This window comes from Physella acuta, unplaced genomic scaffold, assembly GCF_028476545.2.
Source record: "Physella acuta isolate Inbredline_101_S28 unplaced genomic scaffold, ASM2847654v3 ptg001340l, whole genome shotgun sequence".
NCBI lineage: Eukaryota > Metazoa > Mollusca > Gastropoda > Physidae > Physella > Physella acuta.
In genome coordinates this window covers 1-106927 of record NW_026732855.1, presented here as the reverse complement: position 1 = coordinate 106927, position 106927 = coordinate 1, and the positions used below count along the sequence as shown (strand labels likewise).

The 106927-nt window shown below is 33.6% G+C and overlaps 7 protein-coding genes across 19 annotated transcripts; 6 read left to right on the top strand and 1 right to left on the bottom strand.

Annotated features, from left to right (window-relative positions):
• Nucleotides 1-2039: 2039 nt before the first annotated feature.
• LOC131958595 (uncharacterized) lies at nt 2040-4587 on the top strand (the record flags this gene model as incomplete). Its single annotated transcript, XM_059323711.1, is given in 2 exon segments — nt 2040-2072; nt 3968-4587. Coding segments are annotated over 2 exon segments (107 nt in total), but the record flags the coding sequence as incomplete, so codon positions are not given.
• Nucleotides 4588-14770: 10183 nt separating this feature from the next.
• Nucleotides 14771-17276, top strand: LOC131958593 (tRNA (adenine(58)-N(1))-methyltransferase catalytic subunit TRMT61A). Its single transcript, XM_059323700.1, has 3 exons — nt 14771-15235; nt 15724-15990; nt 16495-17276. Exons 1-3 carry the CDS (start codon nt 14911-14913, stop codon nt 16854-16856), a joined length of 954 nt encoding a protein of 317 aa, XP_059179683.1. The 5' UTR covers nt 14771-14910; the 3' UTR covers nt 16857-17276.
• On the bottom strand, nt 17270-28706 carry LOC131958592 (transmembrane protein 87A). Its single transcript, XM_059323699.1, has 19 exons — nt 28571-28706; nt 26122-26182; nt 25915-26006; nt 25637-25756; nt 25481-25522; nt 24928-25119; nt 24526-24634; nt 24284-24345; nt 24036-24156; nt 23783-23945; nt 23196-23289; nt 22469-22546; nt 22118-22226; nt 21890-21948; nt 21267-21370; nt 20955-21028; nt 20721-20788; nt 20508-20560; nt 17270-20228 (listed from the first exon to the last, which is right to left on the bottom strand). Exons 1-19 carry the CDS (start codon nt 28673-28675, stop codon nt 20159-20161), a joined length of 1776 nt encoding a protein of 591 aa, XP_059179682.1. The 5' UTR covers nt 28676-28706; the 3' UTR covers nt 17270-20158.
• Nucleotides 28707-43640: 14934 nt separating this feature from the next.
• On the top strand, nt 43641-58939 carry LOC131958594 (equilibrative nucleoside transporter 3). 9 transcript variants are annotated; one of them, XM_059323704.1, is made up of 15 exons: nt 43641-43696; nt 45824-45979; nt 49871-50044; nt 50767-50848; nt 51341-51504; nt 51838-51932; nt 52074-52124; nt 52282-52367; nt 53095-53241; nt 54269-54299; nt 54402-54487; nt 55092-55203; nt 55708-55793; nt 56221-56423; nt 56809-58939. In XM_059323704.1, the coding sequence occupies exons 3-15, from the start codon at nt 49938-49940 to the stop codon at nt 56918-56920; spliced, it is 1362 nt and encodes a 453-aa protein (XP_059179687.1). In that variant the 5' UTR covers nt 43641-43696; nt 45824-45979; nt 49871-49937; the 3' UTR covers nt 56921-58939. The 9 variants fall into 9 exon arrangements, with proteins under 9 accessions (XP_059179687.1, XP_059179689.1, XP_059179686.1 ...); XM_059323706.1 differs by having other exon boundaries at nt 43656-43696; nt 45896-45979; XM_059323703.1 differs by lacking the exon at nt 43641-43696 and having other exon boundaries at nt 45404-45979.
• Nucleotides 58940-64563: 5624 nt separating this feature from the next.
• LOC131958591 (transmembrane protein 87A-like) lies at nt 64564-72540 on the top strand. Its single transcript, XM_059323698.1, has 16 exons — nt 64564-64666; nt 65589-65655; nt 66069-66160; nt 66361-66426; nt 67926-67958; nt 68462-68563; nt 68736-68841; nt 69106-69176; nt 69525-69645; nt 69721-69883; nt 70239-70332; nt 70461-70540; nt 70870-70976; nt 71163-71221; nt 71414-71517; nt 71888-72540. The coding sequence occupies exons 4-16, from the start codon at nt 66361-66363 to the stop codon at nt 72123-72125; spliced, it is 1344 nt and encodes a 447-aa protein (XP_059179681.1). The 5' UTR covers nt 64564-64666; nt 65589-65655; nt 66069-66160; the 3' UTR covers nt 72126-72540.
• A 1291-nt stretch (nt 72541-73831) lies between these two features.
• Nucleotides 73832-81277, top strand: LOC131958590 (transmembrane protein 87B). 4 transcript variants are annotated; one of them, XM_059323693.1, is made up of 14 exons: nt 73836-73968; nt 74575-74638; nt 75119-75210; nt 75332-75451; nt 75653-75749; nt 76517-76578; nt 76701-76821; nt 76913-77075; nt 77979-78072; nt 78451-78531; nt 79210-79318; nt 79847-79905; nt 80212-80315; nt 80655-81277. In XM_059323693.1, the coding sequence occupies exons 1-14, from the start codon at nt 73843-73845 to the stop codon at nt 80818-80820; spliced, it is 1458 nt and encodes a 485-aa protein (XP_059179676.1). In that variant the 5' UTR covers nt 73836-73842; the 3' UTR covers nt 80821-81277. The 4 variants fall into 4 exon arrangements, with proteins under 4 accessions (XP_059179678.1, XP_059179676.1, XP_059179677.1 ...); XM_059323695.1 differs by lacking the exon at nt 74575-74638 and having other exon boundaries at nt 73832-73968; XM_059323697.1 differs by lacking the exon at nt 75119-75210 and having other exon boundaries at nt 73837-73968.
• Nucleotides 81278-82736: 1459 nt separating this feature from the next.
• Nucleotides 82737-105331, top strand: LOC131958588 (transmembrane protein 87A). 2 transcript variants are annotated; one of them, XM_059323692.1, is made up of 16 exons: nt 82738-82971; nt 84656-84716; nt 85356-85447; nt 85819-85938; nt 86052-86093; nt 94828-95010; nt 95400-95511; nt 95722-95783; nt 97882-98002; nt 98096-98258; nt 98794-98887; nt 99882-99961; nt 101624-101730; nt 101951-102009; nt 102558-102661; nt 103617-105331. In XM_059323692.1, the coding sequence occupies exons 1-16, from the start codon at nt 82870-82872 to the stop codon at nt 103651-103653; spliced, it is 1539 nt and encodes a 512-aa protein (XP_059179675.1). In that variant the 5' UTR covers nt 82738-82869; the 3' UTR covers nt 103654-105331. The 2 variants fall into 2 exon arrangements, with proteins under 2 accessions (XP_059179674.1, XP_059179675.1); XM_059323691.1 differs by having other exon boundaries at nt 82737-82971; nt 102558-105331.
• Nucleotides 105332-106927: the final 1596 nt, after the last annotated feature.

Genomic DNA, 106927 nt, shown 5'->3' with positions numbered 1-106927 from the left:
TGGGATGGGTTCATTACAAGCTTTCATTTGAACTCCCTCTCTCTTTTGTCCCATACAGTGGCGTCCCTGGGTTTTGGTGTCACCCGGTGCGGCACATCCTTGTGTCACCCCCCAAGAAACAAAGTATATATATATATATATATATATATATATATATATATATATATATATATATATATATATATATATATATATATATATGTATGTGGGGGGGGGGGGGGGGGGGTGCGTGCGTGCGTGCGTGTGTGTGTCTCTTTTATGCATTACTACACCTCTCATCACATCGCCGTGAAACTTTGGGGGTTGTTGTGAATATTCCCTGGGGAGGTTTCTGCGGAAAAAAAAATTTCAAATTCGCAAGGGGCGGCGCCACGGGAGGGTGCGTTTTTTCTCTATATATGGTTATAAAAATAATAAACGTGAATTGCGGTGACACCATTCACACGATCGCCATGAAACTTTGGGAAAGGGTGAGAATACTCCTGGGGGGGTGGGTTTCTGTGGAAAAAAATATTTCAAATTCGCAAGGGCGGCGCCCCCCGTAGGGCACGATTTGTTTTTTCTCTATATACGGTATATAAAAATTTAAGTCGATTGCGGTTTTCTCATCATTCATCATATCGCCATCAAACTTTGGGGTGTTGATTACAACACTCCAGGAAAGGGTTCTACAAAATAATTTTTTTTTAATTTCGAAAGGTCGGCGCCACGGGAGGGGTGCGTTTTTTTCTCTATATATGGTTTATAAAAATAATAAACGTGAATTGCGGGTGACACTATTCACACGATCGCCATGAAATTTTGGGAAAATGTTGAGAATACTCCTGGGGAGATTTTTGGCGCAAAAAACATTTTCAAATTCGTAGGGGTGGCGCCCCCGCAGCGCGCGATTTGTTTTTTCTCTATATACGGTATATACAAATTTAAATCGATTGAGGTTTCTCACCATTCATCCGATCGCCATCAAACTTCAGGGGACTTGATTAGAACACTCCAGGAAAGGGTTCTGTTAAAAAAATTACTTTTTATTTTCGCAAGGGCGGCGCCACAGGAGGGTGCGATTTTCTCTATATACGGTATATAAAAATAAACGTCGATTGCGGGTTTCGCGGCGTTATTCCGATCGTCATCAAACTTTGGGGAGTTGATTAGAACACTCCATGGAAGGATCTGTAAAAAAAATCTTTTTTTTTTAGTTTCGCAAGGGCGGCGCCACGGAATTAGGGGATTTTTCTCTATATAGGCCCAACGGTATATAAAAATAAAAGACGATTGCGGTTCGACACAGTTTATCCCGGTGCTTTAAAACCTTAGGGAGTTGATGATTACTCCCGAGAAGGTTTCTGGGGTCGGAGGGGGGGAATAGAGGTGGGTGGGGGGGGGGGCGGGGAGATTTAATTTTGCATGTGCGCCCCCCCCCCCCCGGCAGGATGCGATTTGGCGCCCTGGTCTTTCCCGTTAGCGCTATGGTGACTACGTTCGGTCTAAACAGCGTGATAGGCAATGGATAGGATGGGGCGTTACAAGCGCTCCCTAAATTGAATGCTCTGGCGCCCTGGTAGGGTGTGATTAGGCTGCAATTAAAAATGTCTGTTTCGGTCCCCAAAGGCTCACATGGGCACCTGAGGGCCATGTAATACGTTTTATTTTAATAATAAGAAATTAACGAAGATTAGATTATTAAATATTAACTGTGATGTTTCTTTTTGTCCGTAAAAAAAATCCAGTTTCTTCACTTTGCGAATGATGCAATTAGCATCTATTTTTAGATAATCCAAACAGAAATTGAGATGGAACATCTAATTATAGACCATTAGTAACGCTAACATATTGCATCAGTCACACTGATGTTTAAAAGACGTCAAACAATTTGTTTAAACAAACTTGTTGAAATATATATATATATATATATATATATATATATATATATATATATATATATATATATATATATATATATATGTGTGTGTAACTCAAGGAAAAAGTTCCTTGTTTAAACTTATTTGGTATCACAAGACCAATCGTTACTTTTATTTCAGTTTCAACGAACTTTGCTGCTGTCGGCTATGCCGGTAATTTGAATTTGTTGCTAACTCTCTGTGTTGGTGCTAATTTATTTAGGTGGATAGGCTACGTCTGCCATATTCATAAAATTACACTTGTGCACGTGTATATATACAAACACAAATCATAGTTTATGATTTTATTACATTACTAGACTACCCGTCATCCGTTGGATAACTGTGGGTTTCGGGGGTCATCCATAAAAAGCATCACGTCTGTCACTTATTGTCACAAAAAACCAGACCCCACATTCAAAAAGAAGTTTTTTTATCTTTTAAAAACACCGAAAACACTGATTTCGGACTATCCCTTCATATACTAACGTCACAGGTGACCTACTCAACTCTACTTCACCTGCCCAGTGTCCCGCCAAGTCTCAGACAACATGTTTTTATCGTTTAAAAAAACGATTCCAGCGGAGCATGTCTCTGACCACACTATCCCTTCATATGCTAAGGACAAAGAAACAGATTAACTCTACTTTACCTGACCTGTACCCTGTCAAGTTCAGATAGGCAACTTTATCATTCACATCTATAAAAAAATGATAACAAAAATTATCATTGACTTATTGGTCTAGAACCTGTGCCACCCGCATGCAAGCCGCTTACACTAAGAACTTAGCTATTTTACTCGTGACATCACAGATGTTTTTTTTATACTATAGTTTAATACTTTGAGTCTCCTCATGCAACTTGATTTACGCGCATAGATCTAGATCTAAGTCTAGTAGTAGTAACTTTCAAATTAAATTTTATCTTAAATTAGCCAATCAAAGATTTATATAAAATAATGAAGATTTGAAATTATCTGGATCTAGATAGAATTATCTAGATCTAGATTCTACGACTCGTTTAGCATGTTTATATAACGTGAAAACCCGCCATTTTGCTCGTGGTAAACATAGCCTAAAAATAGTCGGAAGTCATGCGTCCGGTCCGGACGCCATTGTTGTTAGCAACCGACCACGCCTCCAATAAAGCGAGTAATCCTACTATATCTAGCTCTAGAACCTAGATAGATAAAACCGATGTATTCTCGGATTAGATGGTCATTAAAGCTAAACAAAGATTTATATAAAATAAGTCCTGAAATAGATTCTAGATGTAGAATTTGCATTAAGTCTAGATCTAGAATTTACGTAAAGTCTAGTGACCTAGATCTAGATTTTCTAGATCTAAAATCTAGATTTCATAACAACATGTTCTTCCTTCGACAGCTGATCTGTAGATCTAGAGAAATTTATCGTAAAACTAAATGAGAAAGACAGTTGAAAATTGATTTTAAGTGTTAGAACGTAATAAATACAGCAAACGGACGAATTGTTAAAGTTATAGCCGACAGAAAATTAGCTTTAGAACGCGTTAAACTTTGGAATGGGAACACTATCTTCTTCTTTAGACGCCGCCATTTTATTGTACTAAAAGGTAAACCAAAAAAATGTGACGTCACTGTTTCGTCGAGTCTAGTGGCTTTTCTAATCTTTTTTTTTTAAAAATGTGGTTAATCTACCTATGAATAAATCAATAAATTAATTAACGTCTTTAAAAAAATGTGTAATTAACAGTCTGTCTGCAATCAAAAATTATTCTCTACCTACATACTATTTTACAGCCCCCCATATACAGCAGTTTCCTTACAGTACGAAATCAGACAAACAAATAAATATTCAAACATGTAAACAAAGTTGAGTTTTAGTAGTATATAGATGGTGTACAGTTTTAGTCAGTATTTTTGACAAATTTTATTTTTTTTGCAGTGTTTTTCGTTTTGAAATATTTTACATATTATGCTTTTTTTTCATTTTCCCATTGTTATGTATGCTAACGTAGGTTCTTACAAAGAATGACATTGCCCGTATAAAGCTGTTCCGAAAATTTTCTTTTCTTTTTATCTTTGACAGACCTTGCTCTAGTGTTGGCTACAGCAGTTATGGCCCTTGTTCTATCTGAATGGTATGGTGTTATAGGAGAGTAAATCATCTGCCGTATGCCGTGGCTGTCCTCGCGAACAAATTCATACATGGACTGCCCTTTTTGTAAATGGTGTAACTGCAAAAACTATTTTGTTTATATTTAGATTTATACGTCTGTAGCTATATATTTCGGACGTCTGCAATTTATTATTTAAGGTTAATTAACTTAATTAACTATCAAATTAAATAACGCAAATGTGATTATTTATTTTTTTAGATTTATGATTTAATATTACTTAAACTAAACATGTTATTTAGAAGTGGGAATGGTTAGACGTATGTTTATTTGGCAAGTCTGTTCTCCCCTTATTAAAACCAGGAGTAAGGCACGGTTAAGAAAAAAAATGTTTTCATTGGGTTTTGGGTTTGACAAGGAAGTCAATGTTTTATGGCGCAGGGATCAGCCACGGCATAAATAAACGTACGTCACACGGCTTTGTTTGTGCTGTTTCCCCACATGTGTTGCGGGCAAGCTTTGCCTCAACACATACCTGTGACAGTCAGCGTAGGCTTATGTCTAACGGTTGATTGCGAGAGAGAGAGAGAGAGAGAGAGAGTGTGTGTGTGTGTGTGCGTACGTGATGAGTGGGGGAGGTGCGTGTGTGTGAGTGTGTGTGTGTAAGTCAGGAGGGGAGGAGGTACTTGCCGTGTGTGTTGTTTTTTTATGTTAGTGCGTATGTGTGTAGGCCAATATATTTTAATCGTATGTAAAAATAAAAAGTGTAGGGGGGTGGGGGGGCGAGTTGGCCTAGAAAATGAAATACTCTGGACGTCTAAGTCAAAATTATGCCCCGGATGTTAAAAAATCGAAATGCGTGGCTGCGTCACATGATGTTGTCAACGTTGTGTATCGATCGTTTTAATTAATGAATTAATTATCGAAAACGTGCTGGGCTTTTGTCCAGATTAGGTGCGTTAATTTAAATATGAAAATTTAAAGTTTAGTACAGTAACTATAACGCTGTTAAAAATGTAGATACTTTTTTTTAAGATGTAGATTGGGTCAGAAATGAAGAAAAAAAACAGATATCTACTCTAAGAGTCGTATATAAACGACGTCACATGCCAAGAGTTAGGGGGTTCGGAATTATTTCTACAGCGTGTGACGAGAGAGGTAGGGGGTCGGAATTATTTCTACGGCGTGTGACGAGAGAGGTAGGAGGTTCGGAATTATTTCTACGGCGTGTGACGAGAGAGGTAGGGGGTTCGGAATTATTTCTACGGCGTGTGACGAGAGAGGTAGGGGGTTAGGAATTATTTCTACGGCGTGTGACGAGAGAGGTAGGAGGTTCGGAATTATTTCTACGGCGTGTGACGAGAGAGGTAGGAGGTTCGGAATTATTTCTACGGCGTGTGACGAGAGAGATAGGGGGTTCGGAATTATTTCTACGGCGTGTGACGAGAGAGGTAGGGGGTTCGGAATTATTTCTACGGCGTGTGACGAGAGAGGTAGGGGGTTCGGAATTATTTCTACGGCGTGTGACGAGAGAGGGTAGAGGGATGGTGTCAGAAAGTGTGAAGATACACAAATTTTAAAAGGGAATGTTAGAAACTAAAAAAGGGGGGGGGGGGGTGTGGGGGGAATGTTGGAAACTGAATTTTAAAAGACAGTCGTAAATGGCAATAGAAATTAATTCAATAGTTTAAAAAAACTAAAAATGCATTTTTAGAGGGGGTTATAGGCTGAGGCCAGACGTCTTTTGTATGGGGGGGGGGAGATCTGAGCTTGGGGAGGGGAGAGGTAAAAATATTTTTAAAATCATGACGTCATTTTATGAATGACCCCTAAAAATTTACCAAACTCAAACCGTGGCTATGATTGGCTAATACTTTTTTTTTTTAAATTCAATTCATACGCAGTCACATTTAGGCGTCGATCAATGAAGTTCACCCGGCAATCAGTATTGATACTATTAATAGTAACACCAACGACACATTTAACATCGATTTTGCGCAAACTTTTAATTAAGCTTATGATTTTTACATTTTTTTTTCTAAAAATCTACAACTATTTATAATTACATTTCTACGCTTGAGTTTACTTAAAACATGATATTTAGTAAACAAAGTCCCCCGCCCTTGCATGCAAATTCAATTTGACAAATGTATCTCTCTTCTCGTGATATGAGCTCTACTTTAAAAATGTAATGCATGTATCGGTTTAAGGAACTCGTAGCTACCCTTTGTTTCTCGAAAGATTTATGGTGTGGACGAGGGAAGGGCGGAAAAATCAAATGGTGCTGCGATGCACCACGGAAATAATTACGTCCCGTTTGCTTTGTTGCGAGAAACGCTTAACTCTATATCCTGTTGTTACAAATAAGATTAAAGAACATCGCTAAAGTGTTATGCTTGCAGTAGAAAAAGCAGAAGCTAACCAATGTTCTGGTCAATCGACGAGTTGTTACAAGTTGTTACCTGAAATGTTGAAATTTTACTTTTTTTTTTCTACTTAACCTCCATGAACCCGTTTATCGATTGCTAATCCTGCATTATATGTTTTATTTTTCACTTCACTAGGCGTTCGTGCTTAAAAGTGTTATAAAACCTCTAACTTTTTTTCTCAACACTTTTGTTGTTTTTAACTCTGAAGGTTAATGTGTTCTTCATTTCGGCAGTGGAAAGCAATAAATCGCATTGATCATTGTTCTCTAGTTTGTTGTTTCACTTTGAGCAAGTGTGTGTGTGTGGGTGGGGGCAAGGGGGGGGGGGAGAGGAGGGGTAAAGGGGACTCTTTGTTTGTCAGTTAAAAAAAAATTATTTTTAAAACTAAGTTACGTGTCTGTGTATTTTTTCGGATCTATGTTACTGAGTCAGACACAATGAAATGAAAAAGTGCACACGCAAAAATCAAATAGAATGTTTACATTTTGGTTCACCTTACAACAGAGCATACGAGTTGGGGGGGGGGCAATATCTTACAGGTATGAGGTGCCATAGTAAGGATATTAATCATAATATGAAGCTTAATAGAACTGAGGATGAATAGCCCCTCTGTTTTCTAGGGCTGAAAAGAACAGTTGTCAGGATGAATAGCCCCTCTGTTTTCTAGGGCTGAAAAGAACAGTTGTCAGGATGAATAGCCCCTCTGTTTTCTAGGGCTGAAAAGAACAGTTGTCAGGATGAATAGCCCCTCTGTTTTCTAGGGCTGAAAAGAACAGTTGTCAGGATGAATAGCCCTTCTGTTTTCTAGGGCTGAAAAGAACAGTTGTCAGGATGAATAGCCCTTCTGTTTTCTAGGACTGAAAAGAACAGTTGTCAGTGAAGCATAAGCAGATGGGATGAGCTATACAGAGCATTTGTGGTCAGTGTTTTGACCCGTTACTTCTTTACGAAACTTTAAGAAAACTACTTTCTAATTTAAGAGTAGCCATTATTCTCTTAGAAGATTAGCCTTTATTCTCTTAAAAGATTAGCCTTTACTGCAGAGGCGTAGCGACCCTTCCCGGCACCCGGGGACAAACTTTCGATTAGCACCCCTCTCAAACTTTCAATTTGTTTTTCCAACCCATTTTGGCGCCCCATAAAATCGGCGCCCGGGGAGATATGTGCCCGCCCCCCCACCCCCCTCGCTACGCCTCTGCTTTACTGTCGTAGAAGATTAGCCTTTATTCTCTTAGAAGAACATACTGAATTCTCTCAGTAGCCTGTATTATCCTCCTATGGAAGATACCTTTATTACTTTAAAGGGTGACATTTATTCTCTAATAAAAGTAGCCTTTATTCTCATATGAAAGTAGACTTTAGGTCACATCAGCTGGTAGCAAAACAAATCTATAGCGAGTTCCAAGAGATGGGGGGGGGGGGGGGGGGTAATAAGTTTGTAATGGATAACAGAAAACAAAAGAACTCAGAGATTAGGTTCCAAGAGGGGATGGAAATTATACCTAGCTTGTTATGTTTGCAACATCAAGATTACAGGTAGGTAAAATTTAATTTTATATATATATATATATATATATATATATATATATATATATATATATATATATATATATATATATATATATATATATATATATATATATATACATATATATATATATATATATATATATATATATATATATATATATATATATATATATATATCTATAATATAAGCGGGCTGTGTCTGTCCTTCCGTCCGTCATCGCTATAGATTTTGGGACTATAAAAGTAAACTACACACCATGCTGTGCTTTTCAGTGCACCGCAGTGTCTTATTATAGGTAATAGAGTAGGGTTTGTTTATATAACGGCATAGAGCTATTTTATAATTTCCACTGTTTGTACAATTTTGCATAACGTAAAGAGAATATTAAATACACACACATTGCTAAAACATATTAAAAGGATCAATGTCAAATATCGTTTTCGTTAATATTCCCAGAAAAAGTGGATACATATTAATAACATAATAACAGTACGGTAGAAAAATCTAATTAAACTGCTTAGTAATTTTGCCAATGGAGGTAATTCAAAGATAAATTGAACTCACGCTAAAAATGTGAATGCAAAATCTGCAAGACGGAATAATTGTTGGAATAATATAATTAGCAAAATGTGAATGCAAATTATGCAGACGTGTAAGAGTACATTATTGTTGGAATATTATAATTAGCATTGATTGATAAAAGGCTATCTTTTATTTATTTTATTCACAGAATGTGCTATTTACTAATTATAATTTTTAATCAACTATTCTCCATTATTATATTAAGTCATCACGTTCATTAGGTGCGCAATGGTTTTAGTCATGAAACTTTATTGTAAATTTTTAAAAGTACTGAAAAAAATGCATGAATTTATAAAGTGCAATATGGTCGGTAAAACACGGATATTCTAAATACTGCCTTTAATTTATTTGCGGAAAAGCTAAGGGTTTTATAACAGAGGCGTAGCAAGAGGGGGGGGGGGGGAGGGTGGAAATCGAAAGTTTGAGGGAGGTGGGAGGGTTGTAAATCGAAATTTTCCGCCGGCGCTCGGAAAGGGCGCGATTTGGCGCTACGGGATAGACTGTGAGCAATATGCCTTTATGATTACATTTAAATTGAGTTTATGTTGAGTGTTGTGTTTGTTTTTTCGTTTTTGTTTTTTCTTTGCGTTCGTTTGTGTTGTATTTAGTTTTGTTCTGTTCCCAACTTGGTACATTTAAAAAAGATTTACCGTGTGTTGTGGTTGTGGTTGTGTTGTGGTTGTGGTTGTGTTGTGGTTGTGGTTGTGTTGTGGTTGTTTTGTGGTTGTTTTGTGGTTGTGTTGTGGTTGTGGTTGTGTTGTGGTTGTGTTGTAATTGTGTTGTGGTTGTAATGTGGTTGTGTTGTGGTTGTGGTTGTGTTTTGTTTGTGTTTGTGTTTGTGTTGTGTTTTTGTTTGTTTTGTTCTGTTCCAAAGTTGGTATATTTTAAAAAGATTTACCGTGGCGGAGCACGGGATGCAGCTAGTATATATATATACGTATATATGTATATATATATATATATATATATATATATATATATATATATATATATATATATATGAGGGACCTATATATAAAGAGAGAGGAAAAGAGAGTGAAAGACTGGTAGATAAGGCATCGTGAAATAGAGAAAATAAATAAAGGGATGTAAGTGGTGGTTAACCACATGAAACGAAACGAAGTTAGCGTCCAGGTGTTAGTGTCTAGATGTTGTGTCTTGATGTTGTGTCTAGATGTTAGTGTCTAGATGTTGGTATCGTGTCTAGATGCTCGTGTCTAGATGTGTGTCCAGGTGTTAGTGTCTAGATGTTGTGTCTAGATGTTTGTGTCTAGATGTTCGTGTCTAGATGTTGGTATCGTGTCTAGATGTTCGTGTCTAGATGTTCGTGTCTAGATGTGTGTCCAGGTGTTAATGTCTAGGTGTTAATGTCTAGATGTTAGTGTCTAGATGTTAGTGTCTAGGTGTTAGTGTCTAGATGTTAGTGTCTAGATGTTCGTGTCTTGATGTGTGTCCAGGTGTTAATGTCTAGATGTTAATGTCTAGATGTTAGTGTCTAGATGTTAGTGTCTAGATGTTAGTGTCTAGATGTTAGTGTCTAGATGTTTGTGTCTAGATGTTAGTGTCTAGATGTTAGTGTCTAGATGTTAGTGTCTAGATGTTAGTGTCAAGATGTTAGTGTCTAGATGTTAGATTATAGATGTTAGTGTGTAGATGTCAGTGTCTAGATGCTCGTGTCTAGATGTTAGTGTCTAGATGTTGTGTCTAGATCTTAGTGTCTAGATGTTAGTGTCTAGATGTTAGTGTCTAGATGTTAGTGTCTAGATGTTAGTGTCTAGATGTTAGTGTCAAGATGTTAGTGTCTAGATGTTAGATTATAGATGTTAGTGTGTAGATGTCAGTGTCTAGATGCTCGTGTCTAGATGTTAGTGTCTAGATGTTGTGTCTAGATCTTAGTGTCTAGATGTTAGTGTCTAGATGTTAGTGTCTAGATGTTAGTGTCTAGATCTTAGTGTCTAGATGTTAGTGTCTAGATGTTAGTGTCTAGATGTTAGTGTCTAGATGTTAGTGTCTAGATGTTAGTGTCTAGATGTTAGTGTCTAGATGTTAGTGTCTAGATGTGTGTCCACGTGTTAGTGTCTAGATGTTAGTGTCTAGATGTTAGTGTCTAGATGTTCGTGCTTAGGTGTTAGTGTCTAAATGTGTGCCTATGTGTTAGTGTCCAGATGTAAGTGTCCAGGTTTTAGTGTCCGTGTACAGAGGCGTAGCGATGGGGGCAGGGGGGGGCATATGTCCCCGGGCGCCGACCTTACGGGGCGCCAAAATGGGGTGGAAAAAGTAATCGAAAGTTTGAGGGGGGATGCAAATCGAAAGTTTGTCCCCGGGCGCCGGGGAAGGGTCGCTACGCCTCTGTCCGTGTATTTGTGTCTAGATCTGTGTCCAGTTTAAAGAAGAGTATCTTCCAGGCGGAAGATCGGTACAGTGTTGACACACTTCAAATGAATTATTTAAAACGAATGCATCTAAATTTAACATGTCTACTCGTGCCTTTCTTCATCGTGTGATTGTAACAAACACATCTCCCCCGTGTTGATTTAACGTCGTAGCTGGCTTTGCGTGATATATTCACTGATACTTTCAAAACTTGTTAGATAAACGATAAATCAAAAACAAGTTCTCGAGCTCTTTATTGATTAATGAATTAATCGATTTTTCAAGATTGGTGTGTTAGTTAATTTTTCCCCCCGATCACTTGTTTCCGTTATTTAAAATAAGAAACAAAATATCTCGCCTTATAGTCTAAGTCTAACCAGATATAACAATTTTCTTTCAAGTATTTTTTTTCACATTATAGATAATTTTAAATAGGCCTATTTTTAAAACAAGTTAATAAAAAGTCTAGTGACAATTTAAGCGCAATTTTCTTATGTTATCCATAACAATTTTTATTTTTTTGTAAATATCATCCTATAAATATAAACTCCTACACGATGCTCAATTTAAATCATCCTAGGCCTACTCGATGCTCAGTTTAAATGTTCTTAATTAATTTTTTGTGACCGAACGAAAGGATATTTTTGAAAACTTTCTTCGGCAATATTGTTCTAAATTATGGCAGGAATCGATTGGTAAATGTTTCAAGTCGCTAAGTGGTCTAGTTGCCGAGATATGGAGCAAAAACTGCATTTGTTCGAGGAATTTTTTTGCTTTTTTGGGAAATCCACGAAAGAATTGCGGGAATTTTTTGGCCTATGTTCATCCTCGGAACTTGCTTAACATATTTGCTTTTGAAACTAGTCCTCGATATTGCTTCGTTGAGGAGGAGATACGACTTAAAGCTGCGCACATCCATCCATCCATCCAGAAATAACGAGTTAATAATCGCAATTGTCCAGTATGGAAATTGCGCTAAAAACTGGTTTCATCTGTTAGATATGCAACGTAATTTTTTTTTAAAAAACCTCCCATGCTATGTCATGATAAACTTTTTATTTTAAAGGTTTTATTTTTTTAAATTCCAAACATGACAAAGGTTAGCACTGGGGTTATTTTCATTATATGGTTAAATCTCAAGTATCGTTTCCCGAAAACTTAATGTACGAAGCTCTGCGGAATGCCTAGTAAAATACGTGAATTAAAATTAAAATATTTAAATATATTACCTGATTGACAAAGCACGATTGAGCCCATGAGCACGGGTATTCTCCACATTTTGTTGTCCGTGTTTGCTTCAGTAGTAACTAATATCCTCAGAAACGCTTTCTGAAATGTTATTGCCTAATTGGCGTCCAATACAAAATTCGGAGTGGCTTACGTTTGATTCTCTCTTGCCCCAATCTCTTAACGGGGTGGCGTAGCCAGCGCGGTCCCAATGGCGGAGTTCACACGCTGTGAATGGGGGTGTCCGTGAATGACGTCACACTTCTTCAATGAGTCCAGCCTATTTGGACGCTGTGAATGGGGGTGTCCATGAATGACGTCACACTTCTTTAATGAGTCCAGCCTATTTGGACGCTGTGAATGGGGGTGTCCATGAATGACGTCACACTTCTTTAATGAGTCCAGCCTATTGGACGCTGTGAATGGGGGAGTCCATGAATGACGTCACACTTCTTTAATGAGTCCAGCCTATTTGGACGCTGTGAATGGGGAAGTCCATGAATGACGTCACACTTCTTCAATGAGTCCAGCCTATTTGGACGCTGTGAATGGGGGTCCATGAATGACGTCACACTTCTTTAATAAGTCCAGCCTATTTGGACGCTGTGAATGGGGGAGTCCATGAATGACGTCACACTTCTTTAATGAGTCCAGCCTATTTGGACGCTGTGAATGGGGGAGTCCATGAATGACGTCACACTTCTTTAATGAGCCCAGCCTATTTGGATGCTGTGAATGGGGGAGTCCATGAATGACGTCACACTTCTTCAATGAGTCCAGCCTATTTGGACGCTGTGAATGGGGTGTCCGTGAATGACGTCACACTTCTTTAATGAGTCCAGCCTATTTGGACGCTGTGAATGGGGGTCCATGAATGACGTCACACTTCTTTAATGAGTCCAGCCTATTTGGACGCTATGAATGGGGGAGTCCATGAATGACGTCACACTTCTTTAATGAGTCCAGCCTATTTGGACGCTGTGAATGGGGGAGTCCATGAATGACGTCACACTTCTTCAATGAGCCCAGCCTATTTGGACGCTATGAATGGGGGAGTCCATGAATGACGTCACACTTCTTTAATGAGTCCAGCCTATTTGGACGCTGTGAATGGGGGAGTCCATGAATGACGTCACACTTCTTCAATGAGCCCAGCCTATTTGGACGCTGTGAATGGGGGAGTCCATGAATGACGTCACACTCTTTTAATGAGCCCAGCCTATTTGGACGCTGTGAATGGGGGAGTCCATGAATGACGTCACACTTCTTCAATGAGCCCAGCCTATTTGGACGCTGTGAATGGGGGAGTCCATGAATGACGTCACACTTCTTCAATGAGCCCAGCCTATTTGGACGCTGTGAATGGGGGAGTCCATGAATGACGTCACACTTCTTCAATGAGCCCAGCCTATTTGGACGCTGTGAATGGGGGAGTCCATGAATGACGTCACACTTCTTCAATGAGCCCAGCCTATTTGGACGCTGTGAATGGGGGAGTCCATGAATGACGTCACACTTCTTTAATGAGCCCAGCCTATTTGGACGCTGTGAATGGGGGAGTCCATGAATGACGTCACACTTCTTTAATGAGCCCAGCCTATTTGGACGCTGTGAATGGGGGAGTCCATGAATGACGTCACACTTCTTCAATGAGTCCAGCCTATTTGGACGCGGTGTTGGACAAACAGAGGGGTGACAGGCATCCATAACAAGGCGAGGCTCTTTAAAATCCGAGCCGCTGTAACACAGTGCGAAAATGTTTTAGGGCAGATATCTAGCACCAAGACGCGCAGTGAATACACAAACAGCTGATGAAAATTACATGTTGAAGTGATTGACAGAAAAAAAAAAGGCACCTCTCTATTGCAGAGTGCCGAGTAAACGAAAACGAAAGCATGTGGTGTTGGGTGTCATACATAAAACTGACTGCGCAACAGAGTTTCTTCCAGGCATCTCTTCGGGGGGGGGGGGGGACGAAGCCCCCCCGCCCCCCAAAATTTTTACCGCCCACCCCCCCCCCCCCGAACGAAATGAAATTTATATAATTTATATGGAAAATATATACTTTTAACAGTGTCCGCCCCCCCCCCCCCCCCGAAGAAAGTTTACCGCCCCCCCCCCCCGAAAATTTCAAGTCCCCCCCCCCCCCCCCGGAGAAAAAAGTCTGGAAGAAACACTGCTGCGCAAATATATAGTTGTTTACAACTTGAAGCATGTAGTTACTGAAAGGCGTTTGTTTATTTTCCTTACTAGAGAAAGAAGCTTGTATTAAATATTAGTCCGAAAGAAATGTACACTTGTCCTGAAAAAAGTCTCTTAACTTTTTGAGAAAGTATAATTGTGGTTTTATTTTTTCACTATTTTGAAATCTATACTAGCGCGCCAAATTGTAAAAAAAAAGTTTTCATTTTAGTGGTCCATGTAGGGTTTATAAACCACTAATCCTACCCTTTCCCCTACGCCTGTCATTTAAAATTAGTTTTGTGCTAGAACTAGCCTACTAGAATTTTGAGGTTTATGAAATAAAATGTGCAATTTTTAATCTTCGTGTGCTTTTGAAATGTTTTGGAATTTAGGCTAATATTCCCCAATCCTAAAAGAGGAGGTAACTCTAAAAGCACATTTCATTGAAAATACGCTGGCCCATGTTTCCTGTACCAGTTTTTTCAACACAGTTCAATAATCATAACTATTAACTAGTCTAGATCTAGATCTAATAATCCAAGACCGTGTCTTATAGATCTATGATAGATCTAATTAAACTAGACTAGAGATGAGTTTTGACGCCACAAAAGAATTCGCAGATTATGGGGATACAGTTATATTGTATACAGGATACGACAGAATGCTTTCCTTTATTTTGGAAGACGGAAAGACTCACCAGACGAAGTATGGGGCAGTAAAACATGCTTCGTTGGTAGGAAAACGATATGGAACTCGAGTTCAGTGTGCTAATGGTTGGATTTACATGCTCCATCCTACTCCAGAGCTATGGACTCTTTGTCTCCCTCATAGAACCCAAATTCTATATACTACAGACATCAGCATGGTGATATTCAATTTGGATTTACGTCCTGGGTGCAAGGTAGCAGAAGCAGGTTGGCTGGAATTAAAAATTAATAAAATTAGGGGCCTATAACTAATTAATTAATAATAAATAAGATTTTAGATATTTTAGGCTACTTAATCTTAATATATAAATAGGCCTATAATAAATATTTTCTTTTTTTAAAAAATGGGGGGAATGTAGGGCCTAACATAATGTAATATTAAATTATGTTACATGAATACATAGATCTAGACTAGTACATCATGACTACATTCATCATATGATTAATTATTAATATTAAATATAGATTTTGGGCAAAGTTACATAGTTAGGCCCTATTTATTATTATTTAACCACTAATAAATATGAAAATAGAGGCCTATATTTTGAAGACTGCCATGCTAGGACTCCAATTAGTTTAAATACCAATAAATTTTTTGAGACATTTGACATCAATGATGCAGTGGTTGAGATTCTTAATTAAGTTTGAAGGTTAATTTTTTTAAAATATTTATTATACTAATTGCTTAACTTCAGGCACTGGCAGTGGATCCTTATCTCATGCTCTTATTCGATCAATTTTACCAACTGGCCACCTCTACACATTTGAATATCATCAAGAAAGAAGTGAAAAAGCTCGAGAGGAATTCTCCCAACATCACCTGTCAGATTATGTGACAGTTACTCATAGAGATGTTTGTGGTGAAGGTTTCCAGTTAGACCACTGTGTTGATGCAGTCTTCTTGGATTTGCCAAAGCCATGGGAGTGCATAAAAAGTGCTAAAGATGCTATCAAGAAAGAAGGTGAGAAAGAATGTCATATCTGAACTGTATTTCAGAAGTTTCAGTACAATAAAGAGATGGGCCAGGGCATGTTTGCTAGCCTCAGTCTTGCGTAAGGTCAAATCTGTAGTGCGTCCTTGAGACCTCTTAGCTCCAACGGGTTCAGATTCAGGGATTGCGGGGTATGGCTATGATCACAGCAAATTGTTATCTCTACTTCTGCCCTGTTGGCGGTTATATTCAAAAGTTTGTTAATGAATTTAAGAGCTACTAGCTTTGCTAGTAAATACAGATTTTTATCAAAACCAAAGTATACAGATCCTGGTTTATGTTAAGTATATGACATGTACATTTTCTGAGCATTTATATTTGATAAGTATACTTTACCTATTCAAGCATTATAACCTTTTGATTTTAAATAACTATGAATACATTATCTCTAAATTAAGCTAGTTGTAACTAATATATTAATATAATTCCTTGTAATTATAATTTGAACTGATTTTTATTTTCACCCCATCATAGGAGGAAGAATCTGTACATTCTCTCCATGTATAGAGCAAGTCCAGCGTAGTTGTGAAGAATTAATCAGAAATGGTTTTACAGACCTTACAACTGTTGAATGTCTCACCAGAAAGTTTAATGTCCAGAATGCAAAACTCCCGAACATTTTATTGGAGGATCCTCTGCCTGCAGCTGAGCAACACTCCTGTGATGTCTCTGACGTTAAAAAAATGAAAGCAGAAATCACTGCATCACCCAGTGACTCTAAGTCTGAGAAAACAAATGGGAGCTTAAAAACTCATTGTTTTTCTGCTGCTGCTCCCGTTATTACAATGCCAGGTCATACAGGGTTTCTGACATTTGCCTCAGTTTTCCCTGTGTAATCACATGTTGAATGTTGACAATGTAACTTCATTGACAGTGCTTTTACTTTAATAAATTTAACTTTTAATGTTTTATTTGTATTCCTTCTATCTGTGCATTAATTTTACAATTGTTTATTTTTAAAATAATCATTGGAGTTAAAATAAAGTTAATGATTGTTTATGTTATAAGTTGTTAATCAGGCAGCATACAAAGATAACTTTGAAAGCGTGAATATATCTATCAGTATTTAGCATCTGCTGCTTTGAAAATTATGAAGCCTAATGTGACTTTTCTTTCAATGGAGTTGATCAACATTAATGTCTTTTTTTAACAGTACACTAACTTGTATCAACTTGGGAGTTTAAAAACCCAATTAACTACAATTAACATTTATCATAAAGCTTTAGATTACAAATACTCAAAAAGGAAAAAAAAACTCAATTTTTTTTATTTTCAAAAAACATCACATATTTAAACCAGCCCACTGTTAAGAATGCATGGATTAACTGAACAGCATTTGACACAACTTAGCAACAATACATGATGGTCTTTTAACTTCTGGAAAGTCCATATTATATATATATGAATGTTCTTTACAATTCTTTTATAGGAACCCACATATGGTAATACAAAATGCAACAAATATTATTTTAACCACAATATTCAAGGATAAATTCAGCAATAATTATAGATACAAATATTTTAACAAGTAAAGCAATAAGTCAGTTTGTGATTGTGAGTCTCTAAAAATGTTATGGTAAATTTTAAAATGTTCATAATGTATGAAGCTTCATGTTCAAGTAACAAATGTGTGAAACAGCAGAAATAAAACCTAACTATTTTTAAGAGCCAACATTTACTAAACATTTCTTTTTAAATAAATTAACCAATAACTCTTTTAAAATCTTCCTTGCATAATAACTTACTAAGCCTTGAAAACTGAGAGAAAATGTATATACTTTATTTAAAACAAAAACTTATGAAGTAAAGTATTAAAAGTTGATTCTATCATTGTGTCAAAAATACACCAAAAAAGGTAACATTTTTTAAAGGTTCTCAAAGACAGAAGAGCGATTATGTTTATTCAAACACTTGTGCTCTTGTATATTTCAAGAAAAAACATTTATGTAATTTTAAAAAAATAATTTGTTACATAGATAGCAAATGGTGAACAGAAAGCAGAAACTGCACATAAATGTGCGCAAGGGAATCTATTTGATCTAAATAGATCATCATAGACGTCAGCAAAGAATGACTCCATGCTCATTGTAAAATAAAATATTTTTCTGCAAAATATGACAAAATTGAAGTGTATTAGTATACTTTGTGTTTATCCAGCTTTCTGTTATGTTAGCATCCAGCATGTCCATGTGTTTACAGTACATCTCAAGCATGAGCTTTGTATGGTGATCCATCTAATCCAAGACCATATGTGGAAAACTAAATGTTTTCCAGCATCTGCTAACTTGAGAAAATAGTTTTTCAACATAAGTACAATTGAGCTGCTGACTTACATTATCATTTATTGGTTCCATAAGTATTTAAAATATATAAATCATTCTTAAAGTTGCATCCCTATCCCAGATATTTTATGCACAGAACCTGCAATTTAGAAAAAAATTGCCAGTTAATTAAAGTGCTATAAGAAAGTGTGCCTCCAGTATTATAATTTCCCTAGGTAGTCTCCCCAGTAGAATATCAAGGGGAAAATTATACAATTTTTATAGATTTATGTTTTCATGTCATAGTTTTAAACTGAGTGAAACAAAAACCAAACTTAGCCTAAAATACTTTATAATAAGAGCCAGCTTTAAGAGGAAGTAGCCTTCTTTTAAAAGTATCACACACAAAAATTATGAAAAAATAAGCTAATTATTTTACATGAATGAAAATATATATCATCTTATAGGAAATATAATCAGCTAATATGATTTTTATAAATCAAATAAGTGAACTTACTGATTTGCATTATTTATGTCCAAAAAAAATATGACTAAACTAAATTATAGTTAATTATATAAAAAGTTAATTTTTTTCTGTAATGCTAATCTAAATACACACAAACATCTATTCAATAATTTGTACCAATTTATTGAATATTAGCCATCAGAATTTTGATAGTTGGACATGTGAAAATTTAATATAAGACTTACTGCACTAAAAAATAATAATCGATAAACAAAAAAATGAGGCAAACTTTCAATGGAAACCGCCATTGAAGTGCTAGAATGAACTAAAATAGTAATAAGCAATTGGCTAATATCATACTAGAAAGCCAATGCTGTGGCTTCTACTGTCACGGCTGACACCCATCTGATAGATCTGCCGCTCTGTCTATTTGGCTATAAAATATTTCACAAAATTGTTATGTTAAAACACAATTATGTTGATGAAGAGATTAGACACCAATGTTTCTTTTTTTAATAAGAATACATGACAGTAATACAGATTGATTCCCGTTTTTATTACAAAACACTTCTGAGCATGATTGAACTTGAGTTTATGTACATATTTGTAATGAAATAAAAGAAAAATAAATTAAACAAATTATAACAATTAAATCGTTCAATGTAAAGGGATAATTGAAAATGTTTAAATTTTAAACTGAAACCTTACTCATATTTACAAATTTATTTGTGCAGTAAAGAGAACTACATTATAATTTAGTTTATTTAAATCTTAGAAAGTAGACACTAAAAATATTAAGAAGTGATTGATAAAACAGAATTTATAATGTAATGTTATTTAAATAACAAACTAATTTAAAGTGCTCACAAAAAGTACTCAACACAAACTATTGGTATAAAGATGGAATTAAATATTTCATTAATAGTAGGAATATTTTTATAAATATGGACAAAAGCACTTTCCTTATGGGGGAGAAAAAATAAAACCATTTAAATAATTTGTAAGTGAAGCATTTAAATCATGTTATACCACAACTAACATTACCAATATTTTGTGAAAATTAAACGTAATGTATAACTGCTTACACCTTTCATAATTTAATTAACCAAAGACTCACAAATAATTGAAAAGTACTGAATAACCAATTTATGCATTATAAAAATAATGGTTAAATCTTTCAAAAGCTCCCACATTCATCATTTTAGCCCATTCAACACACATCATGGTAATATACAAAATATGACAAATGCTGACACTTTCAACTGTATAATACAGATGATCACAATGTGAGATTATCTTAAAGCGATAATTAGCATCAAACACAAATCATTACAGATAAAATCCAAAGTCAGAATAATGTTATTCTCTTAATTAGAATGTTGAATCAGCTATTAATGCTCAGCATACTGTTTTACTCCATCTTTGAAACTTCAAACTTTGTGTTCATGATCTCTTCATCTGAGTCTAAAGCTGGAAGAACCCTGTTAGACCAGAAATTTACTTAGTTACATAACAGGTTATCATAAGTTTAATTAAGTAAAATTTATGGGACAAAATGTCACAACAAAATGAATTAAGTCATATTATAAAGAATAATACCAGTTATTACAAGAAGTATCTAGCAGTTACACCTTTACACATTTTGATCTCTTACTCTTAAACAACAGTGCACCATACATTGCACCAATAAAATTTCAAAAATTGTAACAAAAAAAAAGACTAAAAAACAAATGGAACAACCAATCTTATAAAAATCTTACTTGTCTGCCAAGGAAGCTGGAATGTTATCTTCAACCCATTTCAAATCATCTTCCTGTTAAATGAGGCGAAAACAAAATTAGCCAGAAATAAACCAGAATCACACAGGAGCCAAAAATATGAGAGGGGTACAAAAATTGAGAATGCTATTTATTGTATGTTTTTTCATTAACATTATTTTTAAGTAAGCATAAAAAAAGTATTTAAAAACGCACATTCTTCTGATCATCATTCAGCTTAGTGGAGCCATTCTTCTGATTCTTTGATCGCATCTTCATCCCCTCTGTAATAATAATTCATTATGCCAGATGTGTTATTTGAATGCCTTTCAACTTAGAAAAGTCTTTAAAAATAAATGAAACCACAACAACATGAAAAATTATTCAAGTTATAAATAAAATTTCAAATTTCTCCCAACTGTTAGAACTTTCTAGTTATCTCCCTCTTACCGTAAGCATCATTCAGTGACTGATCATCTTCTTCATCATCATCTGCAGCATCCAACAAAGGTGAGAAGGCATACCTAACAAGAAAATATGACAAAATGAGAACCTAAAAGGTGGGAAACATTTTCATGATAAAAGAAATCAACAAAGAAGTGATGACTACATATGTTGTTTAGAAACTTTTTCATTAGCTATTTTCATCTAGAAAGTAGCATTGTAAAAATTATTAATGTGTGCAGATCAGAATTAATGGATAAATAAGATACTCCTATTCAAGTTAAACAGGAATAAAATGTTACCTGAAATGAAACATACCTCTGATTATTAATAGTTGGACGCCACAGGACCATGATGACAAACAGTATCACAGAGAACAATAGATGCCAGAAAGCATCATCCATCCACAGCTCCTTCCAATCCTGAAAGATTTGCTTTCTTTAATATGAGTTAAGTGAAGAAGCAAAGTAAAAAAAAACTATTATTGTTCTCCATAGAACTTTTTATACATTAAATCTGCAAAATACTTTTTAAAGAGCCATAATTTCAGTTAAAGGTTTCCTGGATCTTTTGAATGTTAGAAAAAACATTTTTTTTTCATTTTGTAGGACAGTTTCACTTATTTTATTTTTGGCAACATTTCTTTAAAATAAAAAGAACCCTTGTCAGCTAGCCAACAAGCTGTGGCTTAGTGCTACAGGTTGCCACCACTACATTAACCTATTTCAGACAAAGTAGTGTTTCATAATTAAATTTACACCAGTAAACATTTTTTAAAATTCTTTGAGTTCAGTATAACTGACCAAAGAAGGATGATTAATAAATGAATATATTGTTTGTGGGCAGTATAAGAAGTTTTTCCAGTATTTATTAACAGTTATTTCTACACTATTTCTAAGCCTTAGTAATTCTATAATAATAAATCATTATGAAATACTTACAGAAAGGCATTCCTTAAAGCGATGTTGCACCAAAAACCACACCATGTACGCTACAGAGGCTAAAATGGAACATTTTTGAAGCTGCATAATTTACTAACTTCAAAATTGAAATGGCTAAAAAGTTATAAATAATGAACAAAATCTGAAAATCCAAAATGATTAAATAACAGGAAAAAGAAAATTACTAGTGTATCCCGTTATAATGTACAAAATTTCTTCAACTCTTACCTATTACAGCAAATATAAGTGTATTTGTGAAGTGTCTATACAGTGAAAGTTTAACAATATTTCTTCTCAAACGCAATGTTCTTGTTGTTTGCAGCAAGGAAGAAAATATGTGAGAAATGTTAAGGATAAAAAATTCATTTAGATACATCAATGTTTAAAGAACATACTCAAATGAAGAATAAAATGAAAGGGCTTCATTTTTTTTAATCACAGAAATAGCAAAGTGTTTGACCTATCTGAAAACTAGTGACATTTAAATGGTATTCAACTATAAAAATAACCACATAAGTAGAATGGTTACATGACTATTTTTAATGAGGTGTAAACAGCTTTAAAATAACTCAAGGATATCCACCAACAAATGATGGCATCAGTCACTGCCAATGGAACACCTGGCAAAAGCTGCTGGGTAGTTTGGGCTGCTTTCTCCTAATATGGTAAGAAAACAAAATTACCTAAATAGAAAAACTGGAAGATTCACATTACACATTCATAATTATTTCTTTGTCCAGCTTAATTAATCATGATAAATATTATTCAATAAAAATGTTGAAATTTAATTTTTTTTTGTCATACACTGTTACAATAAAACTTTACCATAGGCAGTAAAATCTAGGTACTGATATGTAATAATGTACTAAAAATATCCTTGTTTTAGTGCTATCAAAGTAATGGCCAGCACAATACTTATATTTTTAAAATGTAAGTAGTTAACTTGGAAAATTAAAATACTTCCATTACTTGGAAAATTAAAATACTTCCATTTTAAAAAACTTAAGGTACTTATATTTTAATAATGTATTGTACCTTAAAACTATGAGTTGTTCAGTTAGATTAAACAGTAACTTTTCAATGGTCAAGAGTGTTTCATTTAAAAAAAAAACATTCTTCTAAGCTTAAATTAAAAAATAATGAACTGCTAGATTAAAAAAATCAAAATCAATCTTGTTAGATTTTTAAAAATTTAAATATTGTCTTTAATGCAGCTGAAGTTAATTTTAGAAGTACAATATATTTGAAAACTAGATTTACATTTTTTAAAAAAAAAAAAAAAGTGTATTAAGTAAGTTGAACATACTGTGAGTGCCCTCATACATCCTTCAATAGAAGCGAGGATGAAGAACACAACTCCTACAATCAAAACTTTATGAAAAGTCTGCCCAAGTCTTGGCCTTTAAAATATATACAAATATACTGTCCATTAGGCAATATATAGTGAACAAAGCACATTTTAGAGATTTTACTTATGATCATTACTGAATGAACAAGCTTTTTTTTTACTTACAGATCAAGACCCTGCTCTAATTGTAATAGAGAATTAAAATAGTAGTAATTTTTGCAAGAAATAAAACCCTCTCTTTCTTACTAGAAGAGATGAAAGTGCCAAAACAGACAATGATTTAATAAAACAATTTTTAAAATACTACTTATTTTACTTAATAATCCATAACGGAAAAAATGGATAGTAAATGTGGTTTTTAATAAATGAACTAGAAAATTACAGTCTAAGTACAAACAAAAATTTTATGTCTGTAATAAGTACTTCAAAATAATGTTTTTATCTGAACTACTTTCAAATGACAAATGACTAGAAAAATTAATAAAAGGGTAAAACTAAATGCACAAGTTTTTATACTATTACTAAGTTTATTTTAGAAAACCTACTTGACAATGCCATAGCCAAGACTGACAATTATGACCAGCATTCTGGCAAGTGACCGCTTTAAGCAAGAAACCAACTCAGCAAAGATAATGGCTCCCCTCACAGACTGGCCTGTATTGTTGATGTTCTCATATTCGCCAAAGAAAACAGCCTTCTCAAGCATACCTACAGAAGAAACAATTTTTTAAATCAATTATAAAAATTTCAACATTCTATCTACAAATTAATAATTATTCTAAAAAAAAATGAATTTACCAAGCAGAATAACTCCCCCAATCCAAAACTGTATCCTAAGCAAATCTCGCCAGTTACAAGCTAGTAAAATAAGCCACATTATGCCAAAGCCAATGTAGATCAGCCCCATCACTCCATAGAACTGGATGAAATTAGACAAATCAAATACTATAGTAAAAAAAAAAACTCTAAAAATCTCTTACAACAATTTGAATCAATAGTTTAAAGCTTTTATGTCAATTTAACAACAATTGCAGAAACCAGCTTACAATTAGAAGAGGGAAATCAACTGCTGCAATGTAACTGTTACCATTGCTGATTCTAACATCAACTGCAATTGAAAAATGTGCAAAAAATGTGATAGCATACAATAACATTATTTAGATTTTAAAAATGATACACGCCTAATAGACAGAGAACTCCGGAAAGCTTCTGCTACTTATGTTTTCAAGATAAATTTTTGTTTAGCAAATACAACGAGGAAAGAGTTAGGGTAACATAGTCAACTAACCTTTCAGAAGAAAATCTTCAGGAAAATCTTCACCATGATGAAGATTCAACACGAACAAATAATACCCATCCGCCCATGTCTTAAGCAAATATTGTGCGTCATTATCGATCTGTTAAAAATATAGCTCTTCATATTTATTAGCAGTAAAACTATATAACAAAACATAGCAAGCTTAATAATTTTTTAGAAAAATAATCTTAAGAAAAATGTTTTTACTTTAAGGAGATTAGTAATTGTATAGAAAGGCTATTATAAATTGCTAAGTATGCATTATAAGTAATAATTGTAAGTATATAATAGAAGCATTTTCTAAATGATAAGAAGGTATATACAAGTCACATTTATACAATATTTGATAACAAGGGCCCTGATTATCTGTATATACTTTGATAAGCAACCTACCTCCTTTGAGAAAGCTACTTTTGGGGCAGGTTTCTTCTCCTCCTCTACTTTTTTTTTATCAGCTCCCTCTTCTGTAGCCCTTCGTTTTCTAGCTGCAGGTTTGGTATCACTCCCTTCCTTCACTGTATCAGCCTTTACAGGTGCAGGTACTTCAGTTCCAGCACTCTCTGTTGGCTTTGTTGGCTTCTCTGTCTAAAACCAAAATACTTATTTCAACATGCCTTCATTATTTTTTAACATTTTGTCAATCATGTAATACAACTGAATATTGTTTTGCCTTACAGTGAGCAATGCCTAAAAATAGCAATGTTTATTTTTACCACACCATTCAAATTTCACAAAGTGATACACATAACATTTTAAATGGGTTTTCATCAGTTTATTTATTGTACAATAATTAATAGTTAATAAAGTTAATGCAAACACATCTTTATTAAATATTAGTGATTATTTTTACAGGGTTTTTTTGTTCATGAGAGTTGATTAAAATGTTATTTAAAAATCCCAGCAAATCAATCAATTCTAAAACTACTTTAACATACTTCTTACTTACTGGGGGATCTGTTGCTTCAACAGGATGGGTGGCATTGGCAGCCTGAAACAAAAGCACATAACATTACATTTGTCAGAAGCCTGGTCCAAATATTTTGTTAAAATGATTTTATGGCCAACTGGCCATTAACAAGTAAAAAGAAATTCAACTGCTTACATGTAGAGTAATTCTGTTGTGTTTGTCACAATAGTAAGTGCCTGAACCAGACACATATTCTGTCCTCTGGGTGGGCAATGACTTTTGCCATGGCATTTTTAAATAATAGTCAGCGACAGACTGAAATGGTTTTAAAAAAGTGTTTTCCATATGTAATTCATTATACTGATTTGGAATAATTTCAAATGTTTAAAAATCCACAAATTTAGGTAATCTAAATAAAATAAAAAACATGATAAAAAATAAAATGGGATGTGAAAATTTTAAAACAGTTATACCGAATTAACTTCAACATATTCATTTGCACAGGAAGATCGACGAAATATCCATGAAAGTTTGAAGGTTGTATTAGAATTACTTTCACAAAAAACTGAAAGAGAAAGTTGCAACATTACCAACATAAACATGAATTGAATACAAATCAATGTGCTCCTACTTTATACAGCTATAAACTGTAACAATCATCAAAACCAAATGGTACATACTTGTCACTGACAACTGGCCACCTTTATAAATACTTTTTGATGCAAAAAACAATGGGCTTTCCTGGTAAGAAAAAAAAACAGCAACCTCATTATTTTTCTGCTACTGTTATCCAGCTGCTTGGTTATATATTAATGTGTTTTCATATTTCTGCATCATATATTTTAAAAATTAAATTGAATATCAAGGTACTTCCAGGCATGGCTGGTGTGTTTATTTGATAATATAACTTTAAAGAATAGCCACTGCCTATACATAGTATAGAATTGAAAAATACTTAAGCTTATCCAGATGTTACCCTATAGGATTCAGTAGTAAAAAAGTTACATGTTATATACTTAAAGTTTTTGAAGTGTTTTTTATCATGCTTTCAAATTTAACAACTGATTTGTGTTCATTCTTATTGATTTTATTGTTTTCAATTGTTAATTATAACATTATTTTCAATGGTCTTCACTGATAACTAATTGTTATTATTTAATAGGCTTGATAAGTTAAATTTGTTATTAGCCTTAGACTTACAATACTAATTAGCACTTAGCAAACAAAGTAGATAGACTAGGACATGTTAATGATGTGCACACACTGTGCCGGGGGTTGCTTCTCTCATTGACATCAAGGGCAAGCTGCCTGTCATGTATGCCCATGCTGATGTTTGGAATGTATATTTCTCACTCTGATCAATTTTTATTGCCCTGACATCATTTAAAAGAAAAATCAAATAGGCCTAGGTAGATACAACTCTGAACAAAATATTATAAACTCCATGTAGGGTTTTCAGAATATAAATCACAGTGTTTCTGCACTGCTGAGAAAATAAATGTTTGGCTTACAATAGTGAAACTTCAGGTTATAACTTAGGCTTGATGAAAATAAATAGATCTAGAAATGTAGCCTTTTAAAAAACGCTAAAGTTGCTAAACTGAAAACATTCTCTGAATTAGCAGCATTTAAAACATCATTTCTAATAATATTAAATTTCTGCATTATTTTCAGAATTAGGAGTTTTTTTTTTAAATATTTTTTTTAACACTTGCTAAACTTGCTTTGATTGCAAAATCTAAAAAAAAAACTTGATTTTTATTCATATCAACAATATTACAATAATGGATGTAAGGATTCTTGTCAACTCTTTAACGTATAATATTACAAAGTGACTACGTGGAATGTAGAGCGTTCAGGGTATTTTCGAATTCCCATAAGGTGTCATCCATTTATGACATCCACAAATGTTTTGGATTTTGGAACACCCCCCCCCCCCCCCCCCCCACAAAAATCCACTTTTTTTCCTTATACAAGTCCATATGGGTCCACAAAAGTCATTTTTTTTTCGCCCCCCCCCCCCCCTGTGTGGACGTCATAAATGGATGGCCCATAACGCATCACTTTGTCAGTGATGTCACTTCTCTTTCCCCCCCCCCCCCCCCCCCCCCAATCCAAGCAAATTAAAAAAACAGGCCTATTTTCTGTCATTTTTGTAAGACGAGATCTAGATCTAATACAAAAACAAAGCATCCCAGACTGTGGTAAAAACACTTTATTTTACTAAAGAACAGTTTGATATAGATCTAGCTAGAGCTATAATCTGACCTAACAATAGTTATACTCAACTGTACTGTACTGTTATTTTACAATGACTAGTTTTAAAATCCTCACTATATATTCTATTCCGTTCTTTTTTTATTTAACCTGCGCCTACTATTGGTGTTGAATGAAATAAAAACCTTTAATACTTTAAAATAGTTTTAATTTTATGTCAACATTCAACATTGATTTTTAATTGCTAATGTAGCGGACCAACGCCTTCCACTCAAAAGCTTGAGTCTAGCTGGAAAAAGATATGCATGCGCAATGAAGAGAAACTATCGCCTTCATTTGCAGCGATTTTTTCGATGGTACTGTGCATGCATGTGTTTACAAACATACCCGAACACTAACCCTAACGCAGCTATTAAAGGTCACTGCGCATGCCCAGAACTATTACTGAGTTTTGTATTTTCTGCCGAAAAATCTTTTCAGAGCAGTCACTTCGTAATAATTATTATTGGCCTACTCAGTACCTACTATATGCAGTTAACTATAGTCACTACTGATAAGAAGAGCAAAGACTCAGAGTTCAGACGGTCTCACTCTCAGAGTTCAAGTTCAGATACTTACTTCAGACCAGAGTAGTCACAGTTATCACAGTAGTCAGAGTAATTCAGTAAAAGTAAAATAATATTTTTTTTAAATAAAATAAGTTAAACTTACTGTTAGGCCTAAACAAATTAATAATAAACTAAATATTAAAATTTAAAATAAACATTAAACTTAAAATAAACATGATGATTGTTACTTTAATACTTTGTTACTGTTAGAATCTAGTAGATCTAGATCTAGATCTAGATCTAGTAATAATAGTATAGGCATAGTTTATTTTTTGCAAGCGTTATATGGAAAACTACATTTTACCTTATTTATATTGGAATCCCAAACTCCTTGTTGAGGTTTAGCGTAATTGTAACCAAACAGTATCGCAAATAAGAACAGAGTTGATGACAACATCGTCGCCGCCATTTTTCTTTGACAACAGAGAACAGATTCGGTGTAAATCGTTTACTTGTCTCTCTATTGGTGAAAAATAGATTTTAAATCTCTAAGTAAATAGCCGAGGCCTAGGCCCTAGATTCTAGGGGGGGGGGGGGTCTAGATCTAGGCAAGGCTAGGCCTAACACACAAAAAAGCTAGAATCTAGATCTAGGCCTAAATAGCTTGTTAGGGAGACTGTGCTATATTTAAAAATAAAATAATGATTACTTGCCACTTTCCAAGTTAAGCCCCTATTAAGAAAAAATTAAAAGGACTGATGTAACACGATAGGCTTATTGTTGGTCAATTGGTAATAATATTAGGTATAGTTCTTGCAATATAATGTAAAATATATTTCTAGATCTACTTCCTTAGCAGTGAGATAGACGAAAACGGACATAAACTAACTAAGCTCCTCTAAGGACTGTAAACTTTTTTTTCAAATATACAAAAGTAAAAAAAAAACGTATTTATAACACCTTAGCATCAGGGGCGGAACTACAGTGCCGCCAGACCCCGCAATGCGGGGGGGCCCACGCCATTTAGGGGCCCACGGCCGACCATAAAAAAAAAATTATAGTTAAAAAAAAAATTTCTTGCATTTTTGACTAATGTTTGTTTTGTAGCTGCGGTTGGATTATCTTTATTCTATAGACACCACCCCACGCTCATTTTTCCTTCGTTTTTAAACCACTGTGAAAGCCGAGTCCTCTTTCTCCTACAATCAAACTTATCAAAGATAAGCAAACGTTCAAACCACTTCCATGACTTATTTCCCTTTTTTAAATAGTCAAATAGTGATGCTCATAAGCCTCTTTTTAATAGATTTATACTAAACAAATAAAAAAGCAATTACTTCTCTTTATTATTTTTTGTTAATAAATTACTTACTAAAGAATGACACTGTATAAAAAGAAAATGTATTTAAAATTAATAAAATAAATACAAAAAAACATAAAAATAAACATGACACGAGACACCATTATTTACAGAAAGCTTTCATGTTTTATATTCTTTTGACCGATATAATGATGGAGGCAACGGCAGACATAATATAAAACTGATATTCACAAAACAGACTATTGCACTTACACACATGACATGATGTCGCAATTTGCTAACTTAAAAAAAAATCCACGTATTTCTCAAAACACGAACAGGCCAGCAATAAGTTTCCTATGTTCGTATTTTGTGTTTGAGTATATATATATATATATATATATATATATATATATATATATATATATATATATATATATATATATACACATATATATAGGCCTATATATTTATATAGGGGGGCCTAAAAAAATTTTTTGCGGGGTGGCCCTTTTTTTCTAGTTCCGCCACTGCTTAGCATGTGCCTTAATTCCAACATTATCTATTCATCAGATAATAAAACAAAAAATATGTTGCATAATTTCACTTGTAATGTCAATATATAAATGAATAAAAAATATTACATTTGAAAATTATTTAGAAATTATTTAGGGCCTACTATAGTACTATAGGCTCTATTAATATTAATTTTGATATATTATATCTTTCGACTAATGTTTCTAATAACTAATAGATCTATTTTAATATAATATTCAATAATAATATTCTTTTATGAATATGAGAATGTCAAATTTAAAAGCCATTTAATTAAATTCTGAGTTAACAAGTTTTTTAAATGACAATGTGGCAAGACGAAAAAGGCCAGTAGTGCTAGAAATATCTGTCCGTTCTTTCTTTCCAAATTCGACCAGCGTCAAGATGGGTTTCACTACAACGTGGTATTCACATCCTCGTAGATTTGGAGCTGGGTCTCGCTCTTGGTAACTAAAAATGTGTTACAAAGGCATTTTGCATGTTAATTTTGTATTTACGATTTAAATATTAAATAAAATTGATTACTTTTTCAGCAATAATCGTGTCACACCTTGTCTTGTTTCGTTTACCTATTTTCGATAATGCATATTTACTTTTTCCTTACTGTGGCTTGTTCACTTAAGAATAGTCATTATTTTATGTGTCAATTGTAAACGCCAAACACCACATTAAATGGAAAAATACTGATCTTTTTATCTTTCACCGTTTTTGCACCCTCCTAAAATTCCAGGAGATAGATGTACTACCCCTTCATGACATTCCTAGACAAATCTGAAATAGATTTTCTTGCTAAATCTAAAATTTACTCAAATTTTCAATGTTAGCATGACCACTGAATGATAGACATCCATATTTAATCCATTTGGCACTATTTTAGTTTGTGGGAGAATATTTATACCTGTGTCTGATGATGGAAGCTTCTTTTTAAAAAGGGGTGTTAGGTTACTGGTAGTTAACTAAATACACACATGGCTGGCTAATGGCAATGCTAACCCTTTCCATAACACCAACACTGGTCCTACCGTACGCCTAACCTTAATTTCTAACCGTAAAATTAGTCGTGATTACTCGGGCAGATGAGGCTCGTTAGCTGGGGACAGTCACTCTTCTAGGAGAGACAGCTCCAAAATTTAACAACTGCTGCCTTGTAGTTTGTTCTTGGTTGGACAAATGCTATTGAGGCAAAATAAAAACACGCGCAGTACCATTGATGGCATGTTGTATTTTCTCTTAATTGCGCATGCATATGTTTTTCCTGCTAGCATCAGCCTATTTAAAAGTGGTTTGCAATATTTGTTCATTTTTTTTCAGATTGATAAACCTAATTGCTCTACGGACTCCCAATTCATTTTTTTACTCACCGGGTTGATATTTTAAAAGTTCTATTTTTAATGATGCCAACTTTTAAATTTAGCCTTCTTTCTCCAAAGCAAATTTTAACATGCTTTTCTGGCATATTTAGCCCAACCACCTGTAGCATGTTTTTATAACGTGTAAACCCGCCATTTCGCTCACTGTAAACATTTTTAAAAGTAATTCTAAGGTCTCTGGTGCTAATACAAAAAATCGCCGGAAGTCATTCATCCGGTCTGTACGCTATATTGTTGTTAGCAACCATCTACACCTCTGGGGTAGTGAGCATTACTTTGAATTAGCCACCATTTGTATTACTTGCTAATAAGGGATATCGTTGCTAAATGAAACCATTGCTGAATTTAGTTAGTAATTAAATGTGATATTATAACAATCAGCTTGGCTATGTTTTGAGGCTAAGGGAGTTTGGGACTGGTTAAGTTACTCTACTGCTCAGTTGGTTGACCTAACCTAAGACCACAAATAGAGTATATATAGTTGAAACTTCTGGCCCTCATGGTGGAAAATTTTGAAATATATATTTAAGGATGTGAAGCTTGTTGGCCTATATGTTTGCTATCATGGGTACTTTTCTTAGATCTATGTCAGTCAGTGTTTGCATGGTCAATTATGGACCATCTGGGGAAGGGATCAAGTATAACATTTTCATTATTGGCTAGGACTTAATTTTGTAGAAATCTTAGCAAGAATATTGTTTGAGGTTGGCTGGATAGTTGTAGATATTGCATTTTTTTACATGATGACTGAATTTTAATTATTTTATCTTTCCATTAGCCGAGTCTGCAGTAATGCTCATGGTCTGATTCGCAAGTATGGCCTAAATATCTGCAGACGATGCTTTAGACAGTATTCCGATGATATCGGTTTTAAGAAGGTAATGTATTGGAGTAGATTGTAACTTGCTTAGTTGTTAGTTGGTAGTCTGTCCATTTACAATGTACCCTTTTTATGTTGTTTTTCATTCATATATAAAGACTGTTGTTTCGCTTATTTTGCAGCTTGACTAGATGAATGTCTTCAAGTGTCCTGTGAATCAATTGTGGTCTTTGTACAATGTCTTCGATCTGAGAATTAAATCGATGCTGTCATTTTATCACATTTGGTTGTTTTTCTCTGAGTTTGTATTGTTAGTGTGTGTGCTCCTTCATTTCATGTTGATGGGGATCAGGGGTAACTTAATTTCTATTACTTGCTCTAAATGACCACATCGAAGAGAGTTAATTCTCAGCCAATGTGTCAACTTCAGCAACATAGTCAAATTACTTAATAACTAATTTTGGGGTGTTGGCTGCTTTTATTAAAAGTTCCTGATTTTTTTTTTTTTTTTTTCATTAATATCTGTTACATTTACATAGTTGCATTTTTTTTTAAACTTGGGTTCTGGAATTACCATGATACACCAACATGATGTAGGCTATATCATTTCATTACCCAGAGCTCTGGATTCTAAGAAAAAGATGTCCCATTATCATTATGTCCAACTATAAATTTAAAATGTTCAAGTACTAGAGGTGTCCATCTGTGCTTAACTGCTCAAAAGGGCAGCATCATTTGTGAATTCGACAGTACCAATGCTGACACTGAAAATATTTGCTTTAAAACGCTATCCGTAGGTCATTAAGAACAATACTACCCTACGCCCGCTGTAAAAGCAACCTCCTCTTGGTTACCTCCCCTAAGTTTAAAATCGTTTCAAACTAAATTATCTGTCACTAAAGTAAACATTTAGCGTGAACTACAGCTCACCAGACCATGTTGGGGTGATAGGGAGCGCGCTTACAGCTCGTTTTCTAGCGTCTCCCGGAAGAGAATTATATATATAGAAGATAGATGTTAGGCATAGGGTCTAAAGCATGGGTTCCCAACCTGGGGGTCGCCAACTGGTAGACTAAACTCTACCAATAAATAAAAATAAATATTTAGAAAAATATTTGAAATTCGGCATTATTGACATAACTGGAAGTGGAATAGAGAATAAACAATTTGTACTGTGCAAAGTTGTTCTTAGTCCGGAGTCTATGAAAACTTCCAAACGGTATTTGAGACGAGTCATTCGGAACACGCCAAAAAAGATATGTAATTCTTTCGTCGGCATGAAGCTAGTTGCAAACGTCAGAGACTTGATCGAACAGAACGTTTTCACCAAAAAAACACAGCATTAGTGCAAGCATCATATGAAGTAGTATTAGAAATTGCTAAGCAAAAAACCTCTCACACAAAGGAGAAAATCTCATCAAACCATGTATGCTGAAGATGGTAAAATTAATTCTTGGGGATTCCAGTGCAGTAAAGATGCAACAAATATCTCTGTCTAATAATACTATGCAGCGGCTTATGTTAGAAGACAAATTTAGAATGAAATCAAGCTTTCACCATTGTTTGAATTTCAAGTTGACGAATCGACAGATGTGAGTTCGTGTTCGCAGTTGCTTGTCTTTGTGAAATATATTCATTCAGATGTTATCATGGAGAAAATAAATACGTTTTTTGAAACTGGAGGATTAAAATGGGAAAACGGATGTTGGGTCAAAATGGGTGTTTCAGAAAAAAGTAAAAGGTAAAAGATTTAGCTCCCTAATGAAAGGGAATCCACTGCATGATTCACATATGCCCTCGCCAGCAAGACTTATCCGACTCCATTGCTAATAAAAGTCGTAAATCATATTAAATCTGGAGCCCTAAACACCTGTCTGTTTCAAGAACTGTGCAAAGACATGGATAAAGATCACAAGGTTCTACACTTCAGTACGCTGGATGTCAATTGGAAATTTCAATCGTGTTTTTGAATTGAAAGATGAAATCAATATATTCTTGGAAGTGCAAGGAAACAAGACCTTTTGATATACTTTAACGACATGGTGTGGGTGTGGTTGGAGAGAGTATCATACCTAGCAAATATATTCAAACATCAACATAAGCTTAACCTGATAAAAGAACGAATATTATCTCGTTTCATGATAATCGCTCGGCATTTTTATCAAGGCTGCAAAAATTGGCGAGGAAAAATAAATATTTGAAATACTGCCATGTTTGAGAAACTCTGCAGTGTGGTGTGATAGATAAAAATTTTAAAGGATTCTGCGCATCTTGATTCTCTTGACAACGAACTGCGGCGTTATTTTCCCCGAGCTGAAAGAAGAAGAATCTGCATTGTCACCAATTCTCTGCTTTCCTTGATGTTACCAGCATTGCCAATGAATAACAAGATGAATTCTTAAATTTGCAAAATTTAATTGTTAATGCTAGTTAATGCTTGTTAATAGCATGTAATTTTGCTCATCGTATTAAAACATTTATCAAGATTAATTCATATTGAAAGTCTACTAGAAAATATTAATTTAGTGCTTATTATTTTCTTAACTAATTCCGACTTGTTAATTATATGGGGGTCGCGGGTCACTTACGTTTTATGAAAGGGGGTCGCCACTCGAAAAAGGTTGGGAACCACTGGTCTAAAGTGTGGATTCGCTTTCACTTGCAAGCATCTAGACAAGCAACATTAATAATAGAACCTGGCAATCAATGTAAAATTGCCTGAATGTTTTTGCTTATCAGCTACACCAGGAGTCGGCAACCGTTTGAGCAATATTTCCCAGTTTTTAAAGAGCCACTTATTATGTTTTCAATATTTTGGTATTTGATAAAGATTAAGCAAATACATTTGATTTCTGTATCGGTCGCTTCGGTTCTCATTGGTCTTAACTTCCACCCTACAAGAACCCATGAGTCCAGCAATACTACGTTCGGGTCAAAATAATACATACTGACTGGTAGGGGGGGGGTCATCCATAAATGACGTCACACTCGGAGGGGGGGGGGGGTCAGATGTTGCGACGTCACATTTTTGCATTATAAAAAAGCACTGTTAGAACACTAATTTTAGACGTTATTTCGCATTTTAGATAACTGATTTTTATAAATTGTAATAGTTTAGACAAGATTTTAGAAAAATATCGATGTTTTAAAAAAAATTCAACTGCAATTTTGAAGGGGGTTGTAGGTTGAGATGTGACGTCATTTTAGGGAGGGGGTTCTGGCTTTTTGTGACGGGGGGGGGGGGGGGGGGGGGGAGGAGGTAAAAATCGTCAAAAAAAGCGTGACGTCATTTATGGATGACCCCTAGAGGAATGTATTCCGAATAGAATAACATTCCCCCTTTAATTTAAATGTCCGGCAGTGGCAAGCATAGAATAGTCGCCACGGAGCTGGCTACAGCACTACTGTGGGGCTAGTGCCCAAGCGGCTGTTATCAGTCTGTATAATTTTTCCCTCACCTACTCTCACTCTCAGTGTTCGCTGATGAATGTTTTAGTCCTGTTGAAGTTACAGTTGTTTTTCTTTACATTTACAGTATAATATTTTAAAATGAGTTTTGAACATGAAATAATATAATTATTAGTATTTGCGCATTGAACTAGAGAGCCGCACCTTGACATCATAAGAGCCGCATGCGGTTCGCGAGCCGCAGGTTGCCGACCCCTGAGCTATGAAGGATGCATAATAACATTTTTGTTATATTAGAAATGAGGTTTTGGATAGGCATTTCTTCGGGCCTGGTGATCATAGGGATTATTAGGTTTAGTTCACATATTTATAATTAGTTATCGGCTAATGAGGGAACATTCTGATCAGTCCTAGGACAATAGGCCACAAACAGGTCTATTTAATTAGGGGATATCATTATCACAAGCATAATCTGTATTGTTTACGACAAAACTGCAAAAACAATGTAAAATCTAATACGGCAAAGCCCGTGTTACTTTAGCTCCATGGGAAATTGTGTCACGGCAGACCTATTTAGGCCATATAAAACGGTCATCGACAATAAGGCATAAACAGAAATATATGAAATGAACTCGGTCGAACGTTTACATCGGGTGTAGAGGTCAGTGGTGCAGAGTTTCTTTCAGCCCCCCTCCCCAAGTCTACCGCCGAAGGAAATGAAATTTATATAGAAAATATATACCCCCCCCCTCGAAAATTTCAAGTGCCCCCCCCCCCCGGAGAAAAAAGTCTGGAAGAAACACTGCGTGGGTGGCGTTCTTCAAAGAGGGGACGCCTGTCGAAACTCAACTTCTTGTGGACCTAAATATTTGGATGACACCTACAACGATAGAGGAGTGGTTTTTTGACGCGTGTGGAGTTTCTTTCAGCAGGTATCTCCCCCCCCCCCCCCCCCGGAAAAATTGGGTCCGTCACCTAAATTTTAACTGTTGGGCCTAGTTTAACCTCTGTATGTTAGTGATATTTCCTACTTAGAGAGTTCTGTTTTCTTTTTGCGTCTGTACATCAATTAAGTGCTCTATAATAACTAGTATAACGACGACATTATAATATTCTCATGGATATTTATTTGTGTTCAATGCTGGTGTGGATTTCCTCGAATAACTGTATGCTCAAATTCCAATCGATCCAGTAGCGTAGCGAGGGGGGGGGGGGGACATATGTCCGCGGGCGCAGATCTTAGGGGGCGCCAAAATGGGTCGGAAAAATAAATTGAAAGGTTGAGGGGGTTGCAAATCGAAAGTATGAGGGGGTGCAAATCGAAATCTTTAGGGGGGTGGGAGTGCAAATCGAAAGTTTGAGGGGGTGGGTGCAAATCGAAAGTTTGATGGGGGGTTCAAATCGAAATCTCGAGGGGGGGGGGGGGGGGGGGGGTTCCAAATCGAAAAGTTTGTCCCCGGGCGCCGGGAAGGGTCCCTACGCCTCTGAACAGATCCAAGGATTCCTACTGTTGACGTAGGCGGATCTCGCTTCTCGTTATTTTGTGAGTGCGTGGCGGATGGGGGCTACATATATGATATAATCTTGCTAAGAAAATGAGTAGGCCTACATATTGGATAGCCTGTTTGTATCCAATATACCGCTCATTGAACACAATTGATAGCTTTTTAAATTAACAGCTTTGTAAATAACGGTGTCGAATGTTCCTATAAGTTAAAATAATACATTAGTATCTTGAATAGTAAAGTGATTAGGATATATATAGGCATATATATATATATATATATATATATATATATATATATATATATATATATATATATATATATATATATATATATATATATATATATATATATATATATATATATATATATATATATATATGGTGGGCCCTCAAAAATTTTCAGCTCGAGACTCGCCCAAGCTTAATCCGTCCCTGTACGGTATAAGAGGGGGGGGGGGGGGTCGCCCCTCTACTCAACTATTTTATCTTTAATTGAATACACCATTTTTTGACAGTACTTACTGTAATAGATTGAAATAATTGTGAGGTCAAGGGAACTCACTCTTCTGTATTAGTTATATTTATAATATTGTTATCTTGAGTGATGTCCCTTGTGTACTTCCTCCCGTCCTCTCTGTGTGTTACCATCGTGGTAGTTAGACCCAATTAAATGTGTTATATACAACCACAGGCTTCTGTCGTCAATCTATTATAACTGGCGACGAAGGATAAACATCTACTAGAAAGAGCACCTACTTACGCAAAAAAGAGGTTTGCTAGAGCTTATTAGCTAATTATTTCTAGAATTATGGCGCTGTATGGCCAAATAAAAGAATTTGATGCGAATGATGAAATCATTCAAGATTACCTAGAGAGGTTAAGCTTTTACCTAGAAGCTAACGACGTGACGATAGAAGCCAAAAAGAGAGCTGTTTTGTTAACAGTCATAGGGCCTCAACAATTTAGGCTACTAAAGGACTTATGCGCACCAGCTAGTCCAGATACCAAGAGCTTTAACGAGCTGAGCAAATTGCTAACAGACCACCATGCGCCTACCCCATTAAAGTTTTTATGTAGAGCTAGATTTGACAGTAGGACTCGTCAACCAAACGAGTCAATAACAGAATATGTTGCTGCTTTACGTCATTTAAGTGAATTTTGTGAATTCGGCGATACGCTGTCTGACAGACTATGTGAAAAGTTTGTGACAGGTGTAAACAGCCCTGATATTCAAAGAAGGTTGCTGCTCGAGTCAGATCTAAAATTAGAAAAAGCAATACAACTCGCAACTTCAATCCAGCAGTCATCAGATGCGGTGAGATCTTTAGCACCTTCAGAGATCCATGCAGTAAACAGCAGGTTAGTCAATAAACATCATCCCCATCAGAGCATTCCAACTTATGCTAAACAGCCTGCTCGTTCAAATCCTAGATCTAAATCTAGTAATAATTATCAAAAATGTCATCGATGCAAAGGTCCCCATGCATCTCATCGGTGCAAGTTCAAGTTAGCAACTTGTTATAAGTGCGGTAAGCAAGGTCACATTGCTAAGGCCTGCTTCGCAAAGTCTTCGTCTGTTGCTAAATCTAGCCAGTCAAGACAGTACCGCAATCAAAAGCAGCACTATGTTAACTCTCACCAAGACTACCTAACCCAACCAATGAACCACTCTACCTGTGAAAATGCTCAAATTGATTCGCAGCCGGATTTCAACCTGTTCTCTGTGAAATCAATAAGTCATGCTCCCATCAATGTACCAGTTTATATCAACGGTAAGAGCATCAGCTTCCAACTTGACACTGGAGCATCTCTAACAGTCATAACAAAGAAAGATTTTGACGCTGTCAAAGGAGGATCAGTGCCTCTACAGCCGTGTCACAAGTGTCTAACAACATACACTGGTGACAATGTTCCGGTAATAGGAGAGTGTATGGTTCATGTAAGTTATAATGGTCAAAGTGTTAAACTTCCTCTTCTTGTGGTTGAAGGAAATGGACCGCCATTACTAGGTAGGAACTGGTTAAGTGATCTTAAGTTAAATTGGGAGAGTATTTGTTCATTGAAGAATGTAAAAGAATCTAGTCTTACTTCACTAGATAAAGTTATATCTGAAAATAAATGTGTTTTTGGTAATTCAGGATTACTAAATGATAGAACAGTGAAGTTAAGCATTAAAGACATAAATCCAAGATACTGCAAAGCTAGAGTTCCACCTTATGCAATGAGGAATAAAATTGAAAATGAGCTAAGTAGATTGGAAGCTAATGGCATTATAAAGAAGGTAGACTATTCCGATTGGGCGTCACCCATTGTGCCAGTGTTAAAGAAGGATGGTTCTATAAGAATTTGTGGAGATTATAAAACTACACTGAATAAGCAAATAGAGCTAAATAGGTACCCTATTCCTAACATTGAGGAAATTTCTTTGAATTTGGCAGGAGGAGACAAATTCACTGAATTAGACTTTAGTCATGCTTACACTCAACTAGAACTGCATCCAGATTCAAAAGTCTATACGACAATAAACACACATAAAGGACTCTACCAATATGAAAGACTATGTTTTGGCATATCATCTAGCCCTGGAATTTTCCAAGCTGTCATGGACAGTATTTTTAAGGATATTCCAAATGTTTGTGTGTACTTTGACAATGTGTACATAACTGGTAAGAATGACACTGAACATCTTAAAACACTTGATAAAGTATTAAAAATTGTTGGTGAAAAAGGTTTAAAGATAAACAAAGATAAACGTCAATTCATGTTGACAGAAATTAGTTTTCTTGGTTATATATTGAGCAAACAAGGCATCAGACCTCAACCTGAGAAAACAAAAGCCATTAAAGAAGCACCCAAACCTGAAAATACCCAACAACTAAGAGCTTTTTTGGGCTTGATAAATTACTATGCAAAGTTCATAGGAAATCTGTCTGGTAAACTATCACCACTGTACAAGCTGCTACAGAAAAATGCAACTTGGCACTGGGGTAAACAACAAGAAGCTGCTTTTAATACAGCAAAAGAGGCTTTGTCTGCTGACACCTTACTAACTCACTATGACCCAGGGAAAAGACTTATATTAACATGTGATGCTTCACCAGATGGTGTAGGAGCAGTCTTGTCCCACATGGATGAGAAGGGTGACAGACCCATTGCTTTTGCCAGTAGATCTTTGAACCAGGCTGAGAAAAATTATTCTCAGTTAGATAGGAAAGGCTTAGGCATCATTTTTGGTGTTAAGAAATTTCATAAGTTTCTGTTTGGTAGGAAGTTCACCATCTTTACAGATCATAAACCATTGCTAGGTTTATTTGGAGAAAACAAAACCCTACCTGAGCATGCCTCACCAAGAATTCAAAGATGGGCTATCACACTAACTGCATACAATTATGAATTGAAATACAAACCTGGATCTGAGAATAGTGCAGATAGTCTTAGTAGATTACCTTTAGAAAACCAAAGCCTGAGCTATGTACCAGAAGATGTATTTGTTCTCTTCACTATCATGGATAACTCCAATATAAATGTGAATGATATTAAAAGAGAAACACAAAAAGATGAGTGCTTAATAAAAGTATATGAGTACTGTAAGAATGGTTGGCCTGAAGAGTCAGTGAATGAGGACTTAAAGCCATATAAAATAAGAAAAACAGAGTTAAGTCTAGAAGATGGATGTATACTATGGGGGTCAAGAGTAATTATCCCCAAAATGTTACAAAAAGAAGTTTTAAGAACTTTACATGATACTCATCTTGGTTCTTCCAAAATGAAGAGTCTAGCAAGATCATGGTTCTGGTGGCCACATATGGATGCTGATATTGAAAAATATGTAAAACTTTGTTCAAGCTGTGCACAACATTCAAATCAACCAGCTACAGCACCTTTGCAAAACTGGGACTGGCCAGTTGAACCATGGAAACGTATACATATAGATTTCGCAGGACCTTTCATGAACAAAATGTTCTTAATTGTTATTGATTCACATTCTAAATGGTTAGAAGTTAAAATCATGAACACAATCACTGCAAATGATACCATTATAGAACTTAAGGAAATATTTTCAACTCATGGATTACCAGATCAAATTGTTTCAGATAATGGGCCTAGTTTCACAGCTCATGAGTTTAAACTGTTTTGTGTGGCAAATGGTATTGAGCATATAACCACATCCCCCTATCATCCTGCTGGGAATGGTTTGGCTGAAAGAGCGGTAGGCATATTCAAAACCGCTATGGTAAAAATGAATACCGGTAACAAGTTTTCTCTTAGAGAAAGAGTAAACAGGTTCTTAACCAAATACCGCACAACTCCTCATATAACAACAGGTGTTGCACCATGTGAATTGCTATGTGGTAGGAAAATTAAAACTCATCTTGACCTACTACATCCAACTGTTCAAAGGTCTGTTTCCCAACATCAACATACACAAAAAGTAAATCATGACAAATCATCCATTGAAAGAGAATTTGCAGTTAATGATAATGTGTATCTGAGAAATTATGGGAGAAAGGAAAAATGGATACCAGGTCAAATTGTTCAATGTACAGGACCTGTGTCTTATAAAGTAAAAACAAATGATGGACTTATTGTCCGTAGACATGCAGACCAGTTGAAAATAACTTGTGCAGATAATAAGTGTGAATCTGTCAATCCCACCAAATCTGATCAGTTCACACCAACTCAGTTTGTTCTACAACCAAGTTCTGTTGATATGAGTGAACCAAGTTGTCTGGAGTCAGAAAATGTAAATTCTGGAGTTAATGATTTAAATCCTAGACCTCCTGAGATAGAGAATCCAGATGGTCAGAATCTTGAGTCACCAAATCAGAAGCCACTGAGAAGGTCAAACAGGACAATCAAAGTCCCAAATAAGTTAGACCTATGATTTTAAAGGTCAAAAGGACTTTGACATTATTGTTTTGTATTTTGATTATGTTGTAGCATATTGTGCATTGTTTGTAAGGATGTAATCTACCATAGTGTTCATGTTACAATATAATTGGTGATTTTAGGATACTATCAATTGTTCTATTGAGAGATGTGTTATTGTGTTCTAAGGGTAAAGGGATGTAATAGATTGAAATAATTGTGAGGTCAAGGGAACTCACTCTTCTGTATTAGTTATATTTATAATATTGTTATCTTGAGTGATGTCCCTTGTGTACTTCCTCCCGTCCTCTCTGTGTGTTACCATCGTGGTAGTTAGACCCAATTAAATGTGTTATATACAACCACAGGCTTCTGTCGTCAATCTATTATACTTACTAGTTTACAGTTGTTGTCAGTTAAAACGTACTTATGCTGTTTATTTACGTTACATTTATCCCTATATAATTTATAGAGCTACAGAGGCCTATAACTCAAACAAAATTGTAGAGTACGAATAGTCTGTTATTGTGTAAACTTATTCATCTATCCATTGTGAATAGCAGATAATTGCAAGAATACGAGTTTTAAATGATCTATCTAGTCTTTAGGCATAGACTAGGCCTATATCTATCAAAAGTAAGGGGGTCGTCCATAAATGACGTCATAGTAGTAGTGGAGGGGGCCCCGTAATTTTGTTACGGCGTGTGATGAGGGAGGGGGGTCAGATGGTGTGACGTCACACTTGCATTATAACAAAACAATGTTAGAAAAGAAATTTTAGCCGTTATTTCGCGTTTTAGAAAATTGTTTTCATAAATTGTAATATAAATTGATTAGAAACACTCTATGTTGACAGAGTTGCGCAAGATTTGGTAAAAATATCGATGTTTTAAGAAAAATTCAACTGCAATGTGGAGGGGGCTTTGGCTTTTTGTGACGATGTGGAGAAGGTAAAAAGCGTGCCGTCATTTATGGATGACCCCCAAGTGAACATTACCACCCCTGCTACTACTATGCGAACCATTGATTTCTTCTAGTTATTGTCTACTTCACTTGATTTAATATATAAACATATTTATTATAAAGCTACAAATAATACATCGAACTTTGAAGGAGGTGTTATGGTGATTGGGAGGTTGGGTTGGAATGGAATAGAAGTAGAAGTCAGGGGTCGTGCGTCTGTGAGCAGAGTTTCTTCCAGGCATCTCTTCCCCCCTGAAATTTTTTTACCGCCCCCCCCCCCCCCCCCCCGAACGAAATGAAATTTATATAATTTATATAGAAAATATATAATTTTAACAGTGTCCGCCCCCCCCCCCGAAGAAAGTCTACCGCCCCCCCCCCCCCCCCCCCCGAAAATTTCAAGTGTCCCCCCGAAGAAAAAAGTCTGGAAGAAACACTGTCTGTAAGTGGAGCTTAACTTAACCTCTTCTGTTTATGTATTGTTACCACATGATCGAATGCTGGTAAAAAAAAAAACAACCCCAGATTCAATTATTCATTTAACGTCAGTTAACGATGTGCACTAGTCTAGGCTTTCTGAATACTGCGGTAGTTTACGTTACATAACATGTACATTACAATCACTTAAAATAAAAATGCAAACGAGAGGAGTAGATCTAGACTAGTTCCGTCAACAGAAGAACTTAAATCTAGGACAGGTCTACACTACACTATAATCTAGATTAGAACTCGATCTCTATCTTAGTATCTAGATTAAGATAGTCTAGAATCTAGATCTAGTATTTATATAGTACATACTACTACATAGATCATAGATCTAGATCTATGCTTGTTTTGTTAGGATTTATAAAAAAATGAAAAATATTCATATTGAGCAGCAAAGCATTTCTCAAGTGGCAAGTCTCATGATTTGGCAGATCAACTCCAAAACAAACATTAGACTACACTCACAGTAGATTATCTAGATTCTAGATTAGGAATACCCTAGATTAGAAACATAGATCTAGATTAGATAATAGATTCTAGCTTTAGTAGATTGAGGCCTAACTAGTAACTAAATAAAAGTTTATAATAAAATTGGATGATTGAGGTTAAGCCAGGATACAGTGATGAGTTAGCATGATTGACACAATTGACATTATTATAATTATATTATAATTAGTTATTAACTTATTATATTTTTATTAATTACAAAAATTAGTCACTATTAACTTACTAGCATGGCATATGATCATTTGTGTGTAGGACTATCTACTAGTAGTATTTAGTATTTAGTGAATTTAGCAACATTAACATAAGAATAAGATTCTAGATCTATAAAAAAATATATAGTATATTATGATTATTATCAGACACTGAACTGCAGCAATTTGCACCCCCCCCCTCAAGATTTCAATTTGCACCCCCCCCCCCCCTCAAACTTTCAATTTGCACCCCCCTCAACCTTTCAATTTATTTTTCCAACCCATTTTGGCACCCCCTAAGGTCGGCGCCCGGGGACATATGTCCGTCTGTCCCCCCCCCCCCCCCCCTGCTATGCTACTGCTGAACTGGTTTTAAAAAATTCACCTTAAAAATTAGTTTTAACTATAGATCTAAAACTAGTTACTAGACGAGATTAAAAACTACCAACAACCTATCACACCTATTAAAAGAGTCTATTATTGGACATTGGTATCCTCAATCATCCAAAATCTATATATATAATTCTCTTCTTGGAGACGCTAGAAAACAAGCTGTAAGCGCGCTCCCTACCACCCCCACCCCTACATGGTCTGGTGAGCTTTAGTTCACGCTAAATGCTTACAATGTTTAAGGGGTCGGCGTGGTCGAGTCGGTAAAGCTCATGGTCGCTAAACCGAAAAGTCTCGAGTTCGAACCCTCGGGCAGATGAGGCTCGTTAGCTGGGGACAGCCACTCTTCTAGGAGAGACAACTCCAAAATTAAACAACTGCTGCCTTGTAGTTTGTTCTTGGTTGGACAAAGGCTATGGAAGCAAATCCAAAAAGAAAAGCAGGCTGAAATCGGAGTCAATGGCCTCAATGGCGCAAAACCAGTTGACACGTAACTCTTAATTGTGTTGGAGGCGTGGTCGAGTAGGCAAAAAGCTCATGGTTGATACATTCGAACAGTCTCGAGTTCAAACCCACTGGCAGATAAATCTCGATCCCCTTCAACACAAATAATTAAGAACGAAGAAGAAGAAGAAGAAGTTTACAATCATAGAGCCGGGTTCAGTGACGGCTATTAAGGGCAGATAATTTAGTTTGAAACGATTTTAAACTTAGGGGAGGTAACCAAGAGGAGGCTGCTTTCACAGGGGTGTAGGGTAGGGGTTGGGGGAAAGGAGGGTGGGGGTAGTATCGTTCTTAACGACCTACTGATAGTGTTTTAAAGCAAATATTTTCAGTGGCAGCATTGGTACTGTCGAATTCACAAATTATGAATTACTGAAAACTAGAAAATAAAACAACTAAATAGCGGTGTATGATATGCCGCGGGGAGGCTCATATAATATTAAATTTGGTTTAGTTAAGTTAGTCTAGTGCAGTGGTTCTTAACCTGGGTTTGATCAAACCCCAGTGGCTCAGCAAATCAGTCTCAGGGGTTCAGTGGAGGTTAAGACACACACCAGACTCATACCGTATGATTCATGATCAGATTATGTCAGTCCAAACGATAGAACTATTAAGAAGGATTCAGTGAGAGTGAATGTACATATGAAACTGGCAGGGGTTCGGTACCAGAATCACTGGTTTAGTGTGAATTTGGGGAGAGATGTTAGCTAACATATTAATTTTCATATTGTGTTGGTTGAAATGTAGCGTTTCATTAAGACGATCAAGAATCAGACTTTACCTAAACCTCTTCAATAAAACATGGACTTTTTATGCTAGATTCAGCTGTTCATTAGTAGTTAGTAGATCTTGAGAAAAACAATCTACAAAAGTGGAAGATAATCTTCACAATGATGATTATTGGTAAGCCATTTCTTTATAATAGATGTTCTTTTAGGTTTTATTTTGATTTAGTACAAGGTGTAAAAGTATTTTTCTAAATGTTATATATTATGTCATTAAAAATGTGTTCACTGTATTTAATACCTACACCTTAAAATCAATGATCTATGTCATGTAATTTCTTTTTTCAACTGTTTGAAATGATTTACAATAAGGATAAGGGTGTCCATGATAAAATGTTGTCCATGTAATATTATAATATGCCATCTACAGAGAATATTTACAATGTAATCTTGTAAACAACTTAATTTAAAAAGATCATTTTGTTATATTGTGATTTTGTTATTTTATTAAAATATAATTGATTTTTTAAAAATAATGGCAAAAGTTAAAACAAGTTAATAAAAAGTCTAGTGACAATTTAAGCGCAATTTCCTTATGTTATCCATAACAATTTTTAATTTTTTATTTTTTGTAAATATCATCCTATAAATATAAACTCCTACACAATGCTCAGTTTAAATCATCCTAGGCCTACAAGATGCTCAGTTTAAATGTTCTTAATTAATTTTTTGTGACAGAACGAAAGGATATTTTTGAAAACTTTCTTCGGCAATATTGGTCTAAATTATGGCAGGAATCGATTGGTAAATGTTTCAAGTCGCTAAGTGGTCTGGTTGCCGAGATATGAAGCAAAAACTGCATTTGTTCGAGGTTTTTTAGCTTTTCCGGGAAATGCAGGCAGGAATTCCGGGAATTTTTTTGGCCTATGTTCATCCTCGAAACTTGCTTAAGATATTTGCTTTTGGAACTAGTCCTCGATATTGCTTCGTTGAGGAGGAGATACGACTTAAAGCTGCGGACACACATCCATCCATCCATCCAGAAATGATGCATTATTAAACGCAATTGCCAGTATGGAAACTGCGCTAAAAAATAGGCATCTGTGTCTAGCAATGTTACCATTATAAAATAGTTTTATTATTATATATGGTAGGGGGTAGGTGGTTTAGATCATTGTTATGTAAAGGCTTTACTTCAAATCCTGAGGATCATTGGACGGCAATTACATTTCTCCTACTCACTAAATTTTGGATGACTCTCTTCAGTTGGGCCAACGTAAGCCAAGAACCCTTTGCTTTCAACAGCCTTTCTCCAGGATTTTCTAGGTCTGCCTACTGTCTTTTTCCCTTTGGGTTCCTTTCTATATTTTGTTTTCTTCTGATATCCTTAGGGCATGTCCCATCATTTCAACTTTTAGGTTTTGATATCTTTGTCTATGGACAGCCGACTTGTGCCTGGCCACAGGGCGTTGGAGGTTTTATATAATATTTCCTTTTATTTTCTTTACCTTTTTTTGTGTTAAAAATTTCTGTTATTTGAATGGTTGGATGAATAGGTTTACATGATGGTCTTTTTAAAAAAAAAAAAAAAAACTACTTTTAACATAATGAAAGACTACAATTAGATCTATATCTAATTTAAGTCACAAGTATTTTAAACAACAAACATTTTTATAGTGTCTATTTTGTGGGTTGAAAAGGAAAGCCTTGGTCCTAGTTATTTTATATAATATATGTTGTGAATACTTTATAAACATTAAGATTTTAAAAATTCTAGAATTAATATTTGCCCTGCAAATTACATAATCTTTTAATTTTTTTGCTCACCAATTTCTTAGCCGTTCTGTTACTTGCAAGGTATATATTTTAAACAATCAAACTAAGGTTATCAATAAGGGGCAATTTAATATCTGCAATCTTGTTACAAGATAAAATGTATGGCTCAACAGGAAGCCTGTAGTATCTAATTCATAGTGGTTAGAGACCAATTGTTGTTTTTTTAAACATGTCTGACTCATTATTATTCATTATGGAAAGAAAAATGACGGTAGTTTGGTTCCTAGGATTGAGTCTATAGGATGTCTCTTAGTCCACCCAGCTCTAATGGGTACCTGAATCATGTTAGGGAAAGTAAAAGGCAGTTGGTCATAGTGCTGATTACATTATCCCTTCATATGCCGAGGTCGTGGAAACTGGTGAATACTACTTCTCCTGTTCTATGGGTAACTTTATAGTTTAAAAAAAAATGAAAATTAATGATTAATAACTTAACTTCACAATAAACTTCAGTTTTTAAGCAAAGACTCAATATGTTTTTGAAATTTTGAGTAGTCATACTTTCTAAAGTATAATTTCTTGTGTTGGCTACTTTGACCTTGTGTGATAATAAACAGATTGAAATGATTAACCCTTTCACTACCCAGTGATATGTTTCACTAACATATTTTGATGTATGTGCATAAGCAAAGGAAATTTTAAGTTTCTTTTTTTCCAGATAATGCATTTAAATTTAAAACATAGTTTGTAACTTATGCTTTTGCTTAAAACAAATATTGCACCCTTATGGATTTAATACATGTCTTATTTGGTATTCAAGAGAATATCTTAGTGAGAATTAGTTCAGTAAAGTCAGATTTTAAGCAAAAATGTTATCAGTTAGATTTTAAAAAGAAATGAATTAAAACACAATTCTGTTGGTAGCATTTAACACTTTAAGGACTGGGTTAAATTTAAATATGTAATAAATAAATTTGTATAGATTTAAAAATGTATACTGCTTAGTTGATAAGTAATGAAAATCTGGTTAACTTTTATCAGTTTTAAAAGTTGTAACTATGCTCTCTTTCATGAGAGATGAATGCAGCAGATGTTATCTTTATCATTTAAGAATGTAGATTAGAAAAGAAGATCAAACAGAAAATATCAGCTGGATTATAAATTTGGTTTGCATCTGTTGCACATTAATTATAACCATGCTACAGTACCCTGAAAGGTGAATTATTTACTGTCAGGTTTGAGTAATATTTTAATAGACATAAATGACATTTTTACTACAGCAGTGTGTAATATATATATATATATATATATATATATATATATATATATATATATATATATATATATATATATATATATATATATATATATATATATATATATATATATATATATATATATATATATAATGTGTGTGTTTTTGTGTGTGTTTATACATGTTCAAAAACAGTATCTACATTTTACTACATAAATACACATACTCATACTACACATTATATGTTCATATATATTTAGACATGTTCATGTATTATATCTATACTATACATATATAGTTGGTGATGTGTTTATCTCATTATCTTGTTCAAATGATAACACGCAGTAATAGTTTTTTTATTGTCTGGCTAGGTATGCACCGTGTATCTAAATATCTTTTTTAGTGTGTCAGGCCAACTGATTATCTGAAGTATGTGACCTAAAATTATGTTAATTACCTACTACTGTTAATTGCTCTCTTTTTTTTAAATGATTGTCAAGTACCTAGATGTGAGAAAGGGAAGGACTTGATCCAATTCACATTTTTTTATTTAGTGTGTAATGTTATTCTTGTTTATTGGGAATGTGTTAGTTGGTTGTGGTTATTTTGTGACAAATTGCTGGTTTACTTACATGAATGAGATCAGCTTTTTAAGTGTTAGTGTTATCAATGTTGTAGTTATAGATTAGTGCTAGTTACTTTAGAGTACACATAAACAGCAGAAGTTTTAGTCCTAAGAAAATATCACCATATAAATTTTTTTTAAATACTATCCCAGCTCTTATGCTCCTAATGGTACTAATATCTATAACAGCAAAATTTGAGTATTAAAGTCTGCTTTTGTATTTATTGGTCAGTTTAACAAAGACCTAAAATGGAATGGAATACTATTTTTGATGCATTTGCTAATACAATTTGATTAGTTAGTATTTTCAATTTCTAAACCTTACTGTATGTTTTATCACTGTGCTGGTAATGAATAAAGTATTTTCTTTGTATACTAATTTTGATTGATATATCATTTCTTACATTTTTCAGCTTCAGCAATCCCGTTTCATATGATGTTTCTGAGATTGTTTCAACTTCAGAAAGCGAACTAGAACTCATGGCATATGAGAGGGTCATTCAGCCTGGTGAGCCCCAGCGCAGGCACACAGCTGAAAAAGTTCCCCTTATTAAGCCTACAAGCTTCCTCCAGGAACCCCTGGACAAGTAAGTTTTATTTCCATGATGCTGATATTTTAAATATTTTTTTTACAGAAATGGCTCTCTTGTTGTTTTACATTTGAAAATAATGTTACACACATCTCAATACATGCAATATATTGATAACAATAAACAATTTAAAAATTATGATCTAAAAAAATAGTTACGTTGTTTGCTCTGATAAAAGAAAATTTAAAATTTGTTTTTATTGAAAAGCTTTTTTTTTACAGTGTATAAAAGTAGTTAGGCCTGTTTTTTTTTGTTTTTTTTAATATTAAATTTTAATACAGTGCTTTATTTAATATTAACATTATTTTTATTACTACTCTTTATTGTACTTTCTAATTTTTTGTTCATGATTTCTTTAGTGGTCAGCTTTAAGTGTTTGCAGTCTTAAAAACATTTACTCACCATAAAAAGTTGGTCAAAGTAAATCTGGGTTAAAAAAAAGTGGCAGGCACTTTAGTTTACAAGTGAGGCTTAAGGGTGCAATAAAAACTATTAGTAAGGTATATAGTACTCACCTCCCTTACCTTGCCAACTTTTTATTCTTATTGTCTCCCTTATAAATCAAAACTCAACAGCTGTACCAAATTTATTTGCAATACACTATCATTTAAAAAAAAATGTCTGATGATTATTATCAATAATTACTGTCGTTTTAGACATAGAATGTTTTAGCAAGCTCATGTCTATAGTGTTTAATGTATTTTTCATGTGACTTTTAGGAGATATGGTGTCTTCCTTATATTTGGATATTTGGGCTTGTCATCATTACTGCCTTGGAACTTTTTCATCACTGCTAAAAAGGTAACTTTCTCTCCTTTTTAAAAATTATAACATTATGCATACAATCGTTGTAGAGAAAAAAAAACCACCCCCCACCAATTGTGGATATTTGTAAAAAATGTATTAAATCAAAACTTAATCATTATTCATGACTAGAATTTTTTTTTTTAAGTAGGTCCTACTCAGCAGAATGTATTCATGGGTATTCTCCAGTATTGGTAGCACTACTCAAATCCTGGCTTCAAACCAAGCCTGGTCCTCTCTAATCCTAGCAAAACACCCCCCCCCCCCCCACACACACACACACAATGGTGATGCCAGCAATAAAAAATTGAACCTTTACGCAAAAAAGTGTAAACCTTGTGAAATTTTTATAAGAACACAAAATCCAGAAAAACTTAACAATCATCCGGGTGTTTTAGGCTTCACATTCTTTAAACAATCAATGCTTTTATTGTTAATAAGAAGTACATCAGATGTAAATACTTACTGTTGTTCCTTTTGTTTTGACAGTATTTTGACTACAAGTTTCGGAATACAAGTCTCCCAAGCAATGTTTCTTTTGATGATGATGTACATACTGTACAAATGCAGAAAGATTTTGAGAGTTACCTGGCCATTGTGTCTAATGGATCCAACCTTTTATTTATGATACTGACTGTTCTTCTTGTCAGAAAGTAAGAGATTAATGTTAAAAATAATCTAGATTCATATTTAACAGTATTTAGAAAATAAGTTTGGTTTACAGTTTTCTCATAAGCAAAACACGCCAAAAATGAATGCAGCTTTGAAGTAGTTCTGTACAAATGTACGACTACCAGTTTTGTAATTTTATTTCTAATTTTTAAATTAAAGTTTTCATTATTTTCAAAGTTAAGTTTTGAGTTTATTAACTCTTAAGTTCTTAATTTCCTAATATATAGATGTAACATTTTATTTTTATGCTTTCATTTGATATGAAGTTTTAAAAAAAAATCATTAATAAAAAAATGTATCAAAAACCTTTTTAGAATATCTGTGAAGGTGCGTGTGGTTAGTTCAACACTGTTGATAGTCGTGATATTTGTGGTCACATGTTCACTCACTGAGGTCAACACAGACACTTGTAAGTATAGGGTGCTGTTAACAGAAGTCATCTTAATATTTTAACCTGATGATGTTGATTGCATATATAATTTTTGTAAAAATAAATTTTCATGTTGAAAAAATATTTTGGCTTATAAAATCAAATTGTTTTAAACTTCAGGGCAGAATGGATTTTTCATATTTACACTAGTAATGGCAACATTTATGAGTGGTAAGTGAACATTACTATATATCAAGTATAAAAGTATAACTTTCAATTGGGCTTTCTTGGAATTATAACATGTATTATGAAAATTAATGGACAGCAACAATAAAACTTGTTAGTTTGCTAACAAAAATGTTGAACTGAGTTGTTTGATTTTTTGCAGGGTGCCAGTCTGTTTTAACTGGGTCTGTGTTAGGGCTGTCTGCAGTTTTTCCTCCTATATACTCACAGTCTACCATGATTGGCCAGGTAGAAATGATTTCATTTATTTTTTGTTTGAACCAGGTTGCACAGAGTATAGCTTTTTTACCTTCTAAAAAAAGAGCTATCTCTTGCACTAAATCTCTTTGTCTCGCCATTTTGTATTTGGTCACCTTGACTTTCTAGAACACTCAACTAGAGCTAGATTGTCAAATCGAAAGTCTCAAGTTTGAATCCGGGTTCAAGTCAGTAGACCGTCCCTGAGTCCACCCAGCTCTGATATGTACCTAATTCTTGTTAGGGAAAACAAAGGCGTCTGGGCATAGTGCTGACCACACTATCCCTTCATATGCAGAGGTCCCTGAAACAGATGAACTCTATTTCATCTGCCCCATGTGTCTTGGGCAAGAACAGGAAAAATTGAATACATCAGTTATATTACTGATTAGAACTACTCTATGAAACAATCAAAATCTTATTGGATCAGTGTTATTGTAAAATTATTTATTGAAACAAAGAAATCTCTAATTTAATCAATGCTAATGTAAAATTCTGTATGTATCAAAACAAATATAGAAAGAATTATTAGTTATTGTAAAACTATGGAAGCAATGAAATTTATCACTCTAAAACTGCTTATTTAAAACATTGAATTTATTATTCGGCCAAAAATATGTTTAATTAAATCTGTACTATTGTAAAACTATAATTATTGAAACAATATTAACTGCTACTGTAAAGCATTATTTACTGAAACAAAATTTGTTTTCCTCAGGCTGCCGGTGGCACCTTCTCTGCACTGTGCAGTATACTAACTCATGCTACAGGTGGTGATCCCATCACCAGTGGTCTCATTTACTTTCTTATTGCCACTGTGGTCACCATACTGTCTTTGGTGGCATTTTTAGGCTTACATTTTATGGTAAGTCACAATACAATGTGTGGTCACCATACTGTCTTTGGTGGCATTTTTAGGCTTACATTTTATGGTAAGTCACAATACAGTGGTTTTTGTCTTGCATTCTTTTGACAGCTAACCTAATGTTAGAAAAGTAGGCCTATTGAAATGAGTTCAACATCCACTTTTACGCATTTGTCTATGTACCTATGAACAACTATCATTACTTTCATAAAAGTTACCAGATTTACTGACTTTTTCTCTATGTATTTTGCAATCTGTGGTGCCCTCATCAAAGGGGCATAATTCTGTTAAAAAAACCACCATTGCATATCTGTATATATTTAAACAAAAAATATCAAAAGCGGTTCCAAAAGCATAAAACACCTTTAAAGTTTGCAGTGCGAAAAAGGCAGACAGATTCACCTTTAAGATTTATCTTGCTGGCTTAACAACCTTGATTTGATCTTACAAATTCAAGTATTTTTACTTAACTTTTTTAATGAGATATAATTAGAAAATGTATCATCAAGCATTCATTCATCATTCATTAGTCCTCTTTGCTCCTTATGGAGCATAGGGCCTCCACCATTTCCTTCCATTTCTTCCTATCCTCGGCTATTAATTTTGACATCTCCCAAGACATCCCTATTGGCTTCAGTTCTTCAAGAAGACTCCGCCTCCAGGTCTGTCTTGGGCGCCCTCTCTTCCGTTTTCCCTGGGGGTTCCACTCAAGCGCTTGGCGTGTAACATTTGTGTGAGCCTTTCGCAGTGTGTGACCCACCCAGCACCACTTCCTCCTTCTTATTTGCCCACCTATAGGCTCCTGCCTAGCTTTCCTCCATAGTTCCAAGTTCGGCACTTTGTCCTGCCATCTCAGTTTCAGTATCTGTCTAAGGCATCTATTCATGAAGGTCTGTATCTTTGCTGTGCTTGCCTTGGAGACTCTCAAGCATATGTTACAATTATTGCATGAATAATATTATGTAATATTATTATCTGCTTTTAATTGTTCAAAATAAAAATTGTTCTTTCATCTATATTTTTCAAGGAATTTTCAAGGTACTATATGGTTTCTCTTAGTAAGTTCATTTTTTACTCATTAAAATTTTCATTTTTTAAAGTTAATTAAACATGAATTTCTGTTTAAAAACAATTTAACCTAATTAAATTTTCTCTTGCAGTAAGTGATGTAAATAAAATAAACGAAGAATTAGTCAGCCATGACACAATTAATGTAAAAAGGTTTTTTCACGTTATATTGAAAAAGGTGAGTTCCTTACCCTTTTTGTAATGTTAAATTTCAATTGATCTATATCTATTAATTCAAAGTATACAACAATAAGAAATAAATGATTTAACACATTTTTAAACATATTTGTGTGTACATATATATGTGTTTATTATATATATATATATATATATATATATATATATATATATATATATATATATATATATATATATATATATATATATATATATATATATATATATATATATATATATATATCACAATTAAATGATAGTATTCCACATTCAAATTACTTTTTTTTAAATCAAATAAATACCACAATTGGATAAAAGTACATCTACATCTAACTAATGAAAGTATGCTATGTCACAATCAAATGAATATATTGCAATCAAAACAATGTATACTATACTTCAATCAAGAATGTATATCACAATGTTTTAAGATACATGATATCTTGGTTGAACCAGCATATAAACAGAGCAAGTTTTTCATCATGACATATGTATTGGCATTAACCCTGTAAAACCCAATAACCTATTAATCTCAATCCATTCACAGAAAGCGTTAGTTAACCTAGTCATTTTTAGTGTTGTGTTTCAACTATTATTCCTTTCAGACCTGGATGTACTGCTTGAGTGTTTGTTTAGTGTTTTTAGTGACTTTATCTGTCTTTCCTGCTGTCTGCTCATTAATCAAATCAGAAGGCACAGAAAAAAATTCCTGGACAGGTGAGAGAGCAGCTTTTATAACCATTAGTCCTGCTCAGTGGACATAATTTCTATATTATTCCTATTCTTATTTTTATATTTGTACATTATTTCTATTTTGTTCCTATTTTTTTTGTTCATTTAAAAATTGTTCACATTTATCTTGATCTTGGCATATAAAGGGATAAGGTCGTCAGCACTTTGCCCAGCTGCCTCTACTTTGCCTATTGTGAGTCAGGTACCCATCAGAGCTGGGTGGACTCAGGCATGCCTTGCATTCATGAGTCTGTCTGATCCAAACTCAAGACCTTTGGGCCAGTAGCCGAGTGTTGTACCACCCTGCCATGGCGTTCTTGTTTAGAGAAATTAAAAAGAAATTTTATCAATCTCTTCCAAATGTAGTTTAATCTATCAGTCTTTGCAATGACGCATATTTATTTTAAAATTAAATGTAAGTAATTAAGATATCTACTGTTAATTTAACAAAATCTTGTTATTAATTGTGAAGTATTTTGTTTGTTTCAGATACATATTTTACACCAGTTGGTTGTTTTCTGCTGTTTAATGTGTGGGATTTCTTAGGGCGCCTTTTTACATTTATTTGTAAATTTGTAAGTACTTAACTTTTAAACTCTTCTCTAAGTTGATAGTGAGGATTTTTATTTACAAGTGTCAGTACACCTGAAGCTGTTTGTATCAGAGTACCTTAAGCTTTTAGACAGGTATCAATACAGGTATCTGCAGTTTTAATAGAATTCGCAAGTGATTTTGAGCCTGCCTGATCTATAATTTGATTTCCTAACCTTTGGGTTTTCAAAATTTTAACTATTTGATTCTTACTTTAGTAGTTCATAAAAAATTCAGGCTGGAAAGTAAAGTATTTAGTGAAATTATTTTTCTTTTTCTCTTTAGGGGCCATTGTTAAGACAGAATAAGGGTCAGGGACTGGGTTATATTTAGCATTAAGATTCAGGTTGCTATATTAATAAAACAAATCCAGCCTACTGGTGTTTTACGGTAAAATCTTTTGTTTTTCAGCCAGGGAGCCAGCGCCCAGGTTTGCTTCTCTTCTTCACAGTTCTGCGCATTGGTTTCATCCCACTGCTCATGCTGTGTAACGTCCAGCCCAGGGAACATTTACCTGTTTATTTAAAAAACGACGCATACCCCATGGTGTTGATTAGCCTGCTTGGCTTGACCAATGGTTATTTTGGAACTCTGTGCATGACCTTTGGACCACTGTGAGTAACCCTGTGTAGTTTTTGTGTGGTGTTTCAGTTTGTATGTACAGGTTTAGATCTTGGCACTAACAAGTTCCAGTGTGCTTAATTTATCCTATTGTTGTGAAATAGTTTTAAATACTGCTGTTTCTTTCTGTTCACATGTGGGTAATCAAAACCTTATTTATCAGTTGACACTAACTAAATATTCTATTGCCATAACATTATTCAGATTTATTTTACTATTTTTAATAACGCCATCTTAATGTAATTTTGTATTTCACTGAATAATCCAAATCTACCAAATAATTTATAGCAATACAATTTTTCATGTTTATTTCATTGTTAACCTCTATTTTTTTTAAAAAGCCATGTTGATGTATTAAAATTAAACTTTTTTGTTTAGAAATGCAGAAGATGAGCACCTTGAAGGTACAGGGATTGTCCTGGCTTTAGCCATGACAATTGGACTAGCTGGAGGATCTGCGTTATCATTTTTGTTTGTAAATTTGATTTAACAGACTATTTCAAGTGGGTATAGGCCTCAAGGATTTAACAGACCATTTCAAGTGGGTAAAGGCCTCCATGATTTAACAGACCATTTCAAGTGGGTAAAGGCCTCAAGGATTTAACAGACCATTTCAAGTGGGTAAAGGCCTCCATGATTTAACAGACTATTTCAAGTGGGTAAAGGCCTCAAGGATTTAACAGACCATTTCAAGTGGGTTTAGGCCTCAGTGATTTAAAACACCTTCATTTCAAGTGGGTATTGCCCTAAAGTAATGACAATACTCAATACAAAACCAGCTACTGCAATAACCAAATATTTCCTGCTAATAACTAGTGTATGCTAATTATTGCTGTCTCATTAACCTGAACTTTATTTCTAGGATAATGAGAGGGTAATTGTATTTCTGCTATTTTAGGTGCTTTTAATCCTCTGTAAAGTTGGTAAAAAATGTTATTAATATTATTTTATTAATTATTCATTCCTCAAGTTGGAATGTTTTAAGTAGTATGAAAATTCCAGTGTTTTAAAAGTTTGGAACTGTTAAATACACTGATCATTACTGTAATTACTAATATATGACTAACACAATTAATGTTTTTTATGCGAGATAGTTATGTATTTAATTTCATAGATTTAAAAAAAAAGTCACCTGTTTTCAATTTAGATTTTCTTGTAAGTTTTTAGATTGTTTACTAATGTATTTAATGTTTGGGGCTTTAAATAATCATATCTTAATAATATTTACTGTATATCGAGTTATTTTAAATTCTCTTGATCCGAGTCATTTTCAGGGTGATAAATGTTGTTAGACAGTGTTTTTAGAGATCCTATGTTATTGTTAAGATAATTTGTTTTAACATAGTTATGCTTTTTTTAATGGTAAATATTATTTTTTATAATAGTGGCTTGTTTAAGGTGTTTGTTATAATTTTCTCATCCAGTTAAAGTAGTGCAATGCTATTACAAAGTTGAACCAATGTAACCCATGTAAGCTCCCATGGTCAACCTGTACATATATATATATATCATGATTTCTTTGTATATTCCTACTGTGATTTTATAGAAAAAAACTTAAGCCTGTCAAAGCCTGACAAAGTGAAGTCGTTTTTTTTTAAACTTTTACCAGAGTCAGAATATCTGTCTGTCTGTCTGTCTGTCTGTGGGCTTGAGGTAAAATCTTGTAACTGAATTTAAATTCACCTCTAATCCAGGGTTTTCATTCATCAAACATTCCAGATTAATACCTTTCAAAAAGACAAAGCATGGATATCTAAATTTTAGACTAATTAGAAATTATAAAAGTCATAATAAGTTAATCTTAACAATACTTTATTATTGACAAAAGGGGAGATGAAAGCTTTTTATTATAAAGGTTTTTATTTCTATTTTTGCTTCTCTCAACACAATATCTTTAACTGGCTGTATTTAGCAAAGGGAAGTAAGTGATTTCTCAACATTAGCTTTAGTTGGTTTTTTTTAATGTGTAAATTTAAAAATGTAATTAATTCTGAATGAACATGTGTAAAGTAACACATACCAGTATATAAATTTATTATTAAGTTCAAACCTGATATACAAAAATATACTTCTAATAGTTTAGTGTTTTATTTATTTCCTTACTTTAATTCTTAAAAACTGATATAACCAGAATTAACAACAAATGGCTTTACAACTTAAAGCAAGCTGGAAATTATATTTTGATTTCTTCACCTTTATCAAATATCATAACTCTTATTGAGTTATCTTTGTTGCAAATTTGTTACAGATTTGTTAGCCATGAAACATGTCTAGCCAAGTTTTTTTTCCTGTGATACTTAATTTAGTTACTGGATTGCATGGCTACCAAATATATTGAATCTTTCATTTGTTTACCAGAAAGGGATAATTGTAAGTACACTAGGACTAACATGTGTTGTTTCTTACATTAATGGACTATACAGGAAAATATCACTGCTTCAATTTATGGGTTGCTAGGGTTGCTTATTATCTTAAAGAAATGTAAAAAAATAAATAAAAAAAATAAAAATTGAATAAATATTTTTTTGTACTCTTATGACTGTATATTATTGATTACAATGAACCTATACACACCATTGATCAAGTCTTTCAAATATAGCATCTCCCTTCCTAAGTTGAGCATTAATCAGTTTTTCAATTTCACCCTGACATTGTTTATCATACATTAATTTACAAATGAATAAAAATCTTAATTTAAATGTTATTGTTGATTGGTATTTTGATTTAAAATATCATTTTTTCTCACACAATTATATAGTTTAGTATAACCAGTTGTATGAATGTTATAATTCTAGTAGCATGTGAAGTACATTTTAATTTTTAGGAGTAATTCATTTCTTTGTTGTACTAAAGTTGTATATAAAGTTATCAGGTTTACTTTTGTTAAACTTTGTAGACATATTTCTCTATTGTTATGCACTTGTACATCTTACTTTGTCAGTGATATTAAAATGATAGAAATGAGTTATAAAATAAACTTTCTCATCAAATGTTCACTCCTCTCATTCTTTGTTCTGTTAAATGGTTTAATTTTTTTACTCATACATTAAATTTTATGCACATTGACACTTAACTACTTTGACCCTAAATTTGATAAAAATTGGCATACAAACTGTATACTACATTGAATGATCAAAAAGGTAGGCCTATTACAAGCTGTTCACGTTAAGAAAAGAAAAAGAAAACATTGCAAAACATGCATTGGACGGAATCACCAGGGGAAAAGGAGGGTGGGCCGGCCAAAGAAAACATGGAAGAGAACAGTTGGGCTCTCATGGGCACAGACTAGAGGAGCAGCCCAAAACCGAGTCCGCTGGAGATGTGTGGTTGCAGCCCTTTGCTCCCCAGGGGCCATAAAGGAGTGATGATGATGATTACAAGCTGTTAACCTAACTGTATAACTTTATAAATGAAGTGTGACGTATCTGATTTTTAGCATTTACTTTGCATTTATGAGACCTTGTTAATAATTAAAAAATTGATCCCTATACTTAATCTTGACCCTGCTCAGCAAATATTTTTAGAGAGAAATTGTTGTTTAAAAACAAGAGGGGGTATTAGGTTTCTTCTTCATTCATAATTTAGATATTGGAGGGAGTATCCTCAAGCACAATTAAATATTACCAGTCAACATTTTATGCGGTGGGCCTCTTGGCTCCGACTTCAGCTTGGCTTTTCTTTCGGTGATTCGAACTCCGGATTTTTAAAGTTAGCAATCACATGCTCTCCCACCCTGCAGTGTTAGGTTGAAGTGTGACGTCATATGGAAGGGGAGAGAAGGACGTCTGACTTTTGTGACAATAGAGTCCTTTCATATGACGTCACGTCCGTTCGTGATACCTACGCCCGCCGCCACAGTGGTGTACACAAGACGTAAACACAATCAGCTGTTCGCCAGCGCTGGACGTGTTCACCAGCGCTGGACGCGTTCACTGTATGTAAAGAACCGCACCCGCGGAAAAGGAAAAATACGTTAAAAAACTTGAACTCTTAGGAATTGAAGATCCTAATACTGTTATTGACAGTTTCGTATAAATAAATATGTGGACAAAATTTCTAAATAAAAATACTGTTAGTAATACTGTTTGCGTTTAGAGTTAAAGTAGCCGAATCTGATCAAATGCAGTTCTCGATACTTTGTTTCATGTAAGGACAGTAAAATAATAAACTTCATTTTAATTATAAAAGATAACTATTAATAAAACAAATATGCTCGACCTTCACAAATACTAATAGTAAAAGACAAAGTCAAAAGTAATAGGCTAATAAGAATAATAAGATCTAATAGTAGGCCTAATACCTGGCTCCGCTGGGTAGACATAGAATCTAGAATCTACTTCTTTACTTAAATTTAATTACTTTAGATCTACATTCGATTCAAAATACACCCATAATAAATCAAAAGTAGTCATAATAGGCCTAATAAAGCATTTAATTGTCTCTAAGATCTAAAATCTCGCTCTATTATCTAATCATTTTTTTAGCAAACGAAATTTTCTGAAATTGAAATAGATTATATGACTAGACTTAGATCTAGAATCTGCTACTTAAATTAAATTGTAAAAACTTTATACAAGCATGTAGTTGATATTATTGTAGTAGAAGACTTTAATAAATTACTAAGGCCTACCTACTTTGTTGTCTTTTTACAGCAATATGTATCTGATACTGGACTGAGTTTAATTAAATTCAAATTCATATCTAGTAATTGGTCTACTAAGTTTTTGTAGCCTAGTAGTACAATCTAGATCATACCAGCCAACAACAAATAACCACATTATTATTATTTGGTTAATGATTAGGCTAAATTTTTCTTTAAATCCACTGTTTATAAAAGAAACAAATCAAGCTAGAAACATTATAAGTGAGATGGTTTAGAATAATAACAATGGACCCAGTCTACAATTGATACAATTGCAGGTCTACATAGGGCCTACAGTCTAGTAGTTTACAGTAGGCACCTAGTGTGTAGCTAGTATACTAGTGTGTAGCTGTCCAGAGTTAAGATTCTTAATGCCTTAATGCTTTCCCCTGATAAGCCGTGTGTGCTATAAATGACATAACATGACATCGAGGTGAGAAGTGTTGAGGGGAGAGCAGTGGGACTTTCCCCTTTGTTCTCCCTGCTGGGCCCTGAGGGTCAAAATTATATAAGAAATACTATCTCTGTGGGGCTGGGTATCACGGAGGTGAGACATTTTCAGGGGAGGGCAGGGCAGACTCCTCTTTGGTTTTATTGTGGGCTAGATACAGGTGGGGGCAGCCATCATGAGGGTTGAACGTCAGTATTAATGTGTCTGATTACTTCCCTGCTGGATTATAAGGGTCTTAAATTGTATAACATGCTACCCAGATTGGTTATTACCCATGGATTATATTAGCCGTTGTAGTGTGGGTTTTGTAGGAGTTAAGTGGTCTCACGTTTGCTACAGTAGATAACCTCTAATATATTACTGCATTTGATCAGCTTCGTCTACTTAAACTCTAAACGCAAACGGTATTACTAACAGTATTTTTATTTAGAAATTTCGGCCACATATTTATATTATCCACGAAACTGTCAATAACTGTATAAGGATCTTCAATTCCTAAGAGTTCAAGTTTTTTAACATATTTTTCCTTTTCCGCGGGCGCGATTCTTTACATACGGTGAACACGTCCAGCGCTGGTGAACACGTCCAGCGCTGGCGAACAGCTGATTGTGTTTACGTCTGATGTACACCACTGTGGCGGCGGGCGTAGGTATCACGTGATTTAGGTCACGTGTTTGCAAGGACTCTATAGGGCTGGTAAGTAGGTCACCAACCAGTTCTATGGCTCATGCAGGTTTTATTGAGCCGTAGAACTGGTTGGTGACCTACTTACCAGCCCTATTGGGGGAAGGGGTGTGATTTCATTTATAATGAAACGTTTTACAATATTTTCAATTATTTTACTAATGCAGCGAAATTACTTGCCTGGAACAAACATAGATTTCAAAACGTAGCCTATTGAAAATTATAATGCATGTTAGCAATCATCTCCCACGAATATAGAATATATACAGGGTATTGAATAAAGATGCACCCGGTTTCGAGTGAGCACATTTAGATGATAAAATGAACACGTTTTGTTGGTGATGAGAATGTGTTTCTTTTGGGCATTTCTCTGTAAGAGGGAAGTGCACCCCTCCTTCCCCCTTGAACACGTCTACCGTTACCAGGACGAAATAGAAAAAAAAATTATATAATAAATATATAGGCCTACCCCGTATGTTTTAAGTCCCCCCTTCTCCTGGAGAAAAATACCTGAAAGAAACCCTGTTGGTGGATGTTAAAAAAACACCGTCTCACTATAGCAAAATTTATTAGGTAATTTTAATTTTTTTTAAACTGATGTTTAAGCGCACCAGTGAGTACTTTTTAGACAATTTTGGTAAATTATATTAAAGATTTATCAACGTAAATAGCTATATGCCCATTGAATGGCAATACGTGATGTCTCCCCCCCCCCCCAACCAACCTACATTGCTAATAGATAAATATTTATTGGTGTAACACTCAGTGGGGATGCTTTTTACTTACTGAGGTCTTGTAGTTAAAAAGGCTGACCCTGAGATTTAGGACACACTGAAACGAAGCTGTTGTCCACTACTGGCTTTATTGACATTACATCGAGCCATAAACGGCGATGTAGAACGACAGTAGAAAACAGTGTAGAAAACAGTAGATCACAGCAAAACAAAAACCAAAGAAGACGACGATAACGACGACGATTAATTGTAGCCCTTCATTAGGTCCACTTTGTCCATATCTACCTCTAGGTACCGTCACCGTCCGTGTCCACAGACAGCTGCCTTGGGTCTCTGACACGGATAGGCACGAACTACCCATAATCCCATGTCACATGGCATGGGACACAGGTAAAAATCGCTCACCGAAGAGCATGCAAAAAAACTACATCAACAGATGCGGTCCCACAGGGGCCGCAACCCAATGAATTACAACTTTATTCCTTTACCCCTCCTGGCTGGTAACCATATGTGTTACATTGGTTAAGTCCCTTTCTGAGGTCAAAATAATTAAAGCTTCTTTCGCTGTAGACGTGGAGTGACCCATTGATTCATTGATTGACATAGTACTGTTGTAAACTAGAGAGGAACTATTTTTTGGTCGAATTTTAAAATAAGACTGCAGTACTACAAGTACTATACAGTGATGCGAAAGAATAGAGAGATGTAAATTTAAATAATAGATTTCTTAAAATGTATGTCGATATAATGTATTGTGAATATCAATATATATATATATATATATATATATATATATATATATATATATATATATATATATATATATATATATATATATATATATATATATATATATATATGTTTGTAAATATCGTTAATATAAATATTAATATGATATGCTCTCTTTCACTCTCTCTGCTTGCATCAGAATACATAAAAATGTATTTATTTCATTGTCTCAAATTTGTATTTGTTACCTAATAAACTAACATTTACATTAACTAAAAATTGTGGGACTTTTGATGTGACTCTTTTTTTTCTACTATATTTCTTCTGATTTTTGTTTTCATTGTTACCGTGGTTCCTGTTATTATATGTGGCTATACTTCATGTAACTTTTTTCTGTGACCTTTTTTCCCCCTAATGCCATACAGCACTTCTAAACACAAGGAGTAATTTCGACTCCTACTTTAAGAGAAATAGCCCACCATTTTCAAATATAGGCCTACTGTAAGATAAAATTTTGACGACCCCTTTTCAAAATGCGGAACAAAGGAAAAGCTCCACGGGTAACCAGGTGTGCAGGTGAAGGTAATTTAAGCCTTGAACCAAGCATTACATTACAATCGGCGTCATGCAGTTGTTTACCTGTCGTAAGAGACAGCCCAACTAAAGTTGAGATTGGCTTCCGTCTTCTACACCACTACCCCCAAGTAGAAAGGGATGGGGCGGGGGTGAGGAAAGGGGCTCGATACTCCCCCCCCCCCCCACTAAATACGTGTATAAAAGCATGGGTGTTTTCTTTTTAACACGTTTAGCTTTTTTCACCAACGGATATCTTAGTAGATGTTTTAGTCAACATTGAATCTCTCCTCTATTGAATTACTTAAGTGCAGGTGAAAATGGAGACGATGTTGTCAACAACTATGTTTTTCGTTCTGTTGTTTTTTTGGCACGAACTACGCGTCTCCTAAAGAGGCAGTTTGGAATTTTAACATTAGTACGGTAGGCTATTTCTGGCATTATTATTGTTCTGCTCGACAGTATCCGAACTAAGGTGCACTGTAGCAAATAGGACTGCACTGTTCTTAATAGTAACAAAAAGTCAATTAATCGGATAAACCTAGGGTTGTGATTAGGGTTAATGTCAGTATTAGTTAAGAATATGAGTCAATGCTTTATTAGCAATCGAATAGCCTATTGTTCTAGAAGAGTCCATTCTATAGAATAGGCCTAACTGCCCTCCCCCTTTTAATGCCATGTTAAAGTTAAGCAACACATTTTGTACATTAACTTGTTAGTTTTTGGAAGAATCTATAATTAAACACGGGGGTGTTCTGTAAACAAGTCCAGCCTTTCACAATGCCATTATAAAGAAAATTTCTTTAAAAAAACAAAAACAGCTTATATGGTGTTTAGTAGACTATATATTGTACTCAAAAATCATATTTTTCACTAGCGCTATCCTAAACCTAGTCCTAGCTGATAGGAATTTTGCATACTATAACGAAAACCTTTGCAGTGCCTCAGCTATCCGGTAAACATGTTCTCTTAAACTAAAAATAAACAGAGCTAATAATAACAACCATTTAGGCCTATATTTAAATAGGCCATGCCTGTTATTGTGTAGTCACAGGGAAGTTAATTTAATAAAAAAAGTTTGGCCTTTAAGAAATTATTATATTATTCCATACATCTATAATTATTATAACAGAAATCATCGGTATGTAGGCCAAGGGCTAATATTTCCATAATCTTCTACCTCTTGTATCAGGCATCTCTTTTTTTTTGGGGGGGGGGGGGTGTGACACATAGAAAAAAATATAGAAAAAAAATATATAATTTTTTTTTATAGGAGCTAATTCCAATTTAATCAGTTCTATTTTCAATTCACTCAAATTTTGAACAAACTACATTTTTCCCACAGGAAAATCATCTTTTTCGTGCACAAAGAAGCAGGCCTATAAACAAAGGAAGTCAGTTGGCACTAACAAGTAAAAACGTGTTTTTCTTGCCCTAGTACGCCATGATTTATATGCCAGCATTTTTTAACGCCGATCGTCATTAAAATCTGAATTACCTAGTTGTTTTGTATACGATACTGATGGTAAAAGTTCCCTGTTCGAACGTGACGGTCCATGGGGCAAGTCAAGTACAGTTCATCTGTTTCTGTGAGTTTGGCATAGTGTTAGGTACCAATCAGCCGGGTGGGCGTTCCACTGACTTGAACCCGGATTTAAACTTGAGACTTTCAGATAATAATCTAGTGCTCTATCTATATGCCACGCCTTCCCATACATTGTCACTCAATTAAAAGCAATACCACATTTTGCAGCGTCACATTTTCTTAACCCCCCCCCCCCTCCCCCGTAGGAAATCCCACAAAATCACATTTTTTTTATTTCAGTATTTTGCAATGACGTTTTGAACACAACATTTAATGTGAGGTGGTTATTTTGGCATTCTTCGTGTTCAGATATATATCTAGCTAGTTATTTGGTAAGTTTCACTTTCATTACTAGATCTATTCATATTGTCTTGTAAGTAGGCTTAAATTAATTTTGATATTCTTTTAAAAAATCTTATTGAAAAGGAAATTCTGTGTTGGCTTTTATTTGGAAAATGAAAAAACACACTTACAGTGTTTCTTAAAAAATTAAACGAAGAATATGTTTTTAGTTCATATACTTTTATTGCAGATGAGAGAATATGTGACTGTTTCAGCCACATACTATTGTAATAAACAGAAAATAAAGATTCAAAATGTAAGCAGTTGATTTTTTTGTTATTTTTTAAAAGACTAGCAAGCCATATATAATGAGACAACAAAATAGCATGGCAAAAGTAAAGTTCCTCTAGCGATCACTTGGGCAGGTGAAGTAGAGTTCATAGGTTTCTTAACCTCGACATATGATGGAATGGTGAGGTCAGCACTATGCCCAGCCGCCTTTTACTTTCAGCAACGTAAGCCAGGAACCAATCAGAGCTGGGCGGACTCAGGGATGTTCCACAGTCACAATACCGAACCGAGATCCGAACTCAGATTCTTTGAACTAGTGGCCAAAAGCTCTACAATTCGACCACGCCGTCCCATAAAATGGGGATCAGGACAAAAGGCCGACATGGACAAAAGGCCAACAAGACAAAAGGCCGACAGGAAATAAGGCCGACTGCTAAAATGCCGACATCCAAAAGGCCGACAAGACAAAAGGCCGACAAGTTTTAAAAAACAACAAACTACAATCACAGACATGTTTATTTTTTTATATTAAAAACCAGTTACAAAATGATAAAGTTAAAGTAAAACACTAAAAGAATAGGGCCTAGTATGATAAATTGTATGCTAAGCTATGTAGAAATTCAAGTCTACTTCTGTTTTCACATCCTGCAATAACATTTGCTATCTTGTCCTTTCTGTAAATATTGGTGTGTTTTTTTTTTCGTTTTTTATAGACCAGCGAGCAATATTGCCCCCATCTCTACTTCCACTCTTCCTTGTTCTTGTTTTAGTTTTTTGAGCAAAGAAAAGACACCGGTGTGATCTTTTCCGACGATTACCTGCCACCCCCTGTGCCACCCCTCAACTGTGATTTGGATCCTTGGAATCGGTCTACTTCATTCGGTTTCTTTTTTTTTTTTTGCGAAATATGGTGGTAACCCCACCTATCTGTTTATCTTTTGTACTCTCCCGTCATCTCCAATCGCATGGACCCAATTGTTCACCTTATAAAGATAGCAACGAGCATTGTCTCATGGCGTTCCACCTTGTTGCATGTGGGCTATGATGCTGGCGGCTTTCGACTTCATTCTTTGATGGTTGTCTCACCTCGTTGACATAGAAGGAGCTATAAAAGACAGTAGTGACCGCATTTCGCAATATTTATTTGTTGATCCTTTTGTGTTTAAGACACTCCCATAATCTCCAGTCGCCTGACCCGATGGTTCACCTTATAAGAGTAGCTACTAGCATCACCTCTTCTCTTGAAAATTACCCCTTATTTCCTGCCTTATTTCGATGGTTGTCTAGATAGAAATTATGCAGTAACACATATTTTGCGATAATAGTTTTATGCTTGTCAGCCTTATGGTTTGTCGGTCTTATGGTATGTCGGCCTTATGTCCAGTCGGCCTTTTATCCATGTCGGCCTTTTGTCCGTGTCGGTCTTTTATCTTGTCAGCTTTTTGAATGTCGGCCTTTTGTACTACACCCCACATATTGTTATGACAAGGCTTCTGAAATTTGATATAAGAATTTATATTTCAGGTTGTCTATACTACCGACATTACTAAAGCAAATGTAAGTAAAATGTAAAATTAGATACCAAGAACATATTATTCTATTAAGAATAGTCAATTTATTATATTCAATGTTAAATATTTACATTTGGATATATTTAATTTTTATAATTAGAAATATATTGCTTATAAAGTATACCTTAATATTTGTAACAATACCAAATCATGCTATTATTATTCTAAGCTCTAAAAATATACCTATAAAATATAAAAGGGTTATTTAAATGGTGGCAAGATATATTCGCTTTTTGCTATTTTGGGTGCCTTCAATATAATTTTAGCCCAAACACATTCTCTGACATACACCAATCCCAATCCTGACCCTGTGATCCTTTCAAAAATTATCCGTGATTTTGATACTGATTTAACCAAAAAGCTACATAATAAAAAAAACAGTAACAAGAAACTATACAAAATACTAAGGTTAGAAACGTATTATAAGATACAGAAGCAGTTGATATTTTAAGGTTTCTCGTTTTCCTAACATAGTATTTAATTTCATAGGTCTATTTCAATGATTTTTTTACAAAGAGGACCTCAGAACAACAAGAAAAAACAGTTGCAGAAGAATTTAATTCTACCCAAATAGTGTCCTTCCACAATAAGGTTTGATAATTATTTACTTTGACCCAATATGGACCATATTGCATTTCTTTTTAATGTTGCTGAAATTAAAAGAAAATAAACATTTTATTTTTGAGAATATTTTAATATTTTAATTATTGCATTAGTTAGTTATGTTTCTTTGATTCAAAGAATATTTTCTTTGTATGTACAGAACGATCTTGAGGCGCGACATTTGCTTCAGACATGGGCTGATGGTTATTATTTTTTTGACTTTGAACTTGTTAGCCCTTATCCTTCTCTTGATTTCGCTCTTAAAGGTTAGAATCAGCAAGAGCTGTTGTAAAAAAAATATATTATATATTGTGGTGCGGATAGATATTGCAGTAATTATAAATAACAATATTAAAACCCAAACCGCAATATATTGTCTGTGTATAAACTGATTTTAAATAGGTTATATTTTTTAGTTTGTAATAAAATACATCTCTTGGATAAGAATGCAAAAAAAAAATTAAAAAATAAAAGTAACTTTATCTATTACTTTTACTTTTATGTCTTCTTTTTAATTTCTTTAATGACAGGAAATCTGAGAATAACTAAGAATGGTAACAATAGCGGTTACCTCCCAAGTTTGGATTTTCCACTTTTATTTGTAAGTTGCTTTCTCTATTGTTAACTAATTATCGCTATGCGGTTTAATTTATTTTTTTAATGCTGCGCCTAACAATTGTGCATATTAGCATTTTTATAATGATTTTAAGTCTTATGAAAAAATTGGGATTTTAAAACTGAATTATAGATCTATTTAGTTTTCAATTTTCAGTTCTTTTGCGTGACGATGCTTGTATTTATTGTTAATTGATTCTTGGTACATGGTGTGTTTTTTTTAATGCGGAGCCTAATAATTGTTGTATATTAACATTTAAAAAATTATTTTGGGTCTTATTAATTTTCTGTAATTTTTAAAGTTAATTCTAAATCTTTTTTTTTTAATTTTCAGTTCTTTTGCATGATGGTTTTTGTATATATTGGATTTGGCATGACATGGATTATTTTACTAGCTTGTAGCTGGCGAAATGTGCATAGGATACATTTATGGATCGGTGGCATCATCCTTTTAGGTACTTTTTTTTACCTTACATGTTTGTACATTTAAAAATAAAACTTAAAAAAAAAAAAAAATTTCTGTGGTCTAGGTATTCTGGAAAATACGATTTTCCTTTGTGTGTACGAGAACATCAACAACACTGGTCAATCGTTGTGGGGAGCGATCTATTTTGCTGAAATTTTTTCATGTTTAAAGCGGTCACTAGCCAGAATGCTAGTGCTGATGGTCAGTCTTGGGTATGGCATTGTCAAGTAAGTTTTCTTAAAAAATGTGAACTTAAATCTTATGTGAATTAACAGTGAGTACAATTCTTTGTAGAAAAATAAATGTGTAAACATGAAAGCTGTTAGACTTGTTTCATTGAAAAATAAATTTAAATATTTAAAAAAAAATCACTGCAAGTGGTTAATTAGTCACTAAATAATGAAAAAACCCTACTCCTTATACTCTCAGAAGATTTTTAAAAAAATGGTTTCATATAGTAAGAACCATAGCAAAATGCCCTATCTTTTAATTTTTAAACCAGCTATAACTTAGACTTTTTTTTACAATTTCTTATAGTTGCTAAGCAACATTTTACTAGTTTTGTCTGGTTAATTTTTTCAGGCCAAGTCTCGGTCAAACATTTTATAAAGTGTTGATTGTGGGTGCTGTGTTTTTTATTCTAGCCTTATGTCAAGTATGCATACAAGCAAACCTGGTATGTTTATTTGCACATTTTCCTTTTTAAAGTAGTTTTTTTGTGTGACCATAATAACATGTCCAATTTATCTAGTAACGCGCTTACATTTTTTTTTTGCAAACTAAATTATTTTGTTTTTCTTTTAGGATGAAACGCTGGAATGTAAATTTAAATTTATACCAACCATTCCCTTACTAGTTATTGATGGCATCAGTATTCACTGGATATCTTTTGATTATGTTAAAGATTTTATTAGTCCAGATATAAAATATTTTCTTAATATCCATTCCCATTTCTTACCTTCATTCAATTTATTATTTTTAAAAAAATCGCATGAATTATTGCATCTTCCTTTGTTCAGTCACTTTACTTTTAAATTCTACGATGTAAATAGTTTACAGATGTATTGTTTCAATATTATGATTATAATGAAGGAGATATAGCTAAATTTAACAGAATAAAAGTATTGTAAAATATAAGGTATTAATCATACTGTTAATGTTGCTTTTTTAAAAAAAAAAGATAGTATTAAAATGACCTTAACAAAATTCACATTTTTAACTACCTGAGACGAACTATGTGGATTTTGCAAAATAGAAAAGAAGTTGTTAAACTTACACTATGCAGACGCTTCAGACATTCTCTGATATTTTCTGTACTAGGTAAATGTATTAAGAACTTGACGAATGCCCCGCTTGTTTCTGTTTATTTAATTTTAGAGCCTTCAGATTTTAAATAAATTATATTAAAACTGAATTTAAATCGTTATGTAAATAAATAGTTTTTACGAAAGATTAAAAAAAAATAACATAAATTGCTGTTAATGACATGAATTTTTTCCAATTCAGTCACTGCCATTCTTATAATGCGGCTTTTGGTTAATCACAGAATATGTGAATGTATTTCTGTAAGTCACCTATCAAATTTTGTAGATAATACACAGAGAGCAAATAATTAATATTTATGCTATTGTAGATTTAAAAACTTGCTTAAATAATTTTTAAAAATTGTGTGTACTGGTACTATGATTGTTGTATATTTCTTTCCGAAATATTATTGTCATTGTTTTATTTGAAATATAATTTTTTTTCTATTTTAGGATTGGAAAGAACTGTGGATGGATGAAGCATCCTGGCACATATTATTTTCTCTGTTACTGTTTATCAACTTGGTATTATGGCATCCTACTTCAAATAACCTTAGGTTTGTACTACTAAGCTACACAGTCATACAATGGACTTTAGGCTATGTTTAAAACTATAGTTATATTATTTCACTAACATTGTGTTGTTGTTTTTTTGTTTGTTTCTTAACAAACTTGATTTAAAAACAAAGAGTTGTTTTGTAATTAATTTGAACTACATGTAAAACCAACTTCATATTGAAGAGTTGGTACCTTTGTTTTGCCCTGTTACCCATGAAAAAAAACAACAGCCTGATAGAACATATAGCAAAACTTTTTTTTTTATAATGAGGCATTTAAAAATTGAATATAATAAACTTAACTTAATGGTCAGGTATAACATTTGTCAATATTAATTATATATTTTTTTCCCCTGCTAATTTAATCCAGGTATGCCTTCACACCTGTGTTGGATTCTACAGATGACGCATGCGTCACGCAAAGAGCATCATTAAACTATGACCAAACCAGCCCTCAGTTCATGGACCATGGAACACCTACCAGAACTCGTGGGTATCGGAGAATAAATAAGCCTGCTGGGTACATAAACCAAGATCTTTCTGCCTGGCAAACTTGGACGGATCCACAAAAGTCCCGTAGTCTTTCAAAACATACAATTAAACAATAGATGAACTTTTGTTGGCCACAATAGATGTGAGACTACATAACCAAAAGCAGAGTATGAATATAAACAAACAGTACAATATACGTCACATCGAGATATTGAACAGCTTTTAGGGAATACAATGTATATTAATTAACCGAAATAAACATGATGAAGTTTATAAATTAAAAGAAAACCTGCTGTTTTGTTGATGTAAAGTATTTTAAATGTTTATGCTAAACAATTGATACATTTGAGAATTGATAAATGTTCTTAGTTACATTTCTTTTCTTTATAATTCTTTATATATTTATTATATATTTACAGAAAATAATTTATTTTCTCCTTTTTAGTGCATTATTACATAAAAGCATGATATTAAAACGTTTTTTATGCATTTGAAAAATCTGGATAAAACTAAATCCTATCATCAGCTGCCTTTATACTATTTCCAATAAAACCATACATGAAATTTAACACAATAAACTTTTGCTGCGCCATAGAAAAAATAACGCAGCTTACTATATATAATTAAAATGAGGTTCCATTAGATATATTAATATTTTCTTTAGCACGTCTTGAATATGGTCCTTCGCATGCTGGATTCTCTCTCTCTAACAAAAAAGTTGGATATTTTATGCATCCTAGCTCAAATATAACATGTACATAAATCACCATCACACACCATTGACAACTTTTATCACACTATTTAACACAAATCAAATGTCACGTCTTAATTATAAACAACCAAGAAGACGTACACTGAGTTAAAAGAAAGAATTTGTAAGTGATCTTTGTCAACGAATATTTAAATGATCTTTGTCAACGGATATGTAAATGATCTATGACAACTTTTTCACTCAAAAATTCAAAATATAAACAATTTTATTGCATACAAATAGATGTCAGAGACACATTCTAAAGATAAGCTGACCAGGGGAAAATATTTCAACGAATACCTGGAGCAAATCACAAGACACCACTCTATAGACAGGGTTATTAAAACCCTCAAATGCGGGGGATTGGTCACGCCCTGACAAGAATGATAAAACATTGCGAGGCAAGCGTTGGAATGGAACTCCCAAGGGGAGAGCCAGCCAAAACAATCCAGGAAAAGGACTGTGGAAATAGGAGCAAGTCCTGCGGTCTCTTACGGGGTCATTTGAACACTAACATACAGGACATACATTCTACTGGTGCTAAACAATAGATCAACCACAATAATCTAAACATTTCATATTAAGTACATTAAAAAGTTAAGTACCTCCAACAGTTTGACTAAAAAAGTATTGTGCTTAAAAACGTAAATGGAATGTATCGACCTCGAAGAGTTTGTAGGCCTACATGCTCTGTGTGCTGATCGGTATACAAGGCTGAGATGCGCCAAAAACGTGTGGTAAAAGTGGAAATTCAAAAAGCCACCCTGTCCATCCCTTATACAACAACATAACATGATTAACATCCCCCCCAACGTCTGTGTTATTATCATATGTGCACGATCTCTAGCGGCAACGTGGCGACTGATGGGGGATAGGATGGGGTCCAGACTTTCTTTCTGGCATCTTTTCGGGGGGGGGGGGGGGGGGTAGCACCTTCACTGCATCAGGAGAAAAATGTCTGAAATGAACACTAACGGTGTAGTTCGTCAACCGTTGAAATACGTTACATCCACGCTTCAGTATTTACCTTACAGCACGCTTATTTTTCAGCCACCTAGATCCTAGTAAAAGATTTACACCGAATGTGTTCCCTATTGCCAGAGAAAAAAATGGCGAGCTTGTCAACAAGCTTGTATTTTGTTCTCGTGTTGTTGAAATCGATTTCAGCTATACCCGAACAAGGTATTTGGGATTCCTATATTAATAAGGTAGGTGTTCGTTTAACATCAATTAATAATTTGTCTAGTTATTTTACTTGTATATACTACATTGTTATTTACCTAATATATTTGTGGGTAGAGGCTAATTGAAAGAAAAAGGTTTTAAATTTTTAATCTTACTTCCGGGTTGTATTTTTCAATGTATTTCTTCAGGCGAGTTTTATCAGGGAATAGGACAACTAGTGACAAGTCCACTAATACAACAATCACCCGCCCCCTCTCACTGGTTACATAGTCCCTTACACACACACATACACACTTACACACACATACACACACACACTACTGTTGGCGTCATTGTTTATCTAATTATCAGTTATTAATTTAACGTTTTAAGATGGTGTCATCATTACCCATCTGTCAAGTGGCGTACATGTGTATTAAGCGTTGTTGATAATAATAAGTTATAAAAGTTAAAAACAGTTTGGTTGGTTTGTTCGATCACTGTTTTTACTCGAATCACTATATATATATATATATATATATATATATATATATATATATATATATATATATATATATATATATATATATATATATATGTGTGTGTGTGTGTGTGTGTGTGTGTATAAACAGCTCAATATAAATCCCCAGAAAACCTCATCATTATTCTATGCAACAAAAAGTATTTTTAAAGATGACAAGTTATCATTGACAAGTATGTACCACAGCACTTTTTGTGACAAAATGTATTGCGAATGATTTTATTTTTCCATTGTTTCTTAGTCGTCTTTTTTGTAAAAGTGATTTCTAATCTGTGTGTGCCCAAATATAAATAAGCGTATTATTTAGTATGTTCGTGTATTATTATTCAACGTTGCTCCTAACAGGGGTTGATCTAATCTACTTCCAGTGTTAATAATCTAACATGTGTCAGTCAAACTCCGGCTAAAATCAAAGTGGTTATTTCCTATCCTAAATCTAGATTGTTTTTTAAAAGATAAATAACAAAACATGATATTTTATTACATAAAAATGCTTTAAAATTTTTAAGAACAAGCTCTAATATAATAATGCACTAAAAAGGAGAAAATAAATGACTTCCTTAAATGTATAATAATACACTACTTATTTAATACCTATAAAGGAAAGCTTAATGTTGCTAAATCTATGTTGGTGTTTCAACTATCTCTTTCAGTTTTTTGTAAAAGTAGTTCTTACAAATCCTTCAAACTTACATGGATGATTCGTCGATCTTCGTGTGCAAATGAATATGTCAATATAAATATGGTATAATTGTTTTTAATAATTTATATTATTTTGCTAATCATCAAAGCATGACTTTTTATTCATGACTTTATAAGTATATTTCAATACCCTTTATTACTATTATTATTATTTTATTTTGTAGTATACTGCGAAGTTCTATTTACAAATGCCATGGCAAAAGCTATTGCCCACCCAAAAGACAGAATATGCAACTGGCTCATTTACTCACTATTGTGACACAGACACGAAATTTATTTTACATGTAAGCAATTAAAGTTCTTTTTACTTGTTCATGACTAGCTTGCTTCGAAGTAATTGTCAATAAATATTTGGTAAAAGGATTTCTACATATGTAATTTATGTACTGTATAATATTATCTTATTTTTTTTCTAAAACCATTTGCATTACTGCTAATTAAAAAAAAATTAAGAGCCACATTTTAAAAATATGATTCATCAAAAGGCAAAATATCTGCTTAAGACGTGGGCTGATGGGTATTACTTGTTTGTCTTGAATCTTGATCATGCTGATGATCTTCCTGAAGATTTTCTTCTTAAAGGTTTGAGTTACCATTGTTTACTTAAAACTGTAATAATCATCGATTTCTTAAATAAAAAATGTTGCAGCAATATTTAGACTTTAAAAATGCATTTAAAAAGTTTTAATAACAAGCTTTTTATGTAATAATACACTAAAAAGGAGAAAATAAATGATTTTCTTAAAATATATAGGACTAATAATACACTACTATTTAAATAACCGTAAAGAAAATTATGGGTCAATATATAATATCAATTGGATACCTTTACTAATTTTTAGGAAGAGACTCACGCTTTTCTTTATAGTTATTTAAATAGTAGGGACGGATGTGTCTAGCGGTAGAGAGGACTGCTAACCCGTAATTCTCGAGTTCGAATACGGGTTCAAGTCAGTAGACCGTCACTGAGTCCACCCAACTCTGATGGGTACCTAGCTCACGTTAGGGAAAGTAAAGACGGCTGGGCATAGTGCCGACCACACTCTTCATATGCCGAGGTCACAGAAACAAGTGAATTCTACTTCACTTGCCCCATAGACCGTCAGGTTTGAAAGGGAAACTTTACATTACTTACTATTTAAATAGAAGTGTATTATTATATATTTAAAGAAAAATCATTTATTTTCTCCTTTTAGTGCATTATTTCATAAAAATTTGTTATTAAAACGCTTTTGATGCATTTTTTAAAATACCTTGCTCAAAGTTCACCTTTTTGAAAAGCTGAGTCAATTGCAGCTAATAATATTGATCTATTATATAATATTTTAAACAAAGTCTCTCAATTGCAGTTAATGTTATGATCAGCAACGGTTATAGTTACATCTCAGCAGTGGATTACCCACTTCTAATTGTAAGCTGCTTTTTTGTTTATTTAATACCTGTGAAGTTTTGTTTTATAACAAAGCAGACCTACTAACTCATGTAAAAGATTGTGATTTTTATTGTTTTAATGTGGATTTTATTAATTTCTAGTTCTATCGTGTTATGGCCCTTGTGTACCTTGGTTTTGGCATTGTGTGGCTTATTTTACTAGCTTGTAACTGGCCAGATTTACATAGGATACACTTCTGGATTGGAGGAATTATTCTCATAGGTAGTCTTCTTTCAATAATGAATTAATTAACTTGTACATTGAGTTTTTACACATTTAAAAAAAATTAATTTAAAAATATTCTCTGTTATAGGTATGCTTGAGAAGGCTGTTTTCTTTGGTGAATATGAGAACATCAACAATACAGGCCAGTCTGTGAGGGGAGCCATTATCTTTGCTGAGTTGGTTTCTTGCTTAAAGCGGTCACTTGCCAGAATGCTGGTCATAATTGTCAGTCTTGGCTATGGCATTGTCAAGTAGGTTGCTTTAAAAACATTACTAGTATTAGGCCTAGTATATTTGTATTTTGTAAATTTCGAGACGCTTTAAAATTTAGAATTTGTCTGTGTGTTAAACGTAGTCAATCCATTAATGTTGACAATGCTTACTTTTGGTACTTTTCTTTGTACATAAGGTGCGCGTTTTTGAACATTCATAGCAATTTTTTTTTAGAGGTTATTGATTATTTGTTAATGGATTTTCTGAGGGCCGTTCTTGCGAAGATATTTGACATTAACTAATAGGACAACTATTGTTATCCGATTTGTTCTGTTGAGGTTGCTACTTATAACTATATTTATACATGTTGTTTCTCTGGAGTATGTATTTGGTACAACTGGGTTAGGCATGGGTATATAAAAGATTAAAGAAAACCAAAGGCAGTGCTATAATAATACTAGGCATACTGCCTAGCTTCGCTTATGTTTTCCAAAAAAGTTTGAGAGTTTGAATGTTTTTTTTAATTGGTGATTGACTGTTAAGAGGAGTGATTAGGGCCTAATCTTAAACAGTCTGAGTAATTTCATGACATGCAAACATTGGAGTATTCTCATACTTATATCTCGCAGGGTTATTAGAACTGCAAATGCTTTTTAATAGTGTAAATCAAATATTATATTAAATAAACTTTCGCACATATTACTTTTTTACAATTTCAGTACAATACACACCTTATTTTATAACAAAATATCTATTTAAAAGAATGCTATACTATGCCCCCCCCTCTCTACGCCTCTGACATTACCCGCATGACTCCCGTTTTGTGTTCATATTTTGGCTTACGGCTAATTATGCCACTAGTGTTCAATACAAATAGAAAGTTGTAAGCAGCGTTAGCTCATTTGTATATATTTTGATTTTGTTCTAACCCATATTTCCAGGCCAAGACTAGGACAGACATTTTATAAAGTTTTTCTTGTCGGAGTTGTGTTTTTCATCCTCGCTTCTATTGAAGGGTGTATGCGGATACTCAATGTATGTTCTGTCCATTTTTATTAATTATATAGCTCATTTCTATATATTTTTAACGAATCTGTTGGTATGATGGTAGTCTACAAGAAGTCGCTTGAACTGGTGTCAGCTGCTAACATTAACTTAGAGGTTTACTACTGTTTCCTACATATTTTGTTACAAAGTAATAAGATTTAAAGACCAGCATTTATGCTAAATGATAATCCACACAATAGTAAGTAGCTACTAGAATCTTACAATAAATTCTGTTTCATATTCTTATGCTGGTTGTTTTCTTATATGTACTTTATCATAGTCGGGAAAACATCTTTTAAAATAACAATTTAATTGTGTGACTTAAATGCCTTGCTATTTCGTTAAAAAATACTTCTTTTATTTTAGGAGAAAGCAACCCAATCAACACAAGGATATTTGCTTGGTTTTTCATTGCTAACGATTGACATCATTATTTTCTATTGGATATCCTTTGCTCTTTTATTTGTCCTTTTTCTTTTAACTCAGTAGAAAATTGATCTTTTATTTGTTCAATAGGCCAATATTTCATTTTAGTTTTAAAAATTGTTTTTGAATATAAATGGACTTAATTTTATTTTTTCATCTATTGGGTCATCCGTAAATGACGTCTCGCTTTTTTGACGATTTTACCCCTCTCCGTCGTCACACATCCTTACAAAAAGCCTCCCCTTTCCCTAAACTAACGTCACATCTCAACCTTCAACCCCCCCCCCTCCCCTTTAAAATTGCAGTTTAATAATTTAAAACATCGATTTTCTTTTAAAATATTGAATGTGTTCGTTCAACATAGAGTATGTTAATCAATTTTTATTACAATGAAAAGTATTTTTCCCTAAAAAAAAAATAACGGCAAGATTCAGTTTATAACATTGCCTTTTTAAAATGCAAAAGTGTGATCTTCACCCCCCCCCCCCCCAGCCCCTTCAGGAGTGTGACGTCATTTATGGACGACCCCGAAACTAGTTATTTGGCTTTAACCTTTGTACTAGCAGTAATTATGTTATTCGTGTTTTATAATAAATAAAATCACAAAAAGTTGTCATAGATATGATGTGTAGATTTTACTTTTTTTTAGTTTCTTCAAGTTTAATTAAATAACAAAACTACCTTAACAATTCTCACATAATTAAATCCCTAAGACAGTCCCTACGGACGTTGAGAAATAAAAAAGCTACAGAAGTTCAACTTTTAATGTACAGACATTTCAGGAATATTCTGATATTTTTTACAATAGGTAGATGCAAAATTGTGTATGTATTATAACAACTTGATGACATTAAAGAGATTAAATTCTCCAAAAACAATTCTTGTAAAATATATTTTAAGAATTTGTTTTAAGTAGCTCTATTAGATATATTTTTAAACATATTTGTTCATAAAAATTTAATTATGCGTGTTTGTATTATTGTTGTAGAAACTGGATGAATTTTTTAATATTTCAAAGAGCTGAGAAATATTAAATTTGGTAAAAAAAAAGCCAAATAAATTAGATTTTCGTTTTGTTGCCACATTATTACGTATATGAAAACATAAATGTATGCAAAGTTCTCGAAAATAAATAAAATTAATTTTAACATTGAACATATTAAAACAAATAGCCAGTGAAAGCGTATATCTGAAAGGTGGTGCGACAAAAAATGTCAACGTTACATATGTTAATATGTAAACGGAAATCTAGCATTAGATCTAAAATTTATTTTCATGTTTTTCTACTTGTAATTTTTCTTATACAGAATTATATCTTTCTTAATTTTTTAACTAGTTTCCCAAGCATACATGATATGGTTTTTGGTTCATCACCAATTTCAACAATGCTTTTCTGTAAGCCTTTTTTAAAAATAAGTTAAAATCGTTGTCTCAAATCCTTCTGATATAGAACAATTTGTTTAGTAATTGATTTTCTGTTAAAAGTTGAAAAACGTTTTGTGCATAATTTAGTACATGATTATTTCAAGTATAGCAGCATTAGTTCTTTAAAACTGTAATTTTTAAGAACTCCACATAAACATATAAAATGGGTCTACATGTAAGTAGGCCTAATTATGTTTTTTTTTATCGTAATTCTTTCTGCCGACTCTTGAAATAACACTACTTTTTTTTTAAATTGATGTTTTGTTTTTCTTTTAGGATTTGAAACAACAGTGGATATATGATGCACTGTGGCAAATATTGTTTTCTATGATTCTTATTGTTATTATGATGCTGTGGCGTCCCACTTCACATAACTTGAGGTTTGTTGTACAAAACTATACAGTCATACAAGGAGCTGTTTCTGTTCAATGCAATCGCTATGATCCTATTAAAGAAGTGTTATTTTGCTCCTTTTACATACTTCATATAGCCTAATAAAAGTGTAAAATCTTGTTATTTAATAATGAGTGAAATGAAATGATTTTATATAGTAAAACACTAACCATTATGGATAGGAATAGCCTAATAAAAGTGTAAAATCTTGTTATTTAATAATGAGTGAAATGAAATGATTTTATAGAGTAAAACACTAACCATTATGAATAGGCATAAAATTTGATACATTTAAAAATAATTGTTCCCATACTCTTTTTATTCAGGCATGCCTTCTCACATTTGCTGAACTATACTAAAAACTATGGCATGATTCAAGGAGCACCAATGAGATCGTATCTAGCTTATACCCAGTCAATGGACAATAGAACACCTACCAGAGCCCATGGGTACCACAGAACAAAACTGGGCGTCAATACGTCAATGGTCTGAGCGTGTTTATGCATCTACTTCTCATAATTTTTCTGCATGTATTTACACATTTTAAAGCTATTCCATTTCGGCATAAGCTGCCGCCTCTCTTTCTAATGTACAGGCAAATGAGTTCTAAAGGGACCAAAAAGATTTATTTATTTAATACACTAGGAGTTCATTACCTTTTAAAGTAAAAATATTTTAAATAAAAAATAGTTACCGATTTAATTTATTCTATTGCAAGTATATCCATTCTAAGTAAACCAAATGCCATATTTAAGGACCAAACTGATTTAGGGCATTAACTAATTCTATTTCGAAACTATCGGTAATTCTTTTGATGGCCGACAAAAATGTGGCAAGCCGAACAGTTGTATTTAACTTTCACTATCTTGTTTTCGTTATGGTTTACTTTAAGTCTGTAATATTATTATTTTATTTCATTACAGTGGATTACTACATTTTAAAAGTTATTTTTTTTAAAAATAAAATACAATTTTTAAAATAATTATTAGAAGTTTTTGTTTTGTTTTTAGTTTACTCATTACAAAAACATATCTAGCACCTATTTTTGACACTGAAAAGAATGCGTAAAAAAGGCTATACATTATTTTAGTCATATTTTTCACTTGGTATTATTTTAACTAAATATGCAGTACGCATGTGCTTAAAAACATCTCGTAAACTTCTCAGTTCATGAACTATTTTATTAAAACATATGTGATAACTGAAAACTGTTCTATTAGAGGAGTGGATGGGATTGAGAGGGTGGAGGGGGGAGTGGTGTCTAAAACATCGTTTTTTTTAGGACGTCATAAATAGATGACACCTTCGAGTATCATTTTACGTGCTACATATTTTGGTAATTGTACCAGCAAGTTACAATCAAAAGAAAGATCAAACACAAAACAGTCGATGCTACTGAGAAATACGAACACATCATTTTGTATTGAAATAAAAAGTATTGTAAAGTTATTTAATATAATAAAAGAGTAAAAGTACTAAATGGCAGATAATTTTGTTCTCTCTCTCTTAGGCTAGAGCTCAAATGGCTTTGCAAAAATGAAATATTTAAACATTGACGCTGTTTTTTCCCGACATGGAAGAAACGTCCATATACAAAACCTGAGCCAAGGTTTATAGGAGTAAATGCCCGATTTGTATTTTACATTTTCGTGAATTCAAATGGCGAATTTAAACATTTCCTAAAACTTCTATTAATTAAAATCCAACAGATGATTAATGATAACGATTATTTAAGTCTTCGAGCAGGTGCTATAAACTCTATTACAACCCACTCCCCACAGTCTGATATATTGTGACCTCACAATTTGATCTTACAGTATTTGCGATCTCTTATTCTTTGCAACATAAACAAAGAATCGTAAAAAGGATACATTTTAGAAATCCAAATGTAGAAAAAAAAACAGCAGAAAAAAATTCGTGTAATCTAATTATTTACTTTTGAGCGAGGATTAGAACAGATCCTAAAATGTATATTTTTCTATTAATATAATTTAAAACACTAAACATAACGCTCAGCATATTACGTTCATGTATACATTTAAATATGAAAAGCTAATCGGACAGTGGTGAGCAGGTTAAATTTAGATCCCAAGATTTGCAGAATCTACTATTGAAAATATAGTCATTTTTACATATTTAATTAAATGTTAATTATCTATCAAATTAGATAAAAAATTCGATATTCTTTTATTGTAATACAAGATATACCACTGTACTGAGTTTAGATTCCAAGATTTGGTGAGCCACACACACGCACGCATGCAAACATATATATATATATATATATATATATATATATATATATATATATATATATATATATATATATATATATATATATATATATATATATATATATATATATAGTTCGCCCGGGGCGCGGATCAGTAGGCTTACGTTACGCGTTTCGGTTGGATCAGTCCATTATCAGCTGCATCCGCTTGTCCTTATTTACTAGGTCTATACAACACGCTTATTTTCCCCCCAGCAAGATCCTAGTAAACGATTTACACCGAACCTATTCCCTAGTGTCAAAGAAAAATGGCGAAGTTGTTGTCAACAAGCTTGCTTTTTGTTCTGGAATTGTTTGCATCGAATTACGCCTTGCCCCAACAAGGAGTTTGGGATTTCGAGATCAGTAAGGTAAGTACTAAGTAGGCTATTTGTTTAACTTGACATGCTCGACTTTACCTTTTATTGATTAGTTAATAAGAAAAATAGATCGGCATCAACATTTAATTTTTAATATTTAATAGTTTTTATAATTTTATAGTTATTTCTTTTACTACGTAGATTTCTAGTTATTATAAGGCTATGGAAAATAATACGTATATTTGTAAATATGGGCTCTAAATCTTACTTCCGGGTAGGTAGGGTAGCTATTTGGGGTTAATGTTACAAAGTCTTTTTTTTTTCAGAATATTGTAACTAAAAGCCAGTTTTATCGGGTATTACAAAGGATAATGACAGATTCACGAAACAAAAACATCTTCTCAAATTTGTAGCTATAGAAGGGCGGGCGGAGCCCGGGCTCCGACCTTAAGGGGGATCTAAATTGGGTAGAAAAATAAAATAAAAAGCTTATTCTGATCTGCATTACAGTCGTACTTAAGAAAATTGAAAGCTACTTACTTGGTTCTACAGACGGTTTTCTACATTGCTTATGTGATACGGCAAAAAGCTATGTCAAAGCAAATTTTAGCTTGCACGACAGCTCGTATCTAAAAATATCTTGCGTGTGTGGGCACTCATTTGTGGAAGCACCACTGTATATAATAGATCTAGATCTAAACATTCTTAAAAAAAATTTCATCAGCAATTTAAAAAAAAAAATCCTGAAAAAAAAGTATTTTAATTTTAAAATATTATAATTAAGCATTAAATAATTGAAAGTCTTCGTTAATTCTTAATTTGTACTGAAAACTGATCTATGATCCTAGAGTTGATACTAATATCAGCACTCGATGAGGGATACTAATATTGCGAGAAATCAACATATTAGACATTTTTCAAGATAAGGGAAAGAACTCAATTAATATTTTTCGACAAATCAACCTAGCCTGCTTCTTTCCCTTTTCGGAATACATGATTTTCATAAAAAGAATTCTGGTTTTGGGGGTGATGTGAATTTTTGTGACAATATGTTACAATTTGGTGTAGAAGAGGGGGGGGGGGTGGTGGGGAACTACAGCAGCATTCATATGAAACAAAAAAAAACGTTACAAAAGACAGCTTAGAAAAATATAATAACAAAAAAATAACATTCTTAGATATTCAAATGAAAACGTTCAGAGAAATGCAATTTCAAAATTATTAATTTTTTGTTTTGAGAGGAGAAGTTTTTTCTAAAAATCGTTTACTACCCATGTTTAAGAAATCAATGGAGCCTCAACTGAGCCTGGTGCTTCTATCTCCCCATTGATTACTTTAACATCCCACTAAAACCCACGTTGCAATATTTGATTTCTAGTAATAGACGAAAATATTAAAACCCTTAGTATTAGTATTAGAAACAACAGTATCACAAGTGGGCTATACCATTTACATAAGGCACTAAGATAAAATAAAACACAGAAAAATGTGTTTGATCTTAATCTAAATGAACGACCTACAGAAATGTAACTAGATCTAGATCTATACTCTAAAATATGTTGAGGCTACAAAGGTAGCTACATAAATATTTTAGTATGGTAAATTAAAAACATTATTAACTATTATTTTACATGATTACCAGAACGTTTAAAATTTGCATTTTTATTTCTATCTTACTTTTTAATTAACTTACATTTAGATTATAGAATTTAAATTCTACAGTACAAATCCACAGGAAACCCTATTACTTTATGCAATAAAGAGTGTTTACGAGGATGGTCAGTTGTCGGTGACAAGTATGTACCAAAAGTTTTTTTTCTAACAGCAGTTTATTAATAAAAATGGCAAGAAATCGGTTCTTTGAATTGTAATACTAGATCTAGTTACTAATTAAAAATTAACCCATATTGGTGTCAATCAAATTTATTTAGTTGTTCTTTAAAACTATTTATATATTTTTTAATTTACTGTATGTAGATCTAGAAAGCTAGATCTAGATCTAGATCTCTAGACTCTAGAATTTAACTCTAGATCTAGATCTAAATTGTAAAGTAATATAATATATTATTTTACAATTTAGATCTAGATCTAGAGTAAAATTCTAGAGTCTAGTAATATATAATACATGGTATAGATCTAGATCTAGGTTAGTACTAAGTAGCTAGTGTGTTGATAGTTTGATTATCCAAACAATACCATGACTCTAGTTCTATTACTAAATAGTAATACTAAACAATATTTTAAATCTTTTGAAAAAAATCAAACTTTTAAAATTATCTATCTTAGTATTTTTCAGAAGTCCAGAAAAATATTGATTTGTTTAAACAAACATATTTAATTTAATTATTTAATGCCTTAACTATATCAACTAGATCTATATTACATTGTTGCTAAGGTAAATCTATATTGGTTAATGTAACAGCATTTTCTTTCAGTTTTTTGTGAATTTGATTCTAAAACAACCTTTAAACTGTCATGGATATTTCGTCGATCTTCCTGTGCAAATGAATATGTTGCAGTTAATTCGGTATAACAGTTTTAAAACTTTCATACCTTTTTTTTTATCTTCCTCAAGACTTTATTTAGATATAGAATCATTTAATAAAAGTTACAACGTTTGTGAATTATTAAAAATAAAAAAATACTTCAAATCTGTTTAGATGTATAACATGGAAAACCTGTTTTCATTTTTTATTTATTTTTAAGCCATTTCAGTCTATTGCAAAGTATTATTTACAAATGCCTTGGCATTGTCCTGTTTTTTTTTATTAATTTTTTTTTAGAATCATAAGAAATGATACAAAAATTTGTGGATTTTCAAATATTTGAAATTATTCCAAATCTGTATTAGTGAATTACATTTTTTTAAAAAAATCTGTTTTCACTGTACAATTTCAGCATGTCGCTGCCTATTATTTAAAATTGCCTTGGCATAAGTCATTGCCCACAGAGAGGACAGAATATGTGTCTGGTTCAGGCACTTACTATTGTGACAAACACAAAAGAATTATTCTACATGTAAGCAGTTGAATTTCTTTTTACTTGTTAATGGCCAGTTGGCCATAAAATCATTTTAACAAAATATTTGGACAAGGTTCTGACAAATGTAATGTTATGTACTTTTGTTTCAGGCTGCCAATGCCACCCATCCTATTGAAGCAACAGATGCCCCAGTAAGTAAGAACATATGTTAGTATAGAAATTTATAAGAAACGAGCCGACCCGCTGCGTATCATACGCCGCTATTTAGTTGTTTTTTTTTCTTATAATTTGTGAATTCGGCAGTACCAATGCTGCCACTGAAAATATTTGCTTAAAAATACCCCCCCCCCCCCCCCCCCCCGTGAAAACAGCCTCCTCTTAGTTACCTCCTCTAAGTTTAAAATCTTTTCAAACTAAATTATCTGCCCCTAATAGCCGTCACCAAACCCGTCTCTATGATTGTAAAATGTAAACAGAGTGAACACCGCTCACCAGATCATGTGGGGGTGGGGTGGGGGTGGTAGTGATAGAGATAGAGAGGAAGAGAGGGGACTGCAAAGGCGCGCTTGCAGCTTGTTTTCTAACTGATCCCAGAAGAGAATTATATATAGAAATATTTGAGGAGTTTTAAAACTGCATGATTCACTTGGATTTTAAAATTTCAATTTATTAGGTCTGATATTAAAATAGATTAGAAATTTCAAATCTCTCATTAAACAAATTAAGCCCTAAATAAAAAAAAATATTATTTATTATAAATGTTCTAAGTGACTTCGTTCAGTATTTATTCATTGTTCTTTAAATAAAATAAAGAAATGAAAAAATCATTAAGTTATTTTTGTGTTTTTTAGTGAAACTTGAAGTGCTGTGTAAAAAATATATTATTTTTCATGTAATTTTAAATATTGCTATTTTTAGACTTGGCTCTCAACAGGGCAAAACAATATTCATTTTGTAACGTCCCCTATCTATCAGCCAAATAGAAGGTGAACGTCCCCGGATTCTTTTTTCGGGGTTATATGCAAATGCCTTACGGCCTAAATGGATGAACACTAACACAACGACACACTAGGGCTCGAACTCAATGTCTAGGGGAAACTAGTGATACTATTGTAATTAACACTCATCCAATCTACATACAACCTTTAATCAGCGAACACAGTTGTGGCAGAACACAAAGGTGAAACTAGATAAAATATTTAATGTATAAAATATCAAAACCCAACTTACAGAGTGTAGGAAAAAACACTATCACAGATTTCACCACTGTAAAAACTAGCCACAGGCCAAACAACACTGCTATAGCTTCAAGAATTACTTGGCGACAAGTAATATTATACTAGAAGACTAAATCATACTTAAGAAAGCAAGGCACACACAGGACTTAAGTTCTCTCACGTTCAAATGGTCAGAGTCTATAGCCGGACAATATGGACGGCTGCCTGATCAAGGTAAAAACTGCCTGATCAAGGTAAAACTGCCTGATCAATATAAACTGCCTGCGCGACAAGTCTCAAATGGAGACTCACAGATCACTCAAGGCCACTTGAGCTACTGTTATCGTGCTGGTTGTGTTTCCTGTGGTGTGACACTTTACGTGGTTCTAACCACTAGGCCACTAATGGTGTTCCTAACCACTATGCCACATTACTCGGCAGCAAGCCGAGTTTCTAAGCCACTAGACCACTAGACACCATAGACTCTACTCAGTTTCTCACCGAGTATTCGAACCTCGGCCGCCGCCGTGGCGCGCCGAGATCCTAGCCATTGAGCTATGGGGTAGTCATCTGACCAGAATCATTCAATCCGATCTTAATGGAAAATTTCTATGTTGCACAATCACTCCATATAAGGTATTATACAATGTCAAAATAAAAATAGAACCTGACTCGACCTAAGTAGGTCACATCCCCTCCCTTTTTGGAAGTGACAGATAGGTTCCACAAAAACATACATAAGGAACCAATCTGGCAATGAAATAAAAAAAATGTTTTACAAATGTAGGCAATCAAAATCATAATTCCAGATGAAAATATCCCTGAACATAAAAGGGAAGTAACTCAAACTTTTACAATTGGCGAAAGGGAAGTAACCCTTCAAAAGGTAATTATACATCAAAATCCCTCAAAAAAGGGTATTACAATATTTCCATGAGGATATTAAAAGTGGTAAACCCGCCAGGGTAAGACCTTTATTTCAATGACTAGCTACAATATCAACTGAGTCATATGAGACATATTATTATAAAAGATTACATATAATCAAAAACCACCTTTAATTAAGGTTCACCTGAAAATAAACAAAATATTCAATAGAATTGGAATTTTGTAAAAATCAAAATCATACCACTCATTTCCATGTTAAAACACAACACTTGTGTATGGTCTTAATAAACCACAAAACATGTCACATGATCAATGTGTGTAATAAAATTTTACATCCTTGACAAACAATCAGCCACAACATTATCACTACCCTTAATGTGTGAAATTTCCAGATTAAAATTTTGGAAATATAAACACCATCTCAATATTCTTTGATTTGTCTGTCCTAACTTAGAGGTAAATTTCAGGGGATCATGGTCAGAAAACACTCTGACTGGATTGGTTGAAGAAGAGACATAGACTTCAAAATGTTGTAATGACAAAACCAAAGCTAAAGCTTCTTTTTCAATAGTAGAGTAATTCTTTTGGTTTTCATTTAACTTCCTGGAAAAAAAAGGCAATGGGATGGTCAATTCCCATGTTGTCTTCTTGAAATAGGACTGAGCCAATGGCTAAGTTGCTAGCATCAATGGCAAGTTTAAAGGGCTTGCTGAAATCTGGGGCAGCCATAACAGGAGCATTAGATAAAAATGACTTAATGGTTAAAAAAGCTTCTTGACATTTATTTGACCATTCAAACTCAACCCCCTTTTTTAATAATGCAGTAAGAGGTTCAGCAATAGCTGAAAAGTTTTGACAGAACCGCCTATAGTAACCAGCCATCCCAAGGAACTTTTTGATCTCTTTACAATTTTTGGGAGGTGGTAACCTTACAATAGCATCTACTTTAGCTTCAATGGGCCGAACTTGGTTCGTTCCCACTTGGTAACCCAAATAGGTAATTGAAGCTTTACAGAAATCACTTTTCTGTAAGTTTACAGTAAAATTCACTTCAGACAATTTTCTAAACAGGTTAGTCAACTGAACAATATGTTCTTCAAAAGTATTAGAAAATACAACTATATCATCTATGTAGGCCTCACATTGGTCTATGTCAGCAATGACAGAGTTAATGACCCTCTGGAAAGTTTGACCAGCATTTCGCATACCAAAGGGCATACGTTTGTATCTATAAAAACCATTAGGGGTTACAAAAGAAGATATTTCTTTTGCACGGTCAGATAAGGGGATTTGCCAGTATCCTGAAAGTAAATCAATTTTGGAAATTATCTTAGCTTGACCAACTTTATCGATAACGTCTTCTATTCGAGGTAATGGATAGGAATCAGCTTTGGTGAGCGCATTCACCTTCCTAAAGTCGGTCACAAACCTGAAAGATCCACCGTCTTTCGGGACTAGGAGACATGGGGAACTCCAGTTGCTGAAACTGGGCTCAATGATATCATTCTTGAGCATATAATCAATTTCATCTTTTATCAAAGCAGCTTTTTCCGGATTAACTCTATAGGGGTGTTGTTTAATGGGTTTTGCGTCACCAACGTCTACATCATGAGGTGGAACCTTCGCTTCTTTGGGGACATCCCCAAAAATAGAGGGAAATGTCTCGAATAACTGAGACAATCTATGGCTTTCCTCTGTGGACAAATGCATAAGGTGGACATTCAAATTATCTAAAAAGGAAGAATTTACCAATTTTGGGGGTTTCAATTTATCATGTATCACATCATCAGAAACATTTGAACATACAGGTAAAGTAATTTTAGCTGTGGAATGAAAATTGTTACAATTATCATAATACTTTTTCAGTGAGTTAACATGATACACTGTCTGTTTCCTTCTTCTGTCAGGCGTATTGACAACATAGTTCAAATCACTTAATTTTGAATGCACAGTAAAGGGTCCACAATACCTCAAGGATAACGCATTGTTCAGATTAGGCACTAGCACAAGAACTTTGTCGCCTGGATTGAATGTTCGTTTACAAGAACTCTTATCATACAGTCCTTTCATTCTCACTTGGGCCTTTCTTAAGTTCTTGTGAGCCATTTCGCACACGGCTTTCAGTCGAACGTGAAAATCATCAAAGTTTTCCACAGGATGAACGCTGGTACCTGTCCACTGTTCGTGGATCAGCTTCAGGGGACCTCGGACAGAATGTCCAAACACAAGTTGAAAAGGAGAGTAGCCTAAAGAGTCCTGGACACAGTCCCTCGCGGCGAAAATAATCCAAGGAACAGTCTCATCCCATTGGGTGTTACTATTAGCGAATGTTCTTAGCGTGGTTTTGAGGGTTTGGTGGAACCTCTCAAGTACGCCTTGAGACTGGGGGTGGTAGGCTGAGCTGGTGATGTGGGTAACGCCTAGCTTGGCTAGTGCTTCCTGAAAATGGTGACTGGTGAAGTTGCTGCCTTGATCTGTTTGCACGATTCTAGGTAATCCAAAGGTAGTGAAGAACCGGGTCATGGCTCTGACTACAGTCTTTGCCTTAATGTTCCGTAAGGGAATCGCCTCGGGAAAACGGGTACTTGAACACATAAAGGTAAGTAGGTACTCGTTGCCCGCCTTGGTTTTAGGCAAGGGACCTACACAGTCCATGACGATTTTTGAAAAGGGTTCTTCTAATACAGGAATCGGACTCAAAGGGGCCTTAGGAATTGTCTGGTTTGGCTTTCCGGCCAACTGACAGTTCGTGCAACTTCTGCAGTAACGCGACACATCTTTTCTCATTTTGGGCCAAAAGAACAGTTCTTTGATCTTCGCCGTCGTTTTATTGACTCCTGGGTGTGCTGACATTGGATGGTCATGTGCCAGCTTAAGTATTTCATGCCGATAAGGTGGAGGGATCCACAGCTGGTTTTTACCCAACCATGGTTCGGCTGGTGAGGCATTCACTGGTATAGCGCGACGAAAGAAGAGGCCGTTCTCGGAGAAATATTCTCCATCGTCAGATGAGAGAGATTTTTCGACCGTTGCTTTGAGTTCCGCGTCGACTTGTTGAGCTTTAATGATGTCTTCCTGAGATATCCTCAGGGGTAAGCCCAGGCTTGTGTTTTCTGGAAGCATAGACTCCAATTTGGGAGTCGAATTTCTTGACGATGATGGCGGGTGTGGTTCAGACGTTATGTCAGCCAATTGTTTGGTCTGGCTTCTTGTCACCGCACATGCAGGATACAGTTCATAATCATTATCTGGAACTGTTGACCAAGGGTCTGAAACCGTACAGGGGTATACTTTGCTTCCCGCAAGGTCATTCCCTAGAAGTAGGTGTACTCCTGGGACAGGAATACTATCTATCACACCTAAAATGACCTCACCTTCGACGAGATGATGTTTCAGGGCAAGCTTGTGTAAAGGGACGACAGTTGATTTTGTCCCCACTCCCTGGATAATGGAAATCCTTCCGGTGTTCGTCTCTGGTGAAATGTCCATTGAACTTTTCAAAAGAAGTGATTGTGACGCTCCTGTGTCTCTTAGGACGGTGATATTCCGCTGAGACAACGGATCACCTGGTTTGCTAATGATGGCTTCGGCAATAAAAGATGAAAAGTCAACTTTTCTCGATCCCTCGAGATCGGTAGACTCGGAAGAAACTGGATGGTGGCGAGAACAGTCAAAATGTGACTGCACATAATGTGTGGAAATTTGACTACCTTCTTGCGGACACTTAGGGTTAGAGTCCTTTAGAATTCTAGAGTTCATAGTTGAACTGGCAGCTTGAGGGGATAGAGCATAGTGCGCAGAAGTACGCACCACCTCTCTGTTATATTGAAGACGTTTGTAACAGTCTTTGACATGATGACCAGGTCTTTTGCAGAACTGGCAAACTGCTCGACGATTGAGAGTTGATCTTGGGTTCTCTCTGGACTGTGATGCCTTCAAGTGTTGGCCAACAGGAAGATTGCTGCCAAAAAGGGGAAGCACGGGGTTGAGGCGGTTTCCTGACACTGGTGGTTTCTTATGCACCAACATATATGTGTCAGCCGACTCAGCAGCCTTCCGGATGTCAATTATCTTGTTATCCAGTATGTGTAGTCGTATCTCTTCAGGCAGGGACGATAGGAATTCTTCCCTTAGGATAAGTGACCTGAGTTTCTCAAACTCAGAAACTTCTTCAGAGTGTAGCCACCTTGAGAATATTTTCTCCTTTTCAAAGAGAAATTCCACATATGATTGAGTGGATAACTTGCGGAGTGTTCGGAATTTTGTCCGATAGGCCTCAGGCGTCAGCTCGTAGGCCTTCAAAATGGCAGTCTTGACCAAACTATAGTTATTTTGAACGTCGTGAGAGAGTGCCTGGTATGTTTTTGCAGCTTTCCCAGTAAGGACCGAGCTCAATAAAGCAGTAATGGAAGTTTTGGGCCATTCACATGTCTTCGCTAAACTCTCAAATGAGTTAAAGAAAACGACCAAATCTGTTTCATCAAATTTAGGAACTAATTTCCCGAATTTGGCAATCACTTGCCCCACCGACAACTTTTTTGGATCTACCAGAGAAGTGACATCACTAACTTGACCAAACTCTAATTCCAACCTCTTCCTATCTAAAGCAATTTTAACCTCTAACTCCTGTTCTTTTAATGCCTTCTCTAAAGCAACTTTCTCCTCCCGGAGTAACACACCAGCCAACAAACTTTCATCAAATACCCCTTCATTAATAAAATGAACAACAATTTTATCCCTCAACACCTCTGACTTCTGCGTAACAGAATAATCCAATTTCAATTCCTTAACAAGACTAATCAAAACTTTTCTACTCAACTTTTCTACCTGCTCAAAAGAGGGATTAGCCAAAAAAGACTCCATAACACTAACTTTCAAATCACAACAAGCCTAGGTTCCTTAACTTAACACGGTGCGTTGGGCCGTGTACTTGACCTCTTCAATCTAGGACGACACGTCTGGCTATTGACCTAGATAACTCTATGCTTGCGCGCGTTGTAAGAACACTGCGCTACTGGATATAAAAACAACTAAATCAAACTAACCTTAGTGCTTACTGATATAACCAACAACTGGAACGACAGATTAAATCTCGGCGAGCCCCCACTTTGTAACGTCCCCTATCTATCAGCCAAATAGAAGGTGAACGTCCCCGGATTCTTTTTTCGGGGTTATATGCAAATGCCTTACGGCCTAAATGGATGAACACTAACACATCGACACACTAGGGCTCGAACTCAATGTCTAGGGGAAACTAGTGATACTATTGTAATTAACACTCATCCAATCTACATACAACCTTTAATCAGCGAACACAGTTGTGGCAGAACACAAAGGTGAAACTAGATAAAATATTTAATGTATAAAATATCAAAACCCAACTTACAGAGTGTAGGAAAAAACACTATCACAGATTTCACCACTGTAAAAACTAGCCACAGGCCAAACAACACTGCTATAGCTTCAAGAATTACTTGGCGACAAGTAATATTATACTAGAAGACTAAATCATACTTAAGAAAGCAAGGCACACACAGGACTTAAGTTCTCTCACGTTCAAATGGTCAGAGTCTATAGCCGGACAATATGGACGGCTGCCTGATCAAGGTAAAAACTGCCTGATCAAGGTAAAACTGCCTGATCAATGTAAAAACTGCCTGATCAATATAAACTGCCTGCGCGACAAGTCTCAAATGGAGACTCACAGATCACTCAAGGCCACTTGAGCTACTGTTATCGTGCTGGTTGTGTTTCCTGTGGTGTGACACTTTACGTGGTTCTAACCACTAGGCCACTAATGGTGTTCCTAACCACTATGCCACATTACTCGGCAGCAAGCCGAGTTTCTAAGCCACTAGACCACTAGACACCATAGACTCTACTCAGTTTCTCACCGAGTATTCGAACCTCGGCCGCCGCCGTGGCGCGCCGAGATCCTAGCCATTGAGCTATGGGGTAGTCATCTGACCAGAATCATTCAATCAGATCTTAATGGAAAATTTCTATGTTGCACAATCACTCCATATAAGATATTATACAATGTCAAAATAAAAATAGAACCTGTCTCGACCTAAGTAGGTCACAATTTGTATTATATGATTGACAAATTGTTAAATAAACCGGGAGTGATCTCCCCTAAACTTTCTCGAATATTCTTATATTAAACAACAGGGGATGGGAACTCGGGACATAGTTATGATTTTTAATCCATTTTAAATACTTAAACTTTTAAAAATAGAATAGAATCTCATAGAAAAAAATTGATCACCAAGCGAACGCCAGATTAAGATGTTCATAATAGTGTGCAATATTATTAGTACTTTATAAATTTACATGCGTTTTTTTGAGAAATCGGAAATAGCGTAAATTAGTACTTCCGGTTAACGGAAATTACTCAAAATTAGAGAGAAGTTAAAGATATAGATGTTTTACTTACATGTGAAATTTCATTTATCTATCTGAAATAGTACTCAAGTTATAGGCTTTTGAAAAATTCAAAGTAGAAAAAGTACCACTTCCGGTTATCGGAAGTCGCTCAAAAGTTGATCAGTATCTACGATTTTGATAAAATACTTATATATAAAATTTCATCATCCTAGCTGTTACGGTACTCAAGTTATCGTGTTTACACACAGACACACACACACAGACATACGGACAAGACTGCAAAATTATGTTTTTCAGTATCAGTGAGGTGTAAAACGTCGAGATTTGTAAAAATCTCGATTTTTTTGCACGATTACAAGACTTTCTCTATACTTCGTATATACGAGAAAGTAAAAATAGTGAAGGCATGTTGAAATAAGTATTTTGGTTCAAGACAGAGATGCCAACAGAGAGTGCTGGAACTGAAGCACCTGCACCTGTAAAGGCTGATACAGTGAAGGAAGGGAGTGATGCCAAACCTGCAGCTAGAAAACGAAGGGCTACAGAAGAGGGAGCTGATAAAAAAAAAGTAGAGGAGGAGAAGAAACCTGCCCCAAAAGTAGCTTTCTCAAAGGAGGTAGGTTGCTTATCAAAGTATATACAGATAATCAGGGCCCTTGTTATAAAAAAATTGTATAAATATGTTTTGTATATATTTTCTTATCATTTAAAAACTTTTTTTTTCAAATGACCGCCATTGCCATGGCAACCATATTTTCAGAAGAGTCCCTGGCGCATGCAAATATTTCCCCTTAAGTACTTATATATCCAAAAAAAAAAGGCTCATTATTTAAGAAGTTTTTTTTTCCATTATTTGCTGGAGCCTATTAATCTTCCCGGCAAACCTCCAACTGGTTGGATTGCATTCTTTTATTGATCATTACACTATATTATGGTACATTAAGCTTTCTTCCATTGACAGTTATGCTACTAATAAAAACAAAGAGCTATATACATTTTTAACAGCTGATAGATCATAAGGCACAATATCTGCATAAGACGTGGGCTGATGGGTATTACTTGTTTGTGTTGAATCTTAATCATGCTGGTGATCTTCCAGAAGAATTTCTTCTGAAAGGTTAGATTTAAATATCTTTTCCTTTTTACTCCATAAAAGTAATGTTGTACAGATTATAGAGTAGATTGTAGATTTGGTATCCTAAAAAAATTGTTTTGAATTGTTCAGTTTTTTTTTTACTTTTTTATATTCTTTTTAAAAAGAACTTCATTAATTTTTATTTTTTTATAAAATACTTAATTTTTTATTTAATTTTTTTTTCAATCACAGTTAATGTTAAGATCAGCAATGGTAACAGTTATATCGCAGCTGTGGATTTCCCACTGCTTGTTGTAAGCTGGTTTTAAAAATTTATGTCTTATTGAATTTCTGTTGTTACCTAAATACTCATATGAAATATTGGGATTCTTTAACCCATATTATCCCAAGGTCTCAAATTTTTATAATTTTTTGATATGGTTTAGCTTTTGGGCACTGAATGAAGGAATGACTATGGATTTTTTTTTAAAATCAATACTTTTTTAAATATCGATTTTTTTAAAAAACGTCCCATAAATGGGACGCTAGCAACGAACGGCCCCATGTACATTTATTGAAAAATAAAATCATTTATCACGAAATATGGCTATTTACACGAAAATTAAGCTGTATACTGATTTTGTATTGTTAGACCAATGATTACCTTGTTTAGGACAGCTAAAAATACTGATAATGATCAATTGGGTTAGCCATACCATGGTCTAAAATGCAGAAATTATGTTCAAAAGTCTAGTTTTCTTTCAATCTAGCATCCATCAAAGTGAATAACACTTGGAAATAAGTAAAGCTGTCACTAGTACATCTAATTAGACACACATGATCACAAATATTGTTATTATTCATCAAAAACGGTAATATAATTAAATATACATAATTGATTTTTTGGTGGGCGTACTTGAAATTTTCAGGGGTGGGGACTTAAATTTCAGGGGAAGGGTGGACATTGGTAAAAGTATGTTTTGTATATAAATTCCATTTTGTTCTGGTGGCAGAGCCCCAACCTCCTCCGAAATGATGCCTGAAAGAAACTCTGCCCTCAGTGAATTTGCAAAAGATGATCCGGTCCAGTCCCAGATGTCATCCAGCCATCTTCTCTTTTGTTACCCTCGCTATTCCCCCCCCCCCCTCACAGGCGTACATTAGGACATCAGACATCTTATTTCGAGGGCACGGATGCGTCTCTGGAGGCTTGTATTGAGTGTTCGTGGCTCTCATCCATGTATGCACCTCACTATGCGAACGGCTCCCAATCTAACACCAGGGATCTCCTTAAAAAATTAACAAAGTAAAACTGGTATTGGGAACCTTTGGAGGGGAATATTATTGGGGCATGACAACTGTACACAGCTAATTCACATTTCTGCTATATGTAGCTTAAGCTCTCTGATGTGAAGAGAGTTAACCAACCCCCATGACTGAATCATTTCACCTAAATCGTGGCCATTGTTATTATTCTGGTTTGTTATAATTTTAATATCACGCGCTAGTAAATTTACAGCAATACTAAATTAGTTTGTATTCAATGGTATTAAATACTTCAGTAAGTGTAATTCTAAAAACTTAAAAATAAAATGTAAGTTTTTCAATATTTGCAATTTTTTAATACAATAATATATAAGAAAATATAGCTCAAGGTCATAATTAAATATCTATAAATACTACTTAATACCCCAAAGTGAACAGTTAACAAAGTCAACAATTGTTTCACCATAAATAACCATTTAACATAAATATTTGCATCTGTGTTTCTCGCTAGTGTCCAATAAATGTGACGTTTGTGTAACAATCTGCATAAATATAGGTCAAGGTCATAATTAAATATCTATAAATACTACTTAACACCCCAAAGTCAGCAGTTAACAAAGTCAACAATTGTTTCACCATAAATAACCATTTAACATAAACATTTGCATCTGTGTTTCTCGCTAGTGTCCAATAAATTTGATGTTTGTGTAACAATCTACATGGGGCCATTCGTTGCTAGCGTCCCACTTATGGGACGCTTGTTGTACACTTGATATAACGAAGTAGTAAAAAAAAATTGTTATTCTTAAATTTTTATCAGATAGAAATATGGTACTGTTACAAGTTTCAATTGTATTTTGCACTTAAAATGTTAATATTTTTGAAGATATGCATTTTCCTGTGCGCATGTTTTCTTTTTTTCGCCATTTTGACAAGTCCTGCAAATCCGGCACTATAACATTTTTCTAAATTAATTTTTTTCCCAAAACACACACAAATTTAATAGCCTAGCCATTTTCAAATACAATGAAACATAATTTGTGTTTTAACTAGTTTTTAATAAATTTTAGCAATTTTTTTTACAAGCGTCCCATAAGTGGGACGCTAGCAGAATATGGGTTAATGTAAATTTTTATTTATCCTTAGTTCTATGGTGTTATGGCCCTTGTGTACCTTGGTTTTGGCATTGTGTGGCTTATTTTACTAGCGTGTAACTGGCCAGATTTGCATAGGATACACCTCTGGATCGGAGGAATTATTCTCATAGGTAGATTTATTTTCAATTATAAAGAAATGAATTTGTAGGTTTTGTGTTAATAAATTATTTTAAAACTAATTTTAAAACAAAAATCTTCTGTAGGTATGATTGAATATGCTGTTTTCTTTGGTGAGTATGAGAACATCAACAATACAGGCCAGTCTGTGAGGGGAGCCATTATCTTTGCTGAGTTGGTTTCTTGTTTAAAGCGGTCACTTGCCAGAATGCTGGTCATAATTGTCAGTCTTGGCTATGGCATTGTCAAGTAGGTTTTCTAAAAAAAAAATGCATTTTGCTTTTCTTAAAACTGAGCTGTTTTTTAAAAATCCTTTTTATTTTATTTGTCTAACACTTGATTGTCATTTAAGAGTTCACATTCAAGATTTTCACTGCTGAATAACATAACACTTTTGCTGTACAAATTACAAACATAACATTTTTGTATGCACTTAGACTTATTATCTAGCTTGCTAATTACAAACAGTATCAATGTAAAAAGCATAATTTAAAAAAATACCTTTATGGATTATTAAGTTGAAGAAGTAGGATTTTAAAAGTTGTTTTGTTAAAACAATGTTTCATTTCTTCTAATAAGGTAGAGAATTTTATCCATGCAAAAATTACTACCATTCTATATCTCTATTACACTTAGACAAATGTCTTTATCCGTTAAGTAAATTAAGAAAATAACTTGTACATTCATCATTGATTAACAAAATCTATAAAATATTTCTGAAATACAAGTACAAAACATAATTATATATTGCCTAATGGACAGTATATTTGTATATATTTTAAAGGCCAAGACTTGGGCAGACTTTTCATAAAGTTTTGATTGTAGGAGTTGTGTTCTTCATCCTCGCTTCTATTGTAGGATGTATGAAGGCACTCACAGTATGTTCAACTTAGGGGTCGTCCATAAGTGACATCACACTCGTAGGGGGAGGGGTGTCCGTCATTTTGTGACAGTGTGGGATGAGGTGGAGGAGGGGGTAATAAATGTCAAAAAAGTGTAGCGTCATTTACGGATGACCTCTTACAATTGTTTTTTTTTATGTATATATACATTTATATCAGCTGCAATGAAAACAATATTTAATTCATCAAAAATTTAACAAAGTTAACTGATGTTTTGAATTTAGCATTTCATTATCATATTATTTTTCAAAAAATATTAAAATTGATGTTTTGATTATTTTTAAATATGAAATTACTCTTGATTATTAAAAAAATAACTTTATTTTAATTGAAAGACTTCTATTTTTAATGGTAAAATACATTATTGTGATGTAAGTACCTCAAATGTTTTTTAAATGTAAGAATTCTCATTTTCCAAATTTAACCCTTACATTTTAAAAATATAAGTATTGTGCTGGTCATTTATTTATTAACACTAAAACAAAGAGTATTTTGAGTACAATAGAAATGATTATTACACATCAGTACCCAGATTTTACTACCTATGGTAGAGCTGGACTGCAAACCCGTAAGTCTCGAATTCGAATCAGGGTTCAAGTCAGTAATCCGTCCTTGAGTCCACCCAACTCTGATGGGTACCTAACTCACGTTAGGGAAAGTAAAGGCGGCTGGGCATAGTGCTGACCAAACTATCTCTTCATATGCCGAGGTCACAGAAACAAGTGAACTCTACTTCACTTGCCCCATAGACCGTCAGGTTTGAAAGGCAAACTTTACCCAGATTTTACTACCGATGGTAGAGTTTTATTGTTATACAGTTTCTAGCTGAACTAGTTTAAGTTATAACATTATTATGTAATAATATTTATCATGTTTAATTAAGCTGAACAAAGAATTAATTATTTATGAATGTGTAATGTGAATCCTCCAGTTTTTCTATTTAGGTAATTTTATTTTCTTTCCATCTTAGGAGAAAGCAGCCCAAACTACCCAGCAGCTTTTGGCATGTGTTCCATTAGCAGTGACTGTTGTCATCATTTGTTGGTGGATATCCTTGAGTTATTTTAAAGCTGTTTACCCCTCATTAAAAATAGTCATGTAACCATTCTACTTATGTGGTTATTTTTGTAATGGCTGAATGTTATTTGAATGTCACATATAGGTTTATTCCAAACTTTGCTATCCTTTAATGACATTGTATGCTGTTCTATTAGTTTAATATCCAGTGTTAACTAAATTTGGTTACTGAAATATCGGCACATATACAAGTGAATAGAAATCTTTACTATAAAAAATTCGCATGCACGCAAAACTGACATAAAATGATAAATAAACCGGGAGTGATCTCCCCTAAACTTTCTCGAATATTCTTATATAAAACAACAGGGGATGGGAACTCAGGCTATAGACATGATATTTAATCCATTTTAAATACTTAAAGTTTTAAAAATAGACTAAAATCTCGTAGACAAATTAATTGCACACCAAGTGAACGTCAAATAAAAAAGCGCATAATAGTGCGCAATATTATTAGTACTTTTAAAATTTACATTAGTTTTTTTTAGAAATCGGAAGTAGCGTAAAGTACTACTTCCAGTCAACGGAAATTACCCAAAATTTAACAGAAGGTAGAGAATTAGATCTTTTACTTACTTGTGAAATTTCATTTATCTATCTGAAATAGTACTCAAGTTATAGGCTTTTGAAAAATTCAAAGTAGGAAAAGTACCACTTCCGGTTATCGGAAATCGCTCAAAAGTTGATTCGGATCTACGATTTTGATAAAATACTTATATATGAAATTTCATCAACCTAGCTTTAACGGTACTCAAGTTATCGTGTTTACACACGGACAGACAGACAGACACACAGACAGACACACAGACAGACACACAGACATACGGACGAGATTGCAAAATGGAAAAATCTCGATTTTTTTTTTCACGATTACAAGACTTTCTCTATACTTCGTATATACGAGAAAGTAAATATTAAAGCTTAGATTTTTAATAGTATTTTTTTTTTATTGTTTGCGGCTTCATTCAGAAAAAAAATGGTTATAAAAAGCATGAATTGAATTAGATTCCAACTCAATCTTAAGTGACTGAATTGTTCATAATCTGGACCCACTTCTGTAAGTTCTGGCAAATTAAAGTAAAGACATGATCTGAATCCAATATACCAGTTTAAGCACAGAGGCACCATATACAGACTCTCTCACTTGTTTTAATGCTGTTGCTTTTAATCTGAGAGGGTTTGGCTGTTGGTCCTAGACTCCACTGTTGAATGGTGTAATTATGCATAAAAGACAGACAGACAAACATATATAAATTCATTTGTATATAGGCTTATTTAGGTGAGTTAAGATTTATTTTAAATATAGCACCCTTTACTTTTAAATTGCAGCCTTTGTTGGTATTATATTTTAAACAGGGTACAGCCAAACCGCCTTACTTCTTTAACCACTGACATCAATATTTATCATAATCAGAAAATTATCAATATCTTCCATTAATATATGCTGTTTATTATAATAAATTTTAAAATAAGCTTTGAATTGTTTTTTTAAAAGCAGTCATATTTGCTTTTTCATAAGCAACAGCTACATTAAAAATTAAAATAAAAGTATACAATTCTTGATCATCATTAGGCAACTATAGAAATGTTACTTTATTTTACTTTTTTCAACATTACCCTTAACAGTTCTCACATTTTTAAATCTCTGAGACAAACCCTAAGGACTCTCCGACTTGAAAAAGATATTGTTAAACTTTCGACGTACAGACATTTTAGGAATAGTCTGATATTTTATATTATAGGTAAACATTAAAGTTTCTCTATACAAACAGTTGTAAAGATATCCAAGTATTTAATACAAATTTATAAAACCATTTGCTTGTATTTTATCCTCACAGCATTTAATTAAGATATTTAAAGTTTCTTAAAATCTTAAATAAAACAGAATAATTTTGCAACATTTCAAATTTTTATCATTGATATTATATGTAATTTTTATAATACAAATACATTTTTTTTCAGCTGTTCTAGCTTACATGATTTGGTTTTTGGTTAAGCACAGATTTAAAGAGTGCCTTTCTGTAAGTCTTATCATAATTTTATATAAAATCTTGAGCTGGGAAGAGCCAAAATTAATATAAAGTAAAAATCAGTCTAACGATAGTGATACAGACCAAGACATCCAGGCTAGAATCGGCTATGATAAAAATATGTAACTTTCTAAACCAATGTGGAATTCAACTGCAGTGTCAAGAAAACTAACTAAGGATCTTTAGCTCAAATTTGAAGTCTGTTTTACCAATTAATCAACCCCCCCCCCCCAGCTACTATATGATGTAGCTGTAAAAATATGTTTTCAGAATAAATAATTGCCATAATTGGAAACAGTATTAATTTATTATTTTTAACTTATTATATTTGCTATCATTTACCTAGTAATTTATCAAGTAATTTATTATAAGGCCTATTTTGAATTATAAATTCAAATTAAAAAAAAAAACATGGGCGAAAAATGGGTCTACAAGCTAGTAATTGTATTTTGTTAGTTTTTTGTTTTTTTTACAGTGAACACCTCACAGGATTTTTAAAAATAGCATTATGTTCTTTCATTAAATCTATTTTTTTTCAGGATTGGAAAACACTGTGGATGGATGATGCCTTCGAGCATCTGTTATTGTCTTTGATTCTAATTGTCATCATGGTACTGTGGCGTCCCACTTCATCTAACCTGAGGTTTGTTACACAAAGCTTTACTGTCTCATATAATGTCTTTATATAACTATAGTTTTTTAACACAAATGTTATTTTCTTCAAACTTGATTATGCAGTTTTTACTTTCTCGTATAGAGAAAGTATTATAATGGTGCAAAAAACAAAATCGAGATTTTTACAAATTTCGACGTTTTACACCTCACTGATACGGAAAAACATAATTTTGCAATCTTGTCCGTATGTCTGTGTGTCTGTCTGTGTGTAAACACGATAACTTGAGTACCGTTACAGCTAGGTTGATGAAATTTCATATATAAGTATTTTATCAAAATCGTAGATCCTGATCAACTTTTGAGCGATTTCCGATAACCACAAGTGGTACTTTTTCTACTTTGAATTTTTCAAAAGCCTATAACTTGAGTACTATTTCAGATAGATAAATGAAATTTCACATGTAAGTAAAAGATCTAATTCTCTACCTTCTGTCAAATTTTGAGTAATTTCCGTGGTCCGGAAGTACTAATTTACGCTATTTTCGATTTCTCAAAAAAAAAACGCATGTAAATTTATAAAGTACTAATAATATTGCGCACTATTATGCACATTTTGTTTTGGCGCACGCTTGGTGCGCAATCATTTTTTTCTATGAGATTCTATTCTATTTTTAAAAGTTTAAGTAATTAAAAATCATGTCTATATTTCAAGTTATATAAGAATATTCGAGAAAGTTTAGAGGAGATCACTCCCGGTTTATTTAAGTTTTATAATTATTTCCTGTGCATGTAATTCCAACTTCATGTTGAGGAATTGTTACTTCTTTTACTCTGTATATTTAAAAAACAAAATAGTAATAAAAAATATACAAATATATTTTTTAACTAAACTAGCTAGATTTTATAGATTAGTAACCACTATGGGCAGGTATCACATTTGTTAAATTTATCTTTTTAAATTTTGTCATTCTCATCTTATTCAGGTATGCCTTCTCCTTCGCATGGATATCTAATTTTTAGACTAATAAGAAATTATAACAGTCATAATAAGTTAATTTCAGCAACACTATATTACTGACAAAAGGGGAAATAAAAAGATCACTAGCAATAGCTGTAACAGTTAAGAGACTGAAGTGAATTGTGTCGACTGGTGTTTTACACCTAGGAAACCACTACGAATGTTAATAAAGGCTGATAATCGTCTTTAGATTTAAGACTATAGGTTTTGATGCAAAGATTTTTAGTCATGTAGGATGTTGACATAATTTTGAATGAAAAAGATGAAAAGAATGAATATATTACTATTAATGTTTAATAGCTTAATTATCTACATACTATTTTAACTTATAATTTTCTAATAGCTAAAAAAGATAAAAAAATAAAATAAATTTAAAAACTTTTATAACTTATTTTAAATGAGCCAATAATAACACTCCTTTCCTTAGTACAAGCTTTGGTTACTAATACCAGTGTGAGATTTCATGAACAAACAACTCTTCTACTAAAGAATAAGTTAAATTTTCTTAAGCACATTTGAAAGCTTTTTATTATAAAGGTTTTTATTTCTATTTTAGCTTTTCTCAACATAATCATAATATCTTTAACTGGCTGTATTTAGCAAAGGGAAGTAAATGATTTCTCAACATTATTTTTAGTTTTTTTTTAATGTGTAAATTTAAAAATGTTATTAATTCTGAATGAACATGTGTAAATTAACACATTTCTTTATATAAATTTATTATTTAAAAACTAAGTTCAAACCTGATATACAAAAATATACTTCTAATAGTTTAGTGTTTTATTTCTTTCCTTACTTTAATACTTAAAAACTGATATAACCAGACTTAACAACAAATGGCTTTACAACTTAAAAGCAAGCTGGAAATTATATTTTGATTTATTCACTCTTATCAAATATCATAACTCTTATTGAGTTATCTTTGCTGCAAATTTGTTACAGATTTGTTAGCCATGAAACATGTCTACCCAAGTTTTTTTCCTGTGATACTTAATTTAGTTACTGGATTGCATGGCTACCGAATATATTGAATCTTTTATTTGTTTACCAGAAAAAGATAATTGTAGGTACACTTGGACTAACATGTGTTGTTTCTTACATTAATGGACTATACAGGAAAATATCACTGCTTCAATTTATGGGTCGCTATAGGGTTGCTTATTATCTTAAAGAAATGTAAAAAAAAAAATGAAAAAATAAATTGAATAAATATTTTTGTGTACTCTTATGATTATATTATTGATTACAATGAACCTATACACACCATTGATCAAGTCTTTCAAATATAGCATCTCCCTCCCTAAGTTGAGCATTCATCAGCTTTCAATTTCACCCTGATATAGTTTATCATACATTAATTTACAAATGAATAAAAATCTTAATTTAAATATTATTGTTGATGGGTATTTTGATATAAAATATCATTTTTTTTCTCACACAATTATATAGTTTAGTATAACCAGTTGTATGAATGTTATAACTCACCAGAACATGCAGTACATATTAATTTTTCGGAGTATTTCATTTCTTTGTTGTACTACAGTTGTATATAAAGTTATCAGGTTTACTTTTGTTAAACTTTGTAGACGTATTTCTCTATTGTTATGCACTTGTACATCTTACTTTGTCAGTGATATTAAAATGATAGTAATGAGTTATAAAATAAACTTTCTCATCAACTGTTCACTCCTCTCATTCTTTGTTCTGTTTATATAGTTTAATGGTTTAATTTTTTACTCATGCATTAAATTTTATTAACATTGACACTTGACTAACTGTTACCGCAAATTTTATAAACATTAACATAAAAAAAAATGTAGACCATAGTTCAAAGAGGTGTCACATGTTAACCTAATGATATAAACTTCTTAACAATCTATGTCAAATAGTTTTTACAAGGATTATGAAACTATTGAGTTGTGTATCTTTGTGCTTCAGGCCTACATTGTGTTATGTTGGCTCTGTGGCGTCCTATTTCGTCCATCATTTATGACCTACACACGAAAGGAGAGAGGGGGCAATGACACCTATCTTGAAGTCTATTACATCCAGTTTGACATCCAGCGACCTCACAATTTCTCCTTACAGTAGTTGTGATCTCATATTCCTTTTAACAAACAAAGAATCGTAAAAAAGATACATTTCAGAAATACGCTTTCAAAAAAAAAAACAAAAAAAAAACAGCAGAGAAAATAATTTTGTCTAATTAATTACTTTGAGCGAGGATTAGAGCGGATTCTAATATTTATATTTTGCTATTAATATAATGTAAAACAGTAAACATAACGCCCAGTATATTATTATCAGATTATAACTATACATATGAAAACAAATAGCCAATAAATCATATTACAAGTCATGCATAGCAAATCAAAACAAAATTTCATGTAAGAGCATCGCCATATCGTGAAATTAGTAAGTCAACTTGCAGCCAAATGTACAATTTTTAATGTGCAGCACCCCCTCCCCGTTTCCGCTTCTCCCCCACCCCACTACAAATACACATAGATGCTTGATGAGGATTTAGCAATCATGACCAAGCATCGAATAAAAACGTTATCTATACTTTGTTAATAATATAGTTGGATGTAGCATAGTTTTCATAGTGTCATCTCACCCCCTTGTTATAATTGTTGATTTGTACTTAGAAGACTATTTAACTTTAATTAATTATTAATTGAACAGGCAAAATAAAAATTTTCATCTGTATATTTTGCCTTGGTGTCACCCCCCTAAATGGTGTCACCCGGTGCGGCCCACACCCCCGCCCCGCCCTCGCAATATATATATATATATATATATATATATATATATATATATATATATATATATATATATATTATATATCTTTATATATTATATATATCTATATATATTATATATATCTATATATAATATATTATATATATATATATAATATATATATATATATATATATCTATCTATCTATATATATATATATATATATATATATCTATATATATATATAATATATATATATATACATATATATATAATATATATATATATACATATATATATATATATATATATAATGTATATATATACACATATACATATATATACACATACATACATATATATACACATACATACATACATATATATATACATACATATATATATACAATACATATATATATACATATATATATACATATATATATATATACATATATATATACATACATATATATATATATATACATATATATATATATATATAATACTATATATATATATATATATATATAT

Coding starts and splice junctions, on each gene's coding strand:
- LOC131958593 (XM_059323700.1), top strand. CDS start 14,911: ATGAGTTTTGACGCCACAAAAGAATTCGCAGATTATGGGGATACAGTT. Junction 15,236..15,723: donor GTGCAAGGTAGCAGAAGCAG/GTTGGCTGGAAT, acceptor GCTTAACTTCAG/GCACTGGCAGTGGATCCTTA. Junction 15,991..16,494: donor AGATGCTATCAAGAAAGAAG/GTGAGAAAGAAT, acceptor ACCCCATCATAG/GAGGAAGAATCTGTACATTC.
- LOC131958592 (XM_059323699.1), bottom strand. CDS start 28,675: ATGGCGGCGACGATGTTGTCATCAACTCTGTTCTTATTTGCGATACTG. Junction 25,523..25,636: donor ACAACAGAATTACTCTACAT/GTAAGCAGTTGA, acceptor CTTTTGTTTCAG/GCTGCCAATGCCACCCATCC. Junction 21,029..21,266: donor CCAACTATTAATAATCAGAG/GTATGTTTCATT, acceptor TTTTCTTGTTAG/GTATGCCTTCTCACCTTTGT.
- LOC131958594 (XM_059323701.1), top strand. CDS start 49,729: ATGCATTTGCTAATACAATTTGATTA. Junction 50,849..51,340: donor TTTTCATCACTGCTAAAAAG/GTAACTTTCTCT, acceptor TTGTTTTGACAG/TATTTTGACTACAAGTTTCG. Junction 55,794..56,220: donor TTACATTTATTTGTAAATTT/GTAAGTACTTAA, acceptor TTTGTTTTTCAG/CCAGGGAGCCAGCGCCCAGG.
- LOC131958591 (XM_059323698.1), top strand. CDS start 66,361: ATGAGAGAATATGTGACTGTTTCAGCCACATACTATTGTAATAAACAG. Junction 67,959..68,461: donor CCGACATTACTAAAGCAAAT/GTAAGTAAAATG, acceptor TTAATTTCATAG/GTCTATTTCAATGATTTTTT. Junction 70,977..71,162: donor TCTGATATTTTCTGTACTAG/GTAAATGTATTA, acceptor TTTCCAATTCAG/TCACTGCCATTCTTATAATG.
- LOC131958590 (XM_059323693.1), top strand. CDS start 73,843: ATGTGTTCCCTATTGCCAGAGAAAAAAATGGCGAGCTTGTCAACAAGC. Junction 78,073..78,450: donor GGTGTATGCGGATACTCAAT/GTATGTTCTGTC, acceptor CTTTTATTTTAG/GAGAAAGCAACCCAATCAAC. Junction 80,316..80,654: donor CCCACTTCACATAACTTGAG/GTTTGTTGTACA, acceptor CTTTTTATTCAG/GCATGCCTTCTCACATTTGC.
- LOC131958588 (XM_059323691.1), top strand. CDS start 82,870: ATGGCGAAGTTGTTGTCAACAAGCTTGCTTTTTGTTCTGGAATTGTTT. Junction 86,094..94,827: donor TTGAAGCAACAGATGCCCCA/GTAAGTAAGAAC, acceptor TTTTGGTTCAAG/ACAGAGATGCCAACAGAGAG. Junction 98,888..99,881: donor GATGTATGAAGGCACTCACA/GTATGTTCAACT, acceptor TTTCCATCTTAG/GAGAAAGCAGCCCAAACTAC.